The following is a 144,179-nucleotide window of genomic DNA, read 5'->3' as shown; positions in this document are numbered from 1 at the left end:
CTTCTTAAATGGCTTAACCAGCAAGACTTTCTTGGACTTTCAGGTGTGGTAAAGCTATTAATTCCTTCCAAATCAACCCAAATATTTTTTTTGGGAATTAACAAATGCCCTATTTGGAATTGTGGAAGGAAAATTTCTTCTCAGTTGTTTAGAAATATATGGCCTCGTATTCAGTTATTTATCCAAGACTTTCTTGGTCTTTCTGGTCTAGTGAAGCTGGTTGAGCAGCATGTTTTGGTGCACCACCAAGACCAGCAATAACCTACATAAACCAGCCTGGACCTGAAAGGAAATTCACGCTGGTCTATGTCAGCACTAATAGTGACCTGACCAACAGCTTGATCCCTGCTTTTCTCTGAAAGGTTCACAAATTCCCTGCATGGTTTAGATGCTTCGAAACGCTGATATGAGATAAAGATTCCATACATAAGATGATTTAGAATGTGCGAAATAAGGATAAAGACATATGCACTGCCATTAACAGAAGAAATGTGTGCACCACACGCTTTGCATCAGCCGCTGCATGAGATTTCACTTAGACGAAAAGGAGATGGATGAAATCATACATCAAAGCTTCAAAAGATAAAGATGAAAAGATCAAAGATTATGAGAAGTGCCCTACCTTTAAAATAAAACTGTAGATCAAAAGTTGGCTGTAGAATTAACCACAGATGGTCCTTTCCTGGCAGCTCACTCACTCGAATTAGATATAGAATTATCACTCAAAATCCAAAAGCCCTCTAGATAAGGCTTATGAAGTTATCTTGAGGCACGGTTATGAATGGAATGCACTGATGGGGTTGAGTCAAGTTTATTGACTGACTGAATGTAAAATGATGCAAAATAACTAACACAAGAGATGAGGCGTTATGCTGGGAAAGAGAAGAATAACTGAGTCTACATGAATGCAGATGCTGCAATGATTCATATACATTACATTCTTAAGATGTTAAACACTTTACAGTGTACTTGCTTTAAAAACTGCTTTCATATTAACGTAGTGAACAATTTCTGGGAATAAAATGATAACCTTAGATTTCACATTGTGTGTATCCAACACATTTCTCTCTCTCTCACTCAAAAAAACAAACAAATAAAAAACATTCATTTTCCAGCATTATAGAAAAGGCTTGAATGGTAATGATTGACTGATTTAAAAGCTTTGTGGATACTAAGTATAAGGAAAATCAGAGATTAACATGATGATGCTTTCGATTTATTTCTCTCTCCCTCTCTCTCTTTTGGACATTTAATAAAGTGTCAATTTATTCTTAGTTAAACCAAATTTTAAAAATGGACAGATTTTGTGGAAGGAAAATGTCTTGCCAGTTAAAACATATTGCCTCATATTCTGTACTAAATGGAATTGCAATCAATGTGATACTTGTTTGAAAAAAGAATTTATATCTAATAAAATATCTGTAATGCATAAAATGTATGAACAAATGCAGGATTTTATTCATCATAAGCAGCTTTGAGTAATGTTTGTGTTCTCCCTCCACTGTCATTGTGTACTAGGAAGTTATTTGTCTGCCCACTAAGCAGCGGCACATGGCATTTCTCAGAATCAAATTAAGTGGCAGTGTGTCACTGGAACTACATGTTAAAGGGGCATCTCTACTAACTGGCTGATCCTGATCCTCTTTATTAAACAGAAGTAATCAAAACAACACAAAACAAACTCTAGTTGTACACAGCCTACATAGGAGTTTTAAAGGCTCTTCAATTAATCCCCCAACATTTTCTTGTCAAATGTGACATCTTATAAGAGACAAACAAGTTTTATCACTGAGAATCTAAGAAAAGCGTTCACTCCATGGACATCAGTTCTAATCCTGAAATCACGTGATATCTTGTTGGGACATGCAAGCTTATGGATGGATTTCAGTTATTTTAGATTTTTTGTTTTGTTTCATTTTTCTTAAATGAATCTTGAGGCATGTTATAGCCTGAGGATGCAGAATGTGAATAAAGACTTAAAATCATAAGTCAAATCAAAACTTCCTTTGACACATAATCAGTCACTGTCTAATAGGCAGGACATTCTGTAAGCTTTGGCTGCTGGGAAAATGTACATGAAACGAACAAACCTGACAGGTAAGAATGACATTTGATTTCTACAAGATTCTAAGGGAGAAGGTTTCACTAACTTTTATTCATGTTAGTGCATGATAGTTGTTGGTGGGAATATGTTCTAGGATGGATCTGAGGAATGTGAGGGAAGATCAACAACAGTTAATTTGAAAATTGTTGGAGATTACAATTTAGAAACAATTACATCTCATTAGCAAACCACAGTTGCTGTACCGAGTAGAAGAGACTTTGAAAGAGTGCAAGTGTGGCATAAGCCGAGGTACGACAGTTTTAAAAAAGAGAGATAAGTGAGTCCTTAATGTGATATGCAGCATGACCATGCAAATATTTAAATAAAATAAGAAATAAAGTTAAATTATAATATTTGAAGTCACATTATGAATTATAAAGTTGCAATTGTGGTAGATATAAGGCAAATTGGGAGAAATAAAATGTGATTAAAATGTGATTATGAGGTAATGTTGCATGTACCTTTTTTGACTCTGAGGTTTAAACATATTCACTGAATAATATATTGCAAACAAGAAATGTATAAATGGATGGCCATTTCAGAATTGCTGCAAATAATAAAATATATTACTATAGGGAATGGCAACAAATATTGTTGAGCATAAGCAGAGACACAGTAAGGCTGTATAAACAATTAGGATATTCAGGGACTGAGAACCCACCAGAAGAGAAGAGCACACAAGGAGGCAGATCACTATCACAAAGAAAACCAATTAACTTGGCGTGAAAAGAATAAAGCTTGCACAAATCCACTTCTACTATGACAAGGCAATTTGCAAAGCAGATATTGAAAGTCACTCAAACCACTGCACACAATACTTCGTCACACGATGCTTTTAACTTTTCAAAACAAAAATGGTGCCCAAATAATGTGGTATCATGTATAGTGAGTCTCACCTGAAACCGTTACCCTCATTGTGGCTTCAAGAGGCCTGTTGTTATCCAAGTCCTTGCTCAGCTTTAACTCCCCAGTGTCTTGATTGAGAATCAGCAGGCTGAGTTCATTTCCCTCAACAAATGTGTAGAGGAGCTTGTCAGACACATCTGGATCACGAGCAGGCACCTTCCCAATAACTCCTGTGGGAAAGCTGCTGGACTTATTTGTAATGTAGTTGTTAAAAATAATCTCAAAATCCTGAAGAACAGGGTCATTGTCATTGACATCTACTAGGACGACATGTACAGTGGCCCGACTGACAAGTGGTGCGGAAGTGGCCTGGACCACTATTACGTACTCCATCTTGGTCTCGTAGTCTAGGTCAGTAAGGGCAATTAGATCTCCGCTGAAGATGTCAAGCTGGAAGACCTCAGGAATATTGCCCTCAACAATCTGATAGAGAATCTGGGCATTGGTACCTTCATCTGGATCTGTGGCAATTACACGGGCTAGAGTGGACCCTACGGAACTGTTTTCCTCTACGTATATAAACAACTCATCCTTCTCAAACACAGGGGCATTGTCATTTATGTCCAACACGGACACATGAATGTCTACGGTTGCTTTGAGAGGGGGCACTCCTTTGTCCACTGCAAACGCCTTGAGGTTATACACTGCAACGTTTTCCCTGTCAAGCTTGCGGGCCGTTCTGATGATCCCAGAGTAAGGCTCAATAAAAAAGTCCCCCTCGCCATCATCCCCTCCTTGGAAGGTGTAGCTCAGTCGACCGTTAGATCCAGAGTCTCTGTCTGAAGCAGATACCTGGAGTACACTAGTGTATACCGGTGCATCCTCGAACACTGTCCCCTGGTAAATGTCCCGGAGAAACTGGGGTGCATTGTCATTGGCATCAAGAATGATAATCTCTACGTAGGTGGTGTCTGATTTCTGGGGAATGCCGTTGTCTCGGGCAATGATGGCGAGCGTGTAGGAGGCCTGATCTTCGTAGTCAATCTCAATCTGAGTCGTGATGGCACCGGTGTCAGGATCAATCTTGAACTGTGGCACATTGTCCTCCATTACATAAGTAATACGGGCGTTTTCACCAGTGTCCTCATCGGTGGCACTGATGACCACAACTGTTGAGCCTATAGGCCGGTCCTCGCTTACTAAGACTTGGTAGTTAGCACTTTGAAATACTGGTCGATGGGTGTTGGCATCAGTCACATTAATGAAGACTTGAGCTGTGTCATGGCGCGTTCCATCTGAGGCGGTGATTGTTAGGAGATACTGCCTTTCTTGCTTGTAGTCCAGGGGTAGTGCTAAAGTAATAAGTCCTCCTCCACTCTGGCTGGTGATGGCGAACCTGTTCCGTGTGTTCCCACTAGATATTTGGTACGTTACCACGCTGTTTACATCCCTGTCTACAGCTGTGACGCTAAGCACACTGGTGCCCACAGCTGCATCCTCATTGACCTTTAGGTTATACAAGTGCTGCGTGAAGGTGGGGACATTGTCATTTACATCTAGTATAGTGACACTTACACTAGCTGAAGATGACATTGTAGGAACCCCGCAGTCTCTGGCCTCAACACCAAAACTGTAAAACTCTGTAGTCTCCCTGTCCAGATCAGCACTAACCGTAATCCATCCAGTGCTGTTATTGATAATGAAAGGAAAACCAGGTGATGTGTCAGTCAGCTTGTACTCCAAATGAGCATTGTCACCTGAATCAGCATCGATAGCTTGAATGTGCATCACTGAGAAACCTACAGGAACATTTTCTAACACTGAGGCTTGAAAGGGTGTGCTGACAAACATAGGGGCATTATCGTTAACATCCACCACTTGGATTACAACCATACCTGTGCCATTGATAAGAGGTGGTCGCCCTCCATCTTGTGCTTTCACTCGCAGTGTGTACTCTCTTATCGTCTCATAATCTAGAGGACTGATAACATCAATGACACCTGTAGGGGAGTGTATGTAAAACTGGCCCTTTATATTCCCATTTATGATGCTGTAATGCACTTTCGCATTATTCCCGGCATCTTTATCTGTAGCCTTCACCACAGCTACTTGTGAATTCACGGCTATGTTCTCAGAAACTTGAACTATATATCTCTTCTCACTAAACTGAGGGTAGTTATCATTCTCATCCTCTATGAAGATGTGCACTGTGGCTGTGGCGGTACGTGGACCGGGCTCTCTGCCCTGGTCGTTGGCTTCAACAATAATCTTGTACTGAGATTTGACTTCTCTGTCTGGTCTGACTCTGGTTTTGACCAACCCATTCCTTGGATCGATTTCAAAGCAAGTGTTCACCTCATCATTATTCACAATCTTATAAATCATATTGGCATTGGAAGGGGCGTCTCCATCTGTAGCCCTAATAGTCATAACTTCAAAACCTATTTCAACATTTTCTCTAATACTAACCCTATACTCATTCTGTTCAAAAACTGGCGAGTGGTCATTAGTATCGCTGACTGTGATAGTGAGGTACGCGACTGCTGATCTTTTAGGGGTTCCCCTATCAGTAGCAGTAACTTTGAACACATGAGTGTCTTTAACTTCCCTGTCTAAAGGTTGTAGAGTAGTTATACCGCCCGTCTCAGGGTTTATCTGAAATAAATTGTTAGATCTGCTGTCAAAAAAAGCTTCAATATCATATTCAACAACACCAGCGTCTCCGTCATCGGCGTCGAAGGCTTTGAGGGTAATGACGCGCGTTCCCGAGGGCTCGTTTTCGGGCACTGATACATGGTAGTTTGGCAGCTGAAACTGAGGAGCAGAGTTCACGTTTCTTTTTTGACGTTTAGCCCACGGGTCTAATTCACCTCCAGTGCTGCTTTTTCTGCTTAAATGTAACTTAACATCGACAAATAAAGAGCCATTCAGTGCGTTAGGCATTAAACAAAGCAAATTCGCTTCATATCGCTGCGTATGAGGTAAACAGAGGCTCGCGCTCGTGAGGGAAATAACACGCCGCTGGTCTTTCTCCACGCACCTACCACGAAACATTTGGGAATTCCGCATGGATACAGGTAAATGTTCGTAAATGTTTATGGGTAAGGTGTCCAAAGAAAAACATGTCTCATACCCAGTCAGGAGATACATATAGGCATCTGGGTTAAGATTTTTTCTTTTGTATTTGTTGAAGCAGTTCTGCCCATGAACGAATGTATTGAAATGAAGCAGTATGAAGTTTTCAGAAAGCAGCGATTTAATCCGCAAATACAATGGCACCGGATTTCTCGGTAAATGAGTGCACTGAAGTTTGCGCGCGAGTGATACCAGCCCATCACTTTTCCTGATCTTTAGAAAGTGCCGTAAAGACTTATCTGTGAGACTTCTGTCGATTATGTACGTCCAGTCTGGTCCGATTGATACATTTGCCAGTGTTGCACCTGGCTGGAGGGCTTCCGATAGATGTAAATCCAAGCATCCAAACGGTGGGAGATGAATAAGTAATCCAAAGCACATCCATATCACTGGTAATTCCATGGCTCACGCGCATCTCATTGGGAAAATTAGTCCAAACGACCCAGAACGTCTGCAGTTTGCAAAATTCCAACCATTCCTGTAGGCTAACGTGAAAGTGCACATTGGGTCAAGGCATGTTTCTGTGTGCAGAGCAGCAGGGACCAGAGAGCTGCACTGATAAGTTGTAATGAGTAAGATGGCTCTTCTCCCTCCCCTCCCACAACTTGCATGGACTTACTCATGCATTGTGATTTTGAAATATCCAATGAGCTCAACCGAATAGCTTACATTCTTGGCTATCAAAGAACAAAGTTTTAAACCATTAAACATTTAATCAATCCAATTTTCATGTTGTAATCTTTTCCTGTTAAAACACAAGGATAAAGTTAAAAAAAGATTTAAAAAATAAATAAATAGAAAATTAGATATTTTATGTACATTTTTTTGTGTGTTCCAAAATATAAAAAAAATGCATTATAATGATTTAATTTAATTAGGCTATATATAATTATTGTTAATATTGAATTTTATTGAATTAATTTTTTTTAAATATACACTACATGTCAAAAGTTTGGAAACATTACTATTTTTATTTTTGTTTCCAACATTGATAATAAATCAGCATATTATAATTATTTGTGAAGGATCATGTGACACTTAAAGGGTTAGTTTACCCAAAAATGAAAATTCTGTCATTAATTACTTACCCTCATGTCGTTCCACACCCGTAAGACCTTCGTTAGTCTTCGGGTACACAAATTAAGATATTTTTGATTAAATCCAATGACTCAGTGAGGCCTCTATAGACAGCAATGACATTTCCTCTCTCAAGATCCATAAAGGTACTAAAAACATATTTAAAACAGTTCATGTGAGTACAGTGGTTCAATATTAATATTATAAAGCGACGAGAATACTTTTTGTGCGCCAAAAAACTAAACAAAATAACGACTTTTCAACAATATAGTGATGGGATGATTTCAAAACACTGCTTCGGAGCTTTGCGAATCAAATCGATTTCGGAGTCGTTATTTTGGAGTTTTTTGGCGCACAAAAAGTATTATCGTCGCTTTATAATATTGATGTAGACCCACTGAACTCACATGAACTGTTTTATATATATGTTTTTAGTACCTTTATGGATCTTGAGAGTTACAATGGCATTATAGAGGCCTCACAGAGCCATCAGATTTTATCAAAAATATCTTAATTTGTGTTCCGAAGATGAACGAAGGTCTTATGGGTGTAGAACAACATGAGGGTGAGTAATAAATGACATTATTTTTGGGTGAACTAACCCTTTAAGACTGGAGTAATGATGCTGGAAATTCAGCTTTGTATCACAGAAATAAACAATATTTTAAAAGTATATTAAAACAGAAAACCATTATTTTAAATTGTAATAATATTTCACAATATAAATGCAGCCTTGATGAGCATAAGATACTTCTTTCAAAAACATTAAAAATAGTAATGTTTCCAAACGTTTGACTGGCCCTGTATATACACACACTTGAGTTGTTCTCAAAATGTCCATACTCATTTAAACACTTTTAGCTGTTGCCCTTACATAATATTTTTCACCGTACATTATTATATAAATAAAACATCTTAGCCAAAATATATGTAGCTATCATTCAATTAAACGATCTGATTTCTTGAAAAAAGAAAAAGTGCTGAATACCTTTTGTCTGTCCCGAGGAAATGGATTTTTATGTTCCGCTCTTCTTTCTCATTCCACAATAAAAGAATGCATGAAATGGAATTAACTTGTATCCAAAGAAGATAAATAGTTTCGTATGATAGTAGTGATCTAGGGCAGATCTTGGTTGAGTACGCCCCCTTGTGGATACTTAACCCTCTACTGCACATATGTTGATGGCAAATGGAAAAAAAATAATAATAATAATAATTCCACATAATTTTTTGGTTCATTTGGGAACATTTTATTATTGATAAAAAAAAAATTTGACCCCCCCCCACCCCAAAATATTTTTTCGTTGCCTCAGGGCAACGTTGTGCAACAATGGTACAGAATCACAGAGAAATTTATCATCAAAATCAATTTAAAAAAATAAAAAAAAGTCAAGAAATCATTAAGCAAAAAGGGAAAAACACTTCAAAGACATTGATATATTGAATCTGATACATGCATTGGTTTGTATCATGTAGTGTGTCATGTCATATAATGTACCACATGTAATATATAAGATTTCACTCCGTACGAAACTTCAAAAAGCAGTTCTTCTCTGCTGTGAAATAGGTGTATGTTACAATTTTTCCCAATCACTTTGGGTGTTCCTGCACACCCAGGAACCCTGCATCTTCCCTTCTTATAACACATTATGGCCAATGTGAGGTATTGTCCAAAACATCCTCTAAAAGTACCCCTTATCGCACATTACCCTGAGGCAACAAAAAGAAAAACATGCAAAATAAAATAAAAACTTCATAAGACTTGACAAAAGGCTTCTCTACACCTTCATACACACACACACACACACACACACATATTTTTATGTACAGTTCATGTCATTTTAAATAAGGTTACTAAAGCAAATAATCTTGCCTTCTCACACCATGTGCTCCTGTGACCATGTGTCAGAACAGGACGTCCCACCTATAAATGGTGCTTGATAGTGACTCCCACACCTTATTGGAGTGTTCTTTGGTATTTTCTCAACCTCTCTAATTGGTTGTAATCATTTAAAGAAAAATTTACTAAACATGGGGCTTAAGAAAACTTTCCGTTGCCTAAGGGCAACGCTGTGGTGTAGAGGGTTAAGTTATTTAGTAATCTTTTGGTTTGAATACAGCAGCCACAAAAAGTATTTGTCACACTTAAAAATGAATTAGATAGCTATATTAAATATTAGATAGCACACTTTAAGCAAAACATTGCACAAAAGTGTTTCATCTTTTAAAATATAAAACAATAAGAATATGAAGTCTTACTGATTGTCAATCATTAGTGGAAGATGTCCACACCTGTGGTTACTTTTGAGAGGATTTTGATACTTAACTTTGGGGACAAGCTAGGTAAAAGTATTTTGGGAAAATTGCCTGAATAAATAAAATTAATTCTGAGAAAAGGTTTAGAATAATTTATTTGCTGTAAGTGTGGCTAACTTTAGGGGGCGGCACTTTACCAATCAAATCAAGGTTGAAAGAAACCGGTTTAGATCCGAATACACATTCTTTGATCATTTAAAAACAATCTTTAAGTATTAAGGCTCATTCACACCAAGAATAATAACTATAATGATAATATATTAGGCCCCGTTTACACTAGTGCGTTTTTGTTGTAAAACGCCGTTTTAAAATGAAAACGATCCTCGTCTACCCCATAGACATCATATAAAAAAACCCGCGTCAAAATCAGTTAGGTATTCAGTGAGATATGATTAATTAAATGCGCTGACAGCTCATTGCACCTGTCAAACAAGTTACACTGAGTGGAGCTGGCGACCGGTCCAAGATGGCGGCTACACGGCTCGTCCGTGCCAATAGGCAGTAGCGTTCGATAGGGCGTCTACCTATATGATGTCTATGGTCTACCCTGGCGTTTCCACAGCGTTTCAGAAACAATCTCCATCTACACTACACGGCCGAAATCACGTCACATGACTGTTCATGCACGTACAAGTGTAAACAGTTGCCTCTTGCACATGTAGGTAGCTGCAGTAATAAAAAAAAAAAATGCTGCGTTTAACTGCACAATGGCAAAAAGGACAAAATGACAACGAAGCCAGCAAAGATTGCAGTTCAGTCTCCATGTTATTGTTCACACGGTCGTTAAGGATACGCAGAGCGAACGTGGGCAGCCACGCCATCGTTTTCAAAAGTCTCCGTTTTGGTCCGTTTACACTGAAACGCAACCCCAGCGTTTTCAAACTAAAAAGTGGTCTGCAGCATCTTCGAAAGTCTCTGTTTTCGAGGTTCGAAAGCGCCGGCGTAGTGTAAACGGCAGGTGTAACCGTAGCAAAACGTATGCTTTTTAAAACGAAAACGCACTAGTGTAAACAAGGCCTTAGAATCCACATTGATTGGCTGTCAACGGTTTTATTGGCCTTTATAAAAAAAAAAAAAAAAAAAACACTTTTCACAAATGTGATTTTCTCTCAGGGTAACTAGTAGCATGTTCGCTAAACACACACAAACAATTTATTTCTTTACATACTGCTGATTTTTTAATAAATATTGACTTACAAATCCAAATTATAATTGTTAAAGGGATAGTTCACCAACAATTCTGTCAAAATATCTTCCAAATATCTTAATCAAAGTCCCTTTAAGACAAGTCATTTCACTCAGCGGCCATCTTTGAAACGCCTCTCGGGCATCCTGGGCATCATGCAATCTCTTTGAATGGGGAAACATCAAATTCTCCAAAACTGTTCGCCAACCTTACGATTAAATTTCATATTTAAAATCACCAATGAAATCTAACAACAACCGGCTCATAAATCTAGTTTCTAAACGCTCAAATCATGACAAAAAAAAAAACTGTATTTTTCAGGCTGGATCAAGCTAATGTGCATGCGCAGACCTAAATGCGCATCTCTTCGGAGGCGCGTGTCTGACTGTTTCTATAGAAACCGGTGATTCTAACGGCCGCTGAAGTGACGCGATGACTTTACCAGTCGGCGATTGGCTCTTATTTAGAAGGCGGGACTTATTCCGCCATATTGTGCGTTACACTTTCTCCCATTCAAAACAATACGAGTGACACGTCTTGTGTTATTCTATAGTCTTTGATCTTAATTCATGTTCCACAGAAGAAAGTCAGTCATACAGGTTTGGAATGACACGACTGTGAGTAAATTACTATTTTCATTTTTGGATGAACTATCCCTTTAACTAGCTTCAATATTTGTGCCCAAAAGTGATGAAATTCAAACTAAAAATCTAAATAAAATTCATGTGTTCAAGTTTTATTTATTGCAGTTGCTGGATACAACATTATGTAAACGTTTCAAACTAAACATAAATACTTCCAACCAAAAACGTAGTTTTTTCCCCACTTAATTCACTTTATAATTCCACAGAAGCACCCTGAATGAGGGACATTAGTACAAAATGTGCCAGCAATGGGGATGATTATATCCAAAAACAAACAGCCCACACAGCTTGGTCAACCATATCCAGTTGGAAATGACACTATCTATGCTCAAACTGTCTGATAGAGCCAACACAAGCAGGATGCTACTGGTAATACGGTCTATATCGTGACTGCTCGTGGTGATGAGGCCCTGGCATCTGTCCCTGTGGTGGTGGCCCCTGCATACGGGGCGGATGGGGTCCACGTGGATTGGGCCACATCCCTGGGCTCATGCCACCTGGTTGGGTAAAAGGTGGGCTAAGAGTGCCTTGGTCCTGTTGCATTGAGTTTGGGTTGTAGTGATGCGGAGGGGGGGCATTGACCGGGGGAATCGGACCTGGTGGAGGGTGATTCATGTAGGGTGGCATCTGGCTGATGATGTGTCCAGGTGGAGGGGGTGTTGACATTGGAGGTGCCTGGTTGTAAACCATGTGAGGTGTGGCTGAGCCTTGCGGCGGGTGCTGCATGGGAATGCTGAGAGGGGGTGGTGGGGGTGGCGGAGGTCTGTAATGTGGTTGTTGTGGTGGTGGCATTATGTGATGCGGGTGGGACACCACTGGTTGGCTGGAGTAATCCCCAGGGTGATGGTGTGGAGGCAAGCCGGGAGGTGTCTGTGGGTGGGGCTCACGGGGAGAGGGGCCCAAGCTCCCCGAATCATCTTGAATGGGCACTGTGATGAGGTTGCTATGCTTCCGTGTAGACACCGTGGCTATCCGGAAGGTCTCCGGGGGGAGGTTGCGTTGGGAAGGCCCCAGATCGGAGGGCGAGGATGGAGGTGGATGGTTGTAGGTATCGTGGCCTTGCAATGGGGAAGGAATGAGAGGGTGTGATTTAGATAGGTGGGGAGGTGGCAGCAACCTAAAGCGGTCTGGTGGGTCAGAGGCCTGTGGCGGATCTGGACGAGAGCTTCCGGCCTTGCTGGCCCTTATGTGGCGATGGTTGATGTGGGCCTGAAGGTCTCGTTGTGAGAGGTAGGTGCGTTTGCAGCCCTGCACAATGTTGCACATGAAGAGGGAGCCGCGCTGGCACTGCTCGATGCGCTGGACAGGGTCTGTGCAGCTGTAGAGGGACAAACTGAACTTAGGATTTAGTAGGGGAAGTGGACGCACATACACATTAAATATTACTCAGATTTCCATTTATATCCGAGAACATTTATATCAAGAACAAACAAAGGACCTGCTATTCACATTACCCTCCAAAAGTTTAGAAACACCCTAGGCAAAGTTTTGGACAATATCAACATAAATTCTTATTCTTTATTGCCATAATTATTATTGCAAGATCAGCAATAATGATTTTCTTTTTGACTGTATAATAATGGCATTATATACAGGTCCTAGTCAGACTGTGATGCCTGATTATGGGATTTAATATGGCAGTTTTTAAAAAAATAAAAAATTATTATTGGGTCAGCACATGTATATAGATTTACTGACTGATGGACAATTAAGATTAATACAGACCAAATAAAACACAGTATAGAAATGCATTTTAGTATGTTCTGATTCAATGATTTTTGTTTTATTAAAAAGCCATCACAAAAAATATTTATGCTGATATTGTCAAAAACACTATTATGACCAAAAGTAATTTAATGCTAAAGTCATGGTGTACAAAAATCTCAGAAATGGTAAATGTTATGACATCTTCCCTGGAAATTAAAAATGTACTATATTATATACATAACACATAATAATGACTGTTTTTGATAATCCAGCGAATTAAAAAACATATATATATTATATATGGGTCATTGACGAATAAGGTTTTTAAAAGTGTAAAAAAAAAAAAAAAAAAAAAACAACATAATGGAGATATAATTCATTTCAAGTTTTATTAAGTGTTAACAATGAGATTATGTGTTTTTTTTTATAACCAATTAACACTGCTTTTGTCATTACAAGATGGACAAAATTTGTCACCAAAAAAGTCAAAATGTTCCCTTTATATTGGTTACTCCGAATGACATCAATGATATTCATTTTTCCGGACATTCTTTCTCATAACAAAGCAACAACTTTTACACATAATAATAATAATACCATTTTGCACTATGTTGATATATGATGTTATAAAATCATGCCAGAATAAAAAATTTTACATTTATTACATATTAAGAAATTTTAATCACAAATGAAATGGCTGTATTGGCCATTGGACGGTTAAACCGAATTGACCTTTTGACGCTTCAAAATTTTTAAAATACCTTAATATGTAGGAAAATATAATTAAAGCCTTTTGGATTCAATAAAAGAGATCTAGTTGTACTACCTTACGTACATTGGATTCATATCTTTGGGCAAAAAAAAAAAGACCCGTCACGTCAATGACCCATATATATATATATATATATATATATATATATATATATATATATATATATATATATATATGCAAAAGCCTCTAAAAGTGCCATCTAAAATTCTTCTAAAATGAGCACTTTTATCAAGCTTGTATGTTTATGTTCAGTTATTTCAGTTTAATGGCAATGAAAAGGACCTATTAATTGCCATTAAAGTGAAATAAAAATGCTCATTCAATTCAATTCAATTCACATTTATTTGTATAGCACTTTTCACGATACATATCGTTTCAAAGCAGCTTTACAGAGGATGCATGTCAACATTACAATTTAAAGAATGCAGTTAGCAAATAATGTTATAATTTAGGCAGTTAATTTACAATCACTGTTAGCAGTTTAACTGAAGGCAGAAGCAATGAGGTCCTGGAAAAATGAATTACATTAACAATAATTAGGATATATAGAAATTTGGGAATGTGCATGTTGATCCAGATGATTGCGTCTTCTGAAGTCCTCGACTTTCATTTTAGAAGAAAATTTCAGATAGTACTTTGAGGCTTTTGCATCTGAAGTCTTCATATGTACTTTGTAAAATGTAAAATGTAAACTGATGGTCGCAAAACCAAAAATAACATTAGACAACAAATAAATGAGATGTCTGGCATCAGTACAAAAACAGCTGCTTTACGTTATGCAATAGACGGTGTAAACTAGACTGGATGAGCCACATTCAAAGCTGTTATTCAATAATTGATATGTAGACACACCTTTGACTGCCAAGTACCTTAAGGTACATTTACACAACAACAATGTACTAAAAATAGAAAAGTTTTCCTTTGCTTTTTTGTGTACAGATGACAACATTGTCAAAATGATCCCCGTTCACACAGATCCGTGAAAACGTCTAAAAACACAGTATTATGCATGTCAGGTCAGTAGTTGTAAATAAAGGTATCATTTTAACAACTTGCACTTTTTCAAAAGTTTGCATTTTCAGGCCCCCAAAACACCATTGTCGTGTAAATGAATTGCCTAAATGCATAAAAAAAGTTTTCTGTTTTTAGTTAAAAACGTGTCTTGTAAAGAGCCCCTAAGATGTAAGTGGTGCACCGAAGCTAAATTGCACTTAACACTTAATACTGAAAATTAAAAATTCTTTTTAACAAATTATGATTTATGATATATTAATAATATAAATTAAAATGTACAGCACTATACAGTCAGTCACTAATGAAGAAATTCTGCTGAATAAGTCTGGTTTTCCATTTTCCTTGCCACAGTGAACATCTGTCCACTGTATGTATAGAAATAGGTACTTCTTGTAGCATAACCCCCACAACAACACTGGGCGTTTAAGACAAGCATGTGCATCTGAACCACATAAAGTCAGCTGACATACTCTTATTCTAACGCCTACAGACGTTACCAAGGAAACAGAACATACTAAATTCTCCTGATTTGCTTGCACCTTACAGGCAACATTTAGAGGAACACTACCTCCAAACTTTATATATCAGGGATGGACACTGTGTTTTTAATAGCATCACGTGAACCTCAAACACACCAAGAACTTAAACAAACTGTTGTAGGAGAAACTCACCCAGGGCACACCTTTTCACATTTCTTCTCGTAGTGCACTGCACAATCATAGCAGAAAACATGCTTACAGGGAATCTGTAAGAAAAAAAATGTGTCAAAAACGAGATCTCCATCAGTATAAAGAATGTTTTAGGGACTTGAACATCTTTCTTACCATTCGCCCATAGATCTGTATGGGTAGGCCACACTTGTCACAAAAATGAACTGGAGTGTCATCTTTTACTCCTACCAAGTTGAGCTGAGGAAATAAGCAGAATAAATACTTTATTTTATTACATAATAAAATATTGCCTTCATTACAAAAGAATTGTTACAAAAATATATTCTAATTTGTTGAAAATAATTGATGAGAAATGTATAACCTTATAATCCCAGAAGATTGGCTGAGGGAATCTGCGTTGGTTTCCATAAGCATCTCCAGATTTACACTCAAATCTTTCCTCTTGGTTATAGCTGAAAGGCTCTGAAGATCACAATTAAGTTTATAAATAAAGAAAATCTATTTATAAAGGAGTCAGCACTACCGTTTTATTCAGACCAAACAAAATTCTGATTTATTGGTGTATCCAACTCAAATCCACTAAGTTGTTTATAGTCCAAAAAGCAAAAAACACACAAACAACGATAATTATTTTCATGTTATGGCTAATAACTGACAAAAGACTGTCAGTCTTGTATATATGGGTCATTGACAAATAAGGTTTTTAAAAGTGTAAAAAAACAAAAAAAAAAACATAATGGAGATATAATTCATTTTAAAGTTCTATTAAGTGTTAACAATGAGATTATGTGGTTTTTAATAATCAATTAACACTGCTTTTGTCATTTTTTACAATATGGATAAAATTTGTCACCAAAAAAGTCATTCGGTTTAACCAAAATTTCGTTTTTATCAAATGACACTTTTGGTTTCACCGAATGACAATATTTTCAAACAATACTAGCTAGCAAAAAGACAATCTAGCTAGCTAGCAAAAGGACAATCAAACATTTTATATTTAGTACAAGTTTTTAAAATATTACAATATTTTCCATGTTTTATAGCGGTTGTACCGAATGACCTGATGTTTCGGGACATGCGTATGAGCAAGTGAAAACATGAGTTTTTTTAAATAGTTTAGAGAGATTTAGTTACTTTGCTTCATGACTATGTGGTCCTTTGCAGGTGTTTGAATGATGTCACATCCTGTCACATGATACTGACCGCATGACTTGATCCAAAATGGTCCCTTTATATTGGTTACTCCGAATGACATCAATGAAATTCATTTTTCCGATAATTCTTTCTCATAACAAAGCAATGACTTCTACACATAATTTTAATACTATTTTGCACTATGTTGATATATGATGTTATAAAATCATGCCAGAATAAAAAATATATACATTTATTAAATTTTAAGATATTTTATATAACACAAATAAAATGCCTGTATTGACCTTTGGACGGTTAAACCGAATGACCTTTTGACACTTCAAAATTTTTTAAATACCTTTATATGAAGCAAAATATAATTAAAACCTTTTGAATTCAATAAAAGAGATCTAGTTCTACTACCTTACATACTTTGACTGTCATATCTTTATTTTTTATTATTATTAAGGCCTTTGTACAAAAAAATGATGCGTCACGTCATTGACCCGTATAAACAATTTACAAACAAAACACTACAAACTAAAATTTAGTTTGGCATCACAACATTATAATGTAGAGTATGAAAAATGGATATTGCTTCTGAGATTGCCATTTAACAGTGTTATTAAATTAAAGCAAAGGTAATATAAAATGTAAAATATGAGAAATAAACATGCACAAATAACTATCCAATATCGGCTGATACAGATATGATAGCCAGCCAATGTAAATACTCCAGATATTTAAAATACTGTCTTAACAGACAGATCCAATTTTATCACTTGCACGCTGATGGTCAGTCCCAAAGTTCAGATTTTGAAACACATCAGATTTATGTGTAGTGTGAACACGGTCATAACACACTATTTTGCATCCACTAAGACCAACCTTCTTCACTTTTTGAGTGCAGTCTGGTGGTGGGACGCTGAGGTCGGGTGGGCGGCTTGCCTCTTACCGTCTGTTTAGACAATAACTTGATTGGGATCTGTCTGCGAACATCAAGACCTCCAAGGGATCCCGAACCATCAGTTCCTTGAAGGTCATTATCTGAGGAAACATACATAAGACATCATTAACAAGCACAATAACTAAAACTGATACATTATACATATCACACAAGTCTATAAAAAGAGGAAATTGACAAATTTACTCAAGCAGTACTGCGACAGATATTAGCATAATGCAATTTATGAAATTAAGGATTACAGACCTGTGTTATCCAAAAAGTGCTTAATAAAAAGTGGAGAGGAAACAAAGTATTATACTCTAGAGAAACCCAGTAGGGGCAGTGACTTAAACAGGAAGAGCAGAGAGTTACTATAACGCTTATACACAACTTTACATAGTAACTAATTAGTATAACAGTGTGTAAATAGATATTTGGGAGACCAATGTGAATGTCTCCTGCGTTTATTTGAATCTGTCACTTGCTGGTCCCGCGCGCAGCACTAATTGGTCATGTCAGAGGCTAGCTGTGTACATCTATTAATGCGTTTGCTGCCAATACACAGCAACGTATAACTAGCACAAGGACTCGCTGCTTTACTGGCAGGTGGTTACCGTTCACTCGGAAGCATTTTGGACATTTAAAACGTAACGCTGCAGTAAAATACTTCGTTACATTAGCTTGTAGCTCACCATTTTGGTCCATGACTTGACGCTGTGCATACTGCGATGATGAAGCGATGGGAGTGGCTTCGTGTGGTTTGGAGTTCAAAGATGCGCACAATTTACGCATATGATGTTTTGAGTCCTATGTTTGAGTCATGTGCCAAGTTTTTTTTTTTACATATGCAAAACAGTGTTATAAGCAAAACCACTCAGAATTGAACACAGTAGTAATGTTTTATATAGGATACAGACAAACAAAAACAATGCAACATACAGTAACATCACAAATAAACCATATAAATACCACAATATAAACGTTTACTATAATTATTCAATTTACAATGATATTTAAAATATATATTACCTTAAAACCCAACAAAAAAATGATTACATCAACTAGATTATATTTTATTATAAAGTCCATGATAACATTTTATTGTGTTTTTTATTTTATTGTGGCTCAGCTTGTTGTATTATTGAATAGCTTCCAATGCTTGGTAACTGTACTTAAGCAGAACAAATTGTGCTGCAGAAAATAAAATTAGTCTAATCTTGGTATGCAACCTTCCATCTCTATCATTTCTGGCCAGCTTTCATACTTATTAGTTTCCCTGTCATTCTTCATGTGCTGAAAAAGAAAAGGGAGAGACATACATTACTAAAGTATTTTCATTGCATAAACGTAAGCACATACATGGTTGACTTAGGGGATGGCATTACCTCCTCATAAGTAACTTGGTTTATGGTTTTCTTCCCTCCCACAAAGAGCCAGTTATCTCTGAATTTGATTTGGGAAATATATGAACTGCCAAGCTGTGCAATAAGTGCCCTTGCTTCACCATTAAGTCTATAATAAAGGAATCATACATATCATGAAGTGAAGAGACAACACCATCATAAGAAGTGCATGTAGTATATGCTGAAACTAGAGAAAGAAACTACTCTACTTTGTGGCTGGATCATCAAAAGTGGCTATCAGCACAAAAGAACCATCCTCGATTGACTTCAGAAACTCTATCAACTCCTCAACCTCTGTCAACAACAAAAGATTTATTTATAACATACATGTGAACTGAGAATGCAAGTAAGTATTTATAATGCAGAAATGCTGAACAACATGGTGTATTGAAGTCAAGATACAACATACTTCCGTTCCACATATTGAAGCTGCCAGTTCTGACGTGTTCACCTGTATCTTCTGAAATTTTAATGAATAAGAAAGCAAGAAATGTTGTAAAGGAGCATTTATCTATGAGAACACTGAACAGTATATATATATATATATATATATATATATATATATATATATATATATATATATATATATATATATATATATATATATATATATATATATATATATATATATATATATATATATATATATATATATATATATACACACACACACATACACACCGATCAGGCATAACATTATGACCACCTTCCTAATATTGTGTTGGTCCCACATTTCCTGCCAAAACAGTGCTGTTCCATCGAGGCATGGACTCCACTAGACTTCTGAAGGTGTGCTGTAGTATCTGCACCAAGATGTTAGCAGCAGATCCTTTAAGTCCTGTAAGTTGTGAGATGGGACCTCCATGGATCGGACTTGTTCAGCACATCCCACAGATGCTCGATTGGATTGAGTTCTGGGGAATTTGGAGGCCAAGTCAACACCTCAAACTCATTGTTGTGCTCCTCAAACCATTCCTGAACCATTTTTGCTTTGTGGCAGGACACATTATCCTGCTGAAAGAGGCCACAGCCACCAGGGAATACCGTTTCCATGAAAGGGTGTACATGGTCTGCAACAATGCTTAGGTAGGTGGTACGTGTTAAAGTAACATCCACATGGATGGCAGGACCCAAGGTTTCCCAGCAGAACATTGCCCAAAGCATCACACTGCCTCCGCCTACCTGTCTTCTTCCCATAGTGCATCCTGGTGCCATGTGTTCCCCAGGTAATCGATGCACATGCACCCAGTCATCCACGTGATGTAAAAGAAAACGTGATTCATCAGACCAGGCCACCTTCTTCCATTGCTCCATGGTCCAGTTCTGATGCTCACGTGCCCACTGTTGGTGCTTTCGATGGTGAACAGGGGTCAGCATGGGCACCCTGACTGGTCTGCAGCTATGTAGCCCCATATGCAACAAACTGCGATGCACTGTGTATTCTGACACCTTTCTATCAGAACCAGCATTAACTTCTTGAGCAATTTGAGCTATAGTAGCTCATCTGTTGGATCGGACCACACGGGCCAGCCTTCGCTCCCCACGTGCATCAATGAGCCTTGGCCACCCATGACCCTATCGCCGGTTCACTACTGTTCCTTCCTTGGACCACTTTTGATAGATACTGACCACTGCAGACCAGAAACACCCCACAAGAGCTGCAGTTTTGGAGATGCTCTGACCTAGTCGTCTAGCCATCACAATTTGACAATTTGGTAAAACTTGCTCAAATCCTTAAGCTTGCCCATTTTTCCTGCTTCTAACACATCAACTTTGAGGACAAAATGTTCTGCCTAATATATCCCACCCACTAACAGGTGCTGTGATGAAGAGATAATCAGTGTTATTCACTTCACCTGTCAGTGGTCATAATGATATGCCTGATCGGTGTATATAGGCCTATATTAAAATATAATATAAATATTGATAAAATATAAATATTAAAAATACATTTCAATGCATTACAAATAATATTAAAATATACAAAAAGATGTTTGCAAAGAATGAAGCTAAATATAAAACATGGTACCATTTTAATCTTTTGCCTGTATTTTAAAGAGCTCAACATACTTACCATTGATGACAGCAATATTAATTCCCAGCCAATTGCCTCGTGTGTCTTTCTGTATTATCCTAAAACAAAATGGCAGAACTGGTTTAAATTCTGTCAAATAGCACTTATGGTATTGCTCTAATCATTCTGTAAAAGTATAGATCGTAAATTTGGCAAATCCAAATCCTTTACATTTTTCCATCAAAGCATATTTGTGGTCCAACAATGTTTGTTGCGCCGCTGTAAAGCTTAAAGGCAAAATCGTCTCCAGGACATGGTTTTGAGAGGCCACATTTGGTTTTAGGACCTGATAAAACATAAAAAAATGTAAATGTGTACCCTTTTTTAAACTACCAGTCCAGATTGTTCAGTAATTGTTTACCATCATCATTGTGATCATCAGGTTTCAACTGATCAACTGCTCCCTCCAAAGACCTTTCTGGGTTAGAAAAAAATATAAAACGCACACACATATATATCTCAATAGGAATTTTAAAGAAGCTAAGCTAAGTTAATTTATTTATTCATTAAAAATATCAATTGAAGAAGGCAAAATATTTCTCATATCAGTAACTCACCCACTAATTTTGATACTGTTAATTCAGGACTCATCTGCAGGAGTTTAAGGAAAAGGCTTATGGATATTACGAGGCCAGCCACCATGAAAACAAATTTAAATTTTTCTGTGGAAGCAAGTGTGATTATTATAATACAGCATTATTCATCTTTGTTAGAAGATTAAATGTTCGCACAGCATCCTAGCACAAGTTGAACAATTAAGTTTCAAACTGTATTAAGATACTTTTCTGATGGTAGCCGGTTTTTCATATTTTCTGGTCCACGTTGGCCAGGTCATTAGGGGGCTGAGATCACCCTGGTTGATTAAGCTGGTTAGATCTCGTAGACCACCTTGGAGCAGTAACAAAACAGGAGCTTTCATGTCGCAAAACCTGTTTGACTACTTTAAACGGACATGACGTGTTTTTTTTTTATCAGAAGGAACATAATTCAACCTAATTTACATTATGTTGACTTTCATAGAAGAACATTGCTTTAAAAAAAAAAAAAAAAAAGTTCTAAGCCAGGATTAGACCTTAGTTCAATTAGGGCATTTAAGTATCTTTTATAAACGTAGACTAGAAAAAAACATTACTGGTGTGCATCTTGAGACAAAACAATGGCACTGGCATATTTTAAGATAAGTCAGAGCAAGTTGCTTTCAGTTAAAACAGCTCAAACATGCATTTTAGTCTAGGACTAGCTTAAGCCTTGTCTGTGAAACCAGGGGTAAAAGCTGAGAATATAAAGCTTTTAGAGTCTGCCAACTATGCAAAGTAAAGAAACATTTGCATTTACTGTCACTCTCTGAATGGACTGCTACAGCATTGTGATAGAAGACAATGTGACCAGGAAAGTAAACACTGCACTGAACGAGACATCTAGCATGTCTTCAAAAACATAACTTACTTTTTTCTTTCTGTCTCCTGTGTACCACAAAGGGACCAACTAGAAATAAAAATGTTAACATAAACATGAAACATGAGAGAGAGAGAAAGAAAGATAAAGAAGAGAATCAAAACCAACCTTTTCTAATGTATAACATGACTGAAGTTATGCTCGGCTCTCCTCTCAGAGTAGATCCACTTCAAAAAAAGTTATTCAGCACACCACCTCAGTAATCTATATTTGATCACTTTCTATCTTTTAAAAAATTGTTTAGATTTGTAGTCCTTGCTCCTGCCGATCTAATTTAATAGCTTTAGACTTTAGACTTAAGGCTGACTAATGGCAGTGCAAAGTGTATAGCATTTAACCCATTTTCTGTCCAACTTGATTAACTAGTTCTTTAGGATTCTTACAAAAAAACCAATCCAGTTTGTCAACTTACATGTAAATAATGATGTTTGCCGCCGTTATGTCTATTTCCTTTAAGATAGAAAATCAATACTTAATAAAATAAATGCATGTAGAGAGATTAGATAAAAGACATTAGAATAGGGCTAAAAAAGTAGGCCTAGTATAACGCAGTCTATCCTACTAATTTAGAAGAAAGATTCCCTTCGTATGTCCATGTTGTATTCAGCAATTCTGTTGTATATTAGAGGGTATTAGTAAGGCAATGAAGGCTAGTGACCATTTGTGGACGTCGTAGCTTCAAAGCAGAGTTCTGCGTTGGTGTGTTTATCGTTCAGCGAGTACGCAGATACACCGTTAGATGGCGCTGTGGACTAGCCTACAGGAGCACAGTGTAAGTAGATAGCATTTGTTTACTTCTGTATGTTCTGTGTCTTTGTCAAATAGACAGCATTTTTATTGCAAATTAAGTTAATAAACATTAAGTGAAATTCTCTTTTAAACTACATATTGTAATTATGTAAACAAATAGCCAATGTTATGATTTTGGATCAGCCTCACCGTTTTAATTAGAAGCTTGGAACAATTAAACTCTGCTGCATGTGCGATGTGCGACATGCTCTAATATATATATATATAAATATATATATATATAATATAATATATATATATATATATATATATATATATATATATATATATATATATATTTGAAATTGCCCATCACTACTAATTATACTAATTAATTATAATATTATTATTATTAATTATAATTCCAGTCATTGTAATAACACCTATAAATAATTATAGATAAACAAATTCGTAGGTACCAAAAATGGTATATATGCAATCTTGATTAATCGAGCAATTCTTAAACATTTATTCAAGGCTTAATACATAGGCAAAACACTATAAAAATGTGATTACATTGAGAAATTAGATACATAGTTGTACATGTCTCAAGTGCTTATATAAAAGGAGTAGGATGAGGATGGACATGCATAAAACAGTATGCATTACCAAAGACAAAATACAAAACCGATTGTACAAACAATGTCCTGGGGATATGCATGTTCATTCACAGAAATGTTTTTGTCTATGAATGAAATGGATAGAAGGGCTTTTTTATGGACTTTATGTCTTTCCAATGGCATGATTCAAAGTGAGTTCTTTTGGGGGTCGTAAAACTTTTGCTGCTATTGTGACCAGAGGCCTGGGTCTGCCTGTTGGGGGAGGGGTACTGTGGATTATTTGTATAAATATAACAAATAATTGCATGTCTGATCCATCTCAGTCATTACAGTACTGTATGAAAATACAAAGCATATTTGTCTATGGCTACAAAATCATGTTTTTTGTTATGAATAGGCAATGATTGCTAATGTAATAATATAGCTGCTCCTGATATCAGCTTGCTGCTCAAAGTTTTTTATTTTTTTATTTTATTTTTTAAGTTTTTTTATTATTACAACCAGCTATTGTCAAATTACAACATTTTTCACAGTCGATCAAAATAGGCAAGTATTGTTTTAATGGCATATTTACTTGTAAATGTCCACTGAATGTCCAATGTAGTGTGATTAACAAGGCTATTGAATACGGATGTCCGAATGTGTGAATATAAATCCAACTTTACCCAAGTATGATATTTCACAATATAAGAGGACATTTGGCCCTCACAAGAATCACACAATCACAGTTAATGCAGCACAAGTAATAACATACTGCAACATGTTACCGATGGTGGTGTCTTTGTTTTGTGTTTTTGAGTAGTCTGTGGCCCTAATAAAAGTTGAGTTTGACAAACCTTGTTTTTTTGTACAATAGTAAATTTAATAAAAAATGTTTCAAACTAAAAAAAAAAAAAAAAAAAAAAGATCCTGACCACTGTTTTCTGCACCCATTATTTTGCACCCATCAGAATCCCACTCACAAAGAATTCAACTGTGAAATCATATCACATCTTTTTTTATTATTTGTATGTATGTCTATGCACTTTTGTGATTTTACACAGCAACATGCGAGCGAGACTTTTGTTTTGGATTGGCTCTAATACGTCATAAGGCTGCGCCACGCTCTGATCATCTGATGTGATTCGCCTGAAGAAAGGTTTGTGGCTTTTATGGTTTTTAAAAGTTTTTAAATCAGTGTAACCCCCCTCAGACATTTTAATAGTTTTTACAATAACTGTGAAATTAATAAATAAAAATTGAATGTAACATTTAAATGTTTTATCTAACATTAATGCGCTTTATTTTTATGAGTAAAAGCGCATAGGCACAACAGTAAGAATAAAGGTGCGTCTCATTTCGCTCTCTATATCATGAATCATCTTATCGTAAACGTGAATTCAGTCACTGGCAAGTAGTGATGGGAGAACAGAGCTTTGAAACCCCTGGTTTGTTGAATTAATTTTTTTCCCTAGGGTTTGCAACCGGTCTGTATAATACGGAATCGTCCCGTGTTAATGGCATCAAAGAAGGCTTCCGTGTGAATATATACCCTTAAGAAAACGAACTATGGTTTTATTACAGTAAGTGTATTAACCATGTTTTTTTAGTGGATTGATTACCATTTGTATAATGGCTGGTCGCTAATGACAAATCAGTTTTGGCGAATGTAAACAACGTGAAGAAAAGACACGCAAGAAAACATGCATCTGACTTACCTGAGGGACGACGTGATCACTATTGTAAATTAATGTAGTTAAACAGAAAAAAAAACTTACATTGAAATAAATTCTAGCGTATTCTTAATGCTATTCTTAAAGGTGGTAAAGAGGATGTTTTGTTTTATACATTTTTGCAATATTACTTGAAACTGTCTTTACTAACTGATAAAATACTATTTATTAGGTGCACTGAAAGGAATAATATTAATATACATCATCTGTGCACGAGGTAGGGCCTTAAAAACATCAGCCAATCGTTTACGTGATCATCGCGTAAACGATTGGCCCTCTGGCTTGTCAATCACTGCCATTGTGAGAGACGTGTGCAGATTGGCCCTCTGGCTTGTCAATCACTGCCATGACGTTCCTTGTGAGAGACGAGCGGCTGCGCTCTCCAGTAACTTTCCACACTCTACAGGCGCCGCATGCAATGTTTTTGTCAGGATACAGAAGTAACAACTGCAGATTATGAGTTACCTGCGGTGAGTCCGACATAATGAATCCACTAAGTGTGTGCGCGGCTTAACGATTGTAAGGCCGATTATGAATGTAAATTGATACTTATGACTGATCGCGCTCAAACGCGTCCAGTCAGAGCCAGTTGCGTTCAGTCTGCGATTACAGTCGGTGTTCAAATTCCATGTGAAAGTATATAAATCTGCTTCAGAAGCAGGAAACAATCGCTGTATGTTGAGCACAGTCAGAATGTTTTAGCTAGTCATAAAATGTGTGCCCGGCTTAATAACACAGCGAATGCCGGTGGTAAACACTCGTGTTCCAACACTTCGTGCACGAGTTTTGGGAGGCGTTCCACTTGAAATGAGCTGTGAAGGAGGGGGGATTGTTCTTCCGCATGCGCACATTTCAAAAACTCAGTAACAATCTTTGGTTTCTCAGTCGATGAAAACATCCCCTGTACCAGCGTATTCTTAATGTTATTCTTAACCCTCATTATTTAAACACAAAATAACCAATAAAGTCTTAACACCAAAACACTGAAAATGAGACACTGTGTGGTAAAGTAAATATTTTGAGTGTCTTGTTCTGTCCTTTATTTCTCCTGTAAGGAACCACAATTGTCACTTATTTTCCATTCTCTGAAGTTGGCAACCCTAAAAATGATTCCCCCTCATTAATGATCTATTAAATGTGATCCACTAATCAATAAGTACCAAATGAAAATCATAAGGAACAATGTTAAGTGTCTGTACAGTTTGTCTTTATTAATTGGTAATGCTAGTTTTCAGGACATTATCTCGCTCTCTGACTCATTTACCAGTGCACTGACTACTGAACTAGGGACCTGACTGAGACGCACCCAGATGTTTAGTTTGGATTTATTTTTCTTTCTGTTAATTATTCTCATCTTAAACATGACAGATTGTCCAAACACACAGAAAACCACCTGGTGAAGTGACTGCGATCCATGTGACACAAAGATGGCGTTCATTAAAGAGGAGAGTGAAGACATAAAAATTGAAGAAACATTCAGAATGAAACAAGAAGATACTGAGGAACAAACAGGTTGGTTTCATTCTCAAAGCTGAAAGCAGTCTTGTAAACAGAACTTTGTTCCATGTTGACTTTTCCACGTTTCCAGGTTCCATGTTGATTTTTAACTATGTTTTTACTACCTTTCTGGACCTTGAATGTGTTAATTATGTTGCTTTCTATGGGGGATTAAAAAAAAAAAAAAAACTCTCGGATTTCATGTCCAGTATCTTAGTTTGTGTTCCGAAGATGAATGAAGATCTTTCGGGTTTGGAATGACATGAAGCCGAATAATATTTATTAACTACAGTACTTCCTATAGAGTTACAGTTAGGGTTTGGTTTTGTTTTAGGGCTAGTTACTTGAAATTATGCATAATTTACTGTTATTACTAGAACATGTAGTAACTTGTAACTATGTGACCTTAAAATAGTGTTACCAAAATATCTTATTCAGGGCAGAAGCTAAATAACACATTCAATAAAATAAAATAAAATAAAATAAAACATTCAATTTTTAGGATGTCTATTGTTAAAATAGATGACTCGTTTGCTTCAGGACAAGCTGTTTTTTCTCTGCATTTCACCACTGCTTTAGCTTGTTTTCCATTCTAGCTTTCTAATAAAACTCTCATTGTTTACTATGTGTATTTGTCGGCTCTGTGGCAAATTGCTTATGTTCCTGTATTTTAAGTCTCTTTGAATAAAAAGTATACTAAGTGCATATATGTAAATGTTATGTAAAAATGAAATACATTTACAGATAAGGATATTACAAATCTTATACACTGGAAACGTCGCATTAGTAGCAACTCATAACTTATGATAACTAAGCATAATGTAGTAACTCCATGTTACACCCACATCTGTCAAAGCATCTGACAGGGCAAGCCACTTAAACTGTATCCTTATAACTTAGTTTGAAGCGCTTATGACATTTTGATATGTTTTGTACAGTTTGGCTCATGCACTTTTCCCAAAGCAGCTCACTCTGTGCCATCCATTGTGGTGCATTTTGTCCATGGAAATGCTTTATTGAGTACTGTAATGTGACATGAATGGAGGATGTTTTTCCATGAACTGCATGCAGACATGATTAATCAAAAATAACATTTATTGGCGATTAAAATTCTTTTTTGTTTATATTATGAGTTATTTGATGTATCCCTAATATCAATAATAATCACTGCTAACTTGGAGAGTTGTGCAGTTTGTTCATGTTGTGAGGAAATTAATGTCATTCACTTAGTGTGAAATGTAATGATAATGTTCATACTTAAAGGATCAGTTCACTTCAGAATTCAAATTTCCTGATAATTTACTCACCCCCATGTCATCCAAGATGTTTATGTCTTTCTTACTTCAGTCGAAAAGAATTTAAGGTTTTTGATGAAAACATTCCAGGATTTTTCTCCTTATAGTGGACTTCAATGGCCTCCAAACAGTTGAAGGTCAAAATTACAGTTTCAGTGCAGCTTCAAAGGGCTCTACACGACCTCAGTCAAGGGTCTTATCTAGCAAAACGATCAGTTATTTTCTTAAAAAAATAAAAATATATACTTTTAAACCACAAATGCTCGTCTTGCACTGCTCTACGATCCACCACGCATGACGTCATCACGTTAGAAAGGTCATGTGACAAAATTCTCAAGCTATTCAAAAGAATGTTGTGGTCTATGTTGTCGAAAGATCTAATAGAATGTTGTTGGTTTTTATGGTAAACTGGCATTAATAAGTCTTTTTTTTGCTGTAGATCTGATGACACTGAAAGAGGAGAGTCGAGAACTGAAGGAAATAGAAGAAAAATATCAATATGAGAAGCAAGATGTCACAACTACAAAAAAATCCATAAAGACTGAAACAAATTTCTCACAAAAAAGAGCTCAGAAGACAGGAACTGGAAGCTTTTTCACCTGCTTTCAGTGTGGAAAGAGTTTCAAAAAACACGAAAGCCTTAGAGTCCACATGGGAAATCACAATGGAGAGAAGCTTTTCACCTGCCAACAGTGTGGAAAGAGATTCGATATAAAGTATAACCTTGTACTTCACATGAGAGTTCACACTGGAGAGAAGCCTTACAAATGCGAACATTGTGAAAAAAGTTTTATTCACAAAGGAAGCCTTAACTCCCACATGAGAACCCACACTGGAGAGAAGCCTTTCACATGTGATCAGTGTGGAAAGAGTTTTTCACAGAAGCACGTCCTTAATTCCCACATGAACAGCCACACCGGAGAAAAGCCTTTCGCATGTGGTCAGTGTGGAAAGCGTTTCAGACTTAAAGTAAGCCTTAAAAACCACACGAGGATTCACTCAGGAGACAACCGTTTTACATGTCATCATTGTGAAAGGAGTTTCTTTAGTAAAGATAGCCTCAACAGGCACATGACACTTCACACCGGAGAGAAGCGTTACACGTGCAAAGAGTGCGGCAATAGTTTCACACATAAAGCACTCCTTGAGTCACACATGAGAAGGCACACCGGAGAAAGCCCTTTCACCTGCGAACAGTGTGGGATGAGCTTTACACGTAAAGAAAAACTTAAGATTCACATAAGAATTCACACTGGAGAAAGACCATTCGCATGTAGTCACTGTGGAAAGAGTTTCAATCAAAAAACATCCCTTGTTTCACACATGATAGCTCACACTGGAGAAACACCATTCACATGTGTTCAGTGCGGAAAGAGTTTCAATAATAAATCAACCCTTGATGCTCACATAAGAGTTCACACTGGAGAGAAGCCTTACACCTGCGAACTGTGTGGGAAGAGCTTCACACAAAAAGGAAATCTGAAGAATCACATGATGACTCACACAGGAGAGAAGCCATTCGTATGCGCCGAGTGTGGAAAGTGTTTTGCGCGTTATCATGCCCTTAATTTACATATGAAGATTCACTCAGGAAAGCAATGCGGAAGGAGATTCCCAGACAAGAAACGGCTTGACAAGCACGTAATAATTCACAACGGTGAGAAGTGCCAGCAGTGTGGAAAGACTTTCAGAAACCTTCAGATGCACATGAGACTTCACACTGAAGAGAAGCCTTTTACATGTGTTCAGTGCAAGAAGAGTTTCACATATCAAAGAGACCTGAAGCGGCATTTGCAAACTCATTCTAGAAAGAAATTGCAGGGCTCTGAATGTGACAAAAAGTCTACGAAAGTCTACAAAAGTCTGAAGTCTACAAAAAGGAGCAATTTCAAAAATCACTTGCACATTCACTCTGAAGAAAGGCAAGTTTAATTGCGATAAGTGTAATAAAAAATTTATTTCGCCATCACACTTACAGATACATCTGAGAAGTCATGCGGATGGACGACGTTATTTTTGTTCTTTGTGTGGAAAGAGATTTAAATGGCTTGGTAATTTAAAATGGCACCAGAGAATACGTATCTGTGTGAAAATAAGGCTACGTCCACGTAACAGCTGAATGTGGGCCAGATATAATTGTGTACATTCATGATCATTTGCATTCTTCACCTGTTAAAAATTTTGCCTTGAGACATTTTTTTGTCATGTATTATGAACTCCTGTGACTGCAACTCATCATCTGCTTTGTACAGAAGAGGATTAGGGCCAAGCAATAATAAAAAAATAAAACCATCTCGAGATTAAAGTTGTTAAATTTCGAGAAAAAACTTGTTAAATTTCGAGAAAAAAGTCGAAATAAAATGTTGAGAATAAACTCGTTAAATTTCGAGAAAAAAGTCGAGATAAAATGTTGAGAATAAAGTCATTAAATTGCGAGAAAAAAGTCGTTAAGTTTCGAGAAAAAAGTCGAGATAAAATGTTGAGAATAAAGTCATTAAATTACGAGAAAAAAGTCGTTAAATTATGAGAAAAATGTCGTTAAATTTCGAGAAAAAAGTCTAGATAAAATGTTGAGAATAAACTCGTTAAATTACGAGTTCGAAATGTCGTATTCAAAATTTAATGACATTTTTCTCATAATTTAACGACTTTTTTCTCGTAATTTAATGACTTTATTCTCAACATTTTATCTCAACTTTTTTCTCGAAACTTAACGACTTTTTTCTCGCAATTTAATGACTTTATTCTCAACATTTTATCTCAACTTTTTTCTCGAAACTTAACGACTTTTTTCTCGCAATTTAATGACTTTATTCTCAACATTTTATCTTGACTTTTTTCTCGAAATTTAACAACTTTAATCTCGAGATGGTTTTAATTTTTTATTATTGCTTGGCCCAAATCCTCTTCCGTAGCTTTGATATAGTTTAGTGGTTCTCAAAACTTTTTTTTTTTTTATCCTAAGGCACAGTATTGTGAATCTTTTTCATATACAATGATGAGTTCACGATGAACAAAAACTTGAAAATGAATTGGGCCAATCAATCCTTGCTGGTAGTTACAACATTAAAACACAGCATGCAACAGGAAATGTGTTCAAAAGCACTGCATTCACTACAAAAACTTCTATTTAATTTCATATTAAAAAAATGTGACTTCTGGGTAATTTTTTAAATATAATTTAATTGTTTAAATATGCCACTCTCATTAGAGTTATCTAAATATGGAAATGGAAAGGTTCAAATGGAGAGTTTAAAATTATTCTTCATACTTTCGCTCCATCAATAAAAGAGTGTGATGTACTGTCTAGACGTGTCCACAAATATTCACGCCTGGTTTATTTTTTATAAATCTCTGTGTGTAGAAAATTGTGTATGTACCTTTCTATCTCTATTATGTGCATATTGAATGTTATTACATCAGGCCCCTGCTCTGGAGGATTGGAGCAGGTTTTATTCTGTGTTAGAGATTGCAAACCAAAGCTGGACCAATCAGCTGTGAGTAAAGTGAGTAAATCAGCTGTGAGTAAACACTTCCCCTGTATCTCTTGCTCCAAATTTTTTTGCTGCTACTTTATTATATGAATGATAACTACGTAATTCATATTGTCTTTATTTTAATTATTTTATTGACAGTTAATAAACTGCATTAAAATTAATATAAATTTATACATATAAATACAAAAGGCTTAAAATGACTTGCATGTTTTCTTCTGAGCTCTTTATAAGTTAAATTCAGTTGAATCATTTGCACTGATATTGTCATATATTTTCTTTCAGCTGCCTTGTCAATCTTTTGAGGCCGCAGCAGTATTTATTTCTGCTTTGTAAATGTGTTTAAATTCATGCTACTTTTTATAATGATCTCTTAATCTTCAAAAAAGAAGTGAATTGAGTTGGTTCTTGTGAGAAGTGAATCTTGTGACAAAGTGAATTGTAACTCATTTTTTTTATATAATTGTAACACCTCTTTCCAGAGTCAGTGTTTTTTTTTCTCTCTGGACAGTGCACATTACCTTTATTCTGAAGAGATACCGTCCAAGACAATATTTTATAATCAGCCACCCTATAAAACAAGTTATTAGTCTACTAATACAACACTTTTTTTCTGAAAAAAAAAAAAACTATATGTATAAAAGTATTTCTCTACTTGTAATCACAGTTAGTTAGTTTTACTTTCCAAGGCTGTTCGTTTGACTGTGCACATTCAATGTGCGATGCTTCTTTTGTATTAGATACATCATGCCGCAAGATGTTTCAAAAAGTGGTGGGGACAATATCAACCCTGGCAAAAACTGTTGGGGACATGTCCCACCTGCAAATTACACCTATGGGCGGAAGAGTGAACTCTGACCCGACGCATGACGCAATGACAAATGTGGAAGCTAAAACAAAACACTGATCAAGAGTTAGAAGTCTAAAACAATACATTTTAAAGAGAAATGTCAGAGGATTTTAATATAAGAGAAGAGGAGCTTCGGTTTGTTGCCCAGTTATATTTGTTTAAATCGTGAGAGGCGTCGAAACTTATTCTACTCCTAAACCTGCGTCATACATCACGTCAGTTGTTACTCTTTTGGCGGAAGTCGACTTGTGCAGTATGCATATGGTCATCTGGTGGAAGCTAGTTAATCTAAAGGGTTAGTTCACCCAAAAATGAGAATTCTGTCTTTAATTACTCACCCTCATGTCGTTCCACACCCGTAAAGACCTTTGTTCATCTTCAGAACACAAATTAAGATATTTTTGATGAAATCCAAGAGGTATATGACTCATCCTTAGACAGCAATATAATCAACACTTTCAAGGTCCAGAAAGGTACTAAAGACATTGTTAAAAACATTATGCAATTGACGTGACTGCAGTGGTTCAACCTTAATGTGAGAATACTTTGTGTGTGCAAAACAAGACAAAAATAATGACTTTATTCAACAATCTCTTCTTTTCCCTGTCATTGTCCTTATGTAGACCGCACAAAACGATCACCGGGTGACTTGAAGCAGTGCATGCTGGTTAGAAATTATATCCAACTTGAGACAGCACTGACGCCATGTGACTGTGACGTATGGCTTCAGAGTACTGCAAGAGCAATTCGAGAGCAGCCATCTGAGTCAGCTAGCGCAGTTTCTCAAGAGCAGCTGCACAAGCTCTGATGACGATACAACTGTTCTACGATTGGCCGAGTTCACTGCATGACAATGAACGTGTGTTTCGTGTTTATTCTCACGCCTTCAGTTCCACTAATCCTCAAATCTGTATTTTTATAACAGTTAAAGCTTTTATCATGTAGTTGTGATGTTGTATTGTGTCATGTTTATAAAGATTATACAAAATGACTCCACTCCACATGGAATAAACGCAGCGCCAGTTCCATTTTAAGTAAGTAGAATAGGGAAGGCATAGGACATACAGGGTAAGCTTTTTAAGGAATACAAAAGTGCGGTTTTGGCAGAAGAACTTGGAAGGCGATCATTTGTTTATATAAAGCATATACATTTGTATTTTTTTAGAAAATGACCAATCGTTTCGCTATAGATAAGACCCTTATTACTCGTATCGTTTAAAGATTTTGAAGCTGCACTGAAACTAATTTTGACCTTCAACCGTTTGGAGGCCATTGAAGTCCACTTGTTTGTTGGTTTTTGTTGGCGTTTGTCTGGGTGCTGGCTTTAGATTATAAAAAGTTTTAAATATGGATATTTTTCTTATAAATATCTATCGCTTCACTTCAGAAGGTCTTTATTAACCCCCTGGAGCCACATGGATTTTATTTATGATGGATGGATATTTAAAAATATATCTCCGATTGTGTTTGTCTGAAAGATGATACTCATATTATACACCTAAGATGGCTTGAGGGTGAGTAAATCATAGGATTTTTGGATGAACTGTCATTTATCACCACATTTTACACACATAGCCTACAGTTCAAATGTTTGTTGTTCGTTTCAGTCAGTTTACTACAGGAAGATTGCAGCTAAATTGAGAAGCATGCAAACATGTCATTTCCTTTTTCTAACTTTGATCTTATTTTTTAGGGCTTCCGACAAGGCCAAGCAGTCAACCAGAAAGCCCTGATCCACACAGAGCCAAGTAAGATAACATTACAACATACCATGTGATTGACATTTATTACATCAGTGTACACAATGTTTTAGTTGCTGTGACACGATTTTCACTGAGCACACCAAATTCATTTTAAACAACATGTTTAAACATTTTATTTTGAATACATAATTTTATATAGCCTACCTTATTAAAGTGTACTCCAACATGGAAACAAGCAAAGAAATGTCTGGAGTTTTTATGTCTGAGCTCCCTAGCTTCCCTAGGTTATGAATCAGTGTATCATGTGCACGAATTCGGGGCTAGGATCCAGGCTCACTACACATTGGGACACTGATGACTCTAGACTTTGTTTTAATGTAGTGAATTGGCTTTTCACGGTGCATTGTAGGACTTTTTATAGGGAGCGATGTGTGTGTGTGTGTGTGTGTGTGTGTGTGTGTGTATATATATATATATATCGTCCAAAACCACACTTTGCCAGGGGTGTTAAAGTGTGGTTTTGGACGATATCAGCATAAATCCTTATCATTTATTGGTGCAAATACATTACAGTAACTTGACATTATCATTGAAGACCAGCAATAATAATTTTCATTTTGATTACATAACAATGGCAATATATACATGTCAAAGTCAGACATGCCCCTTTGCCAGCTGTGATGCCTGGTTACTGGTTTAAACTTGGCCCAGGTTTGTAAAAGATTTTTGGGTCAGCACACCTTAATAGCTTCAACAATTGATTGCCAATTAAGTTTAGAATACAATGAACCAATTAGAGCCCAGTTTAGGTCAGATAGCTGCTAATGGTGGATATTTTGATTAATCGAAAAATTAAGTTTATGTAATAAAGTTATGTAATAAAATATGTTTTCGTAGTTTGTGTTGTCCCTCATCAGTGCAAAATTATCACAGATTAAAAAGCATTCATGCCAATATAGTATGGGTTAGTCAGGGTGTTTCCAAACCTTTGGAGGGCAGTATATATACAAAGCTACAGAAGTTATCCAGTCAAGAGCACTGAGTAATAATAATAATAATGTTTTATTTATTTAACACCTTTCAAGAACCCAAGGACGCTTTACATGAAGTTGCTAGATAACATGAATACATATACAAGTATACAGTCAGTATACAGTATATATTCATATAGAGTATATTTAGTGAGTGATTATCTCTTTTTCTTTTGTTCTTTGATGAACATTAATGACAGACAGCAGCAGGTTTATTTGGCTTTATAACAAAAATATGTATTAAACAAATTAAGTTTTTCAGGTACAAAAGGACTATGTAGAATTAGTAGAAATGTATAATAATCAAATGTAAAAAAGTATTGCATAGTCTTCACTATAGGAATTAAATATAAATGTATTCTTATTAAAGCTATAAAACATTATTAAGTCAAGAGCAGTATTTTTTCTTTTGTTTGATTCACAATGATGACAATAGGACCAAACGCACAGATCCATTATACTCAGGGTGCGATTTGTGAAAAGGGGGGGATGTTTTGAATTTTTATTTATTTATTTTTTTTAATTTGTTAAAAACCACAGTGGAGCTATATACTATTTTTTGGCAGCTGTTACAGAAACATTTTTTAAAAAAAATCTTCTAATTTAACCTTGAGATTTGAAGTATTAGATAAACCTTTACATTCAATCGCGTTTGGTCCCATTTATTTTTGATCACAGTGCATATACATACAAACTTTTAGTCCAAAAGGGCACACATTTGTAGAAATGCACATTTACCTCAGATTTCATTAGATAGAATATAAGCTGGGCTGTACGCAGGGGTTTATAATTACCGAGGTAAGAAAATGTTGTTTGCTAGGGGGACACGGGGGCATGCTCCCCCGAGAAAATTTAGATTTCCCTGGTGTACATATGTGCATTTTAAGACGTTTTAAGGCCAACAGATTGGATAACAATAGCTTTAAAACCATGTCAACAAATACATGCATGCACAATTTTGAAGCAGCTTTAATCGTATGTTTGGTAATTTCATGACTTAACTTAACAACAGAACAACGACCATCATTGCACATAGTTTCTTTCGCGCTTTCTTTAAGCTATAATAAAGTCATTATGCAGCGCGCGCCGGCGCATTTGAGCATGCAATTCTTGAGTGCGCTCCATGAGCACAGTATAACGGCTGATTGGACAGTCGTGTTCATTTTTCTGAGTTTTACCGACATAGCCTGACAACAGTTTACTGTTGTTCAACTGAAGCCTCGTCGTCACCTGCACCTTTTCCGCGCTCGTTTGACTTGAGCCTGGCGCTGAGGCAAAGTCGGAATGCGCGTCTGAAAAGTGTCTCGTTTGTTGTGGTGGTAAAGAGACAGTTCTATATAAACGCAGCGTTTCACTAGTCAATGTTTTAAAAAAAGATTTTTATTTTTGGTATTTTATATGCTCTGTTGATGGTTTGTGGAGTAGCATCACCTGGGGGGGATATTTTTTTTATCCCCATCGGGGATAAAAATATTTCAGCAGAGGGAGGGATACATAAATCCCCCCCTACAAATCGCACCCTGATTATACTGATACACATATGGTCAGCATTTCCTCTAGTCAGTACATTGCTCAGATAAAATTGCTGATTTTTTCTTGACCGATACTCAAACGGTCCAGGCGAGCTCGTAGGTCTCTGCGCTTTATGCTGATATCAGTGGCCTCAAACAGGAGCTCGCTGACATCTGCCCCATCCAGTAAACTCAACATGTCTGTACGCAGGAGGTCGCCAGTCTGCTTCAGCATGAAAAGGGATATTATCAGGGGTAGTTGGTCCGCCATCCGCTGCACCACAATCTGAAAGAAAATCACAGAGGGACTAAGCACTGCAGTTCATCCATCTCTGAGCAAACTTCATATTTTTTTACTGAAAACTAAAGATCTACCTCATAATATGCCTGCAGCATTTCACTGTACTTGCTTCTTATGTCAAAGATTGGTAACTTATCTTCTGAAAATTTATCTATCTCGTCGGTAATCTCATTCAAGATCTTCAAGTGGATGGAATCTTGAGTGTAGATCATGTTTTCCATTTCAAACTGCTCTGAGATCCTCTGCTCTGCCTTCTCTTGCTGGATTGATTGAATGTTGTGAATTTTGTCCTATAGAATCAAGTGAAGAAGTACAGAGGAAGCTTGATTAAAATCGGATGATTGTTTAGTTTTGTTTACCACTAATAGGGATCAAAATTTACCATAGTGATGTCTAGAAGACGATGGTATTTCTCGAAACATTGATTCACTACATCAGTGAACTGCTTGATGATGATGTCTTCAAGAAAAATACAAAAATCAAAATGACAAATAGCCACAAATCACAATTCAGATTACATACAAAATCATTCTTGGTGTTATTTAGGTGTAATCTCATCTTTTGTTTTTATAATGGAAAATTTCCCTGTGACCAGAAAGATCTTAAACATGAAGATGATGTGATGGTACCTTTGATGGTGTTGAGTAAGTCGATGGCTGGTCCTTTAAGTGTGGCCACTTGCTTCTGCAGAACATCCTCAAACATTTTGTAGTTGCTGAAGCCAAGCATTTCCCTCCCTCTGAAATCCTGGCTACATGCTATCCTCTCTTCAATCAAATTATGAACTTGTTTGGGAACAAGACAGATTTCTTTTGAAATTAATTGACTTTTTCATTTGAAGAGCACAAACATCAGAGACAATTAAAACTTATGTTTCTTAAATTTGAAAATATACTAACAAGATGTCTTTGTGTCATTAAGTTTATCATTCCACTCCTCTTTATATTTAGCCCGAAGCTGAACAAACAAATTTTCCTTAATGATCAGCTCTCCTGATGATAAGGACTTGATTTGATCATTGAATCTTGTTAAGATCTGTGAGAACAAAAATGACATTTGTTACTTAAAAAGTTACATTAAATAATAACATTAATCTACGGAAGAGGATTAGGGCCAAGCAATAATAAAACAATAAAACCATCTCGAGATTAAAGTTGTTAAATTTCGAGAAAAAACTTGTTAAATTTAGAGAAAAAAGTCGAAATAAAATGTTGAGAATAAACTAATTAAATTACGAGAAAAAACTTGTTAAATTTCAAGAAAAAGGTCGAGATAAAATATTGAGAATAAACTCATTAAATTACGAGAAAAAACTTGTTAAATTTCAAGAAAAAAGTCTAAATAAAATGTTGAGAATAAACCTGTTAAATTACGAGAAAAAACTTGTTAAATTTCGAGAAAAAGGTCGAGATAAAATATTGAGAATAAACTCATTAAATTACGAGAAAAAACTTGTTAAATTTCAAGAAAAAAGTCGAGATAAAATGTTGAGAATAAACTCGTTAAAATACGAGAAAAAAATGTGTTAAATTTCAAGAAAAAAGTCGAGATAAAATGTTGAGAATAATGTCATTAAATTACGAGAAAAAAGTTGTTAGATTATGACAACAAATTCGTTAAATTATGAGAAAAATTTCATCATTTAACGAATTTGTTCTCACAATTTAACAACTTTTTTCTCGTAATTTAATGACTTTATTCTCAACATTTTATCTAGACATTTTTTCTCATAATTTAACGAATTTGTTCTCATAATCTAACAACTTTTTTCATGTAATTTAATGATTTTATTCTCAACATTTTATCTAGACTTTTTTCTTGAAATTTAACAATTTTAATCTTGAGATGGTTTTGTTTTTTTATTATTGCTCGGCCCTAATCCTCTTCCGTATTAAACTCACATAAATTACTTGCTTACTTAAGTTATTTGTTTTGGCAATTTTGCAATTATTTATTCTAGCCATTACCGTTACCAATTATTGGCAGAAATGTAAATTAGCATCTTATGGATGCATAATCACAAAATTTGGTACACAACTACTGACACACAAACTGCTTGGATTCCAAATAATAACTCTGACAAGCAAGAAAATGAAAGTAGTTTTAAATTGTTACTTCAATGAGAAATTGTTTGGCCCCTTTAGGATCCTGTGGTGGTCCAGCCTCATATACTTTGAGCTTATTCCTCAGGTCACACTGCTGCTTTTTTATCTGCTCATTGAGCAGTGGCAGCGATTTCTGACAAAAAATGGTTCAAAAAATAAATCAAGGTAAAATCACACTATACATTTGGAACACACTATGTTCAATAGATGTACAAATATGAACAGAGATTTAGGCTCAAAACCAAAGAGATGCCTAATTTAAATTTTTGGGGCCACTGCCCTGTGCCAGCCCAAAGACACATGAACAAGCTAATAAAGGTCTTCAGAGTTACATGTAGATGAATTTGAACAAGTTTTGAGCTAAACTCTGCAAGGCAGCAACATCCAAGGCCAGATTTTAGCAGCACTGGTTGTAGCAGGGATACTAATTCCTGATGGGTGAATAAGGCAAGCAATTACAGATATGAGAAAATGCTTCACTGGGGTTTGTTTAAGAATAAGCTTCAAGTTCACTTTTCAATCTGTTTTATATGATTAAATGAGTTATACGTGACCTCAGTAAGTTTCATTGGCTCTTATTCCCCACCATTGAAAGAATTTTTCAGCAACCCTTGTTTTCACTGTTATACAGTGGGAAGCACTAGTACTAGTATCTTCTGACAGAGTACAGGATCTCTGGATCAAAACACTAGCAAAGAAGAAGCATAATTTCTTATAGAAATAATTTCTTATTGCTTAGTTGTTGTCTTTGTTTTTGTGAAACTTATCCACATTCAAGTGTTTATCAAAAAAAAATAATAAAGGGTGAATATAAAATAAAGTATTTGCAGAGGCTCTGTCCTTTCTTTTGATATATTGCTTGTTCAGATATTCATACAACAAAATACTCTGGGGGGTTTTAAAGTTTTATGAAAATAATCAAAAATGCTGGTGGTCAACTTTTTTAAAAACCGCTGGTGGGGAAAGAGTTAACTGTATTAACTATAATAAGTTTTACCTTTATACTTTTGTCTTTATATCATTTTTTATATTTATTTAATTTCATATCTTTAAAATAACAATATACATTAATTAAATACACAATTTTTTATCAAACATCTGCAATATAAATTTCCATATCCTTTAAAGTGCAAGCACGTAAGTGCAATTTTGGCTAAATTTTGCAGACAAAAAAGGTTCATTGTCAGTATTGTAGTGTATAAAGCAGAGCTCACACAGAAGTCACTTTCAAATCAAGCAGCTTTCTTTTGGTCAATGTGGTGTATCCACATGTCCACTTTGAAAACATTCCAATATTTACATTTCACATAAAATTCCAGATTCCGTGGATTCCTATTGAAATAGACTGGATTTAGCAAAAAATTTGCTAAAACATGGTAGGCTAAATGTGACCGTCTTTTTTATTTTTAAATAAGTGTTTTCTATTAAATGTTGAATTTCCTACATTTTTAAACATTTGGTTTTACAATGGGGACAACAGTGATTCCCTATTTCAAAATGAGGTTTGCATCCTTGACCATTAGAAACTTACTTTGATATGATCAACAAGATGCTGAGTCAGTTTGGCTGCAAGACATTTAACAGTCGCCTTTTCCTCATTCAAGAGACATCTGTAGAAAAATAAAAGACACTTTTTGTAAGGTGGTATACTGTATAGCCTAGCTTGATAACCTAGTATTTAAAAAAATCATAACTGCGCTTTGGCCAATGTGAACATTGCTAACATTAAACTAACAAACTAAAATTATAAAATATAATATTAAGGATACCATTTCCAAGTTCAGAACAAAAGCTAGAAAACTGGTTGGAATGGAGGGGAAAAGCAGCCTGATCTAAACAGTGCAAATCATACATTTTAGAGAACAAAAATGTTATGTTTTGGTCAAAAGGTTAAAAATTCTTTTCAGATTTTAACCTGAAATCTTTATGCATTTTGAAGAAATCTCTCTCCATTTGTGCCGCTTCCTCCAGAGAAATGTTCTCATTGATCTGCTGTTGTCCTCTACACTTTACCATGATGTAACCTTTGCGGAGAGGAATCACTTTGTTCTGAACAATGTCCAGAATGTTCCTCTCTGTTCCCCTGTCAATGAGATCTGGCTTGGTCAAAATGGCTGAGAGAATGGAGAAAAAAAATATTTAGTAAAATCTGCAAATTTGCTGACAGAAGTGCTTTAAGATGTTTGTTAATAGGTGTTGTCCAGATCATCTGCAAATTACCAATAGTTCTTTTGCCATCAGGATCTACTTCTTGTGCCATTTTTAATGCTTCTGTTGTTGCAATGTCAATGTTACAAGGGACCACTACCATGTTTATAGTTTCTGGCTTCTCAATAAACTTTGTTATCAGACTTTTGATCTATAAGACATAAAGACAAAGCTTAAAAATCTGATTGTTACTAGTTTGATGCTAAATGTAAAGTGCAAAATCAGATTGAACTGCTCACCTGTTTTCCAATATCATCTGGTTGTCCTTTAACTGGGACTCGGGCAATTCCGGGTAGATCGATCAGTGTGAGGTCACACACATCTGGTGACATGACCTCTAAGGTGATGAGGTCATCACATATTCCTACCCCTTTTCCTGCCAGCTCATTCTGGGCTGTAACACACACATACTACATTAAATGTGTTTCTCAACCTGAATGCATTGGTCAGATTAATACAGAGTACTCCTGCATGGTTATGCAAGGCTAAAAGGTTATCTGTTGTATAATACAGCAGACTACAGTAGAGTTAACACATTGTAACAGAGAAGTGTGTGCTACAATTACAAATGACTATACCTAGTATCCTACTTGGAACTATTTGACAAGATTGTCCCATACCATCACTTACACATTCTTTTTCTTGGATTTTCCCATTGCACAGATTTTCGAGTCGGCAATGCTCCTTAAAGGTGTTTTGTTCAATTGGATCACAAGTGGAAGAAGGAAACGTTTATACCTGGTATTTTAATCCGTCTCTTTTGTCCACTTTCAACCACTTTTTGTCCTTATTTCTTTGAGGAGAGGGTCTTTGGGTGGATAAAAGTGAGTTTTTTTTTTTTTTTTTTTTATCTTTTGATCTAATGAACAAAATAAGCTTGCGCAGTTTACATTTGAAAGCGTATTTCCGGAGATATTGGAAAAACATATGGAGAGCATCAGCTTTTGTTTCTGCCCTGACAGCCGCACAACCACACTGAACTGAGGCTACATCCACATGAAGCCAGAGATTTCTCTATCTGATCTTTTTTTTTACTTTCTTTCCAATCTTTTTTCATCTCCAGAAATATCTGCGTACACAAGAAACCACTGTAATCGACTTAAAACGACGTAGTATACATGCCAGATCAGTATGTGGTGCTGTAATTCTGCCACAGAGATACACTAAAAATGGAGAATAAGACTTGGAGCATGCGCATAAACCTTGCGCGCTGTATACAAACTTAAGTAATGCTTAGTAATAAAGCTTTATTTTAGTAAAGCTAATAGGCTCAGTAGCTTCTGCAGTATGAACACAAGCATGTAGTCCACCATTGTTGTTGTCGTTGCTGTTTTGTTAGCAGTTTGTGACTAGGGTCGACACGTGGGGTGATGACATCATCATTTCACAAAATATTGGCTGTACACACAGAAATGCAAGAGCGTCGTTTTCACATTTATCCACTTCGGGACCCGGTTTCAAAAAATAGCGGTTTCGCCTTCTGAAAACGCCAGATCCAGGGCCGGATTGGGACTCATTTTCAGCCCTAGAGTTTCATGTCTTAGACCGGCCCACTTTAATTCACGACTGACTATATTAAAATAATGTAATTAAAACCTCAGTATATAAGTCTGCAATAGTGCACTGTTCTCTACAGCCTTGTAAATAATTTGTATTTTTCAAAAGTATCTTCAAATACACATAATAGTACAAATGATAGTACAAAAAATGCTAAAATTTGATATAGAGTTATTTTTATAGTTATAATAATGATTTTATAATGTGAACCATTGATTAATTCTCTAGCCATCTAGTGGCTGTAGTTAAAAATTCATGTTATTTTAATTTTAATTTAATTAAGTGTTTTCTTTCCAGTAGATGGTAGTAATCGTCCACTAAACCCAGGCACATTTTTCATGTCTATCACTATGAATGAAATTTAGAAATGTAGATCTTTATTAAAGTGGATTTAACGGTGGATTTGACGGTGCATGCAAATGAGCGGTAAAAACCCGATCGAGCATTCGTTTGTTTGATTGTTTGTTTGTTTTTTCTTGTGCGGGTGCCCCGTGCCGCCCTGGGCCGTCCAGGCCTAAATCCGTCACTGAATGGTTTTTAGGAAAAAGTTTGGCTACTCAGCCTAGTACATTTGGCCGCGTCCACAGTTTCTAGAGCATCCATATTTCAACCCAGTGCCATGACAACACTGGCCCTCGCGGCCAAATAAACAGACCGGCCCACCGGGAATTCTCCCGGTGCTCCCGATTAGCCAATCCGGGCCTGGCCAGATCCAACTGGACGAAATGCCTATACGATACAAAATTTTTGCGTATACAGCTAAACCCGTCTCCTTGTGGATAGGGCCTGAGTGTGTGTTATAAATCAGGAATGGTGAAGAACATTGTGCTTGGTTGGTACGTTTTTTGTCTACAAACCAAACGAGCCTTCAGCTGACAAGTTTAAATCCCGTCTGGCTAGCACGTGCTTACCTTACTGTCACAGTCACGTGGACTTTCAGTTAGTTTGTCATCTGTTATCTGTCACATGTTCCTTTGTTCTAGTTTCCCGCCACAATCAGTATCCATGGACACTAATCCCATTCATCACAGCTGTCTGTCTTTTGAGTTAATCAGTCTGTCTTTTTAAGGTTCTGTATCTGTTCAGTTAGTTGTCGGGTGTCGTTCGTGTGTACCTTGGTGTTTGTTCCTGTCCTGTTCCTGTACTCTCCAGTTGGATTATCTAGTAAAAGACTTGTTTGTATCTTATCTCCTCGTCGTGTGCTTTATACACCATAGGTACTGTAACAGAACACCCGACCGAAACAGTAAGCGACGTGTTTGTTATTTGTATTTTCTTTTTGTTTTCGTGTTCAGTGTTTTTGTTTCCGTGTTTCACCCCTGCTTTCACTATGGACCCTGCCGTTCAACTACTGTGCCTTAAGCAGGGAGAAAGCTCCCTCGAGAGACATTTAGAAGTATATCTGGATCTCGCACATCAGACCTCCTTCCCGGACTACTGCACACCGGACTCAACAACACCACACGAGCACAGCTGTCCGGGGAGGGTCCTCGAGGGAGCTTCATGTCATATGTGGAGTGGGTGCTGGCGTCCTGTGGATCAGCGTTCACCGTCGGAGTTGCCACCAGCCCCACTCCCCAGCCAGTGCTGAGGACGGCGAGGATTTTCGACCTGAGCCCACCGCAGGTAGCACGACGGAGACCACCGCGATCGAGCCACCCACGCATACAAGAGCGATCGGGGGTAACATCGCCACGGAGCCCGAGCAGTGTGAACCTGACCAGGTGTGTGAGCCGGCCGAACCTACCATCGCCGAGGGAGTGTTGGTGGACGTCGAGGGACTGGAAGTGAGCCCCGCTCACCCCCCCGCTACTGAGAGTGAGTTTTTTGTGGAAACGCTACTGGACTCTAAGTGTGGAGAGGACATTTTTCTCGCTCCTGTTCTGTCCCCTGTAGTGCTGGTCCCGTCCAGCGCACCTCTCCCACTTAAATGCCAACCCTCCTGTGACTCACTACAGTATGTGGATTTTTGCATGGAACTCCAGCCTGTTTTCCAGTCCACAGCCATCTGTGCCATCCAGTCGTCTACGTCTCCCTTCAGTCCCACAGTACCACCTCCTCTCAGTAGCGTGGTACCATCTCGGGCCTGCCGGAATCCGTCTCCTCCTGGGCACGAGGAGCCCGAAGCTCCGCCTCCAGCTTCGGACGTTCTCGAGATGTCTCCATCCATCGCCCTGCGCCTGCGCTCCTTCCACCTTCGACCTCGGAAGTGACCATCGACCACGTTGGACTCCCTCAGAACGTCGGCTCCACCTGGGTCAGACATCGCTGCGCCTCCGCTGCGGACCTACGGACCATCCGCTGCTCTCTGGTCCTCCACCCCTTCCACTACGGCTTGCTCCGCCCTACCTCAGACTCCGTCTCCGCCCTCGGTCGCTCCAACGCATCCTCAGACCTCCGGATCCCCTCCTCGATCGCCGGAGGTCGTCACTGCGGCTTCGTCGCGGCCGCTTGGATATTCACCATCTCTCCACCACCTCAGCATGTCAACTACGCGGTGGGCTCCATCCTCGCCGTCGTTGACTGCGGTCCTCCCCATGGCGGTCTACCTCTACCTTCCCTGGCTCCTCCCTCCATCAACGCCACCGTGGGGCACCATCCTGGCTGTGGCCTGGCTCAACATCCTGCAGCCCCTGTTTAAGGCCATCCACCATCCTTCACCACCTCCTGCACCACCCTGGACTCCTTTATTCCGCCTCCTCCCGGTGAGCCGTCCACCTCCTGAACCACCTCCAACATCGTCATCTGTATCCCATCGTCATCTTCCTCCCTCTCTACGGCGCGAGGACGCGCCTTTCCAGGAGGGGGCGTAATGTCACAGTCACGTGGACTTTCAGTTAGTTTGTCATCTGTTATCTGTCACATGTTCCTTTGTTCTAGTTTCCCGCCACAATCAGTATCCATGGACACTAATCCCATTCATCACAGCTGTCTGTCATTTGTCTTTTTAAAGGTCCCGTTCTTTGTGATCCCATGTTTCAAACTTTAGTTAGTGTGTAATGTTGTTGTTAGAGTATAAATAAAATCTGTAAAATTTTAAAGCTCAAAGTTCAATGCCAAGCGAGATATTTTATTTAACAGAAGTCGCCTACATCGAACGGCCAGTTTGGACTACATCCCTCTACTTCCTTCTTTAATGACGTCACTAAAACAGTTTTTTGACTAACCTCCGCCCACAGGAATACACAAGCGTTGCGTTTGTAGAGTGTGTTTGTCGCCATGTCGTCGAAACGCTGTTATTTTCATCCCGCAGTCCAATCACCGGGTCTGATTCCAGCTCAAATTGATAGGGTAAAATTAAAGACATGTTTACAATAATACTGAGCGCATGCATATCCACGTTATGGTAAGAGGCGGGACTTTTCCGGGCACAGTGCACTCAGAGCTGTCGAATCACAACACAGGAACCGCTGGCACAATCAGAACTCGTTACGTATTTCTGAAGGAGGGACTTCATAGAACAAGGAAGTCATCAGCCCGTTTTTATGACAGTGGAAACAGCGGTATACAGATAAGTAAATTATGTGAAAAATACTGTTTTTTTACACGCGAAACATGAACACATGTTATATTGCACACTATAAACACAATCAAAGCTTCAAAAAACCACGAAAAACGGTACCTTTAAGGTTCTGTATCTGTTCAGTTAGTTGTCGGATGTCGTTCGTACCTTGGTGTTTGTTCCTGTCCTGTTCCTGTACTCTCCAGTTGGATTATCTAGTAAAAGACTTGTTTGTATCTTATCTCCTCGTCGTGTGCTTTATACACCATAGGTACTGTAACACTTACGCTTTAGGTCAGTACCCGTTGTACCCTATTTTTTGTCTATAAAGCATAATCAATAATGCTATAGTGTTATAATGATTTTAATCAACACCAAAAATAGTTAGGCCTATTTCTTGTAGGCTATATAATGCTTATATCAGATCATTAGAACCTCTACGTTGCTGTTCATCATTGAAAACGGCTTTACTAAACAACCTGGAGTGTCATCTGCCATTTTGTGAATATGCATGAGGCGTAATTGTAATAATAAGGTAGTGCTGAATAGAGAGCTCTACAATTATATTTAATTGCAGAGCTCTCTAATTCTTTTCTTACTAGTAACAATTGAATTAGAGAGCTCTATACTTGATTTAAAGAATCAACCGAAAATTTACTGGGATAACCTGGCTTCTCTCAAGACTTTCCTGCTTCAGAGCAGTCATAGTTAATGATATGCTAAAGGCTGCTGGCACGTTGTTGTGATTGTGACATCACAGACTACCTTGTAACCAAACACCACCGATTTCAAACCGCTAGTTTTTGGTTTACTGCAGTTTCAAACATAAAATAATCAGCAATTGTGCTGACTTATGAATTTGCACATGGTTTGTCTTAAAGCATATTAAAAACACCACATAGACATATAAACAACATTAAAAACGTCTAGGTTACGTATGTAACCCTCGTTCCCTGAAGGAGGGAACGGAGACGTTATGTCAGAGACTGACGAAATGGGGTCTCGCCCGAGAGCCCAATCACCTTTGAGTGTTAACAAAAACGAGCCAATGATACGAAGAGTATCTTGGTCTGCGGAATTTGCATGCGCAAACTCCGCCCCACACTGTGGGTATATAAAGAGCAGCACGAGCAACTCGCATTCAAGTCTTCGCTGAGGAGCCGAGCCAAGTGGCCCGGCCGTTCAGCGGAACAGCAATTGTGGAAAGGGACGTAACGTCTCCGTTCCCTCCTTCAGGTAACGAGGGTTACATACGTAACCTAGATGTTCCCTTTCAGTCGGTCACTTTGACGTTACGTCAGAGACTGACGAAATGGGGTCCCTACCAAAATGCCACAATAGCTGTCTTCCAGTGAGACGGTGTAAGTAATAGCACCTTGCCGCGAAGCACGCAAAAAGTACTACACAAACACAGAATGCACTGGGTAGCATATTCCAACAGGAATACGCTAACAGGTTGCCTACACATGGAGGTCTTACAGAAGTCCACCAGCAGAGCGGTGAAATACTGAGGTAACCAACCCGCAGGGTGGAATTACATGTCAGAGATAGCAAGTGGCTTGCCAGGGGAAGACACATGCTCCCAAGGAGACTTAAAGTGGAATACACACGTGGGATTACCCAGAGGGGAATCACAACACATGGAGGCACCAAGTCCAACACAAGGGCTGACCGAAGGGGCATGCACGCAAGTGTAGACATAGACAGTGCCCGAGGAACCCAGGGTTCTGAATAGAGGAACTCAACTGACGAATGGCGCACACATCCAATCCGTAGAGTGGAATGGCACAGCAAGCGATGACACCGAGCCAATCCAGCTACTGGCCTGAAAAGGCGATTATACGGGAGGATAATGGCTCTACGCGGAGATTATAAAATCTCGCGAAAGTGTTGGGTGTCACCCAGCCCATAGCTCTACAGATATCTGTTAGCAAGGCGCCATGCACCAGCGCCCAAGAGGAGGCTACACTCCTAGTTGAGTGAGCTCTCACTCCCAGGGGGCATGGCAGGTCTTGAGCCTGGTAGGCTAAGACAATGGCATCCACTAACCAGTGGGCTAACCTCTGCTTGGAGACAGCCTTCCCCTTCTGCTGTCCTCTATAACAGACAAAGAGCTGTTCTGAAGTCCTGAAGCACTGAGTTCTGTCTACATAAGTGCGGAGAGCACGTACTGGACAGAGCAGTGCCAGGGCTGGGTCTGCCTCCTCCGTGGGCAGCGCTTGCAAGTTCATCACCTGATCCCTGAACGGAGTGGTGGGAACTTTGGGCACATATCCGAGCCGGCCCGAATTCCTGGCACGCTTCGTCAACAGAGAAAGCCTGCAGGTCCCCAACCCTCTTAATTGAAACCAAAGCCGTCAGAAGCGCAGTCTTCAAAGATAGAAATCTTAGCTCAACCGAGAGCAAGGGTTCAAAGGGGGCTCTCTGGAGAGCAGAAAGAACCAGAGAGAGGTCCCAAGAGGGAACTTGTGAAAGACAGGGAGGAAAAAGCCTCCTTGCCCCCCTAAGGAACCTGACAACCAGGTCGTGCTTACCCAATGACTTACCTTCAACAAGGTCATGATGGGCGGCAATAGTGGCCACATAGACCTTAAGGGTGGAAGGAGACAGCCTTCGATCCAACCCTTCCTGAAGAAAGGAAAGCACAGACCCGACCGGACATGTCCGAGGGTTCTCATTCCTGGAAGAACACCAAGTGACGAAGAGGTTCCACTTCAGCGCATAAACCTGTCTAGTAGACGAGGCTTGCACCGAAGTGATGGTAGCTACCACCCGAGGTGGTAAGATACCTAACCCAACCGCGTCCCGTCCAGGGACCACACGTCCAGTAGTCTCCAAAGATCTGGACGTGGGTGCCAGAGAGTGCCCCGTCTCTGAGAAAGAAGGTCCTTCCTCAGAGGAATCGGCCAGGGAGGGACTGTCGCAATGAGCATCAGTTCGGAGAACCAGGTCCGGCCGGGCCAATAAGGGGTGACCATGAGGACCTGCTCCTTGTCCTCCCTGATCTTGCACAGAGTCTGTGCAAGGAGGCTCACTGGGGGAAACGCATACTTGCGTAGACCCTGCAGCCAGCTGTGTGCCAGTGCATCTGACCTGAGGGTGCCCGCAATCAGAGAATAAAACAACTGGCAATGGGCATTGTCTGGAGAGGCAAACAGATCTACCTGAGCGTTTCCGAACCATTCCCAAATCAGCTGGAACGACTGGGGATGGAGTCATTCCTCAGGGCAAGACTGCTGTCGTGAGAGCTCGTCGGCCGCACGATTGAGTCGGCCCGGAATGTGAATGGCACGAAGCGACTTCAGATGCTTCTGACTCCATAGAAGGAGAAGGCGGGCGAGTTGCGACATACGGCGAGAGCATAGACCGCCCAGACGGTTGATGTACGCTATGGTCGCCGTATTATACGCGCGCTCGCTCGTAAGCTGCGCGTACATGGCGACCGAGTCTATCTCCATACCGAGAAAAGAGATCCTCTGCACTGGGCAGAGTTTGCTCTTTTCCCAGTTGACCCGAAGGCCCAGACGGGCGAGGTGTCTGAGCACTAGATCTCTGTGCTCGCACAACTGCTCTCGAGAGTGTCCTAGAATCAGCCAGTCGTCGAGGTAGTTGAGAATACGGACACCCTGGACCCTGAGAAGAGCAAGAGCTCCCTCCGCGACCTTCGTAAAGACACGGGGAGACAGGGCCAGCCCAAACCTTGGCCAATCTTGTACTGAAATGCCTGCCCCTCGAAAGCAAACTGAAGAAACGGTCTGTGTCGAGGAAGAATGGAGACATGAAAGTACACGTCCTTCAGGTCTATCGCTGCAAACCAATCTAGTGGATGGGGGGATGAAAGTGGTGCGGAAAGACAGACCACACTGTCATCCGCGCCCTCTTGGGACACGGAGGTAGAGGAAACAGCTCTTTTAGTGAAGATTTGGTGAAAAGGATGGAGTGGTTCTCCCCCAACCCTCCAGCGGGGAAAGGAGCAGCCCTGCTACCGTCTCCTGAAGAGCTGACATCTCCGACTCCGGGTCGCCCGTCTCAGGAACGCCGCTTCTTAGCCTGACGCTTGGCAGGTGGAGGGGCAGAGACGGGCTGTGCCACCTTCCCACGGCCATCTCCTCGCTGCGGCCAGGGTGTAGGCTCGCGATCTGACTCGGACGACGCCGCTCTCTCAGAGGGAGGCAACGCAGCCGAATCGTCATCTCCCAAGGACTCAAACCCGCCTTGAGATGCAGCGATCGACATACAATTATCCCTGAATGAGATGCTGGGTCCCCCAGAGGAGGAGGCAGCAGAGCCCACCGGAAGCTCCACCGGCTGAGATGCTTGGGAGGGGGGCGCGGCCCGAGGAGGCTGACTCGTCGGGGTGTTCCACACCGTAACCCTCAGATCACCCTGGCCACCAACCGAAGTAGCCCCCTCATGAGAAGAGGAACTAGATCGGGGTGTGGCAGAGGGGACTCGATACTGTTTAAGGTAATCAAGTCAAGATCTAAGCATCTTGATGGTCATGTTCCTGCAATGAGAACATGAACCATCCACGAAAGCCGCCTCAGCGTGCTGGAAGCCCAAACACGTGAGACAGCAATCATGGCCGTCAAGAGGAGCCATATAACGACCGCATCCAAAAACACACGGGAGGTATGACATCTTTAAAAAGACTCAACCGTTTAAACCCGTCACTCTTTTAGGAGGAAAAAGCTCTTTTAGTATTGAAGCGCTCAGGGGAAAACAGGCGAAGACAGGAACACTGGAATCCGCTGAAACGCGCCGTCACACCAGTACTGCAGGCTCATAGAACACACTCCGGTGAAAAGCAACGATGTGCTTGGCTGCGAAGCGAAAGCTTGAATGCGAGTTGCTCTCGCTGCTCCTTATATACCCACAGTGTGGGGCGGAGCTTGCGCATGCAAATTCCGCAGACCAAGATACTTTTCGTATCATTAGCTCGTTTTGTTAACACTCGAAGGTGATTGGGCTCTCGGGCGAGACCCCATTTCGTCAGTCTCTGACGTAACGTCAAAGTGACCGACTGAAAGGGAACTTAATTTTAACTAACTTTTTCTAACTTTAAGCTAAAATGGCTTGCCTTACACCAGACGCAACTTCTTTCAACAGCTAAAAGCTGTCTACACTGAACACGACTAACCGACTGTTGCAAAGCACTTGGACTACGTCAGAAATAGAACAGGGAATCTGTTCATTGTCGGGAATATCACTGATTATAATGTGTTCTATTATCTTTTGATGCGTCACATTACGCCACTCGCGTCTGGTGTGCAGACACAGTGTAAGTTCATTTGAGGTTAATTTCTGGAATTCTGGAATGCCAAAGCAAACTTTATAGAAAAGTATTGGTATGCATCTCTCAGCAACATACATTTAACAAGTACATAATAGTATTTTTAGAAGCTTTAAACAAACTGGAGAAAGAAAGAAAGAAAAGATTTTGCAGGCATTTTCCCAACCTGCTTCTATGTGGTTTCCAACTAATGATGAATCCACAAATTCAGTTTTCTTATCACCGTAGGATAGAACAGCCTTCCAGCAGACTCCACCTGTTACCTTCTTCAGCCTCAGCTCTAGTGGACATCTGGTGACAATTCCTATAGTAAACACAGTTCAGTTAACAATTACTGTGAATTACAGTGAACATTATGTGACAAATACATTGTACAAAAAACAGATACTGACAAAAGAAAACATTCTCTTTTTATTTGCATTTTATTTGAATATATATGAATATCAATATATGTAGAATAAAACCAGTCCTCACCGCTTCCTCTTGGTAATGCAACTCCAGAAAGCGCTTCCAACACAGAGCTTTTTCCAGAACTCTGGTCTCCAATCACTACAATATGCGGTAATGGGACATCCTTGTCAATGCCAACTGACCGCAGATTGTCGATCAGATCAATGTAAGGACGAATGCTGTCCTCAAAATGACTGTGAACCTCTCCCTTCATTTTCTGTCTGTGAATATAAAAATGTACATTTTATTTCTAAAATCTCACTGATTGCACTGTTTTATTCAGTTTACGTCTTACTATGCATATTTTTAGTCATTTTATTGGTTTTAATCTGTTTTTATTAATTTTATTCATTCATATTTTCTTATTTTTCATTCTCATTTTCTTTTTATTCATTCTTAAATTATTTTAAAATGATCTTTTAAATTGTAAATGAGTTGTGCTATTAATAAAATTCCAATGTGTATAAATTATCATTTCTGTTTTGTTTGTTTTTTACTCCAGAGCTTACTAAAAAATAATATAAAAACTAGGCCTATGAGAGGATATAAAACATGTATCTCATAGTTAATTAACAAGATAATTGCACATCTTACACTAACCTTTCATTTTGAGAATGCTCCACATTGTCGTGATGAGCACTGCTGCTGTCTGAGAAGTAAGAAAACATATCTTGTCTTGAGTCGAAAAACAAATTTTGTTATAATATCCTACTTTTTGAGTGCCTTGCAAAATGTTTTTATCCAAGCACAGTGTTTGTAGCGATGCTGAACAGAAACAAATCCTGTGTCAGCCTGAATTTATAATGTATCCCACCCCCTGATAAAAATGAAAGTAAAAGTAGATGAGAGATTCTGTGAGATTCTGGAAAAATACCAGGGAGGCTAAGGTATGGCTGGCAGACCCCCCCTTCTGTTTGTCTTGTGATAAACATGTTTTTAGAGGCTCAAACTTGTGCAACCTATATGCAGCTTTTTTTCTGTGTAAGCATCTACTGCAGTTTAGCTAAATACCATGTAAGGAGTTGTTTTGACTGGGGACTGAGTGGCCTATACACAAATCCGGCGAAATACGGAAGCAAAGCAGCGCCGCCATTACTACGTGCCTTGCTGCTAAGGAAGTAGCAGAAGTAGCGATGGTATGCAGTATCTGGCCAATCCATCCGGAGCTCATGTAATTCTGACCTTGTAGTTTAGGTTCTGAAGCTCATCGCATGCCAGATGATTAATAAAATAATCTTGAATACCTGTAAGAACATGTATTTTATTGCTACAACTGGTCGTGGCTAAGGCCATCCTTAAAAATATTTTGGTTTGCTGTAACAGCCAAAAAAATAAAAAATGGTCGGTAGGTCGTAAAAAATTTAAATATTTTTTTTTTATTGCATCACAATAAGTGTATTGTGATTGTCAAAACATTTTAGTAACTAAGCTGAATTTTATTAGGTTTAGTGACATGTTACAATGTTTACATATAGGCTACAATTTCTGGTAAGCTACACTTTTTTATTATTTTAATTCAATTATTCAATTATTATTATTTAATTATTATTGTGATTTGATTTAATATTGACTCATTTGGATAAATATTAGGTAGGCTACACAAGGTAGGCATTAATTTTTCTCAAGAAAAAAACAACTCACCTAACTGTAAACATACAGAGAGCCCTATCAGCTGGCAGTATTATTTAAAAATAACAATTTAAATATAATGCATTTTTTATTATAATAACAACTTTATTTAATGATATAAGTAAAAATATAATAAAGATGTAGCCTAATACAGTACACATATCAGCCAAAACAGGTTCTGTGTGAGGGGCTGCTAGCTGACAGCGTTCGGTCATTTCTGAGAGATTTACCTCAGACGAAGGTAATTGTGAATACATAAATCCATTTTGAAAAACATGTTTACAAGAACATAACAACATTATACGTTGTTTGATGTTGTAATATTTTTTAATCTGTATTTCTAGCATGTCACATTTACAAGCACCAAAACGGTATTTATTGTTTGAATTTCGTAATAAAATTGACAGAATCTGAGAGCTGAGATTTTTTTTCTATCATGAGTAACCTGCTCTGTCTAGTCTGTCGGTCTCTGTGTCCTCTTTACTTCGCGATTTTTCTGTGCGTGAGAAAATGGATGTGTGGCGTGAGAGCGTGTGAAAAGCGTCAATTGCGTGTGTCTCACATTTTATTGCATTTGTATTAGCTGTTTGAAGAGTAAAAAAAATCCGTGGGTCTTAACGCAATTACAATCGGCAAGTAGGTCGGACTAAAAGGGGAAAAAATAATTAATTGGGTCCTAAATTGACAGGGTCGGTCCGGTTATGGCAAACAAGAATATTTTTAAGGATGGCCTAATAATATATTTGAAAACTTGTGAAGCTTGTGAACAGATTAGCAACACAGCTAGTAATGACAGCGTTCGGTTTTATTGTTGTCATCAATTAATACACTTCTTAATTACATTACATTACATTTTTACATTATTACATTATGTTGTCAATAAATTACCTTTATCGGTAAGTTTTGGCCACTGCCTGACATCATCTACCCAATGTTCCCTTTCACCAGACATTTTCTTTAATGAGCAGGATGCGCTTTCATTGTCATTAGAGGGCACCGGCAAGTGTCACACCGTCACACTTCGCAGGCACGCAGTAATGGCGGCAGGCAAGATGGCGGCGCCCATAGAGTTCGCGGCGGATTTGTGTATAGGTAGGCTATGTGACTGTGAATGTTTGATTTGACCTTCTTGCAAGAATAAAAACATTTTAAAGAAACCTTTTTGTTTTTCCAAATCAGCCTCATCATAATTATGTTTAATTTTTCCACAACAAACTGGCGACTGAATTAGAAGGTTTGCCTCCACAACAATGGGAATAAAATTGAGACTTGTATATGTCCTGAGCATAAGCACACTCAACTGCACCACAGTTAGGACTGACAGGGTGAATATTTATGGTAGGCATATTTGTGAGTCAAACTGAGGTCTGTGGGGTGTCAACTTCCCATTTCTGTGAACCTGAATGGATGTCCTTGTCAAGCTTTACTAGACAGTGGGTCCCAGGTCACCATTGTATTTGACCAGTGGTATTCCAAATACTTATCGCAGATACCCATCCATCCACTTACTGGATTGTCCATTTGTCCCTTATGGATGTATGGATAACTAAGAGCTCAGTACCCAAATGGACAATCCAGTCACCATACAATGGTGACCTGGGACCCACTGTCCAGTAAAGCTTGACAAGGACATCCATTCAGCTCCACGGAAATGGTTGAGGAAGGGCCCACTAATCCTCTGGGAAGTTGACTCACCCCACAGACCTCAGTTTTAGAGAAGCAGTTTAGACTGCTAGAAGTGGCACTGTTTCCAGTCATTTGGTTCCTGTTTCCCTCACTGGTCTCCATTCTCGCTTTGGTCTGCCCAGAACCTCAAGGTCCCCAGCAAGTTCACCGTAACTTTTAAAGGGCCAGTACAGAAATGTATCAACTGAGCACACAGAGACTGTTATGATACTAATCATAAAACCTTATAAATACCACATTACATGAGAAAGGGAGTTAATGTGCTTAATAACCTGCACTCCGTTACATTCTGTTATTAAAAAACTGTATACTCTTTGCTTAAAAGGTGTGACACATGTCAGTGGATAGTGGCATGTATAGCAAGCCGTTTTGACTTTTATTCATTCTCAGGATATGAATTCTTGATATCAACAATTCAGTTTTCACTAGTTAAAATGCTATTTCTTGATATCAGGAATTTCCACTAGTAACAATGGCAATTTTTGATATCAAGAATTACATTTCCACTAGTAACAAGGTTAATTTTTGATATCAACAATTCAATTTTCACTAGTTAAAATGCTAATTTTTGATATCAAGAATTATATTTCCACTAGTAAAAACTAGAATTCTTGATATCAGCAATTTATATCCTGGGAAAGGCAATAGGCAAGCCGTTTTGACTTTTAATCATTCCCAGGATATGAAATTTTGATATCAACAATTCAATTTTCACTAGTTAAAATGTTAATTCTTGATATCTGGAATTACATTTCTACTAGTAACAATGACAATTGTTGATATCAAGAATTAACATTTCCACTAATAAAAATGTTAATGCTTGATATCAACAATGATGTCATCACTCGCAGAAATATGTATTCTTGATATCAACATTTGAATTTCCACTAGTAAAAACTAGAATTCTTGATATCTGTAATTGTATTTTCACTAGTGAAATGTCACCATAGGCTGCCATTCAAATTCAATTGTTGATATCAAGAATTGAGTTCTTACTAGTTGAAATTCCAATTTCACATATCAGAAATACAATTCTTACTAGTAAAAACTTAATTCTTACTAGTAACAACTTCATTCTTACTAGTAAAAACTATATTCTTACTAGTAACAACTTCATTCTTACTAGTAAAAACTTCATTCTTACTAGTAAAAACTACATTCTTACTAGTAACAACTTCATTCTTACTAGTAAGAATGAAGTTTTTACTAGTGGAAATGTAATTCCTGATTAAGTTCTTGATATCAACAATTTATATCCTGGGAATGAATAAAAGTCAAAACGGCTTGTCGAAGTGTAGGTAAGGCGCGTTAAAAATAGTTTTGACGCAAATTGACAGAGGTTCGAATCCGCCTTTTGCCGAACTCGCTCTACTTCCTTTTCCCATCCATCAGATTGGAAAGGCATTTATCTTCAATAAAAATGAAGATATAAAAATAAGATATTCGAAAAGTGTCGAACTTACGAACTTAAGAAATTTCTGCGGTTTGTGCATTTTATAAGTCAAACTGCATCGTTGACAAAGTGGATGTAAACTAACTACAACGCACTGCACCATGCAGCACCAAAATTCGCAATAATGGAAGTATACCGCTCAATTCATTTAGTGTATTTATGTATGTCGATACACCATTTACTCTTTTATGAAACTATCATAGTTAATGAAGCCCAAGTGCCACCTACAGGCCTATTAGTGTAGGCTGGTGAAATGGTGACATGAAAAGAAAGGACTTTATTATGTTACCATTTTTGATAATTATGCAGCATTATGAAAAAAGTCTCTTAATAAACTCCTCCTGCATTTATTTGATCAAAAACAGCAATATAGTGAAAGATGATTACAATTTACAGTGATGGTTTTCTATTTTAATATACTTTTAAATATAATTTATTCCTATAATTTATGCTGTTCTTTTCTAACATTTTATTCATCAAAGAATCTTGGAAAAAAAGTATCACAGGTTATAAAAAATATTAAGCAGCACAACTGTTTGTAACATTGATAATAAATCATCATATTAGAATGATTTCTGAAGGACCATGTGACACTGAAGACTGGAGTAATGATGCTAAAAAATTCAGTTTTGCTTCACATAAATCAATATATTTTGAAGTGTATTAAAACAGAAAACCATTATTTTAACTGTAAAAATATTTCACAATATTACTGTTTTTTCTGTATTTTTGATCAAATAAATGCAGCCTTCTTGCAAAAACATAACCTATATATATATATATATATATATATATATATATATATATATATATATATATATATTTTACATTGCCCCTTTTTTACATTTGAGCCCCTGCCCCTGAGGAACTCTCTGCATGTCCCTGTCTGTTATTATTGCACCGTTTAATGTACAACAACACTAATGTACAAATATTATCTGACACCATTTATAAGTAGCCTGTAAATATAGCATCTAACTACTATGGGCACTTATTGCAAAGAGAATACTTTTTTATAGGGCAAATAGAATATTTAGCTTTTTTCACTTAGTGTAAATAGATTCTGTTGCTATTTTCACTTAGAGCTATTTTCACATTTCGCAGTCTGTTCCCACAGATTTAAACTGTACTCGTCCAAGAAGAGAACAGGCTTCCGGGTTATCGCAAATAAAATAATGATATTTTTATATAGGGCAAACAGAATGAATCTTAGGCCAATTACTTTTTGTGTAGGCCTATGTGGAATGCATCAAATTGTCTTAACTGCATGCTTAAAATAATTCTCTGAGGCACTTTTTTTCTAACTCAGAAAACACCGATTTTAGGGTAAGGTCAAGAAGGGATACAGCTACGGACACTGGGAATGCGCTAAATTAATATTTGGTCATTTCATTACTGTATGAGCACGAACAGCCCATTACCAACACATGTATATCAAACTTATAAACATGGAGACATGTTTATAAACATGTCTGTAAACATATGTATATATGTGTATGTAAACATGGAGAACAATAAATGACCACACATGCTGAGTTTTATGAATTTATGATGCTGGTGGTGAGTGTAAAATCAAATTCAAAACAGCCATTTCACCTGGAAGATTAAGGCTGTGATATTAATGTTGGCCACTAGAGGGGGCCATACGATAAGGAATCTTTTAACCTTAATCTTTTCTCTATCATTTTTTTCTTTGTTTTTTCACTTTTACATGCCCCAATAAAATATTATTTGTCAAGTTTCCAGACATGATTGCTGTAGGCCTACATTTAAAAGGAAGAGACCATTTTATTCATCTCTTTTAACATAACATACACGATTCCATTCTATTCCATATTGTTTTGCAGGAAAAAGCTCTGTAATGGAACAGTAGAGGCACTTTACCAAAACAGAAAAAAAAGTTTACGAATAAAGCATTCATTAGTTATTTTATGATACTACCGTTGTTAGGTTTTAAGTAAACATTATAGTTATAAAGTAAAACGACAATAACAACGACAACAACAATAATAATAACAGGCTGACAACCCGATGGGCAAGATTACATTCTTATTAAATCATTGTCTCTTCCACTCCAAACCCACTACAATTGAGAGACCTTCCAGATGCATATTTCATTCAAATATATTATGCAACTGGACTATCAGACGAGTTATCCAGTGTTATATTTAATGTGACATTAAAATGGCCGACGGGACTAGGAAAGAGGTTCAAAAAGACTTTATCATTCATCTTGTCCAATGTGGCCCTATACTTCAAGTTAATGGATAACATATTACTGTAAATAAAAATAATACAAGTTATTAGCACATTACAGTGTAGCTATCATGCCATATTTACGCATCCATTGGACAGAGAGTGCAAATATTTCGGCTCATTATTAGGCTATCCCATATGAGAAGGTATCGGTGTACATAATACATCAAAATGTACAGTAAAAATGTTCAGTAGTCAATAACTTTTCATTACACTGTTTTACAATGCACAGGCCTTTAATCAAAGAGAAACACCGGCACGAATTTGGGCACAATGATGACACATTCTGTATTAGAGCCATATGTAAATGTCATGGATGGAACAATAAAAAAATAGTCCACTGATGCATTAGACAGTGTAATGAAGACAAAAATAAACATGAAAAACGACATGAGGTTATTTTTCTTATGTTCATGTCAATGGTAAAATAAATGATAAATGAATGCCTTGTTCATTTTTTCCCTTAATTCTCAGAAGGACCCCGTGGCCAATAAAAACAAACAGGATGAAACTACTTTTTTTAACAATTAAAAAAAAAAAAAAAAAAAAAAATCAAGCCATAATATAATTTATAAAGTTTTATTAACTAAATGAAAAAATAAAGGAGCCATTTCTCTGGACGGATGTTCTTCCTCCATCTTTGGCTTACAGAGGATTATGCGAAAACCACATCTCATTAATATTCATTAGCTCATTACCATAGCTATTTTTACCTGTAAAAATTGCGTTTCTAGATATCAGTAATTGAATTTTCACTAGTTGCAAGAGCAATTTCAGATATCAACTCTCTTTGTTGATATCAATAATTACATTGTTACTAGTAAAAATGCGAATTTTTGATATCAAGAATTCAGTTGTCACTAGTTGAAATGTCAGTACTTGATATCAACAATTGAATTGCTACTAGTAAAAATGTTCATTTTTGATATCTGAAGATGCATTTCTGATATCAACATAATTTCAGATATGTAAAATGGCTTTCTTACTAGTAACAATCACATTCATGATATCAGAAACTAACATTGTCACTAGTGACAATCAAATTATTGATATCAAAAATGAACATTGTTACTAGTAGCAATTCAATTGTTGATATCAAGAACTGACATTTCAACTAGTGACAAATGAATTATTGATATCAAAAATTTGCATTTTTACTAGTAAGAATTGTATTTCTGATATGTGAAATTGGAATTTCAACTAGTAAGAACTATATTCTTGATATCAACAGTTGAATTTGAATGGCAGCCTATGGTGACATTTCACTAGTGAAAATACAGTTACAGATATCAAGAATTCTAGTTTTTACTAGTGAAATTCAAATGTTGATATCAAGAATACATATTTCTGCGAGTGATGACATCATTGTTGATATCAAGCATTAACATTTTTACTAGTGGAAATTCAAATGTTGATATCAACAATTGTCATTGTTACTAGTAGAAATGTAATTCCAGATATCAAGAATTAACATTTTAACTAGTGAAAACTGAATTGTTGATATCAAAATTTCATATCCTGGGAATGATTAAAAGTCAAAACGGCTTGCCTATTGCCTTTCCCAGGATATAAATTGCTGATATCAAGAATTCTAGTTTTTACTAGTGGAAAATAATTCTTGATATCAAAAATTAGCATTTTAACTAGTGAAAATTGAATTGTTGATATCAAAAATTAACCTTGTTACTAGTGGAAATGTAATTCTTGATATCAAAAATTGTCATTGTTACTAGTGGAAATGTAATTCCTGATATCAAGAATTAGCATTTTAACTAGTGAAAACTGAATTGTTGATATCAAGAATTCATATCCTGAGAATGAATAAAAGTCAAAACGGCTTGCCATAAATCCTTCACATTACGCACCCAAAATCAGCAAATTTCACTGCCAAATCAGAAGCGCAAGAGAACAGTTTTTTTTTTAAAATTAAGTCACCGGAAAATTGTATGGCTCCCACAGTAAATGTAGTATTGTCTTATATATGTTTTATTTTATCAGTTGTGGAATCCAACCATTCATCCATCTGAGGAAACTGTATTATTATTATATAAATGTATTATTATTATATAAAATAAATGTATTATTATTAATGTAGTTAGCTTACTTTATTGAGTATTTCCATTTTATGCAACTTTACTGTAAATTAATAATTAATACATTTAAGATCATCATGTTAAAAAAAAGTGTTACCGAAATATCTTATTCAGGGCAGAACTAAATAACACATTAAATAAAATAAAACATTACATTTTTAGGATGTCTATTGTTAAAATAGATGACTCGTTTGCTTTCAGGACAAGCTGTTTTTTTCTCTGCATTTCACCTCTGCTCTAGCTTGTTTCCCAGTCTAGCTTTCTAATAAGACTCTCATTGTTTACTATGTGTATTTTTCGGCTCTGTGGCAAATTGCTTATGTTCCTGTATTGTAAGTCTCTGGATAAAAAGTCTACTAAATGCGTATATGTAAATGTTATGTAAAACTGAAATACATTTACAGATAAGGATATTACAAATGTTATACACTGGAAATGTCGCATTAGTAGCAACTCATAACTTATGATAACTAAGTGTTGTGTTAGGATGGCTATTTTGTCGTTATTGTGTGCTGAAGTAAGCCAGGTCAAACCGACGTGATGTGATACGCTTTTTATTCTTTCCGACAACTCCCCCTCGTCCACTAGGGGGCGATATTTAACCATATCACTACATCCCCCTTTCTGAGATTTGTGCTTTACATCACATCAGACATATATATATATCACAAAATAAAACAAAATCTCCATAACCATTATTTATAACAATTTAACAAATTCTCTCTTTTCCCCACACAATTTCCATACACAACAAATTTGCACAAATAGAACACAGATTATTATTTATTTATTTATTTATTAACCATTTGCTTTTAAAAGAACAATGCATTTTTATTTTCTAATACCTAAGAAGGGTGGGGTAGACTGCCCATTCCTTCTACTAAGTTGTGGGTTTTTTTCTGTCCCATAGCGAATCACTCAGTTCTCCCAATAGTACCTGCTAACTATGCACAAAGTCTTTCAGGTACTTTGGTGGTCTCCTGTCTCTGGAAGGATATCTTTTCTCAGGAGTGCTGAGAAGCACTGGAGCTTTACCTGAATCCACAGCGTCTGGCACAACACTAGAATATTTGTTTACCAGTACAACTGTTGTATTAGGACTCGATGTTGCTACTGGCAGTGCTACTGGAGTTGACACTAGGTGACTTTGATTCCGACGAAGAATACCTTTAGGTGAATCCACCAGGTAAGATCTTGGAGTCTCCGCTTTCGTAATCACAGTCCCTTTTTCTTTAGTGTCACTAATCCATACTGGCTCACCTGGATGCAACTGTGGTCAGAGTCATGTGCTCTGTGTCTATTATTAAACTGTTTAACTTGTTTCTTTCTCTTCAACTTTTCCTCTGCTTTCAGACGATCCAAGTCCATCCAGCCAGGATTCAACATTGATGGAACAACTGGGATTGTTGTGCAAAGCTTTTGGCACATCAGCAGTTCTGCAGGACTATATCCATTAGCTAATGGTGTTGCCTGATACTCCATAAGAGCAAGATATGGATCTGCTGCTTTGGCAAGTAAATCTTTCACAGTTCTTACTGCACTTTCAGCTTCCCCATTGGCATGAGCATATCTGGGACTGGATGTCGTATGAGAGAAACCCCACTCTTTAGCGAAATTCTTGAAACATTCCGCATTGAATTGTGGTCCGTTGTCAGACATCACCTCAGTAGGAATTCCGTGATGAGCAAACATATTTTTGAGATGTGTTACCACACCTGTAGCAGTTGTTGATGACAATTTTGCTATTTCCACAAACCAAGAAAAATAGTCGATAACCAGCAAGTATTGATCCTCTTTCCACTGAAACAGATCTGCACCGACTTTTGACCAAGGCCTTTTAGGGAATTCAGTGGGAATCAATGTTTTTTAAAGTTTTTTCTTTGGCTTGCACATACGTCACATTTCTCCACCTTTGATTGAAGCTGTGCGCTCAGACCTGGCCACCAAACCGATTGCTTAGCACGCTCTTGACATTTAGCAATGCCCTGGTGTGCAACATGCAGTTTCTCCAGGATATCACTCTCTAGTGACTTTGGAATTACGAGACGACAGCCTTTTAGCAACGGTCTATTCTCTACCGTTAACTCCCCAGTGGGGTATTGACAGCAAATAGGGCTTGGAGTCAGGCTTCAGAGATATCTCATACTCTCCCTGCAGTTTTCCCAGACCCTCGAATAATTCAGGAAACTGTCTTTTCACTGACTCCATACTATCAAGGATCACTGTATCGATTCTCGCTATGATGCCTAAAGCATGGATTGCCGGCCGCCCAAGTAGCGCCATTTTCAATCCCGAAATCACATATATGTCTTGGGTTGTGGTTATATATTTCGTGCTAAGTTTAGCTGTGCACCTACCCTTGACCTGCAGTGAATCTTGGCCTGGTGCCAGCAGTATCTTTGAGGTTTTCTGCAGTTTACTGAAGTTGTCCTGCTTGAACAGTTCTTCAGAAACCACAGTGACGTCTGCTCCCTTGTCCACTTTTAACCTCAGAATCACTTTTAGTTTTATCAGCCAGGGGGCATCATTCTGCTCTGTACTGACAGTACCTAAGAAAGCCATGTCATCCTCTTGTTCATCACGAGTCATGTTTACTTCACTTATTCCTCTGGATCTGCAAACTTTTGCATAATGACCCTTTTTCTTACAAAGGTTGCAGTATGCCTGTCTTGCTGGGCACTGAAATTTGCTGTGAGAAGGAATTTTCCCACACCTCTTACATGGGATGGACTTATCCAACACAGTTTGCTTCTCAGCCATCCTAGCAGGCTTCTTACTCTGCATCATGCTTCGTCCTTTATTGTAAGGTCGTTGCTGTGCATGAACGATGTCAACATTGGTTGCTAAATCACTTTTAAAGTTGGCTTTCAGCTCCTCTTGCTGTTTCTTTACCAGCTCGCTTTGGCGTACATGTGTGACAGCCTTCTCTAAAGTGAGTTCAGGATCCATCTGAAGTTGGTCTGACAATCTTTTATCTCTCAGTCCAACCACTAATCTGTCCAGAATCATTTCACTGTATAATTCTCCATAGCCGCAATGCTCACCTAGGCAATGTAGTGCTGTGATGAAATTATCTGCAGACTCTCCTGCTTCCTGTTGTCTCATATTAAACTTTGCACGTTCAAATATTACATTTCTTCGTACTACAAAATGTTCATTCAGACGCTCCATGACAGTATTATACTCACTGAGCTGTTCTGAAGTGAGACACAATGATGTAAGGATGTCCTCCGCCTCATCACCCATTGTATACACTAGGGCATTCACTTGGTTCTCTTCTGGTTGTAATTCAAGTCCAGATGCAACTCTAAATCTTTCAAATCTTTTACTCCATTTTGGCCATTCCTCTGGTTTTGAGAAACTTTTGCGGTGACGGTACCTGAAACCGATCCATTTTCTCCTGCGTAGTTCTTCACTCCTCTGCACGTGTCGAGCGATCACTTGTCTGTCAAATTTCACAACAAAAAGCTTGATTTCTTATATTACCACTCTTGGCAAAAGGGCTCTCTCAGTCCTCCTATGCCATTCTCATGCAAACTTCTGACACCATGTTGTGTTAGGATGGCTATTTTGTCGTTATTGTGTGCTGAAGTAAGCCAGGTCAAACCAACGTGATGTGATACACTTTTTATTCTTTCCGACAACTCCCCCTCGTCCACTAGGGGGCGATATTTAACCATATCTCTACACTAAGCATAATGTAATAACTCCATGTTACACCCACATCTGTCAAAGCACCTGACAGGGCAAGCCACTTAAACTGTATCCTTATAACTTAGTTTGAAGCGCTTATGACATTTTGATATGTTTTGTACAGTTTGGCTCATGCACTTTTCCCAAAGATGCTCACTCTGTGCCATCCGTGGTGCGTTTTGTCCATGGAAATGCTTTATTGAGTACTGTAATGTGACATGAATGGAGGATGTATTTCCATGAACTGCATGCAGACATGAGAGTAAAATATAACGTAAATGATGTCTCTTACTGAAATATGTAGTAGAAAACCCATGAAAATTTTACGTTATTTAAAAAAATCCATAACATATTTGTACAATGGAGCGCCATTTTGTTTGCGTTCTGTGTCGATGACGTCAAATGGTTGCACTCTGTCAGCTACAAATATTACTCTATGGCTATTTTTACCAAAGGCATCAGGGCTAAAGTGGAGAGAACATATACACCTGGTCACTTCATTTCTCTGATCGAATATCTGATTTATAAAAACGATTGCATTTACACTTGGCCACATAAATGTGTCTCCGCAAATATATCTGATCTTCAATTCCCACGCTATATGCAGATATCATGGAGTTCACGTCACCAAAAGCAACAAATGAGCTGCATTTTATTGATTATCAGCTAATTTCAAAATCAAGACCGCAATCAGAGAGAGCATGGCAACAGTCCTCCTGGTAAGATCATTCAGTTTCATTACCTTTAATGAAGATGATTGTGTGCGCGCCTTAGTCTGGGTAAACCCAGCCTGATCTGCCGGCGATTTGATTTTGCTCGGCAACTCAGTCTGGAAACCCGTACATTCATTTCTGCTGCGCTGTTACACTTTTGCGGGAACCAATCACAGACTGGCTTATCCACCTTGCTCGCTATTGGCGGGTATAACACGATGACGATAGAGAAGCGACGGCAAGCAGCTTTCAAACTCTATTTGATCTACCCGTCTCTCCAAAATAACAATGCACAATCACAGTGACGCCAATTTGTGTTAAGCATTTACCTTATCTGAGAGAAATGTAGCAGAGCGTTGATCCAACAGTCTCTTCATAGGAAGATTACACACAACGATTCTCTGCTGTTATTTTGGTGGTTTGCTTCACGATGTGAGTACAGGACTCTTTTACTTCAATGCCCCTTGATGGTAGACAATATTTTTATTATTTGCTCTATATGTTTCGTCTCCCTGCTTCTTGAATCTCGCGCCGCCTGAGCTGACTGGAATTCTTTTTGGTTGTCATGACAATGACGTAGTTTAGGGCGGCTATATTCCGTGTTCATTTACACTGAACCAGAACAGTATCAGAGTCGCCTTTTAACCTCTGGACGATGCTGAATGACTTCTTTAGTTAGCAAACAATTCACTCGAGTGGGTGTAAATACCGATCACTTTCATGTTTTTTTTGCACAACCTGCAAAAATCGCTCTATGCCATTGCTGCTTCTGCAAACCGCGGATCAATGCTACAAACCAATACAAACTAAACCTGCGTCTCAATCAGCTCCCTAGTTCCCTAGGTCGTGAATCAGTATATCATGAAAGTGAATGTGGCTGATTCCCTGATCAGTGCCCTGACTACTGAACTAGGGAGCTGATTGAGACACACGGTAAACCTGTCTGGAGTTTTCGCATCGCTCTGCAAAGTACGTCACCCGGATCGTTGATCTGATTGGTTGAAGGACTATCCAATTGCGTGACTAATGCTCGTTGATCACGCCTCTTATGCAGTAGGAAATACATAGCAAACTCCCCAGACCAATGTTCAATTTTAAATTGAGCTTGGTCTGGTGATAGCCAGACTATGCGCGCCTGCTAATCAGCTGCTCATCTGCGGCGATGCGTGCTACAGTAGCACTGTCATATCTGGCTATAACATTATTTAACCTATAACACGCTCTCACACGTTTATTTTTTTAGTATTTTTTGGAGGAATTAAATTTACATATGTGGTTTCAACAACCAGATGCATTTAGACCATGTTCAGTTTTGACTGGAATGCGTCCCAGACCACCTCCTGAAGTGGTTTGAGTGATCGGATTTATATCCGTCTCCAGTGCCACATTCTTCACAACTTCCCATTCTTTTCTCCTCTTCTTATCACTAGTAAAGCAGTAAAGACTTAAATCGCTTCTCTTGTGGCTCATCGACTGAAAATTACAACCAAAAGCTGCACAATGTGACATCGATGTATATTATATTCCAAGTTGTGTTGTGGTAAAAATAGCCATAGAGTAATGTAAGCATCGGATGCTGTAAGCAGAGGATGAAAACATCGAAGATGTGCAATGAATCAATTTATACTAGGCTACATATTTCAGTAAGAGACATCATTTACGTTTTTTTATTCTTTCATTGTTTCTTACCATTTAGCTTTTGTGAGTTATTGCTGGGATTGTTTATTCTTACCTGTTTGGTGCTTTTTTGAGTTATTGAAATGTTTTTTGTTAGAAATAAATGATTACTTTGTCTCCTACTTCAGTGGTTCCTAACCATGTTGATTTCATTTGGCATTACTAGATTTGATAAAATTATTGAGTGGAGACTTTAATGTTCATATCAATAGAGAGAATGACTCCAAAGCTAGACTGAATTTTTATAATGTCATGATTACTAGTGAGAGTGCCCTAATCGGCCACTAGAGGGCACTCCTACCCAGACTCTTGTTTTCACCCCTTGGACTGCATTTCCCATAACAAACTTCCCGGACTCATTATCCTGTTTCATTGCACCCAGCTGTTTTGTATTTGCTCATCAGTGTCTGTCTACTTATACTTGGTTTGTTTCTGCTTTTGTTATCGTGGTTACATTTTATGTCACCTGTGTTTGCTTTATTTTGTATGGACTGTTCTGTGGACTTTGACCCTCGCCTGCCTGGATTATGTTTATTGGATTACCCCATTAAAGCTGCACTTGGATCTTACTCTCTTGTCTCTGTGCTTACGTGACATATAGGCTATGCATTGTCTTAAGAGCTATACGTGTTGTTTAGATAAATCAAACATCAGAGGTGTTTGGCATGTAATGTCTGTACAATGTAGTGATGCAGATGTATTTTTTTTTTTGTATTTATTTCAACAAATGACAACCAAAATAAATCCCATAGAAGCTTGTGAACAGTTTTGAAGTGGCTGTGTGCAAGTTATGCTCATTCACAAGCCCAGTGAGAGTTATACTCGCAAATGTTAATTATTCAACTGAACAAAATACAAAACTTTCAAAACACTCTATTTTTATTGAGTGATAGGCAGTGGGTTCAATCAGTGACATTATTAGATTTGATATAAAGCGTTTTCCTGTCACCTCCTCAACCTGCCTCCCTTGTTTTTACATGTAGAAAAGGCATTACAGCGTCCATTTTTTTTCCCCCCTGAATTCAGATTCAGCATGAATGACCTACAATGGAGACATTTTTCACAATCGTGACAAAATCAAAATTACTGCCCTAAACACACTAGCAGAAAAGCAGCGCGATATAAACAAACCAGACTAGAACTCAATAAGGTGTGATGGCAGCTTCACAAGTTTTCAATTCAGTAGAAAAATCGCTCCTCTTCATAACATAAGGATCACGTCCAACATATTTAGTGATTTTTTTTGCTTATATCTATCTTTTGAAATAGTGTCTAAACCGCTACAATACGTACTTTCCTCTAGGTCTTCCATTCTGTTTCTTTACTTCCTGCCTTCCAGCTGAATTTTCACATCAGAACCACATAATTAGTTTTTCCTTCACTCATCATTTCCCCTGTTGATAAGGAGTTGATTTGGTTAGTGAATCTTTTTATGGTCTGTGAGAAAAAATAAAATTAGTTTCATAAGCCTGTTACACTATCATTAGACAAAAGCAAATCTTCTGAGGAGGTAAAAGAGGCATTATCTGAACAGAGAACATTTTCAGGTGCTGTTCATACAAGGCATAAGACAAAAGCAACAGAATGAACTATGCTATTCAAAAATGAACTTCTTTATAATTGATGTTAAGGTAATTGCAAAAATTCTTATTCGCAATACAGATTTTTCAAAATAGCAACTATATATCTTGCAGTTCAAACATTGTGATTCTGTAAATTTGTGATTCTACAAATTTGTGTCTCGCAATTTTTACCTTTTTTCTGTATTTTTTTTTTCTATAGTTTCTTTACTTCCTGCCCTCCATCTGAATTTTGCGCATCATCAGAACCATGTGATTGCAAATAAGCTATTGATGTTGAATGTATGCAGCACTATAAAGGGTTTGAGATCACTGGTGAACTTTATGTTGTCTTGTTTTAATAAAATTTAAGTGAAAGTGAGCTTATAAAACATCATAAGATTAACATGTTTTTAGCATAAATTTAAGCTCCGTAAAACCATAAAAGTTTGCTACTGTATTTTTTACAGTAAAATACTGGCAACCACAGCTGCCTTTTTTTTATTTATTTTTTTTACAGTGTATTATATGTATTTTCAGATAATATCCTCTAGTCAGTACAAAAAGTGCTAATTGCTTCCTGAGCAGTACTCAAACGTTTCAGGCGCGCTCGTAGGTCATTGCGCCTTATGCTGACATCAGAGTCCTCAAACAGGAGATCACGCACATCTGGCTTTTCCAGTAAACTCAACATGTCAGTATACAGGAGCTGAGCAGTCTCCTTCAGCATGAAAAAAGAGATCATCATGGGCAGTTGGTCAGCCATCCGCTGCACCACAATCTGAAAGGAAACAGTGAGATACTAAGTTCCACACCACGAGCACTGCACTGTAATTAGTTAATGAAAACTAAGATCTACCTCATAATATGCCTCCAGCATATTACTGTACTTGCACTTTTTGTCAAAGATTGGTAACTGATCTTCTGAAAATGTCTCTTTTGTAATCTCATTCAAGATCTTAAAGTAGATGGGATCTTGAGTGTAGATCATGTTTTCCATTTCAAACTGCTCTTTGATCCTCTTCTTTGTCTTTTCTTGCTGGTTTAACTGAATGTTGTTAATTTTGTCCTATGTGTAAAATGGAAAAGTCAAATGATAAAGTACAGAGGAAAGAGAACTTGTTTTAACTGGATAAAAACTGGACAAGCTTTGTCACCAATTAAGAGCATTATTTACCTTAGTAAGGTTTTGAAGGACAGGGTAGTTCCGGAAACACCGACTCACCACATCAATGAATTGTGAGATGATGATTTCTTTGGAAGAAATACATAAAGTCAAGAAGATGAAATTTGTCATTAAGTTGGTGATCTAAATCTTTTGTTTTTATAATGGAGGCTCTCCAAGATAACCTAAATAAGTCTTTAAAAACAAAGATGTGTGATGGTACCTTTGACGGTATTGAGTAAGTCAATGGATGGCTCCTTAAGATTGGCCACATGTTTTTGCAAAATCATCTCAAACAGTCTGTAGCTACTGAAGCCGACCAGTTCCCTCCCTCTGTTATTCTGGCTCAACTCTTTTGTATTGCTAACTTGTTAGGAAACAAAATAGATTTCTTATGAAATTAAATGACTTTTTTTTCATTTTCATCAGAACTCTAAGGAAAAACAACAGTAAATTTAAAGTTGTAGCATGTTTGGAAATATACTGACAGGATGTCTTTGTATTGTTAAGATGATCACTCCACTTCTTGAATTCAGCCCGAAGCTGGACATACAAATTTTCCTCACTCATCAGTTCCCCTGATGATAAGGAGGTGATTTGATCACTGAATCTTTTTATGGTCTGTGAGAAAAAATAAAATTTGTTTTATGAGTCTGTTACACTATCATTAGACAGCAAAAGCAAATCTTCTTAAGGAGTAAAAGAGGCATTATCTGAACAGAGAACATTTTCTGGTGCTAATTTGGTCCTTTTGCAAAATAGTTGCGTCGATGGAGATATCGGGCTTTCCTGAATTCTACACCACCAGGATCTTGCGAGCTCAAAATTAAACAAACAAGTTTTTTTCTGATATGCAATCTGTTTTCTTTACACTTTGCATGCATCCACCTGTATCCATGGAGCTGGCCTAATGTTTGGAGTTGATGCTGAATAAATACGATAACGTCAATACTTGAGTATTCTTTTAGTCGGAACAGGCTTCTGTGTCAAAATGCAAGAATGCAAACAATGTCTTTGTATTGAAGTCCAAGTTTAAAATAGATCTCTAGTAATTCATGGACATCCATCATGCTCTTGTTTTCTTGTTGTTCTTGAGCATGCAATATGTTTCTTGTGCACACATGAAAGTCTGTATATTTTTTTTATTTTTGCAAAGGTCCATTTAGGGGCTCCATAGGTTTATTTCTCTTTTAAGGGGCAGCTAATTTTATGGACAAAAGGATCTGTCTTTATCACAAAATGCATATTAAGAAATGTTTTGGTACATAGGGTTACAGCAGCTTGGACCGCTAATCATAATGAAGATGTGACGACTTGAGATCCTACTTCAATGAGGAACAGTTTGGCTCCCTTAAGATCTTCTGGTGGTCCAGTCTCACACTCCTTGAGCTCATTCCTCACATCCCACAACAGATTTTTAATCTGCTCATTGAGCTGTGGCAGTGATTTCTGACAAAGACAGGTGAGACACAATTTGGTTATAGTCTCTGACAAACCACCACCAAATTCATGACTTTTAGGTTGAGACATTTACAAACTTACTTTGATATGATCAACAAGATTCTGAGTCAGCTTGACAGCAAGACATTTAATAGTCGCTTTATTCTCATTCAAGAGGCATCTGTAGAAAAAGAGAAGGCACATAGTTTAGATGGGATTTACTTTAGATCATATAGCCTACTGTAGCCTGATAAACAGAATGAAAAATCAAAATGGACAAAGTGAACATCACAATTTTACATTAATAAAACGTTTTTTTCAAATATGAATTATTCATTAAATTTATGAATTAATAATAAATATCATTAGGTTTTCGGGGAGTTATACCACATGACATTTTACAATCTGAACTAACCTTGTCTTAAAGGGATAGTTCACCCCAAAATGAAACTTTTGTCATCACTTACCCTCATGTTGTTCCAAACATGCATGATTTTCTTTCTTCTGTGGAATACAATATAAGATATTTTATGTTGGTAACTAGGCCGTTGACGGTAGCCATTGACCTCCATAGTATGGTTTTCCTACTATGAAGGTCAATGGAAACCGTCATTGCCAGCATTCTTTAAAATATCTTCTTTTGTGTTCAACAGAAGGAAGAAACTTTGAAACAATTTGATGGTACGTGATAACAATTTTTTTTTTTTTTTTTTTTTTGGGTGAACTCTTTAAGGGTCTGCATTCTAAGGGTCATTAAATTTTTTCCTTGCATGTTGGGTATGCCATATGGCCTATGATTTTGTGGACAAACATATAAAATATAAGCTATATAAGTTTTGTCAAAATATTTTGTGAAAAAAACTATGTGAAGGAGTAGTTCACCGCAAAATTAAAATTCTGTTATTAATTACTCACCCTCGTGTCTTTCCAAACCCGTAAGACTTTCGTTCATGGAACACAAATGAAGATATTTTTGATGAAATCTGAGAGATTTCTGTCCCTCCATAGACAGCTACGCAACTGACACTTTGACGCTTCAAAAAGTTTTCAGAAAGAGATTGTACAACTAATCCATATGTGATTATAAGGCTAAATTCAGTCTGTCATCATATGAAGTGATTGAGAAAATTGGACTAAACCGCTCGAATCATATGGATTCATTTTATGATTTCTTTATGAATGTTTTGAAGGTCAAAGTGTCAGTTGTGTAGCTGTCAATGGAGGGACAGAAAACTCTCAGATTTCATCAAAAAAAAAAAAAATTGTGTTCTGAAGATAAACAAAGGTTTTGTGTGGAACAACATAAAGGTGAGCAATTAATGACAGAATTTTCATTTTTGGGTGAACTAACCCTTTAAGGTTTTCTTTTCATTCACTTCATTCTTTTAATAAGGACGTTTGTCACCCTGACCATTTTTTTTTTTGTTTGTTTTTACTTTACCTACCTCAAAACATATCAAAATTTGAATTCACAAATGAATACATGCTAAAAAGTTAAAATGATAATCTCCTCAGATTGTAACCTGAAATAGTCATGGTTTTGGAAGAAATCTCTCTCCATTTGTTTCGCCTCCTCCAGAGGAATGTTCTCATCGATCTGCTGTTGTCCTCTACACTTCACCATGACGTAACCTTTGCGGAGAGGAATCACTTTGTTGTGGACAATGTCCACGATGTTCCTCTCTGTTGCCTTGTCTATGAGGTCTGGCTTGGTCAAAATGGCTGTGAGAATGAAAAATTTTTATTATGTAAAAAGTGCATTTGATGATTTGAAGTCCTCAAGTCCTCAAATATATTTGGGGAGATATTAGATATTGTGTGGATCATTGCTTCATTACCGACAGTTCTTTTGCCCTCAGGATCTACTTCTTGTGCCATTTTTAATGCTTCTGTTGTTGCAATGTCAGTGTTACAAGGGACCACTACCAGGTTTATAGTCTCTGGCTTCTCAATAAATTTCATAATCAGACGTTTGATCTGCAAGACATGAAGACATAGTTTTAAAAGAGTGCACTCTTTGTTACAGAATGCACTCAAAAAAATGGTACATTGGATTTACTTAATTTTTTTTATGTCAACAGGTTCCATGTAACTTGGTTATGTTGCATTTAATTAAAATTATTTATTTCAGTTAACTTAAATTTATTACATAAGGTTAACTCAGTGCCATTTAGTTGAATCAGGTTAACATTCTTAATTTTGTCCAAAGTTTAATTATCCTAAAATTAATATCAAATTGTTTTAAGAAATTAAAACAAGTAATCCAATTTAATTGATTAGTTTATTTATTGAATGCATTCAAGAACAATATTCATGACTTTTACAAAATCTTCACTCTGTAAAGACTTTTAGAATCAGAATCAGAATCAGAATCAGAAATCAGAAAGAGCTTTATTGCCAGGTATGTTGTTTACACATACTAGGAATTTGTTTTAGTGACAGAAGCTCCACAGTGCAACAGAGTAACAGCGACAAGACAAGACACATAATAAAAAGAATAAAATAATAATATACAAATTTACAAGATAGACAAAGTGCAAAAAAAGCAAAAGACAATATATATTATAGACAATTGTATGTACAATTATGTGTGCAAATTGAGATATAAATAAGTGTTTTAAGTAAATAATGTGTAATAGTGTTATGTGTTCCGTGTTTGTCAAGTGTTCATGAGATGGATTGCTTGAGGGAAGAAACTGTTCCTGTGTCTGGTCGTTCTGGTGCTCAGGGCTCTGTAGCGTCGACCGGATGGCAACAGTTCAAAGAGGGAGTGTGCTGGATGTGAGGGGTCCAGAGTGATCTTCTTTGCCCTTTTTCTCACTCTGGATAAGTACAGTTCTTGGAGAGTGGGGAGGGTTGTGCCAATGATTCGCTCAGCAGACCGGACTACCCTCTGTAGTCTTCTGAGGTCAGATTTGGTAGCTGAGCTGAACCAGACGGTAATTGAAGTGCAGAGGATGGATTCGATGATGGCAGAGTAGAACTGTTTCAGCAGCTCCTGTGGTAGGTTGAACTTCCTCAGCTGGCGAAGGAAGTACAACCTCTGCTGGGCCTTTTTCACAATGGACTCGATGTGGTTGTCCCACTTCAGGTCCTGGGAGATGGTGGTGCCCAGGAACCTGAATGACTCCACTGCTGCCACAGTGCTGTTCATGATGGTGAGTGGGGGGAGAGCAGGGGGGTTTCTCCTGAAGTCCACGGTCATCTCCACTGTCTTGAGCGTGTTGAGCTCCAGGTTGTTAAGACTGCACCAGACAGCCAGCTGTTCAACCTCCAGTCTGTAAGCAGACTCGTCACCGTCCTGGATGAGGCCGATCAGTGTGGTGTCATCCGCAAACTTCAGGAGCTTGACAGAGGGGTCTTTTGAGGTGCAGTCGTTGGTGTACAGGGAGAAGAGCAGTGGGGAGAGAACACAGCCCTGAGGGGCGCCGGTGCTGATGGTGAGGGTGCTGGATGAGAATTTTCCCAGCCTCACTAGCTGCTGCCTGTCTGTCAGGAAGCTGGTGATCCACTGACAGACAGAGGTGGGCACGGAGAGCTGAGTTAGTTTAGGCTGGAGGAGTGATGGGACGATGGTGTTAAAAGCAGAGCTGAAGTCCACAAACAGGATCCTCACATAAGTCCCTGGTCTGTCCAGATGCTGGAGAACATAATGCAGTCCCATATTGACTGCATCATCCACAGACCTGTTTGCTCGGTAAGCAAACTGCAGGGGGTCCAGTAAGGGTCCAGTGATGTCCTTCAGAAAAGCCAGAACCAGTCTTTCAAATGACTTCATGGCCACAGACGTTAGAGCCACAGGTCTGTAGTCATTTAGTCCAGTAATTTTGGGTTTCTTTGGGACGGGGATGATGGTGGAGCGTTTGAAGCATGAGGGGACTTCGCACAGCTCCAGTGATCTGTTGAAGATCTGTGTGAAGATGGGGGCCAGCTGGTCAGCGCAGGTTTTCAGACAGGCTGGTGAAACGCTGTCTGGGCCTGGTGCCTTTCTTCTCTTGTTCTTTCTGAAGACCTGGCGCACGTCATCTTCACTGAACTGAATTGCAGGTGTGGGGGAGAGGGGGGTTGATGGAGGTGTGAATGGTGATTTTTCAAACCTGCAATAAAACCCATTCAGATCGTCTGCCAGTTGTTGATTCTCCACAGAGCTGGGGGATGGTGTCTTGTAGTTGGTGATAACTTTCAGACCTTTCCACACTGAAGCTGTGTCATTAGAAGAGAACTGATTCCGAAGTTTATCAGAATAATTCCTCTTTGCCACTCTGATCTCCTTTTCCAGTGTGTATTTGGCCTGTTTGTACAAGACTCTGTCCCCTTTTCTGCGAGCATCTTCTTTGGCCTGACGGAGCTGGCTGAGTTTTGCAGTGAACCAGGGTTTGTCGTTGTTGTAAGATAAATGAGTCTTTGTAGGAATGCACAGATCCTCACAGAAACTGATATATGATGTAACAGTCTCTGTGAGCTCGTCCAGATCGGTGGCAGCAGCTTCAAAAACACTCCAATCAGTCCATTCGAAACAGGCTTGTAAAGCCCGCTCTGTTTCGGTGGTCCATCTCTTTACAGTCTTTGCTACAGGTTTAGCTGATTTCAGTTTCTGCCTGTAGGTTGGTATGAGATGAACTAGACAGTGATCAGAGAGCCCCAAAGCTGCCCGTGGGACAGAGTGATATGCATCCTTTATTGCTGTGTAACAGTGATCCAGTGTATTACTGTCTCTGGTGGGACAAGTAACATGCTGTCTGTATTTTGGAAGTTCACGTGAGAGAACCGCTTTATTAAAGTCCCCGAGAATGATAAGAACAGAGTCCGGGTGTTGTTGCTCGCTCTCTGTGATCATATCAGCAAGTATCTGTAAAGCCGAGCTCACGTGCGCTTGCGGAGGAATGTAGACGCTCACCAGAATGAACGAGCAAAACTCCCGCGGCGAATAGAACGGTTTGCAGTTAATGAAGAGTGTTTCAAGATCTGGACAGCACATCTTCTTTAACACCGTTACATCTGAACACCACCTTTCGTTGATGTAAAAGCACGTCCCGCCGCCGCGCGATTTCCCCGTTGATTCTGCGTCGCGATCTGATCTAAACAGCTGAAAGCCCGGCAGACTTAACACGCTGTCCGGAATGGCGTCGTTCAGCCAGGTTTCCGTGAAGCACAGAGCAGCCGAGTTCGAGAAATCTTTATTTGTCCGGGAGAGCAGAAGGAGTTCGTCCGTTTTGTTGGGCAGAGAGCGGAGATTCGCCAGATGGATGCTAGGCAGCGGCGTTCTTAATCCGCGCTGTCTGAGCTTCACGAGGGCGCCGGCGCGCTTTCCCCGTCTGCGCGTCCTGAAGCGTCTAAACAGCGCTGCCGCTCCGCCGACTACAACATTCAACAAAACGTCTGAATAATCGAAATCCGGTAAAAGATTTTGTGGTGTGTACTGCCGAATGTTCAGCAGTTCATCCCTGGTAAAACTGATGGTGTTTGAAAAACAGAAAACAGGAAAAACTAACAAAAACAGAACAAACACTGAAGAGCTAAGCACTGTGGCTGCCATGCGCGGCGCCATCTTGTTTCGCCATGTTGGGTGTTGGGCGCCATGTTTTTATTGTTGGGTGTTAGCCAGAAGATGATTTTATTCCATTTATGGCATGCCCAAAATAGTCGTTTGTATTATTGAAACAACTTTAACTGTTGTTAGCAGGTCCTCAACCCAAGCACATGTTCTACACTTCACCACAATGGTAACCAAAACTATTAACATAACAGAAACTTTTAAATACCAACATAATAGAACAGTAAACATTTAAAATGTCTCTCCATTGTCTCTCCATGTTGCTAAAAACTGCTTAAAATAACACTTTATTTCAACATTTACTCTCCCAGATCAGCCCATTTGCAAAGCATGATGGAAATTGAAAGTCCTGTTTGAGTCCTGGTTGAATTTACTTGATTGAAACATGTTATTTTAATATGAAAACATCAAGTTAAAAAGTAATCGTTTCAAGTAAATTTAACATGAAGCAATTAAATTTGAACCAGAAACCTAATACAATGGTGTTGAATCAAAATAAGTTGTTTAAATAAAGTGAACAGCATCAAAAAAAAAAACATTTTTTTTGAGTGTGTGGCATGTAAAGTTGAATTATACTGCTCACCTGGTTTCCAATATCCTCTGGTTGTCCTTTTATTGGGACTCGGGCAATTCCAGGTAGATCGATCAGTGTGAGGTCACACACATCTGGTGACATGACCTCTAAAGTGATGAGCTCATCACATATTCCTACCCCTTTTCCTGCCAGTTCATTCTGGGCTGTAACACACACACTGCAAAATTAACTATGTTGTAAGAAAAAATATGTCCTTTAAAGCAGCGTGAATAATGACACCGATTCGTCTTAGAGTGAAGCTTCCTTTTTAGCAAATTCATTGACACAAATGGCCCTCCTCTAAAGAAGTTGGAATGATTCAACCAGTTCAAAAAATGCTGTCAATCGACTGCCAAAATAAGCCATTGTAAAGAAGCTATAGCAGACATACTCTCACATTAAACATGACTTGTGTCGATAAATAAAACTCAGTTCTATTAGCAGTGATCTCATCATTGCAACTCAATTTCTGCACACTAATGAATGCTTTCATCATAACTTACAGTGCAAACGCGATGTAACTAAGAGATTTGTTGAATAAACTGGGAGTTTTGGCGCAAGTCCAGAACTAAGTCACTGATAAACTCGCGATGTTTGATTGACAGCTCCAGCGATTGTAAAGGGAGCGTTCTTTGATTGCTTTCTATATATAATTTAATCACATTTTAAATAACAGATTATTTTCATCCTACTAAGAGAAACAATGTGAAGTTGACCATTTAGTCACTGGTTTGATTTACTGATCAGGCATTGGAATTAACACAGTTACAGTACATGTTGCCACATATTGTCGAGTCCATATCGTAAAAAACAACAAAGCCTGCACCGAAATGTGATTGATTTACCAAAGAAGTCAATAAAAGCTTTTATTGGACTATCAAGGAAGTTTTCAGTTCTGAAACTTACAGGATATTCTTATAGTATGATGACCTTAAATATCAAAGCTCAAAGAAAAAGTGGATTTCTCAATTCATGACAGCTTTAAAGGCCCACTGAAGTGTCTTGGAACATGCAGCATTATGGCTGAATCTGAAATCGCCCCCTATATCCACCTCATTTACTATTCCCAACATTAGCTCACTAATACAGTTCACTTGATGGAGTGAATGAAAACGAGTGAGTAAATCTGGACACTGATGAAGGGCTGCCAGTTTTGTCCTTGCTGTTTAAAAATCATTTGAAACTTACCAAACTGTCATGAATGTCATGAAAATCCATGATAATATGACTGACGCATCTTGTGTTATTCTATAGTCTTTGGTATTTCTCACTGTTAGCTTAGCAACATGCTAACGACAATATGAATCAATTCAAGTGCAATGAATCATATATGACATCAAAGACTTTAAAATACAGAAAGACGGTGCACTCCTTTGACTATGAATGGGAGAAAGTGCAATGCACATTCAGTATTTTGTCATGATTCGAGCATTTAGAAACAAAATTTATAAGACAGTTGTTGTCAGATTTCATTGCTGATTTCAAATATGACATTTAATTGTAGTTTTGGAGAATTTGATGTTTCCCCATGGGATCGAAGCTGCATTGCATGCCCAAGAGACGTTTCAAAGATGGCCACTGATTGAAATGACTTGTCTGTACCATTTTGACTTTGCTCGCTGTTTTGCTTTTATTCTATAATATTCTATCTTATCCTATAGCCCTTCATATAACAGAATGTTGCTATATATGCAACAAAACTGATCCTCTCTAGCTCTCTCATTTCGAAGGCTGCATCCTCCAGAGGGCGCATTTGTCGGCCACATATGTCAATGAGGCTGCTTCATTTCAGTACACTGACCACTACAGTCATGAAGAAATTACAACAATTTACATTTGACTAGGAATAACGGTTTAAGTTTATAATGGTTACTTTTCTGAAATGAGACACCATATGAGTTCTGTGCAGTGATATGGTGAACTGGAATGAATTAAATTGATTGAATCAGCATCCAAGACTATAAGCCATCAATTTTTTAACACAAAACAAATTTTTTTTTATATTTATTTACTAATTGTGACTTCAGCTTGAGAATTTGAATTCTATATTATGTTCCAGTAACTTTGATAAGAAAATGTACTAACCTGCTTCAACATGTTCTTCAACTAAAGAAGGATCTCCAAATTCAAATTTCTTCTCATCATGAGTTAAATTTGCAACCTTTCCACTTGCCAGTTTGCTGGCTTTAATAGGACCTGCAAAATTTCATAATTTAAATCCAGTTGTAAGATTGATCATTTTAAGCCAGTTGCAAAAAACAAACAAAAAAACATCAAGTTAAGAACACAGAGAATGCAAGCAGTTTATGAACCTGCAACAAGTGAAGAATCCACAAATTCAATTCTCCTCTTACGGTAGGATAGAACAGCCTTCCACTTGACTCCACCTGTTACCTTCTTCAGCCTCAGCTCTAGTGGACATCTGGTGACAATTCCTACAGCAAACACAGTTCAGTTAACAACCAAGTAAACTGACATTGGAATATTATGTGACAAGATTATAATATATACAAAAAAAACAGTGCATGTGCTGACAAAAGTAATCATTCTTTAATTATTAAAGGAACACTCCACTTTTTTTAAAAAATAGGCTCATTTTCCAACTCCTATAGAGTTAAACAGTTGAGTTGTACTGTTTTCGAATCCATTCAGCTGATCTCCGGGTCTGACCGTACCACTTTTAGCATAGCTTAGCATAATTTATTGAATCTGATTAGACAGTTAGCATCTCGCTCAAAAAAATGACCAAAGAGTTTCAATATTTTTCCTATTTAAAACTTCTGTAGTTACATCATGTACTAAGACTGACAGAAAACGAAAAGTTTTTCTAGGCCGATATGGCTAGGAACTATACTCTCATTCCGGCGTAATAATCAAGGAACTTTGCTGCCGTACCATGGGTGCAGCAGGCGCAATGATATTACGCAGCGTCTCTCATAAATGTCTCTATGGTTGCAAGGCACGCTCCCTGTGCAAGCAGGAGGTCACAGGCACTGCGTAATATCATTGTGCCTGCTGCACCCATGGTACGGCAGCAAAGTTCCTTGATTATTACGCCGGAATGAGAGTCTAGTTTTTAATTTTTCGTCGGTCTTAGTACACGATGTAACTACAGAAGAGTCAAGTTTTAAATAAGAAAAATATTGAAACTCTTTGGTCATTTTTGAGAGAGATGCTAACAGTATAATCAGATTCAATGAACTATGCTAAGCTATGCTAAAAGTGGTATCACCAGACCCGGAGATCGGCTGATTGGATTCAAAAACAGTAAAACTCAACTGTTTAACTCTAGGGGAGTTGGAAATGAGCCTATTTTCAAAAAAAGTGGAGTGTTCCTTTAAGGCCCATTCACACCATGGACGATAATGATAAAGGTACTGCTCTAAAAAAAAATTGTATGTAAATGAATAGCAGAGTCCAAACCACAGCTATCATCTATCAACTAACACAACTATTATCAACTATCACAACGATTATTGCACAGACAGAGAATATATATCATTGTAACCAATTCAGAATGGATTTTTTTTTTTTCTAGCTGACAAACTATAAAAACATTGACAGCCAATCAGAATCCATCCTGCTTTAAGAGCTTGAGCATTTAAAGTGGCAGAGACATTACTGCAGCAAGCTTAGAATAAATGAAACAATGTTGTCCACTGGTGCGGACGCTAATATAGTAATAATTTTAGTTATCTTTATAGTTATGGTTCATGGTGTCAACGGGCCTTTATAATCAGACTTTGGCATAACCAACTTGAATTTATTGTTTCATACCTTGTGTCAACATTTCAGGTGGGAAGTACAATAGAGCAACACTGAAGGGTGTGGGCTACCTACAAATGGGTAGTGTATATGAATATCCAATCGCAAAGAAGAGTAAAAACCAGAGTCCTCACCGCTTCCTCTTGGTAATGCAACTCCAGAAAGCGCTTCCAACACAGAGCTTTTTCCAGAACTCTGGTCTCCGATCACTGCAATAGTCGGTAATGCCAAGTCCTTCTGAATGCCAACTGACCGCAGAGTGTCTATCAGATCAATGTAAGGACGAATGCTCTCCTCTAAATGACTGTGAACTTCTCCCTTCATTTCCTCACTGTAAAGACAAAAATATACTTAAACTATTATTTAGGTTTTGGGCATTAATTCGGTTTAATGCTACATGTTTTCTTCAAAAATATCCAAAAATCACAAACCGTAGGTAAGGAATTGTTATACTGGAAATAATCTAATCATAGTGGTCGTCTGATGGCACTATGCCATTTGTAATATCTGATTGCAAAATGCTGCTTGGACAAGAGAATTTCAGTACTAAAAATAATAAATACATAAAATATTGTACAATGTTTTTATTATTGTTTATACATTACTAATCTCTTTATTATTGTTTGGAACTTTTTAATTTGAATGATTATGAACATAAGCATGAAAAAACAATTTAGTATTTATTGTGTTAATATACCATCAGTTAAGCCACAAACCTGGCATGGACAAATGTATAATTACAATATAAAGTTATCATAATTGTCATTCTTATTAATAATATTTATTTTGATTTAAAGTCAGTGTAAAATAAAAGTACATAAATGGACCTCTCCTTTATGATAAACTTATAACTTCGTTATAACCCTACCCTTATAAACTTGCATTGTATATAAATGTACATCTAGATAACAAGACATTAGGTGTATAAAAGCATATAAAATTATTTCTAAAAAACCCAATTTACTAATAATTCAGCTTATTTAATAATAAGCAAAATATACTAACCTTTCATTTTGAGAACTGTCACTATCTTTATCATCATCATCACTTCGATCTGGAGATGAGAATAAAGAAAATATGTGTGACATTTTCTGGATGAACAAGGAAAAAATTAAAGTCCTTAGAAAAGAAGACGCCTCTTATAAATTGTATAGTTTAAGTTTCAACCAAATGTAGTGTTTGTGGTGATGCTGAGGAGAAATCAAAAAGAGCTCTGTATTTTCTGTATTTTAGACTGAATTTATAGTGAAACACACCCATGATAAAAATACAAATGCAGGCACACAAGTGGAACATGTGACAGAGAGATTACAACACTTAAAAAAAATAAATAAAAAAATTTATAAGATGAATGGTTCCATAAAGAACCTTTAACCTCCATGAAACATTACCTTTGCACAAAAGCCTTTTATGATTCATATCGTACAATGTTTTAAACATTTAAGTAGAATAGAAGAAAGTGTGTATGATGATGTAGTGTTTAGTTGATAGCAGCCTATTACTGACAAAGCTGATTTCTGAGAGACGCAAGAGAAACGCAGCTTACGAACGCGCTGCTCATTTCATACTTTTTGCCCATTTGTGTTCCATCTATCATCTCGCAAGGTTTAAATCATTTAAATACATATTAAATAGTAGAAAATGTTTATGATGCAGTATTTTATTGATGTATATTAGACTAATTTTTTTGCAAAGCTCTGATTTCTGAGAGACAAACAGCACGGCTATTTGATTTGCGCTGAGCTCAGTTTACACTCATTCACTTCACACGCCTATTGCGTAGTAATTTTAGAGATGTATGTAATTTTGTGCTATCCCTCGGCTCATCTGTTAGCCTATTCATAAAACACAAGGAGTGACTGACTACTTTCCCATACTGGAGTGAGACCATGGACGTCTCTCGAGCTGTCGTGATCTTTCTTAGCACTCTGTGGAGTGACAGATCGTGGTACCGCTTCAGTTCACGCAGAGAGCACATGAACCGACCACCTATATGCATTCTGGCTACCCCTAAACTTTGTTCAGTGCGAATGCCGCATGTTCTATATGAGCAGTCATTTACTTCGCCATCACCGGGTGTTGATAGCTTACGCAGGTGATACCTGAACTGCACAAGTTGTTGTCTGCGTTTAAACTAAACTCATTTAAGCCTTGCCAATTTAAACATCCGAGTGCAAGACGCGAACGAGAACTTGCGCGCGCGCTTTGAGAAGATTTGGGCACTCATCCGAAGCGCGCACGCGGAGTCTTGTGCTGTTCAAGTCTTGTGCTTGAACAGACAAATTCACACAAAATTATCTCAGCATGCCCGTCTTAGCGAGTATTCTAGTAAGCATTGTCGGTTATGTCTTAAGTGAACTTATATACTGGAGAAAGAACGCATGTGTCTTAAAGAGACAGCAGCCCTTGCATTCCTGCTGTCTGAATCTGTTTTAAATGTTAATCAAACAACAAAAGACAAGGAAATCACTCGTTGCTTATGACTGAATAGTAACTTAATAATTAATAATGATTGATCTATATTTAATTCATACAGTGAAGGCAATGTTGTTTAACATTTTATTAGCTACTTTATTCAATTTCTGTACCTTAACTGGATACATGAAAAACCTGTAAAGCTTTATTTATTTGTATCTTTGCTTTACTGTATTTATTTGTGCCGTTTGATTATTTGTTCTTATTTTCTTTGTTTTTATTTGACAGTAATATTTTTTTTTCCCTGAACATAGCACATACCGAACCGCACCGAAACCGTGAGTCTAAAACCATGATATATATATATTAATTTTATTGAATCAAATGTGCACCAAAACGGTTCGTTTAAATGTTAAAACACTGATCTCAAAAATAAAACATAATCCGGCCCGCTAAATTATTATTATTATTATTATTATTATTCTCTAGTTGCTACCTGTCTGATATGCAAAGAAAAAGTCGCCGTTCTAAGGGGCATTCACATATCGCGTCACACAGGGCCGTGCACAGACCTTCTGAGGGGCATGTGCTGAAACTGAAAAAAAGGGCACTAATATATATATATATATATATATATATATATATATATATATATACACACACATACAGGGTTTCAGGGCTTCTTTAAAAATAATTACAACAGCAATCTTCTGTGAGCCATGTGTTTGAAGATGTTTGACTTCACTGTGATCCAGGGATGTCCCTCTCAACACATTAATACACACACATTACATTCTGCATTATAAAATATAAAGAAGCACAGTGACCTGATGATTCTGTAATGTTTTTTAGTTCCTACAACATTACTGTAGTAAAACCATGTTTTACTATGTTTATACATGTGAAGAGAGGGGAGTATACAATACTAGATTAAAAACATTATCTAGCGAGCATTAACCATACAGTGTGACCATATATAATACTATTAAATGTTAATAAATTAAGTGTATGCAGATAGCCATCATAAATCAAAGAAGAAATTCCTTAGAAATATATTTTACCTAGCTGACGACGGGGATCACTCAGTCGCTTTTTCGTCAAACTCAAATGCAGTTACGCCGGGTTTTTGACCAGCGAATATGTTCAAGTGTGCAATTTGTCCGTCATTAAAACGATGGCATCACATTATGCTACCTGTTACGTCGTCATCAATAGGTTATGAGCGCTCAATTTTTCCTGTTGTAAAATACGTTTGGCCACAATTTATAAAAGATGTAATACTACTGTACTGTATGCACAGGCTATTTAAGGCTATTTGTAGGCTATTGGTATTGGCTATGACGGCTATGACTTATGGCAAATGCTAGCCCCCTCCCTCTCTCTCTGCCGCCGGTCTCAGGCCTCAAATGCATAAAATATGAAACTTTATAGACATACTAATGTTTCTTTCGTAAAGACAACGTTGTAGCCTACTTATTCAAACAACAAGATATTTATTTACCGTAGCAAGACGTTCAGCTGCTCTGCTGTGGAACTTCAGTTCGCTGCACTCAGGGGGCGGAGTTAAGAGGTTTGACTGACAGTTTGTGCGGATCCAAAAAGATTTTGTCACAAGCTCTTTTTAATACCTTTATTAGGCTAAATATATTTGTAAATTGATTGATTTTTTTCAAGAAAATTCATCGATTTATTCAAGAAAATAAATAAATAAAATAAAACACCTCCAAAAAAAAGGGCACTTCGGAGTGCAAGGACAAAAAGGGCATGTGCTCTGCACAGGTTGAGCCCTACCTGTGCACGTGCCTGGCGTCACATAAGCGGCTGCGCCGCATCCTCCTTTCCAATGCGCTTTCGCTCCAGTGGCGTCTGTCGTTGCTATGCAACCATGAGCCGTGCTCTCAATCGCTTCTATTATGAGCGCGCTTGCCTAAATTACAGTAAAAGCACTCGACTTTAAGTTACGAGCGCCGATTTAAACCACCAAAACGCGTCCGATGCAGCCATTAAACGTTACCGATGCTCAAACGGCATCTTGGACAAATGTGGCCCAGCTGTGTGAGCACAAGCGCTGCAGGTGTCTGTCAAGAAACAGAGGAGTGTACAAATGTATTCAGGGATTGTATTTGTTCAGTACAGTGTTGTTCAGTGCAAGATTTTAATGTTATTTAAGCTAACATAAAGTAAGGGAAAATACTTCCACTAGATGTTAAAAACTAATAATGTATGTAACAATGAGAGATTTTTTTTTTTTTTGGCAAAATAAAGTTGATATATAGCTCCAGTTTTTTTGTTTATTTCTGACCCCTCCATGCCACAAGTGTTGCTGGTTTTAAATTACTGATTTTTTATTCCATATATCTTGTTGGATGTGAGAAGTCGCACCAGACTATTTCAATTAATAGTATTATATTAGTAATAGTATTATATAATTATATTACACTCTGTAACAATGAGAGAGACACTGCTGTTTACATTTAGTATGGTAAATAAGATATTTATAGTATAGGCATAAAAATATTTTAGTAGGCCTAATGAAATTTGAAGTAAATGAGAAATAATGCAAAGGAAAGTAAATTTTCTGAAATGTTGCGCTTTCTTGTGCTTGAAGGATAATATGGCCCTCCTATGAGGTGTCAATCACAGAAACGGCCCCCCGACAATTTGAGTTTGAGACCCCTGCTATATGAGTATTCAAGTTAATCTAATATGCTTTTAACAACATCTAGTCAACATCAGTGCTATTGCTATAATTTGGATGGTATAGTATCATGAGCCACAATTAAAGTCTTGTGACACTCATGCCAGGTGTTATTGTTGTTGTTGTCGAGTTTCCGCACGCTGATTGCTTTGGGCCGGGCTTAGTCAAAGTCCATTTACATATGTGGTTTCAGCAACCAGATGCATTTAGACCATGTTCAGTTTTGACTGGAATGCGTCCCAGACCACCTCCTGAAGTGGTTTGAGTGATCGGATTTATATCCGTCTCCAGTGCCACATTCTTCACAACTTCCCATTCTTTTTCTCCTCTTCTTATCACTAGTAAAGCAGTAAAGACTTAAATCGCTTCTCTTGTGGCTCATCAACTGAAAATTACAACCAAAAGCTGCACAATGTGACATCGATGTATATTATATTCCGAGTTGTGTTGTGGTAAAAATAGCCATAGAGTAATGTAAGCATCAGATGCTGTAAGCAGAGGATGAAAACATCGAAGATGTGCAATGAATCTGATTTTATACTAGGCTACATATTTCAGTAAGAGACATCATTTACGTTTTTTTATTCTTACATTGTTTCTTACCATTTAGTTTTTGTGAGTTATTGTTGGGATTGTTTATTCTTACCTGTTTGGTGCTTTTTTGAGTTATTGAAATGTTTTTTGTTAGAAATAAATGATTACTTTGTCTTCTACTTCAGTGGTTCCTAACCATGTTGATTTCATTTGGCATTACTAGATTTGATAAAATTATTGAGTGGAGACTTTAATGTTCACATCAATAGAGAGAATGACTCCAAAGCTAGACTGAATTTTTGTAGTGTCATGATTACTAGTGAGAGTGCCCTAATCGGCCACTAGAGGGCACTCCTACCCGGACTCTTGTTTTCACCCCTTGGACTGCATTTCCCATAACACTCTTCCCGGACTCATTATCCTGTTTCATTGCACCCAGCTGTTTTGTGTTTGCTCATCAGTGTCTGTCTACTTATACTTGGTTCGTTTCTGCTTTTGTTATCGTGGTTTCATTTTATGTCACCTGTGTTTGCTTTATTTTGTATGGACTGTTCTGTGGACTTTGACCCTCGCCTGCCTGGATTATGTTTATTGGATTACCCCATTAAAGCTGCACTTGGATCTTACTCTCTTGTCTCTGTGCTTACGTGACATATAGGCTATGCATTGTCTTAAGAGCTATACGTGTTGTTTAGATAAATCGAACATCAGAGGTGTTTGGCATGTAATGTCTGTACAATGTAGTGATGCAGATGTATTTTTTTTGTATTTATTTCAACAAATGACAACCAAAATAAATCCCATAGAAGCTTATGAACAGTTTTAAAGTGGCTGTGTGCAAGTTATGCTCATTCACAAGCCCAGTGAGAGTTATACTCGCAAATGTTAATTATTCAACTGAACAAAATACAAAACTTTCAAAACACTCTATTTTTATTGAGTGATAGGCAGTGGGTTCAATCAGTGACATTATTAGATTTGATATAAAGCGTTTTCCTGTCACCTCCTCAACCTGCCTCCCTTGTTTTTACATGTAGAAAAGGCATTACAGCGTCCATTTTTTCCCCTGAATTCAGATTCAGCATGAATGACCTACAATGGAGACATTTTTCACAATCATGACAAAATCAAAATTACTGCCCTAAACACACTAGCAGAAAAGCAGCACGATATAAACAAACCAGACTAGAACTCAATAAGGTGTGATGGCAGCTTCACAAGTTTTCAATTCAGTAGAAAAATCGCTCCTCTTCATAACATAAGGATCACGTCCAACATATTTAGTGATTTTTTGCTTATATCTATCTTTTGAAATAGTGTCTAAACCGCTACAATACGGACTTTCCTCTATGTCTTCCATTCTGTTTCTTTACTTCCTGCCTTCCAGCTGAATTTTCACATTATCAGAACCACATAATTATTTTTTTTTCTCACTCATCAGTTCCCCTGTTGATAAGGAGTTGATTTGGTTAGTGAATCTTTTTATGGTCTGTGAGAAAAAATAAAATTAGTTTCATAAGCCTGTTACACTATCATTAGACAAAAGCAAATACATTTTCAGGTGCTGTTCATACAAGGCATAAGACAAAAGCAACAGAATGAACTATGCTATTCAAAAATGAACTTCTTTATAATTGATGTTAAGGTAATTGCAAAAATTCTTATTCGCAATACAGATTTTTCAAAATAGCAACTATATATCTTGCAGTTCAAACATTGTGATTCTGTAAATTTGTGATTCTACAAATTTGTGTCTCGCAATTTTTACCTTTTTTCTGTAATTTTTTCTGTAGTTTCTTTACTTCCTGCCCTCCAGCTGAATTTTGCGCATCATCAGAACCATGTGATTGCTAATAAGCTATTGATGTTGAATGTATGCAGCACTATAAAGGGTTTGAGATCACTGGTGAACTTTATGTTGTCTTGTTTTAATAAAATTTAAGTGAAAGTGAGCTTATAAAACATCATAAGATTAACATGTTTTTAGCATAAATTTAAGCTCCGTAAAACCATAAAAGTTTGCTACTGTATTTTTTACGGTAAAATACTGGCAACCACAGCTGCGTTTTTTTTTTTTTTTTTTTTTTTTACAGTGTATTATATGTATTTTCAGATAATATCCTCTAGTCAGTACAAAAAGTGCTTATTGCTTCCTGAGCAGTACTCAAACGTTTCAGGCGCGCTCGTAGTTCTTTGCGCCTTTTGCTGACATCAGAGTCCTCAAACAGGAGATCACGCACATCTGGCTTTTCCAGTAAACTCAGCATGTCAGTAGACAGGAGCTGAGCAGTCTCCTTCAGCATGAAAAAAGAGATCATCATGGGCAGATGGTCAGCCATCCGCTGCACCACAATCTGAAAGGAAACAATGAGATACTAAGTTCCACACCACGAGCACTGCACTGTAATTTGTTAATAAAAACTAAGATCTACCTCATAATATGCCTCCAGCATATTACTGTACTTGCACTTTTTGTCAAAGATTGGTAACTGATCTTCTGAAAATGTCTCATTTGTAATCTCATTCAAGATCCTCAAGTAGATGGGATCTTGAGTGTAGATCATGTTTTCCATTTCAAACTGCTCTTTGATCCTCTTCTTTGTCTTTTCTTGCTGGTTTAACTGAATGTTGTTAATTTTGTCCTATGTGTAAAATGGAAAAGTCAAATGATAAAGTACAGAGGAAAGAGAACTTGTTTTAACTGGATAAAAACTGGACAAGCTTTGTCACCAATTAAGAGCATTATTTACCTTAGTAAGGTTTTGAAGGACAGGGTAGTTCCGGAAACACCGACTCACCACATCAATGAATTGAGAGATGATGATTTCTTCGGAAAAAATACATAAAGTCAAGAAGATGAAATTTGTCATTAAGTGTGATCTAAATCTTTTGTTTTTATAATGGCAGCTCTCCAAAATAACCTAAATAAGTCTTTAAACACAAATATGTGTAATGGTACCTTTGGCAGTATTGAGTAAGTCAATGGATGGCTTCTTAAGATTGGCCACATGTTTTTGCAAAATCATCTCAAACAGTCTGTAGCTACTGAAGCCGACCAGTTCCCTCCCTCTGTTATTCTGGCTCAACACTTTTGTATTGCTAACTTGTTAGGAAACAAAATAGATTTCTTATGAAATTAAATGACTTTTTATTTTTTATTTTCACCAGAACTCTAAGGAAAAACAACAGTAAATTCAAAGTTGTTGCATGTTTGGAAATATACTGACAGGATGTCTTTGTACTGTTAAGATGATCATTCCACTTGTTGAATTCAGCCCGAAGCTGGACATACAAATTTTCCTCACTCATGAGTTCCCCTGATGATAAGAAGTTGATTTGATCATTGAATCTTTTTATGGTCTGTGAGAAAAAATAAAATTTGTTTTATGAGTCTGTTACACTATCATTAGACAGCAAAAGCAAATCTTCTTAAGGAGTAAAAGAGGCATTATCTGAACAGAGAACATTTTCTGGTGCTGTTCATACAAGGCATAAGACAAAAGCACAGTGATTTTAAACAGAATGAACCACGCTTTTCAAAAATAAACTTTTTAATTGGTGTTAAGGTAATTGCAGAAATTCTTACTCGCAATTCCGATTTCCGAATTCTGACTTTGTCTTAAAATAGCATGTCTTGCCATTCAATACATCCGTTTATGCAAATACCATATGGCAGGGATGGGCAACTTCAGTCCTGGAGGGCCAGTGTTTAGCTCCAACCCTAATCAAACACACCTGAACCAGCTAATCAGTCTAATAGTCTTCAGGATTAGTAGAAAGCTATAGGCAAGTGAGTTTTTATCAGGGATGGAGATAAACTCTGCAGGACACTGGCCCTCCAGGACCGGAGTTGCCCATCCCTGCCATATGGCTTCAGTTTGTCATGAGAATCAAAGTGCCAGATGTAATTTGGTCCTTGTGCAAAATAGTTGCATCAATGGAGACATCAGGCTTTCCTGAATTCTACACCACCAGGATCTTGCGAGCTCAAAATTAAACAAACAAGTTTTTTTCTGATATGAAATCTGTTTCCTTTACACTTTGCATGCATCCACCTGTATCCATGGAGCTGGCCTAATGTTTGGAGTTGATGCTGAATAAATACGATAACGTCAATACTTGAGTATTCTTTTAGTCGGAACAGGCTTCTGTGTCAAAATGCAAGAATGCAAACAATGTCTTTGTACTGAAGTCCAAGTTTAAAATAGATCTCTAGTAATTCATGGACATCCATCATGCTCTTGTTTTCTTGTTGTTCTTGAGCATGCAATATGTTTCTTGTGCACACGTGAAAGTCTGTATATTTTTTTAATTTTTGCAAAGGTCCATTTAGGGGCTTCATAGGTTTATATCTCTTGTAAGGGGCAGCTAATTTTATGGACAAAAGGATCTGTCTTTATCACAAAATGCATATTAAGAAATGTTTTGGTACATAGGGTTACAGCAGCTTGGACCCCTAATCATAATGAAGATGTGACGACTTGAGATCCTACTTCAATGAGGAACAGTTTGGCTCCCTTAAGATCTTCTGGTGGTCCAGCCTCACACTCCTTGAGCTCATTCCTCACATCCCACAACAGATTTTTAATCTGCTCATTGAGCTGTGGCAGTGATTTCTGACAAAGACAGGTGAGACACAATTTGGTTATAGTCTCTGACAAACCACCACCAAATTCATGACTTTTAGGTTGAGACATTTACAAACTTACTTTGATATGATCAACAAGATTCTGAGTCAGCTTGACAGCAAGACATTTAATAGTCGCTTTATCCTCATTCAAGAGGCATCTTGTAGAAAAGAGAAGGCACATAGTTTAGATGGGACTTACTTTAGATCATATAGCCTTCTGTAGCTTGATAAACAGATAATGAAAAATCAAAATGGACAAAGTGAACATCACAATTTTACATTAATAAAAAGTTTTTTTCAAATATGAATTATTCATTAAATTTATGAATTAATAATAAATATCATTTTTCATCATCATTTTCGGGGAGTTATACCACATGACATTTTACAATCTGAACTAACCTTGTCTTAAAGGGATAGTTCACCCCAAAATGAAACTTTTGTCATCACTTACCCTCATGTTGTTCCAAACATGCATGATTTTCTTTCTTCTGTGGAATACAATATAAGATATTTTATGTTGGTAACTAGGCCGTTGACGGTAGCCATTGACCTCCATAGTACGGTTTTCCTACTATGAAGGTCAATGGCAACCGTCATTGCCAGCATTCTTTAAAATATCTTCTTTTGTGTTCAACAGAGGGAAGAAACTTTGAAACAATTTGATGGTACGTGATAATTTTTTTTTTTTTTTTTTTTTTTGGGTGAACTCTTTAAGGGTCTGCATTCTAAGGGTCATTAAATTTTTTCCTTGCATGTTAGGTATGCCATATGGCCTATGATTTTGTGGACAAACATATAAAATATAAGCTATATAAGTTTTGTCAAAATATTTTGTGAAAAAAACTATGTAAAGGGATGGTTCACCCCAAAATTAAATTTCTGTCATTAATTACTCACCCTCGTGTCTTTCCAAACCCGTAAGACTTTCGTTCATGGAACACAAATGAAGATATTTTTGATGAAATCTGAGAATTTCTGTCCCTCCATAGACAGCTACGCAACTGACACTTTGACGCTTCAAAAAGTTTTCAGAAAGAGATTGTACAACTAATCCATATGTGATTATAAGGATAAATTCAGTCTGTCATCATATGAAGTGATTGAGAAAATTGGACTAAACCGCTCGAATCATATGGATTCATTTTATGATTTCTTTATGAATGTTTTGAAGGTCAAAGTGTCAGTTGTGTAGCTGTCAATGGAGGGACAGAAAGCTCTCAGATTTCATAAAAAAAAAAAAAAAAATTGTGTTCCGAAGATAAACAAAGGTTTTGTGTGGAACAACATAAAGGTGAGCAATTAATGACAGAATTTTCATTTTTGGGTGAACTAACCCTTTAAGGTTTTCTTTTCATTCACTTCATTCTTTTAATAAGGACATTTGTGTCACCCTGACCATTTTTTTTTGTTTGTTTGTTTTTACTTTACCTACCTCAAAACATATCAAAATTTGAATTCACAAATGAATACATGCTAAAAAGTTAAAATGATAATCTCCTCAGATTGTAACCTGAAATAGTCATGATTTTGGAAGAAATCTCTCTCCATTTGTTTCGCCTCCTCCAGAGGAATGTTCTCATCGATCTGCTGTTGTCCTCTACACTTCACCATGACGTAACCTTTGCGGAGAGGAATCACTTTGTTGTGGACAATGTCCACGATGTTCCTCTCTGTTCCCTTGTCTATGAGGTCTGGCTTGGTCAAAATGGCTGTGAGAATGAAAAATTTTTATTTTGTAAAAAATGCATTTGATGATTTGAAGCCCTCAAGTCCTCAAATATATTTGGGGAGATATTAGATATTGTGTGGATCATTGCTTCATTACCGACAGTTCTTTTGCCCTCAGGATCTACTTCTTGTGCCATTTTTAATGCTTCTGTTGTTGCGATGTCAGTGTTACAAGGCACCACTACCAGGTTTATAGTCTCTGGCTTCTCAACAAATTTCATAATCAGACGTTTGATCTGCAAGACATGAAGACATAGTTTTAAAACTGGATGTCTATGTTACAGAATGCACTCAAAAAAATGGTACATTGGATTTACTTAATTTTTTTATGTCAACAGGTTCCATGTAACTTGGTTATGTTGCATTTAATTAAAATTATGTATTTCAGTTAACTTAAATTTATTACATAAGGTTAACTCAATGCCATTTAGTTGAATCAGGTTAACATTCTTTATTTTGTCCAAAGTTTAATTATCCTAAAATTAATATCAAATTGTTTTAAGAAATTAAAACAAGTAATCAAATTTAATTGATTAGTTTATTTATTGAATGCATTCAAGAACAATATTCATGACTTTTACAAAATCTTCACTCTGTAAAGACTTTCATTGTTGAGTGTTAGCCAAAAGATGATTTTATTGCAATTATTGCATGCCCAAAATTGTTATTGAAACAACTTTAACTGTTGTTAGCAGGTCCTCAACCCAAGCACATGTTCTACACTTCACCACAATGGTAACCAAAACTATTAACATAACAGAAACTTTTAAATACCAACATAATAGAACAGTAAACATTTAAAATGTCTCTCCATTTTCTCATGTTGCTAAAAACTGCTTAAAATAACACTTTATTTCAACATTTACTCTCACAGATCAGCCCATTTGCAAAGCATGATGGAAATTGAAAGTCCTGTTTGAGTCCTGGTTGAATTTACTTGATTGAAACATGTTATTTTAATATGAAAACATCAAGTTAAAAAGTAATCGTTTCAAGTAAATTTAACATGAAGCAATTAAATTTGACCCAGAAACCTAATACAATGGTGTTGAATCAAAATAAGTTGTTTAAATAAAGTGAACAGCATAAAAAAAAAACATTTTTTTTGAGTGTGTGGCATGTAAAGTTGAATTATACTGCTCACCTGGTTTCCAATATCCTCTGGTTGTCCTTTTATTGGGACTCGGGCAATTCCAGGTAGATCGATCAGTGTGAGGTCACACACATCTGGTGACATGACCTCTAAAGTGATGAGCTCATCACATATCCCTACCCCTTTTCCTGCCAGTTCATTCTGGGCTGTAACACACACACTGCAAAATTAACTATGTTGTAAGAAAAAATATGTCCTTTAAAGCAGCGTGAATAATGACACCGATTCGTCTTAGAGTGAAGCTTCCTTTTTAGCACATTCATTGACACAAATGGCCCTCCTCTAAAGAAGTTGGAATGATTCAACCAGTTCAAAAAAATACTGTCAATCGACTGCCGAAATAAGCCATTGTAAAGAGGCTATAGCAGACATACTCTCACGTTAAACATGACTTGTGTCGATAAATAAAACTCAGTTCTATTAGCAGTGATTCCATCATTGCAACTCAATTTCTGCACACTAACGAATGCTTTCATCATAACTTACAGTGCAAACGCGATGTAACTAAGAGATTTGTTGAATAAACTGGGAGTTTTGGCGCAAGTCCAGAACTAAGTCACTGATAAACTCGCGATATTTGATTGACAGCTCCAGCGATTGTAAAGGGAGCGTTCTTTGATTGCTTTTTATATATAATTTAATCACATTTTAAATAACAGATTATTTTCATCCTACTAAGAGAAACAATGTGAAGTTGACCATTTAGTCACTGGTTTGATTTACTGATCAGGCATTGGAATTAACACAGTTACAGTACATGTTGCCACATATTGTCGAGTCCATATCGTAAAAAACAACAAAGCCTGCGCCGAAATGTGATTGATTTACCAAAGAAGTCAATAAAAGCTTTTATTGGACTATCAAGGAAGTTTTCAGTTCTGAAACTTACAGGATATTCTTATAGTATGATGACCTCTTAAATATCAAAGCTCAAAGAAAAAGTGGATTTCTCAATTCATGACAGCTTTAAAGGCCCACTGAAGTGTCTTGGAACATGCAGCATTATGGCTGAATCTGAAATCGCCCCCTATATCCACCTCATTTACTATTCCCAACATTAGTTCACTAATACAGTTCACTTGATGGAGTGAATGAAAACGAGTAAGTAAATCTGGACACTGATGAAGGGCTGCCAGTTTTGTCCTTGCTGTTTAAAAATCATTTGAAACTTACCAAACTGTCATGAATGTCATGAAAATCCGTGATAATATGACTGACGCGTCTTGTGTTATTCTATAGTCTTTGGTATTTCTCACTGTTAGCTTAGCAACATGCTAACGACAATATGAATCAATTCAAGTGCAATGAATCATATATGACATCAAAGACTTTAAAATACAGAAAGACGGTGCACTCCTTTGACTATGAATGGGAGAAAGTGCAATGCACATTCAGTATTTTGTCATGATTCGAGCATTTAGAAACAAAATTTATAAGACAGTTGTTGTCAGATTTCATTGCTGATTTCAAATATGACATTTAATTGTAGTTTTGGAGAATTTGATGTTTCCCCATGGGATCGAAGCTGCATTGCATGCCCAAGAGACGTTTCAAAGATGGCCACTGATTGAAATGACTTGTCTGTACCATTTTGACTTTGCTCGCTGTTTTGCTTTTATTCTATAATATTCTATCTTATCCTATAGCCCTTCATATAACAGAATGTTGCTATATATGCAACAAAACTGATCCTCTCTAGCTCTCTCATTTCGAAGGCTGCATCCTCCAGAGGGCGCATTTGTCGGCCACATATGTCAATGAGGCTGCTTCATTTCAGTACACTGACCACTACAGTCATGAAGAAATTACAACAATTTACATTTGACTAGGAATAACGGTTTAAGTTTATAATGGTTACTTTTCTGAAATGAGACACCATATGAGTTCTGTGCAGTGATATGGTGAACTGGAATGAATTAAATTGATTGAATCAGCATCCAAGACTATAAGCCATCAATTTTTTAACACAAAACATTTTTTTATATTTATTTACTAATTGTGACTTCAGCTTGAGAATTTGAATTCTATATTATGTTCCAGTAACTTTGATAAGAAAATGTACTAACCTGCTTCAACATGTTCTTCAACTAAAGAAGGATCTCCAAATTCAAATTTCTTCTCATCATGAGTTAAATTTGCAACCTTTCCACTTGCCAGTTTGCTGGCTTTAATAGGACCTGCAAAATTTCATAATTTAAATCCAGTTGTAAGATTGATCATTTTAAGCCAGTTGCAAAAAACAAACAAAAAACATCAAGTTAAGAACACAGAGAATGCAAGCAGTTTATGAACCTGCAACAAGTGAAGAATCCACAAATTCAATTCTCCTCTTACGGTAGGATAGAACAGCCTTCCACTTGACTCCACCTGTTACCTTCTTCAGCCTCAGCTCTAGTGGACATCTGGTGACAATTCCTACAGCAAACACAGTTCAGTTAACAACCAAGTAAACTGACATTGGAATATTATGTGACAAGATTATAATATATACAAAAAAAACAGTGCATGTGCTGACAAAAGTAATCATTCTTTAATTATTAAAGGAACACTCCACTTTTTTTAAAAAATAGGCTCATTTTCCAACTCCTATAGAGTTAAACAGTTGAGTTGTACTGTTTTCGAATCCATTCAGCTGATCTCCGGGTCTGACCGTACCACTTTTAGCATAGCTTAGCATAATTTATTGAATCTGATTAGACAGTTAGCATCTCGCTCAAAAAAATGACCAAAGAGTTTCAATATTTTTCCTATTTAAAACTTCTGTAGTTACATCATGTACTAAGACCGACAGAAAACGAAAAGTTTTTCTAGGCCGATATGGCTAGGAACTATACTCTCATTCCGGCGTAATAATCAAGGAACTTTGCTGCCGTACCATGGGTGCAGCAGGCGCAATGATATTACGCAGCGTCTCTCATAAATGCCTCTATGGTTGCAAGGCACGCTCCCTGTGCAAGCAGGAGGTCACAGGCACTGCGTAATATCATTGTGCCTGCTGCACCCATGGTACGGCAGCAAAGTTCCTTGATTATTACGCCTGAATGAGAGTATAGTTTTTAATTTTTCGTCGGTCTTAGTACACGATGTAACTACAGAAGAGTCAAGTTTTAAATAAGAAAAATATTGAAACTCTTTGGTCATTTTTGAGAGAGATGCTAACGGTCTAATCAGATTCAATGAACTATGCTAAGCTATGCTAAAAGTGGTACCGCCAGACCCGGAGATCGGCTGAATAGATTCAAAAACAGTAAAACTCAACTGTTTAACTCTAGGGGAGTTGGAAAATGAGCCTATTTTCAAAAAAAGTGGAGTGTTCCTTTAAGGCCCATTCACACCATGGACGATAAAGATAAAGATACTGCTCCAAAAAATGTTGTATGTAAATGAATTGCAAAGTCCAAACCACAGCTATCATCTATCAACTAACACAACTATTATCAACTATCACAACGATTATGGCACAGAGAATATATATCATTGTAATCAATTCAGAATGGATTTTTTTTCTAGCTGACAAACTATAAAAACATTGACAGCCAATCAGAATCCATCCTGCTTTAAGAGCTTGAGCATTTAAAGTGGCAGAGACATTACTGCAGCAAGCTTAGAATAAATTAAACAATATCGTCCACTGGTGCGGACGCTAATATAGTTATAATTTTAGTTATCTTTATAGTTATGGTTCATGGTGTCAACGGGCCTTTATAATCAGACTTTGGCATAACCAACTTGAATTTATGGTTCCATACCTTGTGTCAACATTTCAGGCGGGAAGTACAATAGAGGTACAAATGGGTAGTGTATATGAATATCCAATCGCAAAGAAGAGTAAAAACCAGAGTCCTCACCGCTTCCTCTTGGTAATGCAACTCCAGAAAGCGCTTCCAACACAGAGCTTTTTCCAGAACTCTGGTCTCCGATCACTGCAATAGTTGGTAATGCCAAGTCCTTCTGAATGCCAACTGACCGCAGAGTGTCGATCAGATCAATGTAAGGACGAATGCTCTCCTCTAAATAACTGTGAACCTCTCCCTTCATTTCCTCACTGTAAAGATAAAATATACACTTGTATATAAAAAATCTTAAACTATTATTTAGGTTTTGGGCATTAATTCGGTTTAATGCTACATGTTTTCTTCTTCAAAAATATCCAAAAATCACAAACCGTAGGTAAGGAATTGTTATATTGGAAATAATCTAATCATTGTGGTCGTCTGAGGGCACTATGCCATTTGTAATATCTGATTGCAAAATGCTGCTTGGACAAGAGAATTTCAGTACTAAAAATAATAAATACATAAAATATTGTACAACGTTTTTATTATTGTTTATACATTACTAATCTCTTCATCATTGTTTGGAACTTTTTAATTTGAATGATTATGAACATAAGCATGAAAAAACAATTTAGTATTTATTGTGTTAATATACCATCAGTTAAACCACAAACCTGGCATGGACAAATGTATAATTACAACATAAAGTTATCATAATTGTCATTATTATTAATAATATTTATTTTGATTTAAAGTCAGTGTAAAATAAAAGTACATAAATGGACCTCTCCTTTATGATAAACTTATAACTTCGTTATAACCCTACCCTTATAAACTTGCATTGTATATAAATGTACATCTAGATAACAAGACATTAGGTGTATAAAAGCATATAAAATTATTTCTAAAAAACCCAATTTACTAATAATTCAGCTTATTTAATAATAAGCAAAATAAAATATACTAACCTTTCATTTTGAGAACTGTCACTATCTTTATCATCATCAGCACTTCGATCTGGAGATGAGAATAAAGAAAATATGCGTGAACTAGACATTTTCTGGATAAACAAGGAAAAAATTAAAGTCCTTAGAAAAGAAGACGCCTCTTATAAATTGTATAGTTTAAGTTTCAACCAAATGTAGTGTTTGTGGTGATGCTGAGGAGAAATCAAAGAGTTCTGTATTTTCTGTATTTTAGACTGAATTTACAGTGAAACACACCTATGATAAAAATACAAATGCAGGCACACAAGTGGAACATGTGACAGAGAGATTACAACACTTAAAAAAAAAAAAAAAAAATTTTTTATAAAGGTTCCATAAAGAACCTTTAACCTCCATGAAACATTACCTTTGCACAAAAAGTGTCATAGTAAATGATTAAAATAACACTTTTGCTATGTCTGACTAATTGCATCATGAGTATATTGCCGTTTTTTGATCATTGGATGTTGTGTGTTTATTTTCAGAGGGTGTGACGGTGAGAAAGTGTTCCCTTGTTTCCAGAGCGCTTGCGCTCCCTTGGCGTCTGTCGTTGCTAACTGCGCTCTCAGTGACGAGGAATGTTTTTGACATGAAAGATAAAAACCCGCCCTGTACTGCTGATCAGCTGAGCTTTCGATGTTTTGTTACGGAAAGGCCGATGTTTTACTTTCAATTTAACGGCAATTGCTTGAATGGTGGGTTACTCTTACTGAAAAACACTGCACAAACGGACATTTTGGCATAATTTGTGTGTGTTATGGTTCGTTAGAGAACTCGATACTGGCGCTCGCGCGAAACCGGTGTTGCAACGGAACACCGGTAACACCGACTACCAAGCCGTATTAATCCAGAAATATGATCTAAAACCAAAAAACAATTCAGGGAGTAACCACACATGAATGCACTCTGTTTTAAAAGCTGATGGACTTTGAATGCTGCTGTTTAAAAAAGAAAATGATTCTAACAATGTAATAAACAAGGTAGACAAACAGTTCTGACGTTCTGACCCACATTTCAAGTTTAATTATTAAGAATGTAATGGAATGTCGTGCTGTCGTGCGTAATGTATTAGCAGTTTAAAAACAGTTCTGAACTTTTCTTTTGGAGAAATTCCTTTTGTTGTTGTTGTTAGTTATTGTTGTATTATTGACCTTTATTGCTAACATGATACATTAAATTGACAAAGAGAAAGATTAATGCAGTATGTGACTAATGTTCAGCAAAATTCACAGCACTGAAAAACCTCACCACTGTATCTATTTTAGTGAAGTGAATCGAATTTCACAGGAAATGCTCTGATCTGTAGACACATTGATGTGGACGTGTCGCATTAAATCATTTCAGTGGGCTTAAACAGATCGCCCTTTACGGCAGATTTAGTTCAAAGACAACTGACAGTTGTGACCTAAATGTGATTTTTAGTTACAATAATTCATCCTAAAATTCAACATTAGTAGGCTGACTTACTTTTCACCAACAGTTGTGCGCGCACTTGAGGATCCCCAGTTCTTGGCTAATTTTCAGATTTGTAAATTCAGTTCACTGGAGAGTCGCTCTGAGTGGATCATTGAATCAGTGATTTGTTGACTCGAGAATAGCTGCAATACAATCAGTCCAATTCGCGAATGAATTGTTGAAGTGATTTGTGAACCGATTTAACAGTATGATTGAAAAGAATCAGATTGTGCACGAATCAGACACCGCTTTTGCGTCTCTGAGCATGTAACGCTTTCTTCATTTTAAAATAAGGAGTAACGATATGAACCGATTTAACAGTATGATTGAAAAGAATCAGATTGTGCACGAATCGGACACCGCTTTTGTGTCTCTGAGCATGTAACGCTTTCTTCATTTTAAAATAAGGATAACGATATGTTTTATGAAATGTAGTGGAGTAAAAAGTACGATCTTATGCTTTGGAATGTAATGAAGAAGTAGAAGTAAAAGTTTCTCAAAATAAAAATACTCAAGTAAAGTACAAATACTTGAAAAATGTACTTAAGTACCACCACTCCACCACTGCTCTTAAGAACTGTAATCTGTAGAACCATCAAGATAATTGGGACATTACCCTAGGATTGTTAGAAGGGGAGAAATCAGCCCAAAATCTTGTGGTGTGTATCCAGCATTACAGGGAACTAGAGAAAATAAGAAAAAAACTAGATAGCAACAAAATCAAAATCTAAAAAGAATCCAAAATAAGGTTTGGGAGAACTGGAGCAAAAGACTGAAACTACTAGAGCAAGAACACAGGAACAATAAAACTAACATGATCAAAAGCAAATAATCAAACAAGCAAAACTAAACCTAGCACTGACTGACAAGACCTGCTAGAAATGCACATACACACACAATGAACGCATCAAACCAGCAAAGACATGAGGGAAAGGAGCACAATATAAAGGGAGCAGAGCAAATGAGAAACAGGTGAAGACAATCAGGCCAACAAGGATAGACAAGGATTAAACAAGGGGGCGTAGTAATGAGAAACAAGGAGGCAGGACAAGAGGAGCACATGGCAAACACAAACGAAGACAAAGCAATGTGTTCAGGCACAAGACAAACAAGGAAACATTAAACAAAGACAAAACAGACAAGACTGTCAGAGAAGGATCCTGACAATGGTTCCCTGAGAAGGGGAAGGAGACACTGTGTCTTGGATCAATACCATGGAGATGCAATGCACGTCTTCAACTTCTTTGTCTGAAGGAGAAGTGCAGGCAAGTTTGAGGCATGGCAACGAGACACAGTGTCTCGTTCCTCTTCTCAGGGAACCTTGGTTACAGTCGTAACCTGAGACGTTCCCTTTCAAAGTAGAACTCAACACTGCACCTTGGATCAATACTATGGGGAATAAATACCCACTCTGCCATGCTGAGGGGATGCCAGCCTATGCACAACCAAAATGGACATAACATAAATTGACTCTACCGACTTACTCAGCCAGAGTTAGATATATCAGTTATTCAGGGCGCATCCTAAGACATATGCTCCGAGATGAAATATCAGTGTCCGATTCGTGAACAAATTGATTCTTTTCAATTAACCTGTTTAACCGGTTCACAAAACGCATTGAATGATTAATTTGTGAATTGGACTGATCCGACTGTAGCTGTTCTTGAGTCAACAACTCACTGATTCAATGATCCCTTCAGAACGAGTCTCTAGTTAATTGAATTTACAAGTCTGACTCAAAACAAGCCAAGAAAAATGAAAACATAGTTCTGAGTAAAAATGAAAACATAGTTCTGATAATAGATAATATCTTTTTTTGGATGCCTTTTGTAATTTACAATATAGATTTCACCAAAACACAGTTTGTGGTGATACTGAACAGAAATCAAGAAGAGTTGAAATCTGTGTATCAGACTCGGTTATAGTGTGACATACCCATGATAATAATGCAAAAGCATGAAACAGAAGGAACATGAATTTGCATACTAAATAGCCTACATTTGGGTGTACTGTATGTTGTTGTGCCTTTGTATGAGTCATTTCACTCTGAGATTAAATTGGAACTGCCCCCGGACAACTAATGCCAGTTATGCAAGATCTTATCCACTCGAATAGGAAAAGATTGAAATATTGAAATCTCAAAAATGGTTGGTCCATACTATGTTAACTCAATTTACAAGACTGGCTCAAAATGAGACAAGAATGTGTGCGACTGATGGCGCGAAAAGTAAGTTACAAATGACGAATTTTAAGATTGATTTTTGTAAATAACTCATCTTTAGGTCACAGCTGTCAGTTGCTTCTGAACTAAATCTCCTGTAAAAAGGTGAACTGTAAGGCTTGATATCACCATATTGTCCATATCACCATCTCAACAGTGAAGATTTTACAACATGTTGGAAGTCCTGTTTGCTAGCATGAGTCAAAGGAGCCAACCCCCTTGTCTCTATGATGTTCTGATGCAGAGATATGGGTCTTGCTAAATGATTGCTAGGGTACTCTGTTTGGATGCTAGGGAATGGCTTGGCAGTTGCCAATGATGATACTCCAAAGGCTGCTTGTCAGTATGGATGATATAAACATGTCCCCCAAGATATCCCTCTTTGGGTTTCGGTTGCTATGGTGCTCGACAGTGGTTGTTAAGGCGTGGCTTGATAGCTTCACAATGATCCTGAGAGACTGTTGCCTGAGTAAAATGAGCACACCCCCATGCCTCTATGACACTGTGTTGCAAAGATATCCATCTGGGCCTTTTATAATGGCAGTCTATGGTATCAGTTGCAAGGGTGCTTTAAATGGTTGTTAGGGTGTGGCTAGACAGTTTCCATGGTGATAGTAATACTTTAGGGTATGTACTTTTACTTAAGTACTTGATTTGTGTACTTCAACAATGCTACTGTCCACCAGGGAGCCATCCTACTTAAAGACTAATGAGGCAGCACCAGCCATAGTGACAGAAAGCAGAGAGATTCTGCAGTATCAGAAAGGGAAAGCAAGGTTACTTGATCTCCCAGTCTCATGGATGCTGTTAAAGATAGTAATAGAGCAACAAAGATTAGAGTCAGTCAAAAAACAAGTAACCTGGTTACATACTCCAGGTGTTTCCTTACTTAAACACCCCATTTTTATGGGGAAGGAATTGAACGTCTCTACCCCCAAGCCATGTGCCACACTTATTAGAAGGCAGATCATAAAATAAAGGAAGCATACCATTTACATCATCAATCCAACCTCAGGTCCTGATGTAACCACTTGTTACAACCTGTCAGCTGGGGTGTTACTTCTCCTTAGCAATTCAGTCCTTGGGTTCTATCATTTTACACTTTAGTTAAGTAATTTAAATGTCCTACAAAAGGTCTTAAAAAGGTCCTAAAAAGGGTCTTAAAAACAAACACAAAAATATAAAAAATAATTTATTCAATGGGAAGACCACATTAGGTCAACTTAAAACAAGTTTTGAAGATAAAACAAGTATTTTTAGGTACTCAGTTAAACTACAGGGATGTGTTTCCTCAAATAATTTGAGTAGAAGCAACTTATTAGGGTTTACAGTGCAGTTTAATAAACAAAACACAAACCAAATACAAAACAAACAGAACTAAACAGTGCCATTAACAAGAGTGCTTGACTATGACTTGAACTTGACATACATGGTTACATGAAAAAAAAGCAAAGCTAACAAAAGGACTATGGAAACAAAAGGGTTATATATACACATGGACTATGACAAACAAGATACACCTGAGCATGATAAAGACAATGAACCAATGACAAAACAGAACTGATTAACATATGACAAAATCAACCAATGAAAACCTAACACATCAAACAAAGGAAACACATGACCACAATGCATGAGGAGAAGCTATTAATCTGAAATTAAGCAATAGAATAATGTGGATACAGTACTAATATACTAAAAGCAATAAAGTGGAAAAGTGGGGAAAGGGGTTTACAGCTTAATTAATAAAGTAAATTAAAAAATAAGATATGTAGGTAAATCAAGAAAAAAATGTATTTACAGTAGAATAAGTTTAGGGTATTCCAATTTAAACAGCACTCCCAAAACAATAGGAAAACATCCAAATGGATTTTGTGAACAATGGCAGGTTAAGGAGACTATATCTCATGCAATTACTGAATGTACTAAATATGAGCAGGAAAGGAACAATATGATAGAAGAAATGAGGAAAAACAGACCTCAGGAATTAAATATTAAAGCTTTAATAAAATGGTCAAGTGAGATAAACAGTAAAGCTTTCTTTGAATTTATTAGGGAGACAGGGCTGATGAATAGAATCTAAACTCTGTTCTGGAGCAGAAGGTTTTGGTAATGCACCTATGGATGCTAGTCGTCGTTAAAGAACAAATGAGGAGATTAAGGAATCACATGACATGAAAAACCTTAAACAGATGTGACAAGTCAGTAGGTCCCTCAAATAAAATCATTAAGTGCTTTCTGAGCAGCAGTCAAACGGTCCAGACGGGCATGTAGGTCTCTGCGTCTTGTACCAACTTCAGTGGCCTCAGACAGGAGCTCGCTCACATCTGCCCCGTCCAGTAAACTCAACATGTCAGTAGACAGGAGGTGGGCAGTCTGCTTCAGCATGAAAAAAGAGATCATCATGGGCAGTTGGTCAGCCATCCGCTGCACCACAATCTGAAAGAAAATCACTAAGCACTAAGCACTGCAGTTCATTCAGTCTCTGAACAAAGCTTCATTCATATTTGTTACTGAAAATTAAAAAAAAAATCTACCTCATAATACGCCTGCAGCATTTCACTGTACTTGCTCTTTATGTCAAAGACTGGTAACTGCTCTTCTGAAAATGTCTCTTCGCTAATCTCATTCAAGATGTTCAAGTAGATGGGATCTTGAGTGTAGACCATGTTTTCCATTTCAAACTGCTCTGAGATCCTCTGTTCAGTCTTATCTTCCTGACTTGACTGTATGTTGTTGATTTTGGTCTATGGTTTCAAATGAAGAGGAAAGAGAACCCGATTAAAGGAATATTCCAGGTTTTGGGGGTTGGAATATTGGCTTACAAAGCATTGGGTTACAAACACAAAAGCACGCAGCAAGTGAGGCAATTACAGTGGAAGAGCTTCTCAATTTCGGTGATACCCCCTTTTAAAAACTATTTTAAAATGTTGAATAATTTTTTTTAAAAAGGGAAATTTAATGATAATTTAATTAAAAATTAAAACGAGAGTACAATGAACAGTTTTTAAACTGCTGTGAAAAACTATTTTTTTCACCTTTTTTTCTGAATTATAATTAAAATGCTCTTTCAGTTTTAACTGTTTTGTTGAATGAAAAACACATGCAATTGAAAAACCTTTTTCAGTAAGCCTACATTGTTCTGTAATGTTTTTCTTTTTTTCTATGTTGCAAAAACACATAACAGAACACTAAAAGAAACAGAACAGAACACTGAAATTAGGCCTAAAATGGATTTTATCCCAAAATGAATAACTGAAAAATGATTATTGTAGCAATATTTACCTCTGTGATATGTTGAAGTACAGAGTAGTTCCGAAAGCATTTATATGACACATCTTTTAATTGCTTGAGGATGATTTCTTTAGGAGAAATACATAAATAAACAACAAGCTTCACAATTTAGATATGCTGAAACTATTAAACATCATTTCAATTGTGATCTAATCATTTAGTTTTATAATGGAGATAAAATGTGTGATGGTACCTTTGATGACACTGAGCAATTCCATGGCTGACTTCTTAAGTGTGGCCACTTGGCGCTGCAGAACCCACTCAAACATTCTGTAGTTGCTGAAACCGAGCAATTCCCTCCCTCTGTAATTCTTGCTAAACTCTGTCATACTGCAAACTTGTTTAGGAACAAGATGGATTTTTTATTAAAAGAACTGACTTTTTGTAAGCTTATAACTCTTAGAAAATCACAACAGCAGTGAATTCAAGGTTATAGCATGTATAATGTTGAAAATATACAGACAGGTTGGCTTTGTATGGTTAAGATGATCATTCCACTTCTTGAATTCGGCCCGAAGCTGGGAAAACACATTTTCTGGATTAATCAGCTCCCCTGATGATAAGGAGTTGATTTGATCATTGAATCTTTTTAAGATCTGTGATAAAGAGATAATATTTGTTACATAAGCATGTTATTGTACATTATCATTTTACAGCAAAAGTGTTTTCTCTGGGGAGGTTAAAAAAACACATTTGGATGAGAAAATAATTTACAATACAACAACAACAACACAAGGAAGATGCAGCGTTTCAATCATGAACTCTATAAACCATAGCACCACCTAGTGTCAGACAGTGATGTGTACGTGTGCTTAAACAGTGGATGAGATTTGGCACCATCTGACACCAAGATATTTTTACAGCAGGTACACAAGGAAGAAGGAGAATATCACAACAAACACAAAACGTTTCCTGCAATCTGGACACTAAATGATAATTCTCAGAAGCAAAAAGTTGTGATGACTTGAGATCCTACTTCAATGAGGAACTGTTTGGCCCCCTTAGGGTCATTTGGCGGTCCAGCCTCACACTCTTTGAGCTCATTCTTCACGTCCCACAACTGTGTTATTATCTGCTCATTGAGCTGTGGCAGTGATTTCTGGCAAAGATGGATTAAAAAAAACATGATTTATTATCATTTGCAATTCACGCTGCCATTAATTGCAGTTTTTTTGTACAACTACATTCATATTCAGTGTAAGGAGGCCTTTAGAGTGAGACATTTAAAAACTTACTTTGATATGATCAACAAGATTCTGAGTCAGTTTGATGGCAAGAAATTTAATAGTTGCTTTATCCTCTTTCAAGAGGCATCTGTAGAAAATGACAAAGCACTTTTTGTAAGGTGGTTTAGTTTAGTCCAAATAACTTGTTTACCAGGTATTAAGAATAGTAACATCAATGGAACACTTTTATTAGTAATAAAAAAGGTTCTTTAATGTTATAAATTGTTCTTCACACTCTTCTGTGGCATCACTGCATCACTTTTGAAACCTTTATTTTTAAGAATGTAGACAACTAGTAGAAATTGAAAACAAAACCTGACCTAAACAGTTCAAATCAAGTCTTTCAGACTCATTTTTTGAACACAAACTTAAATTATATTATCGTCAAACTGTAACCTGAAATAGTCATGGTTTTGGAAAAATCCCTCTCTATTTCTTTCGCCTCCTCCAAAGGAATTTTCTCATCGATCTGCTGTTGTCCTCTACACTTCACCATGACGTAACCTTTGTGGAGAGGAATTACTTTGTTGTGGACAATGTCCAGGATATTCCTCTCTGTTCCCTTGTCTATGAGGTCTGGCTTGGTCAAAATAGCTGTGAAATGAGAATGAAAAATAGTGTAAATGTTAAAAATATTAATAGATAAAAGTAAAAAAAATAGTTAAGAAATGTAAAATGTGCATTACCAATAGTTCTTTTGCCCTCAGGATCTACTTCTTGTGCCATTTTTAATGCTTCTGTTGTTGCAATGTCAGTGTTACAAGGGACCACTACCAGGTTTATAGTCTCTTGCATCTCAATAAACTTTGTTATCAGACTTTTAATCTACAAGACATTAGACATAGATTTAAAACTGGTATGGTACTGAATGGGGCGTGATAAATCAGATTATACAGCTCACCTGTATTCCAATATCCTCTGGTTGTCCTTTAACTGGGACTCGGGCAATTCCAGGTAGATCGATCAGTGTGAGGTCACACACATCTGGTGACATGACCTCTAAAGTGATGAGCTCATCACATATTCCAACACCTTTTCCTGCCAGTTCATTCTGGGCTGTAACATATATTTTAGCTTTTTAACTTTCATCATATAAAAGGTGTCAATTATGCTACCATAAATTGATGTTCCCTTTCAATGCGGTTCACTCGCATTACGTCAAGCTGTCAATAGCACTTGCATAGATGATGGCTTTTCAGCCTGCCAAAAATAGGTGGGCCGACTGCCTATTTAAGTCGTGCTGAAAGACATTTTCATCAGAATTTTTCTCCTTCAAGCACAAAGATAATCTTCTCACTAACTCTGAAGAGAAGAAGTCTTTCTGCTCATCGTTAAAACAAGCCTCAAGCAGCAGATTAACAGTGCTTCTCCTCTGCGGCTATCTGGTCACTATGTAAGAGTAAATTCCACTTAAAAGAGCAAATTTTAAGTGACATTTGTTGCAAAATGCTGCACCATGAGTGTAGCTTATGTAGAGTTTCCCTGCTTCCCTTGGACCAGCACACTGAGTGTATCGTTTGCCTGGGACACATTCACGCCGAGGCTGCACTCACAGAGACCAGCTTGAGTCTCGCATTGCTGTGCTCAAAGATCACTTTTTTAAAAGAGAGCAATCCCATCTCGCGCACTCTCCTATTCTCTTCCCCTCTCGAGCCGTGATGGAAGAAACAGTGGAGCCACAGGGCAGAGCAACAGGCTGTAGTGAGCTCATGTCGGCCCAGCAATCACGTGCCTCACTCTCCCCTCAGCGTGATGAATCTCCTGTTCTCTTCACCCACGAAGACCAGCGTCCTGGTGTGAGCAGTATGGTTTCATTTGTTGGCTCAAAGGAGGACTTTGATTACACTAGGTCTCTGGCTGCATCTAAAGCAGAAGACTTTACTTTACGAAGGCTGTAGTGGAGTGGAGGCTCAAGAGGAGCCTGCCCACAATCACCTCGATGAATGGTTACTGCAGCTGGGGCGACACCCAAAGTTTACGAAGAACTGAATAAGTCATGGTGCGCGTCGCCCGTTCAGGACGTGTATACTATTCCTTTTTGTCTGCCCTCACTTCAGTTGACAGCATGGAGGAAAAAGTGTACACCAAGCTTCCCTGGCCACCAGCTGGTTTTCAGCCATAGACTCTACCTTGCGAGATCGCATCAATACTTTCATTTTTACAGGAGCTGCTGGATGGTGGATGCACCTCATCCACACTCAAGGTATACTTTGCAGTAAACCACACTCCTATAGCTGGCCAGTCTTTTGAGAAAAACTACTTGGTTGTCAAGTTTCTTAGAGGGCCCAGGAGGCTGAATAAACCTCGCTCCCTCACGGTGCCATCTTGGGACCTGTCAACAGTCCTGAGGGTGCCCCGAAGCCCTCCGTTTGAGCCGCCCACAACAACGACCTTTGGCCTCTCTTGCTAAAGACAGCCCTTCTGCTAGTTTTGGCATCGGTCAAGCAAGTTGGGAATTTGCAGGCTCTTTCAGTGGTTGCATCTTGCCTTGAGTTTGGGCCTAATGACATTAAATTCATCCTTAGACCAATAATCTATGTGCCTAAGGTGCTTTCCACACCTTACAGGTCATAATGCTCTCTGCTCTCCCTTTCACTGAGGATGAGCAAGTGCCATACCCACTCTGCCCGGTTCGGGCCTTAGGGTGTACATTGAGCACTCTAGCCAGTTCAGGCAGTCAGAGCAACTATTTGGGTGCTTCGGAGGCTGCTCGAAGGGGCTGCCAATTACGAAGCAGAGTCATTGGATTGTAGACATGATAGCACTGGCTTACAAGTCTTTGGACTTGCAGTGCCCTATAGGGGTGAAGGCTCACTGCACCAGGGGAATGGCCTCCTCTTGTGTTTTGTTTAGCAGAGTGTCCATTGCCGACATCTGTGCAGCGACCAGCTGGTCCTCACCATCCTTGCCAGGTTTTACAACTTAGACGTCCTTGCTCTTCATGCATGGATATTGTTCGCTTAACCATTTCCCTGGGGTTTTTCGGGCAGCATCATGCCCCAGGGGCTCCAGCTCCTGTCCCAAGCCTGTTTTCCTGGACAAACCTTTTAAGTCCCTATCTTTCATGTAGCCTGCTATGGGGCCCTTGTCACCAAGCGCCCCCAGGCTACGGGCTTGCAGGACAGCATTCCATTCTCTGCTAGTAGCACGGTGCTTTGAATTACATTCCTCATACATGTTATCTACTGATGCAATGCAAGTGCACCGCAACGGAAGGGAATGTTTCAGTTAATAACATAACCTTGGTTCCCTGAGATAACGGGAACGAGCATTGCATAGCTTGCTGCGCCTGCACATGAGTCGACGCTGCCACTCCTCATTGGAAAAATTTGGATGAAAATGGCTTCCAGAGTGACTAAAATAGGCAGTTGGCCCCGTCCAAAGCCATTTGTCCGTGCAGGTGCACATGAACCAATCAGGCTTCAGTATTCTGAGAAGAATGTTTTCCCCATATGCAATGCTCATTCCCATTATCACAGGGAACAAAGGTTACGTTAGTAACTACTTCTTTGAATTGCAAGAATCACATAATTGTTTTACAACACAAATGACAACAGCAGACGCAATGATATTACGCAGCGTCTCTCACAAATGTCTCCATGGTTGCAAGGCACACTCCCCGTGCAAACAGTGTTTTTCACCAATACCAAACTGTATTTTCCGGAATATACTCAGTGTTGTTATAATTTGCTGCAAAATTTTGGACACATTTGAATTTGTGCCAAATGAAAGTGTTATCTTTAGAGCCCAAGTTTATTTGAATTTCCCACATGCTGGCAGTTTTGTTTTCCTTTAAATAAAATTTTTATGCTAGGCTTTTATTATTAATGTTGTTTATAATGAATGTCACTATCATTTGTTTGTTTTATAGGCTAATTATAATTTTCATTCCTGTTCTGAATACCATTAAATTTGAATTTTTTTATTAATTTTTTTCATTTATTTATTTATGTTTTTTTTTTTTTGTGGAGTGAAGAGATCTATGTTGTTTTTAATGTTTGTAAACGTTTCTACTGGCCTACAGGTATTTTACTTTTTCAGGGACTTTTTCAACAATATCTAGTGATGGGCGTTTTCAAAACACTGCTTCATGACGCTTCGAAGCTTTACGAATCTTTTGCTTCGAATCAGTGGTTCAGAGCGTGTGTCAAACTGCCAAAGTCACGTGAACCATTGAAATTTCAAGACTTATGGCATAACGATGCCTCATTTTTTGAAATCACGTGACTTTGGCACTCCAAACCACTGATTTACTGTTTTATCAATGTCTTTTAATACCCGTCTGGACCTCAAAAGATGCAGTGTCATTGCTGCATATGTGTGGATCAGATACCCTCAGTTTTCATCAAAAATATCTTAATTTGTGTTCTAAGGACAAACGAAGGTCTTACGGGTTTGGAACAACATGAGGGTAATCAATGACAGAAATGTAATTTTTGGGTGAACTAACCCTTTAACTCTGTAAAAGTGTGACTAAGTATGTTTTTTAGGCTTAACTTTGTGGTTAATGTTACATTAAAGGTAGACTTTATTTGGTAGTATATATAGTACATTTAGTTTAGCTATATATTAGTACATTTTACTAGGGCTGTCAAAATAACACGTTAATTTCGATTAATTAATCTGAGAAAAAATTACGCATTAAAAAAATAACGCAGATTAATCCATTCCGTAATGACCTTTGAACCTGGAGCCGTTCTAGCCACCATTCAACTGTAGGCGTTTCTCAATGTCAAGGATACTTCCTTGGCAGGACTGGTCCTTCCAAGTCACTTCCTTCAGAGGCTAGGCGAGGATCCTCTTTAGCATTCGGAGAACACGTAAATGGAACAGACTAGCAAGTGCACGTCATTGCGTCATTACGTCAGTGAAAAGGTCTAAAAAAGACGAGAAAGCTATGAATAATGCTGGATAAAAAATATCAGAAGGCATCCTGGTCACTGGCATAAAGTTGGTTTGACGTCAGACGTTTGATATTCGCAAATTTAAGGACTGTCTCTAAAGTTACATCCGACATTGGTATGCACGATTCTAACTTCGATAACATTTGAAGGGAATAATTAACAACCATAAAACCAGCTGTAAAGTGTTAATCTACATGTCAGCTATGATGCACACCTTTTATATTTTTAATATTTATTAAAATAAACTCAAATCATGTGTAAATATGGTTATTTTTCACTACTGTATATATGCTCATACATAAATATACCATAATTTAATGCTCAATAACATTTGAAGGGAAGAATTAACAGCCATAAAAACAACTGTAAAGTGTTCATCTACATGTCAGCTACGATGCACACCTTTTATATTTTTAATATTTATTAAAATAAACAGTCAAATCATATGTAAAAATGGCAAGATTCGTAGTCCACAAAGTTTCCATTGCTGCTACTGATTGATAGTACTGTATTGGAGTCCAACTTCCGGGTTTGTGTACCCCTTAACGGCGTTCGAGTTTTCAAAATGGCCGCCAGGTGAATAAGGAGGGAGACGACTGCTGCGCTGACGGACATAACGAGCAGAGCTCCTCCCTCGTGCACGCGAGCTCTCTTCTTCTTCAAAGTAAGCACCGTCTTTGCACTCTCTCTACCTCACACATAATAATCTAAATCAACTGACACAATGCTAAAAGTTCGTAAGATCGAATCCATGTTTCACGAGGTGCATTTGGAGAATGTCTTTCCTGAATAACCGATGGGTGTGATTGAATAGTGCTCAAAAGAATGTCACCTCATCTTCTCTGACAGGCGCCCTGCAGGTGCAGCTGACATAAACCACACTTTCAGTAAACAAAAAGAAAATCCTATTCAGTGGTTAAGTGTTTTTTGTGTTGACAAATGTTTTGCAATGTCCTAATAACAGTCGCGATTCGCACGCAACGCGTCAACATCCGCTAATGTCCAATTCGCGACCTAATGACTCATTTGAACAGATTCATTTGAATGAATCATGACAACAACTGATCTGTCCACATGGTCTATAATGAATCATTTACTCGAACAACTCTGAAATGAGAACATAAGTGTTCTTACCCCATTTAGCAAGAGTGGTTAGTAAAAAATTATGTATGCAATTAATTTAGATTAATTAATCACAGAGCATGTAATTAATTAGATTAAAATTTTTAATCGACTGACAGCCCTACATTTTACACATAGTTCCCTCAGTCTCAACCAAAAATGTTAATGCATATTAGGCAACAGTGTTTTTTAAAAAAGCATTGAATACTTAATTCTTAACACTTTTAAAAGAAAAACCAAAACAGATTTTACTAACCTGTTTCAACATGTCTTCCAACTAATGATGAATCCACAAATTCAATTTTCTTTTCACGGTAGGATAGAACAGCCTTCCACTTGACTCCAGTTACTTTCTTCAGCCTCAGCTCTAGTGGACATCTGGTGACAATTCCTATAGCAAACACAGTTCAGTTAATAACAATCAGTACAAAACGTAACAGTGGTAAATTAGGGGAAAAGATTATATATTACAAAAACACCAGTGCAGGTGTTTACAAAATTAGAATACTCTTTGAATATGTATGAATATACAATAAAGCAGAGTAAAACCAGTCCTCACCGGTTCCTCTTGGTAATGCAACTCCAGAAAGCGCTTCCAACACAGAGCTTTTCCCAGAACTCTGGTCTCCGATCACTGCAATAGTCGGTAATGCTAAGTCCTTGTGAATGCCAACTGACCGCAGATTGTCGATCAGATCAATGTATGGACGAATGCTTTCCTCTAAATAACTGTGAACTTCTCCCTTCATTTCCTGACTAAAAAGATAAAGATATAGCCTACATTTTATTTCTAAAACATCACTGAATGCACTGTATTATTTCATTAAAGGGTTAGTTCACCCAAAAATGATGTAAATACCATCCTTCAAGGCCCAGAAAAGTATTGAAGAGATTGTTAAAATAGTCAGTGTGATTACAGTGGTTCAACCTTGATGTTATGAAGGGACGAGAATACTTTTTGTGCGCAAAAACAAAACAAAATTAACAACTTTAATTCAACAAATTCTTCTCTACCCTGACAGTCCCGTACGCAGTTGACGCAGTGAACCCAGTTCAGCGCTTCCGTGTTTATGTCCGAATACTGAATACTGAGCCAGCGTTCAGCTGTAAACATGGAAGTGCTGAACTGCGTTTATTACATAGGAGTCTGACAGTATAGAGAAGAAATTGTTGAATAAAGTCCTTATTTTGGTGTTGTTTTTAAGCACAAAAAGTATTCTCGTCCCTTCATAACATTAAGGTTGAACTACTGTAGTCACGTGGACTGTTTTAATGATTTCTTTACTACTTTATTACCCCCTTGGGTTTCATCAAATATATCTTAATTTTTGTTCCGAAGATGAACAAAGGTCTTATGGGTTTGGAACGACATGAGGGTGAATAATTAATGTCAGAAATTTTATTTTTGGGTGAACTAACCCTTTAAGTCTATTTCATTTTATACAGACTTTTTCTTTCCTTTTTAAATAGTTTTTAACCATTTTAATTAAACTTTTGTTTATTTTATTTGTTTATTGTCTTTACTGTTCATATTTGTTGATAAAATCATTTTATAATGGCCTTTTTTATTGTTCTCTCTCACACACCCTTTATGATGCCAGCGTAAAGCACTTTGAAGTTATTTGCTATTAAATTTGCTATATAAATACACTTGCCTTGCCTTAAATATAAATATAAATGTACTTTTTCTAAATGTTCAATAAGAAATAAACTAGACTTATAAAAGCATATAAAATATTTATCTCAAAATGTATTAATAAGAAAAATCAAATGTATACTAACCTTTCATTTTGAGAACTATCACTATCTTCATCTTCATCATTTTGATCACTTCTTCGATCTGAAGATGAGAATAAAGAAAATATGCCTGAAGTGGACATTTTCTTGACAAAAAATAAAAATGAAAACACAGTTAGCTCTGATAATAGATAATAACTGTTTTTGGATGCCTTTTGTAATTTGTATAGATAATGTAGATTTCACCAAACACAGTTTGTGGTGATGCTGAAGAGAAATCAAGAAGAGTTGAAATCTGTGTGTCAGACTCGGTTATAGTGTGACACATCCATGATAACAATGCAAAAGCAAGAAACAAAAGAACCATGAATTTGCATAATAAATACCCTACATTTGGTTGTATGTGGGTGTGCCTGATATACCTGCACGGCAGGGTAGGAAAATATTCTGGTCCCTCTTTATAATAAGTGTCTAAAACTACTGTGTGCTAATATTGAAATTAATAATACAATGTACTTGTGTACATATTTGTTTTTACATTGTACTGTTAGGAATGATGAGGACGTTGAAGATCTTGATGAAGTTTATTGCAGTATAGCAGTGACATGAAGCACCTTGGGTTCATCAGCATCAGAATGAACCCAGAACATCCAAATCTCAAAACTTTTACCACTCTTAATGTAAATGAAATTGCTCCTGATGTAACAGCTGTGGTCTGTATTAATTAAGTTGTGCCCATTGTCTGCAAATGTGTCCCACACCCATTCCCAATCTGCAATTGACCATTTGCTCAGGATGTGGTCACCCCAAATGGTACATAAACAATATAACTGTTGACTTTCTTCTTCTATATGATAATTAAGCCATTTTGGGGATGAGCTCATTCTAAAATATACTTTGCCCCCACAAATCAAACATGTTGTATATTTACAATTCGTGATCGGGCGGCTCCGACTTCCTTCCGAGCAGATTCAGTCTCTCTTATCATACCTCACACCACAGGAAAATCTGAAAAGATAATCTGTAGAACCATCAAGATAATTGGGACATTACCCTAGGTTTGTTGGAAGGGAATCAGCCCAAAATCTTGTGGTGTGTACCCAGCATTACAGGGAACAGGAGAAAATAAGAAAAAACTAGATAGCAACAAAATCAAAATCTAGAAAGTATCCAAAATAAGGTTTGGGAGAACTGGAGCAAAAGACTTAAACTACTAGAGCAAAAACAAAGGAACAATAAAACTAAAATTATCAAAAGCAAATAAACAAGCAAAACTAACCCTAGCACTGACTGACAAGACCTGCTAAAAATGCACATACACACACAATGAATGCATCAAACCAGCAAAGACATGAGGGAAAGGAGCACAATATAAAGGGAGCAGAGTAAATGAGAAACAGGTGAAGACAATCAGGCCAACAAGGATAGACAAGGATTAAACAAAGGGGCGTAGTAATGAGAAACAAGGAGGCAGGACAAGAGGAGCACATGGCAAACACAAACGAAGACAAAGCAATGTGTTCAGGCACAAGACAAACAAGGCAACATTAAACAAAGACAAAACAGACAAGACTGTCAGTGCAGGATTCTGACAATGGTTCCTCGAGAAGGGGAAGAAGACACTGTGTCTTGGATCAATACCATGGAGATGCAATGTACATCATCGACTTCTTTGTCTGAAGGAGAAGTGCAGGCAAGCTCGAGGCATGGAAACAAGACAAAGTGTCTTGTTCCTCTTCTCAGGGAACCTTGGTTATAGTCGTAACCTGAGACGTTCCCTTTCAAAGCAGAACTCAACACTCTGCCCTGTATCGATACTATGGGGAATAAATACCCACTCTGCCATGCTGAGGGAATGCCAGCCTATGCCAGCCAACCATAATGGCCATAACATAAATTGACTTAAAGGGATAGTTCACCCAAAAATGAAAATTTGATGTTTATCTGCTTACCCCCAGGGCATCCAAGATGTAGGTGTATTTGTTTCTTCATTAGAACACAAATGATGATTTTTAACTCCAACCGCTGCCATCTGTCAGTGTTATAATGCAAGTCAGCGGGACTATAAGAGTAAATAAAACACGACAGACAAATCCAACTTAAACCCTGCGGCTCGTGACGACACATTGATGTCTTAAGACACGAAACGATCGGTTTGTGCGAGAAACCGAACAGTATTTATATCATTTTTTACCTCTAAAACACCACTATGTCTCGTGCATATACTTCAATGAGTGCTAGACATCACTGCCGCTGTCAGAGCGCGATCAGACCTCACGAATCGAGTGATGAACACAGTTGGACATAGTGGTGTTTTAGAGGTAAAAAATGATATAAATACTATTCGGTTTCTCGCACAAACCGATCGTTTCGTGTCTTAAGACATCAATGTGTCGTCACGAGCCGCAGGGTTTAATTTGGATTTGTCTGTCGTGTTTTATTTACTCTTATAGTCCAAGTTCCCGCTGACTTGCATTATACCACTGACAGATGGCAGCGGTTGAAGTTAAAAATCATCATTTGTGTTCTAATGAAGAAACAAAGACACCTACATCTTGGATGCCCTGAGGGTAAGCAGATAAACATCAAATTTTCATTTTTGGGTGAACTATCCCTTTAAATAGACTTACTTAGCTGGAGTTAGATACATCAGTTATTCAGGGCGTGTCCTGAGACATATGCTTCGAGACACAATAGCACTGTCCAATTTGTAAACAAACTGATTATTTTCAATTAATTCCGATTATTTTCTTGACCCAAAAAAAGTAAAAATGAAAAGATAGTTCTGAGTAAAAATGAAAACATAGTTCTGATAATAGATAATATCTCTTTTTGGATGCCTTTTGTAATTTGTACAATATAGATTTCACCAAAACACAGTTTGTGGTGATGCTGAACAGAAATCAAGAAGAGTTGAAATCCATGTATCAGACTCGGTTATAGTGTGACATACCCATGATAATAATGCAAAAGCATGAAACAGAAGGAACATGAATTTGCATGCTAAATAGCCTACAATTGGGTGTACTGTATGTGGTTGTGCTTTTGTATGAGTCATTTCACTTTGAGATTATATTGGAATTGCCCCCGGACAACTAATGCCAGATATGCAAGATCTTATCCACTCAAATAGGAAAAGATTGAAATCTCAAAAATGGTTGGTCCATACTATGTTAACTGAATTTACAAGTCTGGCTCAAAATGAGACAAGAATGTATGCAACTGACAGCGCGAAAAGTAAGTTACAAATGACGAATTTAAGAATTGATTTTTGTAAATAACTCATCTTTAGGTCACTACAACGGGCATGTCCATATCACCATCTCGACGATGAAGATTTTACAACATGTTGGAAGTCATTTGCTAACATGAGTCAAAGGAGCCAAACCCCTTGTCTCTATGATGTTCTGATGCAGAGATATGGGTCTTGCTAAATGATTGTTAGGGTACTCTGTTTGGATGCTAGGGAATGGCTTGGCAGTTGCCAATGATGATACTCCAAAGGCTGCTTGCCAGTGTGGATGATATAAACAAACCCCCATGTCCCCCAAGATATCCCTCTTTGAGTTTCGGTTGCTATCGTGCTCGACAGTGGTTGTTAAGGCGTGGCTTGATAGCTTCACAATGATCCTGAGAGACTGTTGCCTGAGTAAAATGAGCCCATCCCCATGCCTCTATAGCACTGTGCTGCAAAGATATCCATCTGGGCCTTTTATAATGGGATCAGTTGCAAGGGTGCTCTAAATGGTTGCTAGGGCGTGGCTAGACAGTTTCCATGGTGATAGTAATTTTTTAGGGTATATGTACTTTTACTTAAGTACTTGATCTGTGTACTTCGTCCACCACTGCTGCTGTCCACCAGGGAACCATCCTACTTAAAGACTAATGAGGCAGCACTAGCCATAGTGACAGAAAACAGAGAGATTCTGCAGTACCAGAAAGGGAAAGCAAGGTTACTTAAGCTACCAGTCTCATGGTTGCTGTTAAAGATAGTAATAGAGTAATAGCAACAAAGATTAGAGTCAGTCAAAAAACAAGTAACATACCCCAGGTGTTTCCTTACTTAAACACCCCATTTTTATGGGGAAGGAATTGAACATCTCTACCCTCAAGCCATGTGCCACACTTATCAGAAGGCAGATCATAAAATAAAGGAAGCATACCATTTACATCATCAATCCAACCTCAGGTCCTGATGTAACCACTTGTTACAACCTGACAGCTGGGGTGTTACTTCTCCTTTTCGATTCAGTCCTGTTCACCAAATCGCTTTCTTTTAATCATACCAAGCCCGCGTTCAGACATAAACACTGAAGCTCTGCAACAAAAATGGCATAGCAGTATGACAGCAGACAGACGAATTTGTTGAATAAAGTTGTTATTTTTGTTTTGCTTTTGAACACAAAAAGTATTCTCGTCACTTCATACCATTAAAGGTGCGTTCACATCATAACATAATTCCCGTAACTGAAGCTGTTTAAACTGTTTTTGCTATCATTTTACGGTTTAGTTATCACATGGCCATATAAATACATTTTATATGTCCTACAAAAGGTCTTAAAAAGGTCCTAAAAAGGGTCTTAAAAACAAACCCCCCAGATATCCGTGGTGAGACAGGCGGGAAGAGTTGTCATCATGAAGACCTTTTTTCTTATGTGTTTAGTCACTGGTTATTTTCAGACAGTTTATGTTTTGCTACTAATTCCTACTATACTTTATTCAAGCACCTATAAATGTATTTATTAACTGATATGGTTAATACGCTGTTAAATCAGTATATTTTATCAAAGTTTAGCTATGAAATGTAAGGGCTCAAACCTTGCAGTTGATGCGAAGCAATCATTTGTTTTAATGATCTATTGCATTTTCAATAAAAGAAATGCAACAACATATAAACTGGAAAATTTTAGTTAAGTGTACTTTTACGTTATCTGAATACTTAAAAATATAAGTTTATTCAATGGGAAGACCACATTAAGTCAACTTAAAACAAGTTTTGAAGATAAAACAAGTATTTTTAGGTACTCAGTTAAACTGCAGGGATGTGTTTCCTCAAATAATTTGAGTAGAAGCAACTTATTAGGGTTTACAGTGCAGTTTAATAAACAAAACCCAAACCAAATACAGAACAAACAGAACTAAACAATGCCATTAACAAGAGTGCTTGACTATGACTTGAACTTGACATAAATGGTTACATGAAAAAAGCAAAGCTAACAAAAGGACTATGGAAACAAAAGGGTTATATACACACATGGACTATGATAAACAAGATACACCTGAGCATGATAAAGACAATGAACCAATGACAAAACAGAACTGATTAACATATGACAAAATCAACCAATGAAAACCTAACACATCAAACAAAGGAAACACATGGCCACAATGCATGAGGAGAAGCTATTAATCTGAAATTAAGCAATAGAATAATGTGGATACAGTATTAATATACTAAAAGCAATAAAGTGGAACAGTGGGGAAAGGAGTTTACAGATTAATTAATAAAGTAAATTAAAAAATAAGATATGTAGGTAAATCAAGAAAAAAAATGTATTTACAGTAGAATAAGTTTAGGGTATTCCAATTTAAACAGCACTCCCAAAATAATAGGAAAACATCCAAATGGATTACGTGAACAATGCCAGGTTAAGGAGACTATATCTCATGCAATTACTGAATGTACTAAATATGAGCAGGAAAGGAACAATATGATAGAAGAAATTAGGAAAAACAGACCTCAGGAATTAAATATTAAAGCTTTAATAAAATGGTCAAGTGAGATAAACAGTAAAGCTTTCTTTGAATTTATTAGGGTGACAGGGCTGATGAATAGAATCTAAACTCTGTTCTGGAGCAGAAGGTTTTGGTAATGCACCTATGGATGCTAGTCGTCGTTAAAGAACAAATGAGGAGATTAAGGAATCACATGACATGAAAAATTCTAAACAGATGTGACAAGTCAGTAGGTCCCTCAAATAAAATCATTAAGTGCTTTCTGAGCAGCAGTCAAACGGTCCAGACGGGCATGTAGGTCTCTGCGTCTTGTACCAACTTCAGTGGCCTCAAACAGGAGCTCGCTCACATCTGCCCCGTCCAGTAAACTCAACATGTCAGTATACAGGAGGTGGGCAGTCTGCTTCAGCATGAAAAAAGAAATCATCATGGGCAGTTGGTCAGCCATCCACTGCACCACAATCTGAAAGAAAATCACAGAGGTACTAAGCACTGCAGTTCATTCAGTCTCTGAACAAAGCTTCATATTTGTTACTGAAAATTAAAAAAAAAATCTACCTCATAATACGCCTGCAGCATTTCACTGTACTTGCTCTTTATGTCAAAGACAGGTAACTGCTTTTCTGAAAATGTCTCTTCGCTAATCTCATTCAAGATCTTCAAGTAGATGGGATCTTGAGTGTAGACCATGTTTTCCATTTCAACCTGCTCTGAGATCCTCTGTTCAGTCTTATCTTCCTGACTTGACTGATTGTTGTTGATTTTGGTCTTTCAAATGAAGAGGAAAGAGAACCCGATTAAAGGAATATTCCAGGTTTTGGGGGTTGGAATATTGGCTTACAAAGCATTGGGTTACAAACACAAAAGCACGCAGCAAGTGAGGTAATTACAGTGGAAGAAGTTCTCAATTTCGGTGATACCCCCTTTTAAAAACTATTTTAAAATGTTGAAAAATTTAGGGACATTTAATGATAAGTTTAATGTCACTCATAGAGACGCCAGACATCAAAGCTCTTGATGCCGCCATACCCCTTGTGGAATGAGCACGGACGTTAAATGGAGAAGACTGTCCGGCCGCTTCATATGCAAGTGAGATGGCCTCGACCACCCACTTACTCATCCTCTGCTTGGACGCCGGTCCACCTTTATTAGGGGAACCATAACAGACAAACAATTGCTCTGTTTTACGCCACAGGGCAGCTCTGTGGACGTATGCATCCAAAGCCCTCACTGGGCAGAGCAGATTCAGTTTTCCCTGATCCGAGGATATAAATGGAGGAGGATGGAAGGCTTGAAGCACAATAGGACCCGGGACATTGGTGGGGACCTTCGGCACATAGCCAGGTCTAGCATGAAGAAATGCTCTCACCATTCCAGGAGCGAACTCCAGATATGAGGGGGCCACTGAAAGGGCCTGAAGATCTCCAATTCTTCTTAGAGAAGTAATAGCAAGTAAGAATACCATCTTTAAAGTCAGAAACTTTATAGACACCTCCTCCAGTAGTTCAAAGGGAGCCTCGGCTAACCCTTGTAGAACCACTGACAAGTCCCAAGCCGGGGTCCTTGTGCGCACTGGAGGCCTCAACCTCAGTGTACCACAGAGGAAGCGTGACACGAGGAGGTCTCGACCCACCGAGGAATCCCCCCCAACATGATAGGCTGATATAGCCGGAACATAAACCTTGAAGGTTGAATAAGATAGGCCTTCCGAGAATTTTTCTTGGAGAAAGCATAGCACAGAGCTAATAGGAGCATGGACAGGGTCCGTTTCATGTTGTCTACACCAAGTAGAGAATAGATTCCATTTATAGGAGTAAAGCTTCCTCGTGGAGGGAGCCCTGGAGCTAAGTATGGTCTCAACAACCTCAGTTGAGAGACCAGCCTCTATGAACCTGGCCCCCTCAGAGGCCAGGCCCACAGTTTCCATAGTTCTGGACGGGGATGTATTATCGCGCCGCCTGCCTGAGATAGAAGATCCGGCCTTAGGGGAAGCTCCAGTGGAGAGCCGTCTATCATGGACACCAAGTCCGAGAACCATATTCGGGTCTGCCAGTACGGGGCCACCAGTATTAGGCTGACCCCTTCCTGGCGTACTTTCTCCAGGACTCGTGGGAGCAGAGTGAACGGGGGAAATGCATACAGACGTAGCCTCGGCCACGTCTGTACCATGGCATCCAGACCCAGAGGCGCTGGATGCGTGAGGGAGTACCAGAGAGGACACTGGGTTGACTCTCCCGAAGCGAACAGGTCTACTTGTGCCTGACCAAAGTTCTTCCAAATGAGATCCACCACTTCCGGATGGAGTCTCCACTCCCCGGGCCTCGGCCCCTGCCTCGACAGGGCGTCTGCCCCCACATTCTGACTCCCGGGGATATAAGCTGCCTTCAGTGAGCGCAGCTTCCTCTGAGACCACAGGAGGATCCGATGGGCCAAGTAATTTAGTTGGCGAGACCGTAGACCCCCCTGATGGTTTATATAGGAGACCACTGACATGTTGTCTGTGCGGACCAGCACATGGTGATCTCTCAGGTCTGGGAGAAAGTGTTTTAGTGCTAAAAACACCGCCACCATCAACTCTCTTGGCACATAAATCAGCTGGAGTTGATGGTCCTCCCAAAGACCCTGAGCTGAGCGACCACTCATGATCGCTCCCCAGCCCGTGAGGGAAGCGTCTGTCGTAAGCATTGCGTGACGACCAGAGGCCCCCAACACAGGTCCCTGGGACAGGAACCAGGGGTCTTTCCACACGGATAGAGCACGAAGGCATCGCCGTGTGACTTTGATCATACGGAAAGGATTTCCCCTCGGGGAAAACCCCCAGGTCCTGAGCCACCACTGTAGGGGTCTCATGTGCAAGAGGCCAAAAGGAATTATGTTGGACGCAGCTGCCATTAGACCCAACAGTTTCTGGAACTGTTTCACAGTGAGTGACTGGCCTAACCTCACCCCTTTTACGGCTGACAGAACAGAGCTCACACGGACAGGAGTCAGACGTGCCCGCATTATTGTGGAATCCCACATAACACCTACATAATTGGTGGTCTGAGCCAGAATCAGCACACTCTTCTTGGCATTGAGCCTCAGCCCAAGCCTTTTCATGTGAGACAGAACAACATCTCGATGTTGAACTGCCTGTTGCTCTGAGTGAGCTAGAATCAACCAATTGTCGATATAATTGAGTATGCGGATGCCCTGGAGTCTCAAGGGAGCCAGGGCTGCATCCACGCACTTCGTGAACGTGCGGGGTGATAATGATAGGCCAAACGGAAGAACCTTGTACTGGTAAGCTTCGCCCCCGAAAGCAAACCTGAGGAACTTCCAATGAGAAGGATGGATGGACACATGAAAGTATGCATCTTTCAAGTCTATCGTCACAAACCAGTCCTCGGACCTGATTTGGGGAATGATCTGTTTGAGTGTAAGCATCTTGAATTTCAGTTTCTGTACAGACCGATTTAACACACATAAATCTATGATAGGACGAAGTCCTCCATCCTTCTTTGGAACTATGAAGTAGCGGCTGTAAAAACCTGACAGCTTGCTGGGAGGAGGAACCCTTTCTATAGCTCCTTTTTGCAAAAGTGTCATAACTTCCTGTTCCATAACCAGAGACTGCTCGGGGGTCACCACTGTGGGAAGGACCCCGTTGAATCTGGGCGGGCGAGACCCGAACTGTATTCTGTAACCCTTTTCTATCATGAGCAGCACCCAATTTGATATATTCGGTAGAGTTTTCCATTCTTCTAGAAAATCTACTAAGGGAACCAGTCTCTCGAGACTGGCCTCTGGTGTTTTTTGAGCACTTGGCTCGGCGCTCTGAAACGGCACGCCGGCAGAAGTCAGCCGAATCAAGTGACGACCGACCTTCCTCGGAAGATCGTGGGGACCTGACGCACACTGGATGACAGATATGGCGTGGTCCCCGGAGGGCGCCGGAGGGAAGCGGGTGTCAGATGTATCAACACCAAGCTTCCTCCGGACGGGGGCCGCCCTCCTGGGTCCTGACCCACAGATATCAGGACCGCTTCTTAGAAGCCTTCCGCGCTACAATGATGGCCTGCAGGTCCGTCTTGCCCTGGGAAGGCTTCTGTTGTGCGGCTCGCCCCTGTCCCCAGAATCTACGTGGGTGAGCACGGGCAGCCACACTTATTTTCTGTTGCGCTCTGTGGTGCGCTGAGGAGCTCGTTGTGGACCGAGACTGCTCCCGTTCAACAGTCTCGGCGGGGACTTTAGACCGGCGGGGGAGGAACCTCTGAAACGCCGCAGATTGTTTCTTGGTCTCCTGGAACCTCTCAACGACAGTTGTAACTGCGTCGCCGAAGAGGCCCGCAGGAGACAGCGGCGCATCCATAAGGGCAGATTTGTCCCTGTCCCTTATGTCAGAGAGGTTCAGCCACAAGTGCCTCTCCGTGGCCACCAGGGCTGCCATAGAACGGCCCACTTCTTTAGCCGTCTCCTTGGTGGCACGGAGAGCCAGGTCTGTCGCCATGCGCAGTTCCTGGATGCACTCGAATGTGGCCTCCCCGCTGGTATCAATTTCCCCCAGCAGGTCGGCTTGGTAAGCCTGCAGCAGCGCCATGGTATGAAGACACGCTGCTGCCTGACCTGCCGCCGCATAAGCCTTGCCCACCAGGTTAGATGTAGTTTTAAGGGGCTGGGTGGGCAGCGTCGGTGCTTTTAAGGACAATGCCGACTCAGGCGAGAGATAGCCCGCGAGCGTCTCTTCAACCCGGGGCATCGCCGCATAACCATGTTGTTTCAGCCCCACGATGTTACTATAGACCGAAGTCTGGGGGGTGAAAACTCGATGTTGGACCGGTCTATTCCAAGATCTAGACACCTCAGTGTGTAGATCTGGAAAGAACGGTGAGCACCGACGTTGGGGTAGTGGCGGTTCCTCTTCCCCTGCGTTGACGCTCATCACATCAACATCCTCAGATGAAGATAGATGAAGCGCCGATGTCTCTCCCCGAGGGGAAGAAACCGCTGGGCGTGCTTCCACCGCGGCAGGAGAGATACTGGGTCTGGCAGTTAAAGGGAGAGATAGGGCGGGGCCCGTCTCAACCCCGCTGCCAGATCCATCTGTGAACCCCACCAAATGGAGTCTCCGCTCTGCCTCGGCAGCAGCAGGACCCGATCCGCGGGGAACACCGACCGAGGCACCCCCTTTATTATCAAAGAGTGCCCGGCGAGATCTCAACACTCTAAGGGTGAGCTTTTCACAGTGCACGCAGACAGCTCCCTCGAGAGCTGCCTGTGCGTGCTCAACCCCCAGGCAAACGATACACATATCGTGTGTCCCCGTCAGGAATGTAGCGAGTGCAGGGAGAAGCACACTTCCTGAACCGCTTGCCTTCCGCCATTTTATATATATATATATATATATATATATATATATATATATATATATATATATCGTGTCTTATTTGTATATATGTATGTAGTGTTGTGAGACTCTTGTCCTCAGACAAAGAGAAGACAAACAAACACTAAATAGGACGCACAAACAGCGATCACAAATATATACAAGTGTTGCTGGAACTCTTGTCCTCAGAAGAAGAGTGAGACCAAAATAATGGAAAGACAGACAAACACTAAATAAGACACACGGGATAACATGGAGCGCTTGCTGAAGATAGCAGAAGCTAGTGTTCTCTGCATCCGGGCATGCTTTATAGTTTCCTGGTCCGTGACGTCACCCGTCTCTGATGTCTCGTTACACGATTGGTTGGATACAGGAGTGCTTCAATGACGATATCACGCAGAAGGTTCCCAATGCGTTTCACGCAGCGTCGATAGTTCCCACGAAAGGGAACTATTTTTTTTCACCTTTATTTCTGAATTATAATAATAATTAAAATGCTCTTTCAGTTTTAACTGTTTTGTTAAATGAAAAGCACATGCCATTGAAAAACCTTTTTCAGTAAGCCTACATTGTTCTGTAATGTTTTTCTTTTTTCTATGTTGCAAAAACACATAACAGAACACTGAAATTAGGAATATTAAAATGGATTTTATCCCATAATGAATAACTGAAAAATCATTATTGTAGCAATATTTACCTCAGTGATATTTTGAAGTACAGAGTAGTTCTGAAAGCATTTATATGACACATCTTTGAATTGCTTGAGGATGATGTCTGCAGGAGAAATACATAAATAAAAAACAAGCTTCACAATTTAGATATGCTAAAACTATTAAACATTTTTCAATTGTGATCTAATCATTTAGTTTTATAATGGAGATAAGATGTGTGATGGTACCTTTGATGGCACTGAGCAATTCAATGGCCGACTTCTTAAGTGTGGCCACTTGGTCCTGCAGAACCCACTCAAACATTCTGTAGTTGCTGAAACCGAGCAATTCCCTCCCTCTGTAATTCTTGCTAAACTCTTTCAAACTGCAAACTTGTTTAGGAACAAGATGGATTTTTTATTAAATTAACTGACTTTTTGTAAGCTTATAACTCTTAGAAAATCACAACAGCAGTGAATTCAAGGTTATAGTATGTATAATGTTGAAAATATACAGACAGGTTGGCTTTGTATGGTTAAGATGATCATTCCACTTCTTGAATTCGGCCCGAAGCTGGGAAAACACATTTTCTGGATTAATCAGCTCCCCTGATGATAAGGAGTTGATTTGATCATTGAATCTTTTTAAGATCTGTGATAAAGAGATACTATTTGTTACATAAGCATGTTATTGTACATTATCATTTTACAGCAAAAGTGTTTTCTCTGGGGAGGTTAAAAAAACACATTTGGATGAGAAAATAATTTACAATACAACAACAACAACACAAGGAAGATGCAGCGTTTCAATCATGAACTCTATAAACCATAGCACCACCTAGTGTCAGACAGTGATGTGTATGTGTGCTTGAACAGTGGATGAGATTTGGGACCATCTGACGGCAAGATATTTTTACAGCAGATACAAGGAAGAAGGAGAATATCACAACAAACACAAACCGTTTCCTCCAATTTGGACACTAAATGATAAATCTCAGAAACAAAAAGTTGTGATGACTTGTGTAGCATATGCACACTTATCAGGACAGTCAGTAAACTTTGGAATGTTCAGAACGCTTTTAGCATGCTGGACTGTGTTGTAAAGTCTCATCTCGGCTCCGACCGGTCTGCAAAAGACGAGCCCATTTGACAACTTTGTGGCCTGGCCGAAACTAAACAGAGATGCCCACTTCCAGCTCTTGGGACATCAAAGGGCCCCTCCTGTAGACTGTGCCAGATCACATTCCACACACACCCCCCACACACACACACACAGACACACAAAAACACAGAAACATGCTTAGAGATTGTATGTACAGCTACTCTTAAAATATGACCAAAAGTGTACCCGTCATATTTTAAGTGCATGTATGCTTCCTAGTGTTTAGACTTAGTTTAAATGAGTGTATTTGTGCTAGTGTTCATTTTAATGATGGAATTTTGTCTGTAAACCATAACTCCTTCTACATGCTTCTCTTATATATATCAAGTTTAGATTCATTTTAAAGCTATTTCCACGTCTCATTCATCTATGTATATTACATGGCTGTCAAATGCATTGTTCGATTTGTTTAATGATATTGTGAAGAAAGTGCTCCATCTCGAAATCCGATCTGATAGTCATAAAGTATGCAAATTCAGCTAGGAGACCAAACAAAGGAACTTTGCCCGCCAAATAGTGCTGCACATCTATTGGCCGTTACAATTCAGGAGGTGTGTTAGCTTGGTTTTCCATAAAAACAAAACCAAACTTGGTCTCCCGATTGTCTCTCAACTGCCCCTGAACTGCCTCAGGCGACAGCGCTGTCATCACGCGCTCTCCTTCCGGGACGACCATTTCCTTGGTCTCTCTTTCTCTCTTCTTTCTTCTCTGTCATCTTACGCGTCAGTTAAACCTCGTTTGAAAACCCCGCCGGAGAAACCCTCTCGGAAAGGACCAACCAAGCCAGGCGCATTGAAACTCTGCTGCACACCGACTTGAACCATTTGCAAGTATTATAATTTCTCTGAAAATTGGTTTAAACTGATTTCTGTGCTGGCTCTCAAAGGGTTAACTGTCGTAATTTGCCATTCTTTGACCATCCTTCCTCTCCTGTCTCTACGTTCCCTTTTTGTATATACTTGTATATTCTGTATTTAGACGTATAACCTCTGGTGTCGTAGTTTGTATATATTAACCACATTATTCATGCTCGATTGTTCTTTTTGCTCATTTCAACAAAAACCTGGTCACTTTAACGTTTTGATCCTATATCCTTGCTTTACGTTTGGATGCTAGAATAGGAGGTCCTTCTCGTGGCCAGAGAAAAACCTTCCTTTGATAATATTCTATGAGGAGCTTAGTTTGCTGGACAAACGAACAGTTTCTCTAAATAATTATTAAACCAGAACTAATCATATATATAATTGATTATAATTCGTTATAATTAATTCACCATATATGGTTAATTCCCCCTTGGGTCGGTATGTGCATAATAATTATTCATAAAGCTTTATGAATTATTATATTCATATTCCACCCATAAATTGATTAATAACTGTACGAATCGCTACACTTGAGATCCTACTTCAATGAGGAACTGTTTGGTCCCCTTAGGGTCATTTGGTGGTCCAGCCTCACATTCTTTGAGCTCATTCTTCACATCCCACAACTGTGTTATTATCTGCTCATTGAGCTGTGGCAGTGATTTCTGGCAAAGATGGATAAAAAAAACATGATTTATTATAGTCTCTCAATCCACTTCCAATTCACGCTGCCATAAATTGCAGATTTTTTGTACAACTACATTCATGTTCAGTGTAAGCAGGCCTTTAGAGTGAGACATTTAAAAACTTACTTTGATATGATCGACAAGATTCTGAGTCAGTTTGATGGCAAAAAAATTTAATAGTTGCTTTATCCTCTTTCTAGAAGCATCTGTAGAAAATGACTGTCACGGTTCATGGGTTCACTGACTCATTCCCGCTCTGTCTGCGTGTGAGTGTGTGTTGTGTTTGGGTGCTGTCAGTGTCAGTTAGTCATTAGCATTGCTATGGTGACTGACTGCGCTGATCAGTCACAGGTGCGTCTCGTTATCTGTCCTATATGTAGTCCTGTGTTTGCTGTTTTCTTTGTCAGATCATTCTTGTGCTCACGTTGTGGTCTTGTTTCCTGTGAGTTTGTTTTCTGTTTGAGAGTGGATTCTCACCCAGCCCTGTTTCTCTGGATTACCGTCTGCCTGTTGGATTCCAGCCTGCTGCAGTCTCGTTGCCACCGAAGCCTGACGTGTTGCATGTGTCTGACCATCTTGCCCTGTTTTGTGGATCAATAAACTGTTGTACACTTGCTATTGGATCCGGTGTTTTTTGTCCATGACATAACGATCTGACCAGACATGGATCCAGCGAGTGCTGCCGAGCTACAAGAGATTCTGTCTGATAGCAACGTCCGTTTTGATCGCCAGGAGGAACAGATCATGACAACGGGATGTGCTGTGCAGGCTTTGGTGGCGCGGGTCTCTGAACTGACCACACAGTTGCAACAACTGCGAACCGACTCTGCCCACACTCCCACTGTGCCCAGCCCACTATCCACGGTTCCGCCTGGTGACCACTCTGCTCGACCCATGCAGCCCCGATTGCCAGCCCCCACGGTTTATTCTGGTGAGCCACAATTATGCCGTTCCTTTCTGGCTAAATGTTCCTTGTTTTTTGCTCTCCAGCTGTCATCATTTCCCACAGAGGAGTCAAAGGTGGCATTTGTGATAACATTGCTATCAGGACGAGCAGTGCTGTGGGGAACGGCAGTTTGGGAGCAAGGTCATCTGTGTTGTGTATCGTTTCAGTCTTTCAATGCGGAGCTCAAGAAGGTGTTTGATCGCTCGGTCTCTGGGAGAGAGACGGCACAAGCTTTGGTGGACCTCCGTCAAATAGAAAGAACTGTTACGGATTATTCCATCGAATTCCGAACTCTGGCGGCAGAATGCAACTGGAACACGGAGGCACAGTGGGATATTTTTCTGCATGGGTTGTCCCGGGAGGAGAGGGAACAACGTCGAGTATGGGGACTTTGTTTCTACTGTGGAGCTGCAGGACATTTTGCTGTTAAGTGTCCAGTTAAAACACAATACCCGTCAGTAGGCATGAGGCGGGTGGCATTGCCTTCAAGAAATCTTCTCTTGCTGCGACTGTCCTCCCGGTAAGACTACAGTGGGCTTGGTGGAAGTCATCGGTGTGAAGCTCTTGTAGACTCTGGAGCGAGGGAAATTTTATGGACGTTAACTTAGCTTACAAGCTCAACATTCCTGTGCATTCACTTACTCATCCAATATCCGTCAATGTTCTAGATCGACAGCCGCTGTCACCTATCACTCATTCTACGGGGATGGTGAGTCTCACTACATCGGGCAACCACACGGAGAGAATTAAATTCTACCTGACTGACACAGCCTTGGTTCCAGTGGTGCTGGGGCATCCATGGCTAACACTCCATAACCCCCACATTAATTGGAGCCTGAGAACGGTCTTGGCGTGGGATGAGAAATGTCATGCGTCTTGTTTGGTTTCTGCTTGTTCTCCTGTTTATTGTTCTTTGTTGCAGGATGAGCTGGTGAACCTGTCTAACGTGCCCGAAGAGTATCTCGACCTGAAGGGAGTGTTCAGTAAGTCCTGGGTGTTACAGTACAGAAGGGACGGAGACAGGAAATCACAATAGATGGTGTTTATTGAAACCAGTACGAAATACTGGCAGTGCAGGTAAGTGACCAGTGCAGCAATGGAGATACTTGAAGTGCAGAGTGGTAACACAGTCCTTTTGTGATTGCAGGTGGAATGGTTCTTGGAGACGTCGGAGAAGGAGATCGCTGGAGACAAGGAGCACTCACACAGAGACGAGGAATCACACAAGGAGAACAGGAGACGCTGGAGACAGGTAAGTAGATTACAGGGAGTCCTTAAGGTAAGCATATAAGTAAGTATAATGCAAACGAGACCGGACATTGGAGTGGTGTGTGTGAGTGCTCTTTATACTGGTGTTGATGAGGTGCTTGATGAGGTGCAGGTGTCGGTGATTAGTATTCTGGTAATTGAGTGCGCTGTGATTGGTGGAAGGTGGAGCCTGACGTGTCTGTGACACTGGGCTGCTTCTCTGCCTCCGCATCGTCCCTATGACTGTGCTATAGATTTATTACCAGGTACGTCTCTGCCTAAGGGCAGGTTATACTCGCTTTCTGCTCCGTAAAGGGAGGCCATGGAGAAATATATTTCTGATTCTCTGGCAGCCGGGCTCATCCGTCCTTCCTCTTCTCCCACTGGGGCAGGGTTTTTTTTGTGGGGAAGAAGGATGGTTCCCTGCGACCATGTATTGATTACCGAGGGCTGAACAACATCACGGTAAAGAACACCTATCCCTTGCCGTTGATTTCTTAAGCCTTCGAGTGGTTGCAGGGAGCGTCCATCTTCACAAGAGGGGGATGAGGGGAAAACCGCATTTAACACCCCTAGGGGGCACTTTGAATACCTTGTTATGCCCTTCGGGCTATCCAACTACCCCGCGGTTTTTCAAGCGCTCGTTAATGACGTGCTGAGAGATATGATCGATCAGTTCATATATGTCTACCTGGACGACATATTGATATTTTCCTCTTCTCTCCAGGAACATGTTCAGCACATCAGGCGGGTGCTCCAGAGGCTGCTCGAGAATGGGCTTTTTGTCAAGGTGGAGAAATGCACGTTCTATGCACAGTCGGTTCTGTTTTTGGGGTACATAATCTCGTCCGAGGGAATGCGCATGGATCCCGATAAGGTTAGAGCTGTGGTGGATTGGCCAACCCCAGATTCCCGCAAGGCCCTGCTGAGGTTTCTGGGGTTTGCCAATTTCTACCGGCATTTTATTCGCAATTACAGCCAACTTGCCGCTCCTCTGACCGCCTTGACCTCCATCAAGGTGACGTTCAGGTGGTCTGGTGCAGCTAAAACTGCATTTACCAACCTCAAGAGCCGCTTTGTTTCAGCTCCCATTCTCATTGCCCCTGATCCCACACGTCAGTCTGTGGTGGAGGTCGATGCGTCAGAGGTGGGGGTAGGCGCGGTACCTCTCCCAGCGCTCTTCCTCGGACGACAAGATGCACCTTTGTGCGTTTTTTTCACATAGACTGTTGTCTGCTTAACGTAATTATGACATTGGTAAAAGAGAGTTGCTGGCAGTCAAGTTAGCGTTGGAGGAGTGGCGTCATTGGTTAGAGGGTTCAGGAGTACCCTTTGTCGTCTGGACCGACCATAAGAATCTTAAGTACATCAGATCTGTTAAACGACTCAACTCCAGGCAGGCTCGGTGGGCACTTTTTTTTGGTCGTTTTGATTTTTCCATTTCCTACCATCTGGGGTCCAAGAACATCAAACCCGATGCCTTGTCTCGTATTTTTGACCATTCCGAACAACCGTCTACTCCTGAGTGCATTACACCTGAGAGACTAGTTGTCTCCTTACTCGTATGGGAGATCAAGTCGAAGGTCCGCACGGCCTTAGAAGGGGTAAAGCCTCCGTCCGGTTGCCCACCAAGTTGTTTATTTGTGCCGGAGGGGTTATGGTCTGACGTTATTTGATGGGGTCATTGTTCCAATGTGGCGTGTCATCCAGGAGTGAATCGTACCAGTTTTCTAGTTAAACAGTGATTCTGGTGGCGCTCCATGGCTCGTGACATCCGAGATTTTGTTTTGGCCTGCTCAGTTTCTACTCGGTTTAAGACTTCCAATTGCAATCCGGAGGGGTTACTTTAGCCGCTGTCTGTCGCTTCGAGACCCTGGTCCCACATTGCGCTCGATTTCGTCACAGCCCTCCCGCCATCCCAGGGCAATACAGTCATTTGACTGTAGTGGACCGGTTCTCGAAGGCGGACCATTTTATTCCCTTGCCCAAATTACCCTCTGCCAAGGAGACAGTGGTTACGGTCATTGATCATGTCTTTCGCATTCATGGCCTCCCGATGGACGTGGTTTGTGACAGGGGGCCCCAATTTGTATCCAAATTTTGTCGTTTGCTGGGTGCGTGTGTCAGTCTGTCTTCTGGTTTTCATCCTCAGAGCAACGGCCAAACTAAGCGGGCCAACCAGGACCTTGAGCGAGTGTTGTGATGTTTGGTGTCACAGAATCCTTCCTCCTGGAGCCAGCAACTCTCATGGGTAGAGTACGCACATAACTCGTTACCAGTGTCATCCATGGGCCTTTCTCCGTTTGAGTGTAGCTTAGGTTACCAGCCACCTGTGTTTCCTAGTCTGGAATCCGAAGTCACGGTCCCCTCTGCTCACGCCTTGATCCAGAGGTGTCGTCTCACTTGGAGAAGAGCCTGAGAGACTCTCCTTCGAGTGGGAGCACGCACTAAGGCCCAGGCCGATCACCACTGGTCGAAGCCTCCCGTCTACGTTGTTGGTCAAAAAGTGTGGCTTTCTTCCAAGAATATTCTTCTCCGCTCCGTTTGTAATAAACTAGCTCCCAAATTCATCTGCCCATTTACTGTCACTAAAATTCTTAGTCCAGTGGCAGTCCGCCTCAAACTCCCTCTGGCGTACAGGAGAATTCACCCCGCCTTTCATGTCTCTAAGATAAAACCTGTTTTTCATTCCACCATTAATCCGCCTGCTCCGCAATCCCCTGTCCTATATGTAGTCCTGTGTTTGCTGTGTTCTTTTTGGATTGGATCCGGTGTTTTTTATCCGTGACAATGACAAAGCACTTTTTGTGAGGTGGTTTAGTTTAGTCCAAATAGCTTATTTACCAGGTATTAACATTAATGGAACACTTTTACTACTAATAAAAAAGGTTCTTTAATGGTTATAAATTGTTCTTCACACTCTTCTGTGGCATCACTGCATCACTTTTGAAACCTTTATTTTTAAGAATGTAGACAACTAGTTGAAATTGAAAACAAAACCTGACCTAAACAGTACAAATCAAGTCTTTCAGACTCATTTTTTGAACACAAACTTAAATTATATTATCCTCAGACTGTAACCTGAAATAGTCATGGTTTTGGAAGAAATCTCTCTCTATTTCTGTCGCCTCCTCCAAAGGAATTTTCTCATCGATCTGCTGTTTTCCTCTACACTTCACCATGACGTAACCTTTCTGTAGAGGAATCACTTTGTTGTGGACAATGTCCAGGATATTCCTCTCTGTTCCCCAGTCTATGAGGTCTGGCTTGGTCAAAATAGCTGTGAAATGAGAATGAAAAATAGTGTAAATGTTAAAAATATTATAGATAAAATTAAAAAAATAGTTAAGAAATGTAAAATGTGCATTACAGATGGTTCTTTTACCCTCAGGATCTACTTCTTGTGCCATTTTTAATGCTTCTGTTGTTGCAATGTCAGTGTTACAAGGGACCACTACCAGGTTTATAGTTTCTTGCATCTCAATAAACTTTGATATTCCCCGCTTCACTTGGACCAGCACACTGAGTGTATCGCTTGCCTGGGACACACCCACGCCGAGGCTGCACTCACAGAGACCAGCTGTTCTGTAAGAGCTTGAGTCTTGCATTGCTGTGCTCAAGAATCGCATTTTTAAAAGAGAGCGATCCCATCTCACACACTCTCCCATTCTCTTCCCCTCTCAAGCCGTAATGGAAGAAACAGCAGAGCCATGGGGAAGAGCAACAGGCTGTAGTGAGCTCACGTCAGCCCAGCAGCCGCGTGCCTCACTCTCCCCTCAGCGTGATGAATCTCCAGTACTCTTCACCCACGAAGACCAGCGCCCTGGTGTGAGCAGTATGGTTTAATTTGGTGGCTCAGAGGAGGACTTTGATTACACTAGGTCTCTGGCTGCATCTAAAGCAGAGGACTGGGTGAACTTTACGAAGGCTGTAGTGGAGTGGAGGCTCAAGAGGAGCCTGCCCACAATCACCTCGATGAATGGTTACTGCAGCTGGGGCAACACCCAAAGTTTATGAAAAACTGAATAAGTCATGGTGCGCACCGCCCCCTATTCAGGACGTGTCCACTATTCCTTTTCGTCTGCCCTCACCTTGGTTGACAGCGCGGAGGAAAAAGTGTACACCAAGCTTTCCTGGCCACCAGCTGGTTTTCAGCCCAGGATATAGACTCTACCTTGCGAGATCACATCAATACTCTCATTTCTACAGGAGCTGCTGGATGGTGGATGCACCCTGTCCACGCTTAAGGTATACTTTGCAGCAAACCACACTCCTATAGCTGGCCAGCCTATTGAGAAAAACGACTTGGTCGACAAGTTTCTCAGAGGGCCCAGAAGGCTGAATCCACCTCGCCCCCACACGGTGCCATCTTGGGACCTGTCCACAGCCTTCGGCCTCTCTTGCTAAAGACAGCCCTTCTGCTAGTTTTGGCATAGGCCAAGCAAGTTGGCAATTTGCAGGCTCTTTCAGTGGTCGGATCTTGCCTCGAGTTTGGGCCTAATGACAGTAAATTCATCCTTAGACCAAGAATCTATGTGCTAAAGGTGCATTCCACATCTTTCAGAGCGCAGGTCATGATGCTCTCCCATCATGCCCCAGGGGCTCCAGCTCCTGTCCCAAGGCAGTTTTGCTGGACAGAACTTTTAAGTCCTTATCTTTCATGTAGCCTGCTATGGGGCCCTTGTCACCAAGCGCCCCCAGGCTACAGGCTTGCAGGACAGCATTCCATTCTCTGCTAATAGCACGGTGCTTTGAATTACATTCCTCATACATGTTATCTACTGATGCAATGCAAGTGAACCGCAATGGAAAGGAATGTTTCAGTTAAAAAACATAACATTGGTTCCCTGAGATAACGGGAATGAGGATTGCATAGCTTGCTGCGCCTGCACATGAGTCGATGCAGCCGCTCCTCAGTAGAACAATTCAGATGAAAATGGCTTTCAGCGTGACTTAAATAGGCAGTTGGCCCCGTCCAAAGCCATTTGTCTGTGCAGGTGCACATGAACCAATCAGGCTTCAGTATTCTGAGAAAAATTGAGTTTTCCCCTTACGCAATGCTCATTCTCATTATCTCAGGGAACAAAGGTTACGTTAGTAACTACTTCTTTGAAATGCAAGATTCACGGCATGGTTTCACAGCACAAATGACAACATTACCAGATACAATGAAAATGTTAAGGGGTAAAAAGTGAATTTCACAAGTGTTTTTCACAACTGTATTTTCCGGAATATACTCAAGTGTTGTTATAATTTTCTGTGACTTACAATATATTCCAAAGTGCCATACAATGCAATACAATACAATTCACGTCAAGCATTCAAAAAATTTTGGACACATTTGAATTTGTGACGAATGACAGTGCTATCTTTAGAGCCCAAGTTTATTTACATTTCCCACATGCTGCAAGTTTAATTTTGCTTTAAATAAATTCCTGTTCTGAAGTTTGCTGAAAGTGATTATAATGATATCATTTCTCTGTGCAGTTATTGTTGTGGTGAGAACTACAGTGGTGTGCTTTTCTTTTTATATTTAGAATAATTTTTAGACATGCCTTATACATTAATACTGATTTAAAGGGTTAGTTCACCCAAAAATGTCTATCATTAAGTAATCACCATCATGTTGTACCAAACCCGCAAGACCTTTGTTTGTCCTCAGAACACAAATTAAGATATTTTTGATTAAATCCTAGGGTATTTGATCCACACATAAGCACTGTATCTTTTGAGGTCCAGAAGGGTATTAAAAGACATCGATAAAACGGTCAACGTGACTACAGTGGTTCAACTTTAATGTTATGAAGTGACGAGAATACTTTTTGTGCTCAAAAACAAAACAAAAATAATGATTTTTTTCAACTAGTGATGGGTGATTTCAAAACACTGCTTCATGAAGCTTCGAAGCTTTACGAATCTTTTGTTTCGAATGAGTGGTTTGTATCGCATATAAAACTGCCAAAGTCACATGAACCATTGAAACCAGTGGCGCAAAGTAGAGTGAGAGAATGGGAATAGGATTGAGACTCATATATGTTCTGAGCATGTGCACAATCAACTGCACCACAGTTAGGACTGATTTATTGCACCACTACTCAGTGCTCAAACGAAGAGAACATTATGGTTCCTACCAGGGGTGGACGTAGCGATTTAGGGGGCCCTTAGCAATCTCTTTTTTAAAAACACTTTTAGGGAAGACAAATTCCTCCAATTATAGTACCTCACTGGAACTAAGGGGCCAAGCCCAACCCCTGAAACACAACCCCACACCATAATCCCCCCTCCACCAAACTTTACACTTGGCACAATGCAGTCATGCAAGTACCATTATCCTGGCAACTGCCAAACCCAGACTCGTCCATCGGATTGCCAGACAGTGATCCGTCACTCCAGAGATCACATCTCCACTGCTCTAGAGTCTTTACACCACTGCATCCAATGCTTTGCATTGCACTTGGTGATATAAGGCTTGGATGCAGCTGCTCGGCCATGGAAACTCATTCCATGAAGCTCTCTACGCACTGTTCTTGAGCTAAACTGAAGGCCACACGAAGTGTGGAGATCTGTAGCTATTGACTCTGCAGAAAGTTGGCGACTTCTGCGTACTGTGAAAACTATAAAGATAACTATAATGATAACTATATTTGCGTCTACACCAACAAATAATAACAGTCTGTTTATTCTAAGCTCATGCGTCACAACATGTTTTTGCTCTTCTTGTTGCATTTACAACAGCAGATGTCCTCAGCTATATTTCGAGTAAATAGCTAGTGTAATCAATATAATCTAACAGTGCATTTAGTCAATATAGGCCTAGTGGAATAAAAACACCTGATTATAATTATAATAACACCTGATTATAGGCCTCATTATAACCATTACGTACACACAAAACATGCCCTGAAAGAGGCGTACACCACTTCCTATGCAAAAGATGGAATTTATAAAAACAACTTGATGGGGAAATTTGTGCACCTACACACAAACTCTGACCCATGCGTACAAACTCTTTTACTATAGAAAAGAAATGAAGTAAACAGAACAATTTTAAACTCTGTTTTCATTTTGATATACACATTCACATTAATATTTAACTTTCATTAATGGTGATAAGCGTTGAAATTACATAAAGTCATGACATAGAAATTAAACAAAAATTATTAATTTAGTCTAGCCTAGGCTAGTGGATGTGCTACATTTGATCCCTTTTCCTGTGACATGCTTTAAAGGCAGCGGAGAGTGATAGAGGCAAAATAATTCCTCTTTAAACTAAACTGCAGATCTCATATTATGACAAAATATTTTTGCGAGAGCAATGATCAGTGATGCACACTATATTATGGCAGTCACTGCTGGATTCAGTTGCCAAAAGGTCCATTGTATTTACACTCCAATAAATAAGTAGACCTATCTGTTTCCACTAAACTTTCTAAAAGATATGTTCACCTTATCAGCAAAACTGCATACATTTGATTTGTTGTTTAGAACAATTAAAATACTATTTGGCCAGTGGAAGTGAATGAATCAACTATATTGGATATTTAGCAACTATATTGGATATGATTTTTAGCCATGTAATGTGTATGGCACAATTGGCATTTATAGTCAGTATTTAATATTTTCCAATGTCTTGTACCTTTCACGGTGTTAACCATGGTGTCACGTGGATGGGAATATGCATGGAAATTATATGCAGATGAGGTTATGCATAGTAAAAATAGGTGTTGTAAGCTCCATATATGGTGATTTTGGGGAGGATGCCTTGAGCATCCGGTGTGTGAGGTCTGAATGCACTCTGACAACGGAAGTGATCTCTCGCACTCATTGATGTTCTACGCGCAAGAGATCACTTCCGTCATCAGAGAGCGTTTTCAGACCTCACCAACCGGATGCTCAAGGTAGTTGGACATAGTGGTGTATTAGAGGTAAAAAATTATATAAATACTGTTCGGTTTCTCGCACAAACCGATCGTTCCGTGTCTTAGGATATCAATGTGTCGTCACGAGCCGCAGGGTTTAATTTGGATTTGTCTGTGCATGTTTTTTTTAGTCTTATAGAGGATGGGAGTTCCCATTGCCATGCATTATACAACTGACAGACGGCAACGGTTGGAGTTAAAAATCATCATTTGTGTTCTACTGAAGAAACAAAGTCACCTACATCTTGGATGCCCTGGGGGTAAGCAGATAAACATCAAATTTTCATTTTTGGGTGAACTATCCCTTTAATATTAATTTCACCCATTATCTCTTTATTTACTTCTCTAAATTTAACTCAGTCTGCTTTGTCAAATACCCATCCTCCTGATCTGTTTATCTCATTTGTTTCCACTCTTGTACCTGTTTCAACAAAAATTGGATAATGGTCACTCCCCATCGTGCTTCCTTTTTTAACTTCCTACCAACATACCCCTGCTATTGACTCAAACAAAGGTGACATCCACCACTGTCTCTTTCCATTTATAACATTTATTCTGTTACCATCTCCATTGTTAACACATACCAGATTTTTCTTATCCATGAATTATTCTATAACCTCTCCATTCATATCATTATGATTATCCTACAATGTATTATGGCCATTAAAATCTCCACAACAAAAGACCTTACCTTCTAAGTGCATTGCTAATTCCCAAGGTTAATTTCTGGCATGGATTATAATAATTTGCTATTTTAATATTACCATCATCTGTCCATACCTCCATTATGATAAATTCCAGTTCTTTCCCTCTCACCATTACCTTGTATTGTATATTTTGCTTAATAAATTTTGCACATCCTCCACCATTACCATTGTCTCTGTTTTTCTGGATGCTATCATAACCTGTAATTATAAAATCTAATGATGGTTTTAACCAAGTTTCCTGTATGCAAATTATAACTCATTAACAAAACCTTTGAATTTCTCCCCATTAGCTACTAAACTAGCTAATTATTAGCTACTAAAATAACAGTGTTTTTCAGCTTATTTAAATAGGGAGATTTTAATTTTATGTTTTTTGTTTGGCAGCCATTTGACCATTTTATCATTTGTTATGTTATTGTTTTAATTACAGATTATTTTTGTAATTTTACATACATTTGTATGTAATATAAGAAAACAAATATACAGTATAAAAATACAATAATTTTTTTATATAAAATTTGAATTACTGTAATTTGTCATTTAATTTTTATTCCTTCTGTGCAGAGTTATAAATGGAAGGTCATATTGAATTTTACATTAACTTTTAAAATACAGCCAAACAGAGCATGGGAAAGGAAAGTGGGCTGCCTGCACAAAACCTGCATGGGCTCAAAGGTACAAACGTTGCTCTGGGCCATCATGGGCTAAATGTGGGCAGTCTACAGTAGTGTGGGCTGCTCACAGAGAGCCTGCATTGAGCCCAAAGCTGTGGGCCTCGCCTAGGCAAGCCTGCACTGGGCCAGTTTAGGTTTGGTGTGGGCTGGCCCTAGCCCACTGTGCCCGCAAAAAGCCAGCAGGGCCATGTTTGCAGGGAAGCATTTGCCTATTTAAATTTCTTGTGTATGTGTTTGGGAAGTTTCAGTGATGGAAACATTGACAATTTAAGTTTAAAGGGAGTATGCTGATGCATATAAATTTAACTTTTAAATTTAAAATTTGCTTTAAATAAATGTTAATTTAAAAGCAACCTACTTCTGTGTAAAATGTTACCATATCATCACCATAGCATCACGTTTAACACTGAGAATAAGAATTGTAATTGAGGATCAGATGTGGTCAGATATCTAAATCAGAGAAAATCATAGGTTTGGGTGGGTGGCGGGTGGATGATTTATTTTTAACAACTGATTCTGGTGATGTTAGAGCTGATCAGCGCATCTCTAATGTGTGCTTTTCCAAGTCTTCTGAATTCATTTGATTGCTTTAGGCCGTAATTTAAAGGGGTCATGAATCAAGAAATCAAATTTTCCTTGAGCCTTGACATATAACAGGTCATCATACTACAAGAATATCCTGTAAGTTCCAGTACTGAAAACTTCCTTGTTAGTCCAAAAACAACTTTTATTGAAACCAAGCCCAGATTAGGACTCATTGTGGAATGTGCCTCTTTATTACATCATAGATAGACAGGTGAAAGACTGCCTTTGCAGAAGAAGAGCAACACTTCTATATCCTTACCATAGCCCCACACCCTGACACACGCATGACAAGTAAAATATGAATAAAATGCATTATACACTAGTCAGTAAAATTGTTAAGTTCTGACTGAGCAGCAGTCAAACGCTCCAGGCGAGCTCGTAGTTCAGTGCGCCTTTTGCTGACCTCAGAGTCCTCAGACAGGAGCTCGCTCACATTTGCCCCATCCAGTAAACTCAAAATGTCAATAGACAGGATCTGAGCGGTCTCCTTCAGCATGAAAAGGGAGATTATCATGGGTAAATGGTCAGCCATCCGCTGCACCACAATCTGAAAGAAAACAACAAGTTACCAAGTTACTTCCACACACCAAGAGCACTGTGCTGTAAATTTGTTACTGAAAACTAAGAAGATCTACCTCATAATACGCCTCCAGCATATGACTGTACTTCATTTTTTTGTCAAAGACTGGTAACTGGTCCTCTGAAAACCCCTCATTTGTAATTTCACTTAAGATCCTCAAGTAGATGGGATCTTGAGTGTAAATCATGTTTTCCATCTCTAACAGCTCTGAGATCCTCTGCTCTGCTTTCTCTTGCTGACTTGACTGAATGTTGATGATTTTGTCCTTTGGAGTCAAATGAATAAGAAACTTCTTTAGACTGGATTAAAAATGGGCTATTCCACTATATTGCCACTATTCAGGAGCAATATTTACCTTAGTGATGTTTATAAGGACAGAGTAGTTCCTAAAACACTGAATCGCCACTTCAGTCAAATGTGTGGTGATGATGTCTTTAAGGAGAAATAAATCAATAAGATAAACAGTCAATTTACTAAAATTATTTAAGTAATTTAGTTAGTTATCTAATCTTTTGGTTTTATATTGGATGTCCTCAACAATAACCAGAAAGTCTTTAAACACAAAGATGTGTGATGGTACCTTTTATGGTATGAAGTAATTCACTGGCTGGCGCCTCAAGTGTAGCCACATGTTTCTGCAGAATTGTTTCAAACACTTTGTAGTTGCTGAAGCCAAGCAGTTCCCTCCCTCTGTTTCTCTGGCTCAACTCTTTCGCATTTTTAACTTTTTTAGAAACAAAATGGATTTCTTATTTATTTTCATTAGAACTATTAGAAAACAACAGCACATTCAAACTTATAGCATTTTTCTTAAAATTGAAGTTACACTGACAAGGTGTCTTTGTACTGTTAAGATGACCATTCCACTTCTTGAATTCAGCCCGAAGATGGACAAACAAATTCTCCTTAATGATCAACTCTCCTGATGATAAGGACTTGATTTGATCGCTGAATCTTTTTAAGGTCTGTGAGAAAAATAATATTTGTTTCATGAGCCTGTTATGTTACCATTAAATAGCAAAAGCATGCGTAGTCCAAAGACATGAAGGTTAGCTGAATTGGACCGTAAAATTGCCTGAGAGAGAGAGAGAGAGAGAGAGAGAGAGCCCTGTGATGGACTGGCCATCTGTCCAGGGTGCTTTCCCCTGCCAAAGTACAGAAAGCTAAATTGTAATGCTGTTGAGTTATTACTGAGTTCCTATAAATAAAAGGCTTTTAATGACATTAAACTGTGATTAAAAAAAATCTGCCATAAATGCAAAAAGAAAATAGATTATTACTTCTAAGAAATGTTTTATATAAAAAAAAAAAACATGTTAGTGGACCTCAGATAACATTATAAAAAATGTTTTAAAATGCAGGTTATGACCCCAATCAACTATAAATGTGACTTAATATTACAAATTCTTGGCCAATCTTAAGTTTTCTTTTGCAATACCAATAAAATGTGTGTAAAAGGAGAAGAATGAAGCTGCCTGAACTACTAAAAAGGGGCAGAAGCTCCAGCAGTGGGCAGGACCTCATGTACAAACTATCAGAAAATACATACAGTATAGGAAACCCAATCCAACCTGCTCC

General features: G+C 38.5%; 8 protein-coding genes, 2 long non-coding RNA genes and 2 pseudogenes across 24 annotated transcripts in view; 3 read left to right on the top strand and 9 right to left on the bottom strand.

Annotated features, from left to right (window-relative positions):
- Nucleotides 1-6,772, bottom strand: part of celsr1b (cadherin EGF LAG seven-pass G-type receptor 1b) — a 59,265-nt gene extending 52,493 nt beyond the window's left edge. Inside the window, exon 1 of one of the 2 annotated variants that reach the window (XR_007180223.1) lies at nt 3,001-6,772. Coding sequence is in view for 1 of the 2 variants with exons in the window: in XM_048159599.1 (XP_048015556.1) it covers nt 3,001-6,487 (3,487 nt within the window). In the remaining variant the exon portion in view is untranslated. The remainder of the gene's footprint in view (nt 1-3,000) is intronic. The other variant, XM_048159599.1, reaches the window with a different exon arrangement.
- Nucleotides 6,773-11,384: 4,612 nt separating this feature from the next.
- Nucleotides 11,385-18,387, bottom strand: LOC125247505 (E3 ubiquitin-protein ligase Hakai). 4 transcript variants are annotated; one of them, XM_048158840.1, is made up of 6 exons: nt 18,245-18,387; nt 17,495-17,653; nt 15,834-15,934; nt 15,626-15,709; nt 15,473-15,546; nt 11,385-12,641 (listed from the first exon to the last, which is right to left on the bottom strand). In XM_048158840.1, the coding sequence occupies exons 1-6, from the start codon at nt 18,342-18,344 to the stop codon at nt 11,672-11,674; spliced, it is 1,488 nt and encodes a 495-aa protein (XP_048014797.1). In that variant the 5' UTR covers nt 18,345-18,387; the 3' UTR covers nt 11,385-11,671. The 4 variants fall into 4 exon arrangements, with proteins under 4 accessions (XP_048014797.1, XP_048014798.1, XP_048014799.1 ...); XM_048158841.1 differs by having other exon boundaries at nt 11,385-12,626; XM_048158842.1 differs by having other exon boundaries at nt 17,562-17,653; nt 18,245-18,370.
- A 45-nt stretch (nt 18,388-18,432) lies between these two features.
- zgc:101783 (uncharacterized protein LOC447883 homolog) lies at nt 18,433-23,207 on the bottom strand. Of its 6 annotated transcripts, none has more exons than XM_048158845.1 (11): nt 22,897-23,207; nt 22,593-22,651; nt 22,476-22,514; nt 21,587-21,691; nt 21,391-21,447; nt 21,201-21,315; nt 21,030-21,088; nt 19,365-19,415; nt 19,165-19,249; nt 18,938-19,064; nt 18,433-18,845 (listed from the first exon to the last, which is right to left on the bottom strand). In XM_048158845.1, exons 2-11 carry the CDS (start codon nt 22,609-22,611, stop codon nt 18,759-18,761), a joined length of 744 nt encoding a protein of 247 aa, XP_048014802.1. In that variant the 5' UTR covers nt 22,612-22,651; nt 22,897-23,207; the 3' UTR covers nt 18,433-18,758. The 6 variants fall into 6 exon arrangements, with proteins under 6 accessions (XP_048014802.1, XP_048014804.1, XP_048014801.1 ...); XM_048158847.1 differs by lacking the exon at nt 22,476-22,514 and having other exon boundaries at nt 22,897-22,934; nt 23,047-23,190; XM_048158844.1 differs by having other exon boundaries at nt 22,593-23,206.
- A 1,648-nt stretch (nt 23,208-24,855) lies between these two features.
- Nucleotides 24,856-30,628, top strand: LOC125247726 (gastrula zinc finger protein XlCGF57.1-like). 3 transcript variants are annotated; one of them, XM_048159177.1, is made up of 4 exons: nt 24,912-24,971; nt 25,288-25,395; nt 26,914-27,057; nt 28,777-30,628. In XM_048159177.1, the coding sequence occupies exons 3-4, from the start codon at nt 26,973-26,975 to the stop codon at nt 30,267-30,269; spliced, it is 1,578 nt and encodes a 525-aa protein (XP_048015134.1). In that variant the 5' UTR covers nt 24,912-24,971; nt 25,288-25,395; nt 26,914-26,972; the 3' UTR covers nt 30,270-30,628. The 3 variants fall into 3 exon arrangements, with proteins under 3 accessions (XP_048015135.1, XP_048015134.1, XP_048015133.1); XM_048159176.1 differs by lacking the exon at nt 24,912-24,971 and adding an exon at nt 24,978-25,159; XM_048159178.1 differs by lacking the exon at nt 25,288-25,395 and having other exon boundaries at nt 24,856-24,971.
- A 6,121-nt stretch (nt 30,629-36,749) lies between these two features.
- On the bottom strand, nt 36,750-53,225 carry LOC125247206 (interferon-induced GTP-binding protein Mx1-like). The gene is made up of 13 exons (XM_048158436.1): nt 52,943-53,225; nt 52,367-52,563; nt 52,059-52,196; nt 41,780-41,934; nt 41,553-41,691; nt 41,248-41,446; nt 40,864-40,942; nt 39,343-39,465; nt 38,127-38,262; nt 37,857-38,012; nt 37,610-37,686; nt 37,302-37,517; nt 36,750-37,212 (listed from the first exon to the last, which is right to left on the bottom strand). Exons 1-13 carry the CDS (start codon nt 53,008-53,010, stop codon nt 36,988-36,990), a joined length of 1,908 nt encoding a protein of 635 aa, XP_048014393.1. The 5' UTR covers nt 53,011-53,225; the 3' UTR covers nt 36,750-36,987.
- LOC125247207 lies at nt 53,193-72,834 on the top strand. 3 transcript variants are annotated; one of them, XR_007180037.1, is made up of 4 exons: nt 53,193-53,588; nt 54,920-55,063; nt 62,558-62,645; nt 62,813-66,049. It is a non-coding gene; the product is annotated as an uncharacterized LOC125247207 (long non-coding RNA). The 3 variants fall into 3 exon arrangements; XR_007180039.1 differs by lacking the exons at nt 62,558-62,645; nt 62,813-66,049 and adding an exon at nt 71,536-72,834 and having other exon boundaries at nt 53,194-53,588; XR_007180038.1 differs by having other exon boundaries at nt 53,194-53,588; nt 62,558-66,049.
- LOC125247205 (interferon-induced GTP-binding protein Mx3-like) lies at nt 69,069-81,923 on the bottom strand. Its single transcript, XM_048158435.1, has 13 exons — nt 81,734-81,923; nt 80,147-80,269; nt 79,920-80,030; nt 77,844-77,998; nt 73,545-73,683; nt 73,230-73,428; nt 71,809-71,887; nt 71,593-71,715; nt 70,755-70,887; nt 70,490-70,633; nt 70,279-70,355; nt 69,961-70,170; nt 69,069-69,882 (listed from the first exon to the last, which is right to left on the bottom strand). Exons 1-13 carry the CDS (start codon nt 81,921-81,923, stop codon nt 69,652-69,654), a joined length of 1,914 nt encoding a protein of 637 aa, XP_048014392.1. The 3' UTR covers nt 69,069-69,651.
- A 6,169-nt stretch (nt 81,924-88,092) lies between these two features.
- On the bottom strand, nt 88,093-100,007 carry LOC125247069 (interferon-induced GTP-binding protein Mx3-like). Of its 2 annotated transcripts, XM_048158239.1 has the most exons (15): nt 99,890-100,007; nt 99,505-99,553; nt 98,609-98,805; nt 97,053-97,175; nt 96,827-96,937; nt 94,752-94,906; nt 93,705-93,843; nt 93,390-93,588; nt 91,956-92,034; nt 91,740-91,862; nt 90,474-90,606; nt 90,206-90,349; nt 89,997-90,073; nt 89,679-89,888; nt 88,093-89,600 (listed from the first exon to the last, which is right to left on the bottom strand). In XM_048158239.1, exons 3-15 carry the CDS (start codon nt 98,796-98,798, stop codon nt 89,370-89,372), a joined length of 1,914 nt encoding a protein of 637 aa, XP_048014196.1. In that variant the 5' UTR covers nt 98,799-98,805; nt 99,505-99,553; nt 99,890-100,007; the 3' UTR covers nt 88,093-89,369. The 2 variants fall into 2 exon arrangements, with proteins under 2 accessions (XP_048014196.1, XP_048014195.1); XM_048158238.1 differs by lacking the exon at nt 99,890-100,007 and having other exon boundaries at nt 99,505-99,704.
- LOC125247072 lies at nt 91,752-100,513 on the top strand. Its single transcript, XR_007180010.1, has 2 exons — nt 91,752-91,875; nt 100,008-100,513. It is a non-coding gene; the product is annotated as an uncharacterized LOC125247072 (long non-coding RNA).
- Nucleotides 100,514-104,692: 4,179 nt separating this feature from the next.
- On the bottom strand, nt 104,693-115,793 carry LOC125247071 (annotated as a pseudogene).
- A 4,368-nt stretch (nt 115,794-120,161) lies between these two features.
- On the bottom strand, nt 120,162-135,744 carry LOC125247014 (annotated as a pseudogene).
- A 6,398-nt stretch (nt 135,745-142,142) lies between these two features.
- The window catches only part of LOC125247070 (interferon-induced GTP-binding protein Mx-like), a 26,450-nt gene continuing 24,413 nt past the window's right edge, over nt 142,143-144,179 (bottom strand). Inside the window, exons 10-14 of the mRNA XM_048158240.1 lie at nt 143,434-143,566; nt 143,182-143,325; nt 142,957-143,033; nt 142,657-142,866; nt 142,143-142,568 (exon numbers count right to left, since the gene is read on the bottom strand). Of these exons, the coding sequence (XP_048014197.1) occupies nt 142,341-142,568; nt 142,657-142,866; nt 142,957-143,033; nt 143,182-143,325; nt 143,434-143,566 (792 nt within the window). The 3' untranslated portion in view covers nt 142,143-142,340. The remainder of the gene's footprint in view (nt 142,569-142,656; nt 142,867-142,956; nt 143,034-143,181; nt 143,326-143,433; nt 143,567-144,179) is intronic.

This window comes from Megalobrama amblycephala, linkage group LG15 (assembly GCF_018812025.1).
Source record: "Megalobrama amblycephala isolate DHTTF-2021 linkage group LG15, ASM1881202v1, whole genome shotgun sequence".
Classification (NCBI taxonomy): Eukaryota; Metazoa; Chordata; class Actinopteri; order Cypriniformes; family Xenocyprididae; genus Megalobrama; species Megalobrama amblycephala.
Note: the sequence above shows the minus strand (reverse complement) of the source record. Positions and strands in the feature narration are given on the sequence as shown.

What these genes read in the sequence shown, in the direction of transcription:
- zgc:101783 (XM_048158845.1), bottom strand. An exon ending in CAGGAGACAGAAAGAAAAAA is followed by an intron (nt 21,692 to 22,475) that starts GTAAGTTATGTT and finishes TTGCTTCCACAG; the next exon opens with AAAAATTTAAATTTGTTTTC. An exon ending in ATATGCTTTGATGGAAAAAT is followed by an intron (nt 21,089 to 21,200) that starts GTAAAGGATTTG and finishes ATTTTGTTTTAG; the next exon opens with GATAATACAGAAAGACACAC.
- LOC125247206 (XM_048158436.1), bottom strand. Translation starts at nt 53,010, where the DNA reads ATGTTTTCTTACTTCTCAGACAGCAGCAGTGCTCATCACGACAATGTG. An exon ending in TAATGACACAAAGACATCTT is followed by an intron (nt 38,013 to 38,126) that starts GTTAGTATATTT and finishes TTCCCAAACAAG; the next exon opens with TTCATAATTTGATTGAAGAG. An exon ending in TGCTGCAGGCATATTATGAG is followed by an intron (nt 37,213 to 37,301) that starts GTAGATCTTTAG and finishes ATTTTCTTTCAG; the next exon opens with ATTGTGGTGCAGCGGATGGC.
- LOC125247069 (XM_048158238.1), bottom strand. Translation starts at nt 99,593, where the DNA reads ATGTCTAGTTCACGCATATTTTCTTTATTCTCATCTCCAGATCGAAGT. An exon ending in TGAGGGCAAAAGAACTGTCG is followed by an intron (nt 93,589 to 93,704) that starts GTAATGAAGCAA and finishes TCATTCTCACAG; the next exon opens with CCATTTTGACCAAGCCAGAC. An exon ending in CCAAACTGTTCCTCATTGAA is followed by an intron (nt 90,607 to 91,739) that starts GTAGGATCTCAA and finishes TTTTTCTCACAG; the next exon opens with ACCATAAAAAGATTCAATGA.
- LOC125247505 (XM_048158840.1), bottom strand. Translation starts at nt 18,344, where the DNA reads ATGCGTAAATTGTGCGCATCTTTGAACTCCAAACCACACGAAGCCACT. An exon ending in GCACTCAAAAAGTGAAGAAG is followed by an intron (nt 15,935 to 17,494) that starts GTTGGTCTTAGT and finishes TGTGATCTTCAG; the next exon opens with AGCCTTTCAGCTATAACCAA. An exon ending in TACAGATCTATGGGCGAATG is followed by an intron (nt 15,547 to 15,625) that starts GTAAGAAAGATG and finishes TTTTTCTTACAG; the next exon opens with ATTCCCTGTAAGCATGTTTT.
- LOC125247726 (XM_048159178.1), top strand. Translation starts at nt 26,973, where the DNA reads ATGGCGTTCATTAAAGAGGAGAGTGAAGACATAAAAATTGAAGAAACA. An exon ending in AGATACTGAGGAACAAACAG is followed by an intron (nt 27,058 to 28,776) that starts GTTGGTTTCATT and finishes TTTTTGCTGTAG; the next exon opens with ATCTGATGACACTGAAAGAG.
- LOC125247205 (XM_048158435.1), bottom strand. Translation starts at nt 81,923, where the DNA reads ATGAAGGGAGAAGTTCACAGTCATTTAGAGGAGAGCATTCGTCCTTAC. An exon ending in TGAGGGCAAAAGAACTGTCG is followed by an intron (nt 73,429 to 73,544) that starts GTAATGAAGCAA and finishes TCATTCTCACAG; the next exon opens with CCATTTTGACCAAGCCAGAC. An exon ending in TCCTTCAAAACCTTACTAAG is followed by an intron (nt 70,171 to 70,278) that starts GTAAATAATGCT and finishes TTTTACACATAG; the next exon opens with GACAAAATTAACAACATTCA.